General features: G+C 43.2%; 6 protein-coding genes and 1 pseudogene across 9 annotated transcripts; 1 reads left to right on the forward strand and 6 right to left on the reverse strand.

Annotated features, from left to right (window-relative positions):
* Nucleotides 1-7,324: 7,324 nt before the first annotated feature.
* LOC121297183 (acetoacetyl-CoA synthetase) lies at nucleotides 7,325-37,746 on the reverse strand. Its single transcript, XM_041223293.1, has 18 exons — nucleotides 37,490-37,746; nucleotides 36,396-36,499; nucleotides 35,470-35,590; nucleotides 34,208-34,321; nucleotides 28,412-28,509; nucleotides 27,852-27,966; nucleotides 26,558-26,639; nucleotides 26,201-26,351; nucleotides 25,088-25,168; nucleotides 23,850-23,974; nucleotides 18,189-18,253; nucleotides 17,956-18,078; nucleotides 13,695-13,808; nucleotides 13,209-13,334; nucleotides 12,817-12,886; nucleotides 12,250-12,308; nucleotides 11,914-12,116; nucleotides 7,325-8,191 (listed from the first exon to the last, which is right to left on the reverse strand). Exons 1-18 carry the CDS (start codon nucleotides 37,623-37,625, stop codon nucleotides 8,054-8,056), a joined length of 2,025 nt encoding a protein of 674 aa, XP_041079227.1. The 5' UTR covers nucleotides 37,626-37,746; the 3' UTR covers nucleotides 7,325-8,053.
* A 2,223-nt stretch (nucleotides 37,747-39,969) lies between these two features.
* Nucleotides 39,970-45,220, reverse strand: LOC121297160 (BRI3-binding protein-like). The gene is made up of 3 exons (XM_041223244.1): nucleotides 44,932-45,220; nucleotides 43,648-43,750; nucleotides 39,970-43,359 (listed from the first exon to the last, which is right to left on the reverse strand). The coding sequence occupies exons 1-3, from the start codon at nucleotides 45,103-45,105 to the stop codon at nucleotides 42,944-42,946; spliced, it is 693 nt and encodes a 230-aa protein (XP_041079178.1). The 5' UTR covers nucleotides 45,106-45,220; the 3' UTR covers nucleotides 39,970-42,943.
* Nucleotides 45,221-45,697: 477 nt separating this feature from the next.
* LOC121297159 (RING-type E3 ubiquitin-protein ligase PPIL2-like) lies at nucleotides 45,698-71,780 on the forward strand. Of its 3 annotated transcripts, XM_041223241.1 has the most exons (20): nucleotides 45,698-45,884; nucleotides 46,009-46,058; nucleotides 46,465-46,510; nucleotides 46,974-47,036; nucleotides 47,318-47,369; nucleotides 50,508-50,559; nucleotides 51,894-51,985; nucleotides 52,205-52,294; nucleotides 52,549-52,624; nucleotides 52,777-52,937; nucleotides 53,432-53,507; nucleotides 54,028-54,134; nucleotides 57,687-57,776; nucleotides 58,843-58,876; nucleotides 64,051-64,168; nucleotides 64,528-64,584; nucleotides 68,514-68,586; nucleotides 69,545-69,607; nucleotides 70,160-70,302; nucleotides 70,891-71,780. In XM_041223241.1, the coding sequence occupies exons 1-20, from the start codon at nucleotides 45,853-45,855 to the stop codon at nucleotides 71,012-71,014; spliced, it is 1,599 nt and encodes a 532-aa protein (XP_041079175.1). In that variant the 5' UTR covers nucleotides 45,698-45,852; the 3' UTR covers nucleotides 71,015-71,780. The 3 variants fall into 3 exon arrangements, with proteins under 3 accessions (XP_041079175.1, XP_041079176.1, XP_041079177.1); XM_041223242.1 differs by lacking the exon at nucleotides 46,465-46,510 and having other exon boundaries at nucleotides 45,755-45,884; XM_041223243.1 differs by lacking the exons at nucleotides 45,698-45,884; nucleotides 46,009-46,058; nucleotides 46,465-46,510; nucleotides 46,974-47,036; nucleotides 47,318-47,369 and adding an exon at nucleotides 50,130-50,170.
* Nucleotides 71,781-86,010: 14,230 nt separating this feature from the next.
* LOC121297111 (protein yippee-like 1) lies at nucleotides 86,011-99,247 on the reverse strand. Of its 2 annotated transcripts, none has more exons than XM_041223151.1 (5): nucleotides 98,264-99,247; nucleotides 94,091-94,376; nucleotides 91,016-91,059; nucleotides 89,618-89,726; nucleotides 86,011-89,003 (listed from the first exon to the last, which is right to left on the reverse strand). In XM_041223151.1, exons 2-5 carry the CDS (start codon nucleotides 94,205-94,207, stop codon nucleotides 88,914-88,916), a joined length of 360 nt encoding a protein of 119 aa, XP_041079085.1. In that variant the 5' UTR covers nucleotides 94,208-94,376; nucleotides 98,264-99,247; the 3' UTR covers nucleotides 86,011-88,913. The 2 variants fall into 2 exon arrangements, with proteins under 2 accessions (XP_041079085.1, XP_041079086.1); XM_041223152.1 differs by lacking the exon at nucleotides 98,264-99,247 and adding an exon at nucleotides 96,719-98,252.
* Nucleotides 99,248-104,559: 5,312 nt separating this feature from the next.
* On the reverse strand, nucleotides 104,560-124,681 carry LOC121297147 (mitogen-activated protein kinase 1-like). Its single transcript, XM_041223225.1, has 9 exons — nucleotides 124,347-124,681; nucleotides 111,370-111,552; nucleotides 109,714-109,903; nucleotides 109,260-109,376; nucleotides 108,752-108,866; nucleotides 108,111-108,242; nucleotides 107,290-107,399; nucleotides 106,921-107,048; nucleotides 104,560-106,533 (listed from the first exon to the last, which is right to left on the reverse strand). The coding sequence occupies exons 1-8, from the start codon at nucleotides 124,478-124,480 to the stop codon at nucleotides 106,932-106,934; spliced, it is 1,098 nt and encodes a 365-aa protein (XP_041079159.1). The 5' UTR covers nucleotides 124,481-124,681; the 3' UTR covers nucleotides 104,560-106,533; nucleotides 106,921-106,931.
* A 1,816-nt stretch (nucleotides 124,682-126,497) lies between these two features.
* LOC121297149 (protein phosphatase 1F-like) lies at nucleotides 126,498-137,472 on the reverse strand. The gene is made up of 8 exons (XM_041223228.1): nucleotides 137,132-137,472; nucleotides 136,271-136,514; nucleotides 133,154-133,272; nucleotides 131,384-131,586; nucleotides 130,588-130,776; nucleotides 130,269-130,412; nucleotides 129,627-129,720; nucleotides 126,498-129,521 (listed from the first exon to the last, which is right to left on the reverse strand). Exons 2-8 carry the CDS (start codon nucleotides 136,441-136,443, stop codon nucleotides 129,214-129,216), a joined length of 1,230 nt encoding a protein of 409 aa, XP_041079162.1. The 5' UTR covers nucleotides 136,444-136,514; nucleotides 137,132-137,472; the 3' UTR covers nucleotides 126,498-129,213.
* Nucleotides 137,473-138,332: 860 nt separating this feature from the next.
* The window catches only part of LOC121297074, a 7,877-nt pseudogene continuing 3,287 nt past the window's right edge, over nucleotides 138,333-142,922 (reverse strand).

Genomic DNA, 142,922 nt, shown 5'->3' on the forward strand with positions numbered 1-142,922 from the left:
GAGCATGCGAAGAGAGTCCAGTTGTGTTAGGACATGATGGCTGATTCTCAGTGTAAGCACCCCTTCAGTGTGTACAGTGTAGGAATCACACGCTGTATTGTAAGACGGTCTCACCTCGGTGCAGGTCACTTCTCTTAACACATGCATTCCTGTTCTTGTCTCGCTTGTGTTTCTCATCCTGGTGAGCGTGGGAAGCACCCCAGTGTTTTGAGTTCTCAACCTATGCCTAACCTCTGAGTACAGCTGGTACACCACAGTGTAATCATTCACCTGCCCCCCCTGCAACACTGGATGCAAGACATGCAGCGGTAAGAAATACCACATCAAACATAAAAGCGTTTCCATAACTTCATGTTTCATGCTTTGTAAATTTGATGTGGAGCGTTACAACCTAATGCTTCATTCTCAATGGGGATTTGCACGGTATTGCAGATTATTGGTGGTTGCGCTTGTCCTACAGATGAGCCACAGGTTCCACTAATAATACAGTGCCTTGTGAAGATTTTCTGCATTACTATCTTCATAAAAGCAGCCTTGTTTTTAATGACCTGTGCTTACATAGTGCCGGAGCACATTAACATTATCTACAATAATCAGCTTCTTTGTGATATCTGGGTCAATCACTGGTTATTGAGTCCTGTTTCCGTTTAGCACCAATTGTAAAACACTGCAATGAGGAGTTGTTCTGCTGACAATGTGCTGTAATCCATCTTTAAAAGCTCACACACATGCAAAGACTGACAGAAGGAGACAGACGTGTTGTGAGCAGGTATGAGCTATTCTATTCATGCAGTACCAATATTTGGTTCAGAGCACACCAAAAGGACCTCTGCAGCTACTGAATGTCAAATGCAAGAATACAATAAAGGAGGTACGTCTCAAATATGATATCTAGAGCTTGCCCTGCTGACACTGTGACATTTGGATCCGGTAATCACACAGAATTAGATTACTGCATGTATAACTCAGTGACAATAAACAGCGTATATTGGAAATCAGTAACATTTCCATGGAGAAAAAGTAATGAAAATGCATAAGACTACTCTACCTGCAGATGATAATAAATGAGTCTCTCTCTCTCTCTCTCTCTCTCTCTCTCTGCATTACATTGATATAGATGTTAAAAACAAGTTGCATGCTTTGCAGTTCAGGGTGTTCTAAACGTGACAGATTTGCAGTCAGGTGCTGTTCTGATTACTAGTCCGTGATTAGCAATGCCTCCTACAAAAAACAGCTCATGAAATACTGATAGACTGTAATGCCCTATAACATATAGATGGACCTACTAATATAGAGCAACACGGTACATTTCACTCAATAGGGGGCGCTGTGGCACTGCATGCTAAGATCCTTATTAAAACTCAGTTTATACCGCAGTACAGGTGTCAAATTGCTGTGACTACAGAGATATCACAGAAACAGGGGGCTTAACAGAAGGGGTAGACACAGGTTTTGTCCAACACACAGACACACAAAATCTTAGTTTTGAAATCTGCATAAATCCATGTACTGTATTTCATGTAATTCAAGCGTGAAACTGCAGAATTAGGAAACATCCCCCAGGTGCATGGGCATACCTGATAGTAAAATGCTGTCGAGATTAGGAAGAGAGCAGATCATACACAGAAACACAGCAATGTGGCAAATCTCTCTGAATTTTAATAAGGAGGGAATCTCTTTAAATGATGTATTAGCTGAAGAAAGGAGTTCAAATATAACTGAAAAAAACAATATATAAAAATAAACAACCTGAAAAAAAAGAAGAAAATGAAGCAAATATTCACCCGAAAATAACACAGGCATTAAAAAGCATGTTTCAAGTGATCATTTAAAAAGCGCTTCAGAAGGTTGGATTATTACAGCAATGGTTTAGTCGGTACCTCAATTCACTCTTCAGTCCCCTGCTGTGAGACACATTTCAGAGTATCTGAAAAGAGCAAAGACCATGCCATCCGCTTTTAACAGAAAAATAATTTAGCAGATCTGGTTTGAATAATCAGATTATGCAAACACAATATGACAGTGGTTAAAAAGTACAACAGTATAAAAATAAAATAAATAAATACTAAGAGTAATGAAAGCTCCCCCAAAGCTGTATAAAGCTGCTTCCTCTTGTACCTTTCAGTAGCCCAGGCCTTGAGTGATCAATAGCATTGTATCAAGGACACTGAGAGCATCCAATCAGAGTCTTATAGCCAGGCCATGACAAGCCTCTGCACATCAGATCTGCTAAAAGGAGCTAAAAATACACCTCTTTAAAGGACATTAAGATTCAATTAGGCAAATCAATACTTTGACTAGCAATATATCTTATCCAAGTACTGAAGGCAGTCCCTTTCTTCCAGTTATCAAGGATAAGCAATTAAGTATTTTGTACTAAATAATCCTAGGGACAATATCAAGTATTCTCTCTCTCTCTCTCTCTCTCTCTCTCTTTTTTTTTGCAATGTATAATATTTTATGACTTTTCCTAAGTTGTGGTCATGAACTTACACACAGAAAACAGAACCTTTGAGATGTTTATTTTTTTTAGAACAGGTCATGTATACAAATAAGATGTTTCGGGTCACTGTGACCCATGGCGTTTATCCATGTAGATTTGTGTGCAGGAATAAAAAATTTAAACTTGTTATTTTATTATTATTATATTTGTATTACTATTTATGAAAATGGCTTCACCTGTCTGGAGATGTTTATAAACAAAAAAAAAAAAACAATATTTATCTACAAGGCAGAGCCTCATTTTCACTGTCAGTATTGCAACAGCATCACACTGGTAAAGACACTCCAAAATGAGAAGCTCCCAGGCTGGCAGTCAAAGAAATTTTATCACAGCTCCTGGACTAAAAGAGCAGAAAAGAGTAAAACCTTTGCAAATAAAAACAGATAATCAATTTAAGGCTGTTTTAAATTAGTTTGAAATTGCATCAGGTCAATATGACCCAAAAGATAACAGACGCACTTAAATTCTGAACATAATGGGAGGGTTAAAAAAGCAAACTGTTTAAAAGAATCAGTGTTAAGAAAAAAAAATCTTGCATATGCAGCTGGGGCTGCAGAAAGCGCGTCTCTGCAGAAATGATCTCAGGTAACCCGGCTGAGTCATTCTTTGTGTCACTGTGGGGGTGGCTGTGTGGGTGTGAACCTGGTTTGTTTGAGTTAACAGTGAGATCTAATTGGTGTCGTTTGCATTTTGCTACAATTAAAAGGTTTACTTTTAAACCCATTTCCCTGCATCTTATCAACATGAGCAACATTATTAAAGCCCCCCCCCCTCTCCTTGCACTGCTATTTCCAGGATATTTGCAATGAGTCCTGCTACCACACCCTGCTCCCCCAGAACCCCAGGACCTTGGACACAGACCTTCAAGTCATGGGCTACCTGGAAGCAAGAGCCACATTCAATCTCCTGTGTTGAGTTTAATAATCAAAGAACAAACCTGCATTCATTCTCGTGAAATAAACAAGAGATTGCTGCTTGAAAACCTCGTCTGCGTGGTACGGCAGCTGATAGCAAGGAAGTCCAGCTCTCACAATCGGTTTGCCAGACTGACAATTCCTCTTCAGCAGATAAGGTTGGAGTGTATTCTGGGACGCAGCAGAGCAGCTTTAAAGATATCAAAGCAGCTGTATCCAGGATAAAGAAGAATGAGCAATGCCCTCAGTCTATAATCATGTAGAGTATGGTACCTCTGCATACCCTGTAGAATGTGTGTCTTAAACAAATGATTGAAGTGGTCGCTGGACTGATGTATACACTTTGCTGCCACTTGAAGAATAGCTGAAGAGAGTGATATGCCTTCATGATTTTTCAAGCTGCGGCAAAGACCCCAGTCATGAATGTTTTACACTTACTACTGAGTCCGCTGCGTGTCTCAAGAGCATACACACTGGCTGAGCCTTCTGCGCCATGGTTAGAAAAAATGTGACGGGACAGGCCCCATTAAAAAATTTTTTTAAAAAGATACATGAACAGATCAATAACTCATCAAAATGCTACTCTCTATATTCCTCTCTCTCCGAAGCTGTAGCTCCAACGCATTAATAAGATAGTAAATCAATTCAGGGTTGAACAGCAGAGATGCAATCTGTCTTTTTATACCTGTCAATCTGTTTCTGAGCATCGTTACAGGGCAGGGAGGGGGGTAAAGCAGTGAGCTTCTCACAGTGCTGCTTATGATACTGACAGTGATATGCAACTCCAGTCAGGCAAAACACTATCTTCTTTTACGTGCTTCCCCCCCATCAATTGCAAATTTGTTTACCTGTGTTGTGAACATAGTGATCTGTCTGAGAGACAGGAGCCTGGAGGAACCCGGGCATATTTATGTGCAGAAATACAGCGCTGTCTGTTGCAGATGTGTTAATTCTGACACCTGCTTGTAAAAAGCTGTTGTACCTAATGAAGGACTGGGGAAGATTAGATGGAGAATATAGAACAGGGCAGAGGCTAGGTGCAAAAAAGGAGTGAACGTGTTTATTCCTACACAGTTCCATTCATTAGCGACTCTGTCTGGATGATCTTTTTAGAAGGCGATGCAACAGGTATGAATTAAAGATCAATAGTAATGGCCAATGACAGCTGCAGTGATGCACCATCTCTGCTGCCGCTCGACTGTAATATTTGCTCCATAGCCAGCATGTTGCCATTTCTACTCGCTGTGGTCTGCTTATGGTCTGGGTGTCCTGAAAGGCATAGCAAAGTGTCTAATCGCCACTTTATAACCCAGAGCCTCCTTCAGATCCTCAAGGGCTAGGTTTAACCAAGTGTGATTGATTATGTTGTCGGAGATGAGTTTGTGACTGTCTGGGAATTGCAGAACAGTTTTTATGGTTTCTTCTTTGGTTTCATATTTTTATCAATAATACACTAAAACGCCCCTGAAAAAAAAGCCATTGTTAACCCACAACAAAATATTAAATAGTACTTGATTTTGAAGCAAGCTGGCTGTCAAAGTTCCCCCATTAACACAACTGCTCACAAAATGTCCACGATTTTGATAATGGTGCTATAATAAAAAAAACCTATAAAAAGCATCTTTTAATGTCCATGCATTGACCCAGCTTCCTGTAGACTTAATGCATTATAACAGATACATTAGAGAATGCATTTAACAGGAGTGGATCTGCGACCCCGTGTCTCCTAGCTCTCATCAGCGCCTCATTTTGAAGTGCTAACGCTATGGTTAGAATGGTTGTAATGAGGATACCCATAACAACAGGGCAGAGTCACTGCTTTAGAATCTCCCTACTCTCTCTTTACAATGTAGAGGTGAACGTTACTTTCCAGTCTCTCTACAGTATTCTACATTCTCTCTGTGGCTTACTCCTGAGAAACACTCAAAGCATTTCAGCGAGACAAGAGTAACTCTGCCGTCCCAAATCATCTACACAGTAACACAGTAACACATTCTTTTATGTAGCCATTATTATTTTTACACCCATCTATACATTAGATTATGATTTTCTTGCAATATTTTATCAGCTCAAATGATTACTGGTTTTAAAAGAGTAGAATAAGAGCCTGGTTATTAAGGAGCTTGTTTATCAAGGTCTATTTTATTGAAGGCAATTGTAGCTCGTAGCTCAAATGTCCATTCTTTATTACTTATAGAAAAAGAGCAAAGTGAAGCACTAAGGAACGTTTCAGCCGAGCCGCCTTCATCAGGGAACTCAAACTGCTCATGTCACAGAACTGGCGCCTCCATCTAAATGCCATTTAGGAACCAGAGACAGGAAACAGAGAGTGAGTCACTGGAGATCAAGCTTACTAAATTAGTGCATCGGTGTCATACCTACATCACTTTCCATCACCGCGGTGAACTGGGAACGCTGGGGCGGAGAGTAGAACACGGACTCGTTCTTTATCTGCCATATTTAAATGTGAGAAGTGCCTGGACTGTCTAAAGAAAGCAAAAGGGCAGAATCAAGAGGTTGTAATCACTTTATTGCCTCTGCAAACAGGTATACAGCATAGGTACATTTCTTTAGACTAATAAACCAAACATTACTTTGGATGCGTGCACCCTTTCTTAGTGCTCTGGTGTAAAAGGACGGGGTTGAGCTGAAGGGACGGATTCTGCTCACACGCCCTGGCACGTCCACATGCAGAAGCTGCTACGCTGTAGTGTACACTGCAGGTACACGATGTGGGTAAACCACGGCACAACACTATGACAGGACCCTGACAAACGCAGCACAATCACGAGGCGTGAGCGTCCGATAGCTATGCAGAGCTCACACACGCTTTTAAGGGTATAAACCCGCTTAATAATCCATCTGAACGGGTTTCCAATACAATTCCTTCATAAATCGACACTCATCTGAAAATGTACCTTTGCCTACACACTTGCATCAAAATGAGCAAGAGCTAGGTGCCCACTGTTCCTCGTTCAAGTGGAATCATGTGACATTGTGACCTTTCACCTCTGCTAGCTACACCATGCCGTAGAAGGTTTAGCAGGAGTCAGGAATCCCAGACACACGGTCAAACTAACCTCTGAATAAAGATCGGTGCAACACAAGCACACACATCAGAAGAGGCTAGTTTCATGGGCCTGGCTCTAGTACAGTGTGGAGAGGATAGAAGTGGATCAATACTGTGTCCAGTGGTCTTAAAGGTACATCAGCAAGACTTGTTTAACCCTTTGCATACCACTATAAGCCTCCAGGGAGGACAGTGAATTCACACCTTAACGAAGGAACTAAACACTTTTGTCTGATTATTTTCTGATTTCCATGTACTAATAAATACAGGATTTACAGGCAGGGCAGTACTGAGCTCAGGGGGTAGCCAACACAGCTATTACTGCTTTTTCAATTGCAGACAGCGTTAACACAGCTACTGCTGCTTTTTCAATTGAAGCGTAATGCAACTGCATACTGAAATCTGGAATCTATTGGCTTGCTAAAAGTACTGGCAGTTACTTCGTGCTCAAAACCCATCACCTTTGCATTAAAAAGAATCAATTTATTAAAGATTTAAAAAAAGAAAATTAAAGAAATGATGAAATACACTTATCAAAGCTTAAAAATCACACAACCAACATGAGCACACACGATTGCAATTGTAACACTTAACATTCACTAAACTGTACAACACAATGGCTTCTCTGACACTGTGGGAATGGACACAAAATTCTGCTGTGCAACCTGGGAAAAATAATCAGTGTACAAATACAGTTTCTTGGTATGTTAAAAGCACAACAAAATGAATGCCTTTACTATAGCTGTAGTATCTCCCTTTTCCAGACACATTACCTATATATATATATAGTATATATATTATATATATATAATATATATATATATATATACTATATATACACATTTATGACACACGTAGACATGGGGTAGTCTAAGACCAGGTTGAGTCTTTAATCGTTTTCAGGGTTTTTTGTTTTGTTTGTTTGTTAATACAAAAGGAACCAAGTTCTTTTCCTCCAGTTGGTTTCCAAATGAACTCACTGGGTTAGTTTAGAAACTAACCGTATATGAAAAGGCCCTAACAGCCCTGCTGAGATGTATCCTGGCTTTGTGTGCTTCATCTACCGTCCACACAGGAGTGTCTGAAGTGAGCTGCACCACTGCCTGCACTGTCACGGATGCTTTCCTCAGACAAAGCCTCAAACTGCCCCAGTCACACTCAAACACCAGCTCAGCTGCATGAACGGATTTGCTTGGAATCTCTGTACCTGCAGGAACGGACACGGCTCCCCAAGCTAGTAGAGCACAGCTACATGTGGTGCACAGGTCTGCTTTCAACTGGGGCTCGGGTGGAAAAGAACCAAACACATCCACAGCTGAGCTGCAAAACATCCTGGTAACATGGACCCCTGTAAAAAGCAGTCCAGTATGTGTTGTGACTTATTACCATGATAACAGACAAAACCACGTCTACCTTCAGGGAAAGGTATCTTTAGTGATTCCCCACTACAGGACACGAGCGATGCACAGTCACTGAAATGAGACTCTGCTTCACCACCCCCCCACCCCCCTTTCCCCCCTGAGCGATCCCCCTTCATCTCTTATATCCTGTCCCAGATGGCTATCTTTAGAAGTTCTGCAGCTCTGGCAGATTCTTATACAGGTCCAATGAGCCGGGGTTGGAGAATGCCCCACGCTGGGTAACTTCTTTTCCAGCGACAATTTGCTTGACAGCGACTTCCACCTTCTTCCCACTTATCGTGTACTGAAAGCAAGAACACAAACATGAATTACTGTTCAACTACAGCGAGGGGGTGTAGTGGTCAATTTCCTCTCACCTGAAGCGTGTAGATCTTTTAAAAGAGGCACAGTTGATTGGATAGGCAATGGTGACACAATGGTGACAATACCCCAATCGCCACAACCCAACAATTTAGGGGCTTGTAGTCGTCCTAAGTTTCGTTTCAGAAATGTAATGTGGTGTTTGTTCCCTTCATAATGACCAGTTGCAGATCAAACTTGGAGAATGTCACCCACACACATTCATTTGGATAAATATGATGGATTTTCCACGCAATGGACTATCATCATTGGGAGAGATCAGAAAGATGCTTGGATCTTGCCGCAGCTTTCTGTAGATCAACAATCCAGGGTCTTAACAGGGTACACCTGGGAGCTGCACATCGTCAGACACGCTCAGGCAGGAGAGGAACAGCCGTCCTTTGACCTCTCCTAATGGTAGCAATCCCTGCGCTCCCATTTCACACTTCACACTGCAGTCTGGCTCGCACAGATACAGGCGAGAAAGGGAATGAGAAATGAGATTGCTCGTCGCAAGCTCGATTTACATGCTGCAGCTCACATCATGCCCATGGAGAAATGGCTCAGCAGTGCTTTTTCAGTTGTTTTAATCAGCGCGCTGCAAGTAGTTTATTTGGCGAGGGTGCGATATGCACCTGCCCGCCCGGCTCCTCCTACCCTCATCAGAACGCTCTCAGATTTAGTGCAGTCTGGAATGGGAAGAGTCATCTGGCTCGGCTCCCAACTGTTCAACTGCTAATAATCTTTAGAGCTGATCAGAGTCGACTCTGGTTCCACTGGCAGATTCTGTAACATGCGCTAGTTACGAATATAGACGGAAGCGTGCCAAATGAATTGCCCGTGCTCTCAGACTGTTGATGTGTTTTTCTCCCTTCTCCCTGTAGTATTGGAAGTGGTGTCTGGATATTGAGTTATTTCTTTGGAAGCCTGCTATTGAACAGAAAGCAGAAAGATTTTTTTATTTGCGACTGTCGAGAGACAAATGAAACAAATGCATTTAACGTGCTGAATCTCACTGCGATTTAAAAAATAAAAAAAAGAGCTCTTCTTGTTTTCTTCAGACTCCTCTCACAAGGTCAGTATGGTCGATAGGAAGCTGGATCCCCTGAGGAGTGCATGATTTAGAAATATAGACAAATTGCTTTCAGCAGAAAGTGAAATATACCAGGTGCTGCTGCATATTAGGCTGGCTTCAGGGCGAAGCAGGTCAGGTCTTTACAGATACGAAGTTTAAAATGTTCAAGCCTCGTTCCTTGTGTTAGCACACCATTCTCTCCTACTGAATCTAGGAGCATTTCAAAGAAAGACTTGATCCTGTGCTTTTAAATTAGACCCCACCCGCAGGGGGAGAGTGGTGTTCTAACAAGGGACGAGCCTCGATGGGCCCAATGGGCTTTTCTCGTTCCCAAACTTTTCTTATCTTCTTAAGTACCTCTAAGAAGTCCAGATTTTGTGTCGATCAGCTTTTATCTAAAAACCAACCATGGTTCATAAAAATCTAAACCGTGGCAGACCTTAAAGGACTACTTTATATGATCTGCATTTTCCTAATGTTTCATCTCTTACCTGATCAATAGAGTTGCATGCGTGTGCTGTATCTCTCTTACCTGATCAATAGCGTTGCATGCGTGTGCTGTATCTCTCTTACCTGACCAATAGCGTTGCATGCGTGAGCTGTATCTCTCTTACCTGATCAATAGCGTTGCATGCGTGTGCTGTATCTCTCTTATCTGATCAATAGCGTTGCATGCGTGTGCTGTATCTCTCTTACCTGATCAATAGCGTTGCATGCGTGTGCTGTATCTCTCTTACATGATCAATAGCGTTGCATGCGTGTGCTGTATCTCTCTTACATGATCAATAGCGTTGCATGCGTGTGCTGTATCTCTCTTACATGATCAATAGCGTTGCATGCGTGTGCTGTATCTCTCTTACATGATCAATAGCGTTGCATGCGTGTGCTGTATCTCTCTTACATGATTAATAGCGTTGCATGCGTGTGCCGTATCTCTCTTACATGATTAATAGTGTTGCATGCGTGTGCCGTATCTCTCTTACATGATTAATAGTGTTGCATGCGTGTGCCGTATCTCTCTTACATGATTAATAGTGTTGCATGCGTGTGCTGTATCTCTCTTACATGATTAATAGTGTTGCATGCGTGTGCTGTATCTCTCTTACATGATTAATAGTGTTGCATGCGTGTGCTGTATCTCTCTTACATGATTAATAGTGTTGCATGCGTGTGCTGTATCTCTCTTACATGATTAATAGTGTTGCATGCGTGTGCTGTATCTCTCTTACATGATTAATAGTGTTGCATGTGTGTGCTGTACTTTACTCTGTTGTGGGTTCTGCCAAGCTCAGTATGTACTGTACTGTACCTCACTGGAGTCACGTCTGAAAGCTGGGTTTCTTTACAAGAGCCTCACTAATAAACTGAACAAAAAACACTTTGGACCAGTTATTTAAGACAGTCTTTGCTTCAGTAAACAAAGACTTGGTGACGCTGGACGTCAATTCAGCCCCATTAACTATCTACGAAAAGAACGCGGCAAACTGTGGTTTGAGTTCATTTGCAGACACATGCAATTTGGGTGCATCGTTCTGAAACTCGCTGCACTCTTCTGTGTTTTTCAGTACGGGAAGCTGCATCCTTTTAAAGCTGCAGCAACAGAGATCTTAGATGGGCAGCCTCTGTAACAAGCTGAAGTTCCAGCAGCATGAAGGGGTTAATGAAGCCCCTGTCCGGCAGTGAAACGCTGTTTTAATTAGAACTGCATGCTTACACCCCATGAGGAAAAACACATGTCACCATCTTCCTATTCATAATATAATCTGGATGCTTTAACCATGATAAATCACACAAGACCAGGGTATTAATCAAACAACATGGAGCTCTGCTTAAAAACTACCAGAGCTAATGAAAATAAAGTAACATAGAAAAGGAGCCCATTCTCCTCCCTTCATCCATTCACAAAGCACATTCATCTTCAAGCACTTACCAACTGCTTCCTCGAAACACGCCTCAGCATGCCTTGATCTGGGTTGACAGTACTCTTCAACTAAAAGCAGGGCTAGTAAAATTGTCATGCTTGCTCTTGCTTTATCATTAAAAACAGTAATAGATGTTGCTGTTTAGTATCAATGGGTTTGTTCATGGCTTGTTTCCATGGTGCAAATAATACAAGATATGGATCCTGCACTATGGATCTGCTTTCCAACTGCACAGATTTTAGTTGGGGTCAACCACTCACGCACCCACACTAGTTATGAATAATTAGGTTCATTAAAAAAAAAAAATTGCAGTCATCGCTAAATATCTTGGTAATGGATTGCTCGCGTCTCGAACTTAAAATCACCATTACCTTAAATATTTCAAGAAAACTAAACTAATTCGTAATGCATTACAGAGACATCATTTGGGTTTGGCCCTCTTTTCAGAATGTTACTGAACACTCATTTATTTTTAATACACGTTAGTGCTGTTCCTTTATTGCAGTACTGGAGCAGCAAAGCGGGGTCAAAGCAGGTAATAAAGGGAGTGCCATTTTACTAATTCTGAGAATAAAATTGAATCTCTGAAGTGAGGAGCGACAGATTCAAATCCGCAAGACGGATAATCGTCTCTCGCAGTTTTACATCCCGACGCCCTGATGATCTTACCGGAATGTCTTTGGTCTCCAGGACGAGAGCGGGGACGTGACGAGCCGATAGTGCCACCCGGATGGCATCTCGAATCTTCTTCACCAGCTCCGGCCCGAAGGCGTACTTGGGTGCCATCTTTAGAAACAGGATCACTCTCTCCTCCCCGTCTTTGCTGTACTGGGGGACGCAAAGACTGTCGGACACTTCCTCGAAAGCTTCCACTGGAGACAGACAAGGAAACAGATACTCTCTGTCAGAAACTGTTCCATTGCAGTGGAATCGAAATAAAAGCTGAAGTGGATTTGAAGCATCGTATGAAGAGGCAGACTGACTGGATTGGAATGGGAGTCTTACCAATGTTATAGATTTCGGAGCTTCCAAATCGTACACCATTGGGGTTCAGAGTACCATCACTGGAAAAATAAGCACAGGGGATCATTAAAGAACACACGGACATGCTACAGACAGAGGGGCCATAATTAACCGAACCTGACCCCTTGATTACCAATGAGAGAAATCCTGCAGTCAATCTCATGTCTGATATCAGCCCTTTTCTATAAACTAAACCCTAAACACACAGACCGTCACCCTTGCATGTCAGATGTTTAACCCTGCGAGACCCTTGACAATTAAAGGGCACAAGTTCACAGGTAATAGAGGAGGTTAAATCACTGTGAAACTGAGATACAGTAAGCTAGACGAATGAGTTCAGCAAAACGTTTTTATAGTGTTACTGAAGAGGTTACAGATGTGAAACTGTATGCAAACAGCAGGGAGATAGACAACTTACTCGTGGATCCAAGCCCTTCATTTAAGCTGCAGGTTTAAGAAATAAAATCAAGGAGCTCATTTGAAAAGGAATTGAGAGGAGTGGCACTGCTCGACGGTAGAGCTGTAACAAAGCAGGGACTCAAACCTCACCTTCTCCCCAGCATCACAAGGCCTCCTGTCTGAGGGTTGATTTTGCAGTAGTCCCCATGAGCCCAAACACCTAAAAGAACAGAGCACAGTGAGGAGCTCTGGCCTGAGAGGGTGCTGACGTCAGTGTGACGGAACGGTCAACGTCTACAAGCCAAGAACTGCTGGCACACTGCGTCAGTGCAAAAATAGACTTTATTAAAGCACTGATCTCAAGCTGGGATAGCAGTCTGGGTCATTCAGCTGCTCTGGTATTTACTGCCCTCTGTTCCCAGGGAAGTGGAGATAGAGGGTGGTGCTCTGGCCTTGTCTCCTGCCTCTCGGCTCTGAGCTTGCATTTCAAGAGTTAAAGACTGTAAGTAGAGTGAACAGAAAAGCAGGCAGAGTTACTGTACCAGGGAAGGTGGAGAAGTAGGCTTTGTGGTACTTGCTTCCATTCTCGTCATTCCAGAAGTGGGTTGGCTGGCAAGGAATGGGCTTCTGACATACCAGCTCTCCACTTTCTCCCCACACAGGCTTCCCTGTTTGCAAAGGACATGCAGGAGAACCAGACAGACACATTAGGAAAAAGCATGGAAAAGCACAGGCAGGCACGGGGAGTCACTGGGAAGTGGTGAACAGCAGAGCAAAATGACATGTGCAAATACACTTGGGTGAACCCATAAACTGTGTTGATTGACTGTGTGCATGTCAGCTGTCACCTCACTTACTCTATTATTATGTTTAAATGCTCGGAGGCACAGCCCAAGTCCTGCGGTAGGAAAGGCATTTCATTTTTGTATTAAAGCTGGATTACAAACAGATTCCAAAAGCAAGCTTCTCAAAGGTGACCATCACACTGAACGGTAACCGCTACTCCCAATACAGCGTCTTTACTGTACCTTCATCGTTCCAGGCTTCCACCGCCATTCCCAGATTCCTGGCTTGGATTTCTCCTTTGTGCACGGGAATTGTGAAGTTCTGCCCCATAAAACAGGAAACAATATCTGTTCCACCTTAAAAACAGGAAGAAAAGCAGTTCATTTGCAAGCTGGACCTTTAACCTGCGTACCACAGGCACAGAAAGTAACAGTGAAAGGACACACCTTTTGGACACTATGAGAAGTCCCATGCAATGCCTATAATCAGGGAGTGCAGGCTGTACAACAATATAACAGTCCTGACCAAGACAGGGCTCAGAAACCACTTCAAGCCAAACTACACTATAAGTTGCAGTTTTGATGACCAGAGATTTCATTAAGAGCCAAAAACAACACACTGCTTCAGTATTCTCGTATAGGCAGGTTGCATGTTTCAGAACATTCGTTTTTACACTTTGATTTGCTTCCAAAGGAAAACGTCCAGCCTTCATCTTAAAATCAAGAAAGCCGTAGTGTGGGGCTCAGTGAGCAAAACATGGTTTAAGAACCATCCGATTGGCAGGCCTGCTGTAAATGATCAGTCATAAAAGTGAACGCTTGAACAGCAGCATTTATAAAATAGAAACGATTGCTATACACAACCTACAGCCATTTGAAACAACTATACATTACAACTATACACTAGATCTATAATATAATATCATATAATATATCGTAATATATCATATATGACCAATGCTGATGTGAATTCTACATACTTTAACACTTCTCTGCGTCAGCTAAAAGTTTGCAAAGAGCTGCACTGTCTACTGAGTACCTGCTTTAAATTCAAGTGCTTCTGTGATCCATCTCAAAGGGATCTGAGGTCAGCCTGCACTTCCCCACATTTCAAATGCCACACATGCAATGCAATCCGCTAGGTCTAGACTGCACAGGGCCTTTGACGTTCGCCAGCACATCACTGCACAGATAAAACCCATTCATTGACTATTCCACAGAGCGCACGACAGGGGAATTAGCCAGGCTGCTACGCAGAGTCACTGATTAATGCAAGAGCCGCACGGGACTGCGTGCTTTTTACTGAAAGGACATCAACTACTGCTGCACCACAGAGGATGCAAAAACAAGTCAGAGGAGAGTATGTTTATTTAACGAAGCCTACAGGTTGTCCTTAGGACCATTATTAGCATGCTCTAAAAAAAGGACAGCCTAATTTATGCTTTGTCTGCAGCTGTATATAAATAGGTATACATGGTATATAACCTCCAGAGACCTGATATAGAATTAGTCTCTGCTCCCAAGTGGATAAATGACATCGTCCTCCAGCTATACTCCTGTCTCGCTCCGACAATGAAGGAGATGCTTTGTAATGATTCAACGCGAGGCTTGTTTAACCCTACATCTTTCTAGTTTAAATATATTGCTGTACAGTGTTTTCACTGTAGGTTCTCACGAATGCATTACAAAAGGGCAACTAAATGGATTCTGGTGAATTTTGCCTTTGATTTTGCAATGCTGATGGCCTGTCTACCTAATGGAGGAAAAAACACAGAAAAAACACCTTCAAAGCACAAAAGTATGAGTGGATCGGCGTCAAAGTTAGAACCTCATTCAAGACTTTCCAGCACTGACCCAAACACCACTTCAACATATACACACAATGGCACACTGATGCAAGCAGGGAGCTGGTGAATATCAAGTGTACTGGTGCACAAAGTGACACCTGCTTATGCCCCGCTATTAGCTATTAAAAAGGGGACACCATTATGTATCATCGTTTCTGTGCCTTTTCCATGCCTCTCTCACCTGCCATTCAATAAACCTTAAAGATGACTCTGGTGCTCAGGGGGAGACAGCGAAGGCAGGAAGAAAGCATTTGCCACTCAGCAGGTGCTTTCTCAACTCTCAGGAGGTTTTGGGATCAAGTTGTGTTTGGACATAACCGGGATCTGCCTGGGCACGCGATCAAGCACCACTGTGGTCCTGTCTGAGCTCCAGGCAGTGACTGGAATGGCTTTCAGAAACAATCCAACAGGAGGGGTTTGGGTCTGGCATGCCTGGAAGAGCTGGACTCCGGGAAGCAGTGCTTGGGCAGGCTGTCTGTCACTGTCAGTACGAGGGAGGCCACGCACAGCATGTCAGTTCTGCTCCATGTGTTCTGTGCTGTGCAGATTTGTTTAGCTACACAGTGTTTGGGTTTATTGATTCTATTCAACGTCATGCACTTATCTCTAGAACTGAATTTGACTTTCCTGTTTATGCAATCACACAGCATTAACACGGGCATGAACAGTTATTTCCGGCATTTAAAATATTAAAAAAAAAAAAAAAAAATCATATTTATACAGCACAAAATTCATAATCAGAAATAAAACTGAAAAAACAGGTTTGGCATACGCTAGGTAGAAGGGTATTTCTCCTGAACAAACATGCTAGACCCAGCTTCTTTACAATCCATTTCCATTGAGGTGCAATGCCCGTGAACCTTGCAGAAACACACATATGTTCTTGTGTCATTTACGTGCCTTGAGCGCCATCTAATGGACACTTCCAACCTCTGCATGTAAACTGACTGTGGAAACCCTAAGTACCCTGCACTTACAGTGAAAAGCTGTAGCCTGTTTTCAATGTAATATTTTGATGATGGCTGCCTGCCAATATTAAATGTAATAACTCCTGCCATTGCAAGCAGCTGGTGTGCATAAGTGCTTCACTTAAATCAGGCTTATTTTGCCAGTGAAATCAGCGTTTTGAATCCTGCACGCATTCGAGCGGTTCTTTTTACGCATTAATCCTGATTTGTTTATGTTGACCTGCTTTGACGGTTCAGAAATCTACAGGAACTGCAAACGGAATCTGAGCATGGCTGCAAATGAGCATTTGAACAAATATTTGCAAAGTTCCAGTACTTGATGAAATGATTCGAGGAAGCAAGCTAACGCAGTGTCAGTGAGCCAGGAACAGTGAAAGAAAAATCTCCCTTTAAGATCAATCTCTTGATCTTAACTGACCTGGAATTAAGCTTTTAAATACACTTAACAGCCTCCCACCTGCTGTTAGAGAGACACGCATGTTCAGTTCTGATCGTACGGATCTGAAAGGATTTCTTCAGAGGATAACTGGCTGAGCCAAAAGCAATTCAGAAAACACAGTCTCACACCCCTGATTACTCGAGGCAGTGCTGTTTTGAGAAAGAGCATGGTGGTCGTCATTATTTTATTAATGTTTTTAGCTGAAAAGTATTTTCTATTTCTTTGTCTTGTTTTTTAACAAGGTTGTGGGTTTTCAAGTCTAACACATGGAGACTGCAGGCAGATCTTTATACTGTGCAAGCAGATGGTAAGAGTATTACTGTCTGCAGGTCAACTCACTGACTGAGTTCAGCTGCTCCACATAGTTTACACGTCATGTTGTCTTCGTTGGGTTTTTAAGAGGATTCAGCTTGTGCTGTGGCTTCTAACACAGAGCAGGAATGTATTCTCGATTGAACCTCGCTTGCCTTGCACCACAATGCTCTCCCCATCGCCTGATCATCTGTTTAATATCCTTCCCTTTTAAATGCAGATCCTTTAATCCCCAGAGCTGCCTTGTGGAATAAATAACACCCCGTGCCACTCTTTGTTATTACTGTTCATATTCAATTTGAGACATGCTTAATCAGGGCTGGGTTAACGAGGAGAGTAGAAAACTCTTTAATGTTTACTCAGTCGGTGTGTTAAATACGCTGCTTGGATAATTAGCAGATAATTTTACCAGAATGTGCAAAGATTTCAGTGTGCTTTTTAACCAAATCTAAATATTGCATTATCTAGGTAACTTTTTAATGGCATCTTTTAGATAGTCGCCCTTCATTTACAAGGATAACTGTTGCTCCTGCCTCACAAATCCAGCCCGTACTCAGAGATCTGCCAATAACAGCAATTAAAAGACTAGGGCATTGCAAGGACATTTAGCTCTTACGCTCGTTCACTTTGGAACTCACTTCCAGCATCTATTCGGAATGTCAATCGATATTTCAAAAACTAACCTGAATTTTTTTATTTGCCCTTTCATTAGCGCACTGTTTAGAGTTAGCTGGTTCTGTCTCTAAAGCTGGGCTTGTATGTGAATGAAACAGGTATGGTATGAGTGTGTGTGCATGCTTGCGTGTGTGTGTGTGTGTGTGTGCATGCGTGCGTGCGTGCGTGTGTTTGTGTGTGCGTGTGCGTGTGTGCATGCGTGTGTGCGCGCGTGTGTTTGCGCGTGTGTTTGTTTGTGCGTGTGTGTGCGTGCATCTGCTTACCTGAGATGGATCCCAGCAGAATGTTACTCTTGATGTCTTTGTAGACGTATTCGTAGCTCTGAGGTTTGAGGGGAGAGCCAGTGGACAGGATGGTGTGGAGTGTGTGCAGGTTATGGGTTTCAGCTACAAAAAGAACAAATACAGACTGTCAATGTGTATCACAGATGCACTGAGAACCCTGCTAAACTGCAACACGAAGCAAAGCACAACACAACAACTCCGCTGTCCCTTACCTGGTTTCAGGTTCCTTTCCTCAAGTACAGACAACCACTTGGCCCCGGTGCCAAAAATAGTTATTCTGCAATTAGAAAGAAAACATGCATTAGTGTTAGTTTAGCATACAGTACAATCCGACCTTCCTTTCTCTTATTCTGCACTCTGTGTGCTGCACTAGATGGATATTATTACCTCATTCTACACATCTCTCAGACAGACAGGCAAACAGGCAGGCAGACAGGCAGGCAGGCAGAGACAGCAGGCAGGTAGGCAGACAGACAGAGATGCAAACATGCAGTGCTTTAATCTCTGATAAAGAAAAGAGGCTACAATACAAACCCATTATAGGACTCTTATCACGTAGCACCACACATATGCGAGATGTACCTCACTCCTACCAACCTCGCAATTACAAAGAACATCTCAGTATTTTCAGCAGATCTGTCATTAAGAGTGTGAAGTGAATAAAAGCCTGAATAAAAGCCTTTCTAAGACTCCTTGCTCTCAGATGAGCCACCACAATACACCTCCATTAAAGGTCTCAGTTCCTGCCTCCCATTTCTGTTCAAAGGCTTCTTTATCCTCAATACCAGAAACAACACACACACACACGCACACGCTCATGCTCACGCACACGCACACGCACACGCACACGCACACTATCACTTTCTTAAGATTCTGAATTTTGCTGCTTGACCTTTGTTGATTTGGGCAATTCAAAGGAATAATAAGTGCCAGGTTTACCTGGTGTAATACGCACTTCGGAATACGGTTTAGGGTATGGCATACAAGGGATGGTAAGCTCTTAATAAGGGTGAAGCTATATTTGTTGCAAGTCCCTTTTCTAAGGAATTCAAGTTTAGTGGAAAAAGTATACCCGATCTAGTATGAATGGAGTCTGCTGCTGGGATAGTGATGTTAGATCTGAAAGCAAGAGAAATCCGAAGCAGCCCTCAGCACAGCGATGCAGATCTTTTTTTAAATCTTTTGTTTGTTTTGTTATTTGTAGTAACTTTATCCAGGGTCATTTCCTCTCAACTGGAGCAGTGTGATTTGAACCCGGATTGTTTGGAGCTATTTCTGTGTGGAACGTGATGTGAAGGCATTCTTCTGCAAGGTAAGCCATCCCCGCACACTGATCCTCTTCTCTCTACCTCAGCGCTAGCCCAGGTGTAGACCTTTTCTTTTCCCTGCCCTTTTTACAAAGCATCAATAAATAGCATTTAAACAAATTGAACTGAACGGTTCAGCCAGGGTTATTTATTTTAGTTGACTTGAAAACAGAAACGCTGTCATTAGCGCCAGTAACATTTAAGGAAAAACAACAACAAAAGATCAATAAAGTGGAACGATTTATCACGCAGCTGTTACCTGTCTGCCTTTAACACCGAAAACCTGTCAGCTTCCATTACTTACTATGAGAAACCAGGTTCCAGGTGAAGCCATTTCATTTGCAAATGAACAACAGCCAGGGCTGCTTTTCAGAACAAGACAATAAGTGGGGGAGGTCGACAGGCAGGTCGAAAGGCTAAGGCAACGCTTTGTACAGCAGGAGCCGTGTATGAACCTCTTGACAGAGGTTCAAAGGAGAACGATGCTCCCGTGACAGCAGCTGCTTCTTATTCCACTCAGGTTGTAAAAGGCTTGGACTGGAAACAGAAGAAGAAAGATATATTTACAAGACAGCCCTCCACTTCCAATTGTGACTCTGGAAGATCGTTGCCAGGGAGAAGCGCTGCAGTAAACCGGTGATGGATAAGTGCATTTATTTGCATTTTAACTACACTTGCAGATAAAAATAACTTTTTGCATGAATGGCTTTTCAGAGTTTTTCTTTCCAGCGTTTCAGAGAGCGGATCTTTATTTTGCAATGTCAGTGACATGGCCTTGAGTAAAGAGACACAAAGACACAAAGAATTCAAACCAGCTGCAAAGCTGCAGGGCGCGCTACACAGACAAACTGATTGAGTGGCGCATTCTCTAGAGCAGCACGACTGGAATTGCTGTTTAAATCAAAGGTAAACTAGAAGGAAACTCTAGAGGGGATAAGTGATGTTCGCGGTTTCATTTCTTCCTTGCACATCTATACTGCCATTTTTCTTGGATAAGTATTATTTAATGAATTCTTTTGAAACCAGTCAGCCTATTCAGTTTTGATACCATGTAAACGACCCAGCAGGTTCAGTGACAGACCCGAGGGTTACTGATATAAACTCTGCTGGGTATACAGACTCCCCTGCTAACCAGCTTATTCGACTGAACCGTTTAATTACTGATCGTTATTATTGATCCCTCAATTAGCAGTAAAAACCCTTCACTGCTCTTTTTACTCCCCAATAAACTCTTAACAAGTTTTCACAATGCTGATGCTTCTACGTCAAGTAACTATTCCGTTTTAACCAAATTACTGCCCACCAGCACCAACAGCAATGCAGATTCACCTCCATGCACAACCTTATAGCAATGCTAAAGAGGCGACTGGAGACACTTCCGCATTAGGTATATTGGTCAGGTCCCATCCTTCAATCACAGAAGAGCATGTAATAACCAGTACATGGGAACTACAATGCCACTACATGCACTTCACATTCCCGGACTCTGACATGTATCCTAGATGGGACACCACACCAGATATGTAATGTACATGCATTTATTCGAACTGTGAGAATAATTAGATTTCATGAATAGCTTGTTAAAACAACACCCTGAATCTCTCAGCTAGTGTTATGAATTGTATCCTGAAAGTTCAAAGCAAGCTTTGACAGAGTGACTGGGCCCTTTCCATATCACTGAACTCAACCGAGCCAAGTCCATCAAGAAGCAAATGATGTGGTGAAGCTTGAATACGACAATTCCACTTTGCTGAACAGCACCTGATCGCTCCTGTCTAAATCTCGTCACTGCATTCATTCAGACACACAAAAAAGCTGTCGGGTAGGCATTTGTTTATTCTGAACATCTATTCCATTTCAGGGGTCTGAAGATTTTAGAAAAGCAGAACGACAAAGCCCTGGTACAAAACGTTTCTTACTCTGAAAGTTGAAGTGTAGACAGTGCTGCCCAGTGGGGTTTTAGAAAGAAACCCTAAACGAGGAACTGCAACTGGAACAAAATACAGTGCAGTTTTCAACCAGGAAAGGACTACGAATATACTACAGACTGTTAAAAATAAACACCACAAAATAACATAAAATGCAATGCTTTAATCTCCCCCAACTATCATCTATTGTACTGTAAATGTTTGCAAATTAACCGGTAAAATACAAGTTTACTGAAATAACCCCACAGCTGGTGCATTGCTGAGGTTCTACAGAATTACACTGTTTGTCAATACAGTGAATCCAGCAATACAGGAGCATCATTCGCTCTTAACCATGGCAGCAAGCACTAACCTGTGATAAACTGCACTGATCTAAACGATGGCTCCCTTGCATTATTATCAGCGGTACGTGTTACAGGAGCATTACATTGTGTCCCGGCAGAACAGTTCAGTACAAGTTACACTTCTGTGTAAACTTCAATAAAACATGAGAGAAATCAATAACAAGGCTGTGGAGTACCTGGGGCCCATATGAGAACTCTGCTCTGAAGACGGCAGTATTCAATATCAGCCCTGAGTCTGCTGATCAGATCCCTGAAGATAAGCCCCCCCCCCCCCCCCCCCCCCACCCCCTCACACTGGGGGTGTGTTGTGAGTTTAAGGATGCTGCAGAGACCAGCTTATCCCATTGCAATTCATACCCTGGGTATTTATTACTGAGGACGTTTCTCTTTATTGCTGCAGTGTTCCGGATGCTTGGATCACAAAGCCTGCTCCATCCCCCTGCAAGTTCCTGCAGTGAACCGGGATCACATGGAAAGGGCAATCGAGATGTTTTCACGATGCCTCCTGATGAAGCTGGCTCCTACAGCACGAGGTACCTTAGCTTTTTAATTAAAGAAGCAGTGCTGTTCTTTGACAGCCGAGTCAAAAAGCATGCTGCAATATCTATTCCTCAGCTCCTCAGCAGCGCTAGAGGTCTTCTTTTTACTCTGAATTGTAATCTCTGCGCAGATCTGCTGCTCAGCGGACTGGTGGAAGAACAGTTTTGAAAACGCTACTGTGAGTTAAATGAACTTGGAAAGCAGTTAAAGAAAAGCATGAGCCCATGTGGCATTAACAACTCTTACTGCATGGCAGCGTACGCTGTGCCAGCTTAATAAAATACCATTTCTAATCTCAATTAACTCAACATCTAAAACATCTAGAACAAACTCCCTGCTGATCAAATGTGCCGTACCTGCCAGCTAACATTCCCAATGTGTGCTGCAGCTACACTGAACTGCACTGATCTCACAGCTTCACACTGAAGGAACCGAACAGGACAGCAGTATCAACCGACGATCACTTGGGTGCGGTTTTACAATGTTTAGTAAGGAATTTGTGAAAGGAGGGGGGAAGGGTGGAATGTTTCAGTACACCATTAGGTTGGGTCAGATATCCAGGGGCAGTGGGGGGATGGTAGAAGAAGGGCAGTGCCTGCTTGCTTGCTAGGTCATAAATTCCAGGTTGAAGTGAACATAACAACCGCAACGGAGCGGGCAATCATGCCCCACAGCTATCCTCTATTGGTTGAGTATATGAGTTTAGGGGGTAGGGATGGATAAATTATCTGCTGAGTGCCAAATCCTGATAGGAGCAGGGAATTTTATGTAGAAACTATATAACCCATGCATGTGCTTTACCCCGGCAGAATACACTAGTTACTGATGAAGTGACTGTTATTCTCCGGAGCGCTCTGTATTTTGATGACCACTGCAATAAACCTTTGATGCAACGATCGGTGTGATCGATTGTCTCTGATCATCAGCAAACAAAGTGCAATTAATCAGATTGCTCTGGCAGGATTTCAAGTAAGGAATTACTCAGATGCAAAAGCAAGGCTCGCCACTGACACTGGTACGTAGTTTTACTTTGAACTACGCTCAAGAAAGAAAGAAAGAAAGGAAAGCGCTTCTCATTTACTGGTACACGGTACACATCCTTGCCTTAAAATCTTAAAAAGCTTTTTAAGAGCTCAATCCCCACAACAGCCCTGTTTCTTGTCTTTGAGCTTTCTTGAGACTTAGTTGACCTTTCCCTGAAAACAATAGGGATGAAATGTAACCTTTAACTTCAGATGGCTCCTTCATTGCGATGCCAGACAGTTAAATGTCAATCTCAATATCACAGATGAAGCCTGTCATTCTCCCAACCAATTATTCACAATGACCCTTTGACAGAATCCTACTGGGAGCTGCCTTGCCTCCTCTCCCTTGGCTAATGAAGCTCACTTATGAACAGCACAGAACAGAAAAGCTAAGAGACCGGGGGTATCTGAGACTTGCAGCACGAGACAATGGAAGAGGGTCCTGGTGGGAAGGAGTCGAGGGAGTTGGTGCATTAGATCTATTTTGAATTGAAGTTCCATCTGTTCATCGTTTTCTAACAAGCTAAACTTTGAGAAAACTTACAAGGATTACTTTAAAGGTACGGCATAAAAGAAGCACAGATAGGAGAGACGGCAGCAGTCTTTTTCAAGTCCATCATATTACTGGACACTCCTTTTCCAAAGCAATTCTTTAGGAAGCCTACTGAGGTTATCTGCTCTCCAGATATCCCAGCACACCTTGTCCCTCCCCGTCTGTGTCTTCCTTACCCTAGTCTGTCAATCAAGTCCCACAGCACGTTGGGAGATGGCACTAGTGGAGAGCCATCGTACAGCACCACCGAGGAGCCAGTGGCAAGAGAAGACATCAACCAGTTCCACATCATCCAGCCCGTCTGAGAGAGAGGGCGGGAGAGGGAGAGGGAGGAGAGGGAGAAGGGAGGGGGAAAGGGGGAGAGGGAGAGAGGGAGTAAGATGGAGAGGGAGAAGGAAAGAAAAAGAGAGGAAGAAGGAGAGAGGGAGAGGGAAATGGAGAAACAATCAGTTTTATGGTTCTATAAATGGGACTCAGCATTACACCAAGTTAAATATGATTAAGGAACGACCTCAAGTACGTGGCGTATTTCATAGTCTCTGGACATGCAATGAAGCAACAGCAAAATATGATAAATAATAATTAAATAATAATTTGCATTAGCTTGAGGGTATCCAATCAACTTCAAGTTTCACTGATTTACTGCATGACTTGAGTGTTGATTAACTTTGAAACATGGGAACACAGTAAAGGGCAGGAATGGACGCTGAGAAGAAACACTGTGGCAAGCATGCACCACACAACAGAGAGACAGATCGGCTCTAAAAACATCCTCAGAAAAGACCTGCTCATACTTCTGTTTCCACAGCAGGAACACTGTGGCAAGCATGCACCACACAAAAGAGAGACAGGCCAGCTCTAAAAACATCCTCAGAAAAGACCTGCTCATACTTCTGTTTCCACAGCAGGAACACTGTGGCAAGCATGCACCACACAACAGAGAGACAGATCGGCTCTAAAAACATCCTCAGAAAAGACCTGCTCATACTTCTGTTTCCACAGCAGGAACACTGTGGCAAGCATGCACCACACAAAAGAGAGACAGGCCAGCTCTAAAAACATCCTCAGAAAAGACCTGCTCATACTTCTGTTTCCACAGCAGGAACACTGTGGCAAGCATGCACCACACAACACAGAGACAGATCGGCTCTAAAAACATCCTCAGAAAAGACCTGCTCATACTTCTGTTGCCCCAGGAGGGTAGTGCTAAGTGTTTAGTGTTGTTGTTCAGTTAGCATTAGCGTCACCCAGCCAGATAATGGGGGGGATACAGACACAGTGAGTCACTGTATTCTCGGCTCCCCCAGCCATGGCATCGCCACCATGGGAGAACCCTTAGCTGCCCACTCCCTGCCAGTCAGGGCGAGGGTGAAGCAGGAGCGGACTGGACTGTCGAGGACTGCTGGAAACTTACAGTGGTGTAGTAAATGATGACATCACTGCTGCTCATGTTGCCATGGAGAATGTGTTCCTTCAGATGCTGAATGAGGGTGCCCTGTGGAGAAGAAAAACAGAGAGAGAGAGAGAGAGAGAGAGAGAGGAAGAGGGAGACATTAACAGACTGTACCACTCGCTCCTCCACTAGAGCAGTTCTCAATGAACTGTTCAGGATTGGTTGTCTTTTTATTATCAGCGTGGCCACAAAACAGAATCCAAAACCATTTCCAAGCTGTTATGTGAAGTGGCTGAGAGGGGCTGCACTGCAAAGTCTTACACTGTGCACATAGCGCAATAAAGTGAAAAAGGACCGCGTGACGGAAAGGGTCTTGTTTGTTACACTGATAAGTCACCAGTATCAGAGTAATGGCAAGCCAGAAGATGTGCTTACAAATGTTAAAAAAGAGAACAGTTTCACAGTAGCTTGTAAGCATAACAGGAGAGGCAAAGAGTTTCATGAGTTCAAAGTCTGAGTGTACGTTAATTAGCCCCTCGGCGAATATGACATACTGCGAGATTTCACCGCAAAAGAAATACACTCCCTGTTCTCACTGAAGTCAAGCAACACCTCGCTGAGGAAATGATTGCGATGTGCCTGTAGAACTTGTTAATGCGAATGCCAGTGAAGCAGCTTCCTGTCAGACAGGGCGCTGCTGCCCCCCAGTGGATCTCCAAAGACATGACTCTGGCATTTCAGAGACAGCAGTTCCCTACAGACTTGAGATCTAAAACAAGCAGCTCTTTTCATTTGATCTATAGACGGATTAATACAATGTTACTTCACCCATACACTGATTCCCGTTTGTTATATGCAGTGTATATCCCAGAGGTTAGTCTTATGCGTCACTAACATTGCAGAATGGACCATGCATTTAGGTGCCCTGGCACATCCTCCGCTCTCAGTACCTACCCCTGCAGAATGGACCATGCATTTCGGTGCCCAGGCGCCTCCCCTGCCCTCAGTACCTACCCCTGCAGAATGGACCATGCATTTAGGTGCCCAGGCGCCTCCCCTGCCCTCAGTACCTACCCCTGCAGAATGGACCATGCATTTCGGTGCCCTGGCACATCCTCCGCTCTCAGTACCTACCCCTGCAGAATGGACCATGCATTTCGGTGCCCCGGTGGTTCCTGAAGAGTACATGATGAAGAGAGGGTGACTGAAGGGCAGCTGCTCGAACTCCAGCTGTGGATCCTGGTCTCCTTCTTTTCCCATGGCCAGGAAGTCTTCCAGGAACACACTGCAACCCCACAAAACAGACACATGAGATGCAGCACTGCCTCTGCGGCATTATATCCAGCGCACTGCAGCTCCACCGAGCCACTGCATCACCCTTGGAGCCAAACAGGCGATGTCCAGGGTATGACTGTCAGCATGATGAGGTCACCGATGACATCGTCAAGCCCCTCCCCTCCCTGGCACGAGGTCACCCTGGCGGAATCCTACCTGTTCGGGATTCTGGAGAGATCTGTAACGTCTCTTGAACGGACATACGGGATCACTACCACCTTTTTCAGGTCAGGTAACCCTAGAGATACAGGTGAAAAGGAAAGAAGATGTTGTCAGAGTGTACAGGACTGTTTTAAAGAACGTTCTAATGAGGAGTGCTTTGTTTTGTTTTTTTTTAAACACATTTTGATGAATTAAATCAAGGTTACAGTTCATAAAACCTTTTGCATCTGCTTCAGAGATATTTTATTAATTTAAATCTTTTTCTTTTTAAAGCACTTTTTAACTTAAGAGAGTGACTATAAACAATATTTTAAAAAGTTCTGTTAACAGAGCATACTTTCTTGAATGCACTTTACACATGTGGCTAGAGCGCCACCTGCTGTATCAACAGGCACACAGCACCTGAGCTCTAAGGCCTTAACAAAGAGGGTAGGAGCAAGGTAACCTTGTCAACACATCTCCTCCTAAAAGGGCATTTGATTCATATCAACCTCACACTCATGGTGGCAGCTTCATATCAATCAGACATGTTTCCTAGCAATAACAGAAGCATGGATATCATTAGCGTTTGCAGGAAGCACCTTCACTCTGAGAACGTCTTGCTTATGTAAAGTGGCTAACAGCACTTCACATAAAATGCCTCAATTCTCACAGCAGGGCAGGCAGTGCCTCCAGATCACATCCCATTTGTTTTCTGCAGAAGAGCAGAAGGGGTAGAGGTGGGGGGGTCTAAGGAGTGATAATCAAGGCTTTAAAATCCACATTAGCATTCTTAACATCATCACTGGCCCCTCTCATTTTGCTGATAGCCTTTTTGGTTATTAACTTTACAGGGTATGCAAAACATTGCAGCACTACAGATCAGAAATAAACACCCTTTCCTGGTACCTGTGCTCCAGATCACATGGTCTGATCAAAAGGTGTGACTCTGAACTGAGAAACCAAGTGGAAGAAGAAGAAACTTATCATCTATAGAGATGGCGTTTGAATTTTTACACATAAACCAAATTAAAGAACAAAAAACGACAAACAGAAGATCTTCAGCACAATAAAGGGCGGCGCAGTGTTGCTAATGCTAACAAGAGGAAAGAGAACATTGATTTAAAACCCTTACGTAGCATCCTGGGGTCCAGGCTGAATCACGAAACAGGTGAATACAACTCCTGGTTAGAATCTCCCAGCTCTGGTTATATCTCAGTTTCCAAATCCTCTGACAATGGATCATTTCTGTGGATCTGTCCCGCTTAAACAGCCTCAATATCCCAGGAGCTCTCAGCAGGAAGCCTACCTTTGACTACGCTCTGGAGTTTCTCCATGTGGTCATGTTCCTTGCCGTTGTACACAACCGAAGAGACGGAGAAGATGAGTTTGGGTTGGATTTGGGAGAACCGATCCAGGACTCCCTATTGAGGATGAGAAGCACAGCACAGACAGGGAGGCGTCAGAGACACAAGGGAGACACCTTCTCATTCACCAGGGGTGGGAGAGTCACAGACTCTGCAGTAAACTAAAAGAACGTCTTCATCTAGCAGACACACGTCAAGCCAAACTGCATTTTAAACATGTGTCTACCAAGACCAAGGGAGCCTATATTAATATATATTATATTAAATGTGTCCACTGGAGGTCACCGGAGTCTACAAAAGATCTGCAGCCAGTAGCTGTTGGTGTCTCTTTGCTGGCGCTGCAGTGGTATCATGACCCCTGAAGCGTTTGTGCGTCCCCTCCTAACCCCAGTTTGACAACTCCTGAGACAAAGAAATACACATGGCGCTCAGTACAGATTGCACCTTATATTCTGCAACAGCCCGGGCTCCCTGACTGAAATACAAGGCTGCAGCTACTCACGTTGACCCCAAAGTCAGGTGAAGTGGAGCTCCAGATGGCTCCGATACTCGCAGCTGCCAGCATGGCCTCCACGGCTTCAATGCTGTTGGGTAGATAACCTGCAAAGCAAAACCAAGCCGTGAGCAGCCATACACCTCACTGCCAAGAGCACAAGAACTGAAGGAAGAGGAGCAGAAGAGGCAGTGCGGCCCAGCAGGTCTCCATGCATTTACAACTCCCTGTGTCAACAAAGTGCTTCCTGCATTCAGATCCGACTTACATCACTGTGCTTCCATTCACACTGTCTCAGACGCCTGCATTTCAGAAACTATCAAAACACTTTACAACACGTCGACATTTTATAAAGAGATCCTTAAACTGAAGTTTCACCCTAAAAGCACCTACTGCCTTCTTTATTTCTGTTGGAAGTGCCAAATGGAAGTGCAGTTCAGGCCACGCTATCAGCTAGACCAGGGGTGATACCAGGAGATATCTAATAACACTTGACTGGTTCAGAAACCATAAGCCCTTGCTTTTATACTGACACTTAAACTGTCATGAAACACAATACCTCCTTGGGCTGTTTGCACACAGCCTATCCCACAAGTGCAGGCAATCTAGATCCTGCTGAGAGTTCCTTTAGTGGCTCGGAGCCAGCTAGTCCTGTAGCTCTATGCCTCTGTCAGGTGTGCTGCACGGTTAGCTTGGTCTCCACACACCTGCACAGGGAGTGTCTCCCTAGTGTCACTGTGAGTCATGATATGAAATTCGACACCTGTGATCTAGTAATTCATCTCTGCAGAGCAGTGGTGCAGTAGAAAAGTTTAGAGCCGTTCATTTGGCAGTTTAATATGATTTTGTGTTCATACCATGCCTTGCTTTACCATGGCTAACCCAGTTTGTTATCATGCTTTACCATACCCATTGTTAATAATGATTGCACTGTGCTTTACTACGCTTTTACTACAGTATACCACGGGAAACTTAAAAGAGCAGCTCTTCCGTGCCGTTCCGGCTCGCTTTGGTCTCACACCTCACTCTGCCTGCGTGGTTCCTGGTAGTCATCCACAGTGCTAAAGTAACACAATTAACAGGGTGCATTATGCATTGCAACAATCTAAAGCATGCCAACGAACACAGTAACCTGGGTTAGAAAAACTATAAAGATTGTAAACTCGTACCGATGGCTTATCAGAATGTGTTGCACGGTTTAACGGGTTGCACTTGTCTTTGAAATGTGTATTTCCTTACTGTAGCGTGCCTGTTATCAGCAGCCTCTATTACAATGCTTTAACGTGTGTGTCACTTCATATCTGTAAACACTTCAAACAACTCAGCTGCTACACTTGCTGGACCCTGTAATTCCTGTTTGCTGTTGTTTCAATAGGAATGTGTTTTACCCTCACATGGGTGCAGCACCTGCACTGCATTCTCCATGTCAAAGAAAGCCAGCTTTGTTGAGAGATGCCCTGCTATGCTCTACTCTATACTGCCCTAATAAAAGGAGCTTTTTAATTGTGATGAACCTGCTCTCAGACCCAGTAATCAGAGCGCCATGGGCCAGGCGGGCAGGAAGAGGAGATCTATAAGGAGTGCCCTCGCTCCTGCTGTAAATCACTATAGCAATGGAACAGGAATCACCAGGGAATGGAAACAGGCAATCAGCTCGAAAAGCAGATCTTGGCAAGAATAAAGAAAACCAGCTGTGATTTATACATGCATGTCAACTGCAGTCATAATAAGCCATCGTTTCCAACTGTGATTTATACATGCACGTCAACTGCAGTCACAATAAGCCATCGTTTCAGGAAAGCTTCGTTACTTGCATGCAGTTTCAAGAGTGCGGCTTGAGATCTCAGATTAATCCACTGGAATTACATGAACACACACAGACGCACACACTGACACACACACACACCTGTTCATTATTCTATCTTCATGAGCAATGACCCACAGTGTGCTATAACTTAGGCTTCCAAACTCCAGAACCTCACAGCACACAGACCAAGTCATTTTTGCCCTCACTTTGATGGACAATGCCAGTATTTTTCTCACCAGCCAGCCCGAGCTTCCAGTGAGAGCGCTTGTGCTTCTCTGTCTAGGTCACATGCCCCCAATCCCATGCTGATCCCCGCTTGGCATGCTGGGCTATTATGTGCACTTGGCTTGTCTGCAAGATCAAAGTGCCAACTGTCCACTAAGAATAGCCACTGACCTAAAAATGCGAATTCACCAGGCTTCAAGTAGACACCAGTGAATGTGAGTCGCACTGAGGCTTGCTATGACTCTGTTTGTTCAGCTGATTGCTTCCCTAGCTTAGCTGATTAACTGATGGGGCTGATGGATTTACTGCTGGACTGAGTAACAGCAATGCTAGCAGCGTGTTGGAGGGGTGGCAGCACCTAGCGAGTACGTTATGAAAAGCCTCAGTCCCTCAGATTGAAATACAAAACAACAGGCAGCTTCTTATTCCTCTGGGGTAAGCCCTGTACATTGTCCTCACTCTGCTCAAGTCCTCCTTGTAAATGATATCTGTTTTTATGTCCAGGTTAAATGGCCACATGGGTTCACATTAGCTATTTTAAACCCCTGCTGCTTTCTGAAGCATGCTGTTTAATAAACAAAGAATCAATTGGACACACTCATTTAGTGGGATGTTTTTGTGGAATGTGAATAAGTGGCTGTCTGATCGTGCGAGCTGCGTTAGGACTCTTTGCAGAATGAAAGCGTATCACCCACGCAAAGGGTGAGACACTGCCAGGTTATAGGCATGTAATATGGTGCTTTGTATGGATTTGAACACTGTCACAATAAAGAGGCTTTTTAAAGAAACATATTTAATTAAACAACCACTGGCACTATGGTATGATTTAATCCAAAATGTATATCAGGCCACAAATACAATCTTCTCTCATTTAAAAAACATCTGCCACTTTTGCTTAAAGATAGAGTTAGAAGTTTATCGTTAATGACACTGCACTGTTCATGTGTAAATTAATAAAAACTAAACAGACTAAAAATTATTCTATAGCCAGATTAAAAAAAGATTGTTCAATCTGGCTGTATAAGAAGCTTTAGTCCTAATATGTTCTGAAAATAAATTAAACAGGATCAAAACTAAATGCAATTTGCACCCTTTTAATAAAACTGTTCACGTTACACATCTCCGTAGGGTCTCTCCTTATGGTCTGTGCATGAATTGTCCTGCAAGTTTAATCGTTTTATTTTAGTATAAAAAACGAAATGAAGCAAATTCTAAATTGTAACTCTGGCTCGACACGCTCTCCCATCCTCGAACAGAACCCCATTCACTGAACTCGCACACACACCTTGTGTGCTTTGCTAAGAGTACAGCTCTGAGCCGAGTCCTGGCTGACAGGCCGTCTGCACTGCGCTGGCAATCTGACCACACTCCCCAGGGAACAGCCTGGCCAAGTCTACCGCTACCAGGCAGCCAATGAAAGCTCCCCCTCTCTGTGGATTATAACCCAGGCTCCGGTCCACTCAGAGCTCACGTGCAGAGGGCCTGCCCTGCTCTCTGGCAGGAATCTGTCAGTTCAGCTGAGTTCCATCTGCAAACTGCAAGGTCTCCAGGTTCACTGCATTGACTGCATTTGCACCTGAGCACAGGCAATTAACTGCAGGCCTCTGTATGAAAACAGGCACAAGCAGAGGGCTCCACACAAGAATGCAGAGCCAATGTGCATCTGAAGTGAGAAGTTAAAAAGTAATGCAGCGCCAACGTGGAACACCACAGCCAGCAAATAACCATGAGACCCTTTCCAACTTTCCTAAAGGGGTGCAATCAGGACTGAACAAACCTGCGGCACAAGACGGGCAATCAAAGTGCATCCCATTCATTCTAAGAGGATTATGCAACTTTCTCAACTGGGAGGGCTTATCACCTAACCCCAGTACCTGTATATGAAGTACTGTGAAAGGATCCCCAGGAAACAATGTTTAAAGGCATGATCCTGCTTCCCTCTGGACACCTGCCCGCGGATTCTGCTCAGTGTGTCGTGACCTAGCGTCCCTGTTATGTTTTAAATTCAGTGAGTCACTCGGCACCACCTCGCTCCCATCACAGCCTTCCTATTCCCAGTATACCTGGCCTGAGCTCCCTTTCAGAACTATAACAGACAGGCGCTGGGTGAAAGAGCAATCTACTAGAGTGCTGGCATGACAAGGCTGCTGTTAAGCAAGATGCAATCCATCAAATAAAGCTGAAGGGCATTCTCTGCAATTACTCTTCAAGACTCGGGCTGGGCGGACACTGCACCAAATTACACAGCTCTGCTGAGGAGCTGTTATACAAGCACCAGCAATCAATGCTCACAGGCGGACAAAACACACACTCTGAACTGGAACCTTTGCCTCGTTGCACCCCCATTGTGAAACAGGGCACAAGCAAGTGGACTACTATGGGGTGTCCAGTTCAGTTAGACTAGCATTGGAGTTTCTGCCTGTAGAATGGATTTCGAAGGGGATCTCTGATTTAAATAGTAATGCAGCTGGGGGCAAAGTAGCAGGAAGCTGCTTGTAACAGGCAGGAGTAAACCAGGGCTGCAGAGGAAGATATCTGAAAAGATCCTGAATCTAAATGCACAATAATGCAAATGCTGCGAGCAAGCAAGCTACAAACCCAAATCGCAAGGAACTTCAGCCTAGGGTATGTGCAACACTGAGGGTCTAGGTAAACCAACCACCCAGTTATTGTTGTGTGCCACCTCTCCTCTCTCCCTTCCTGTGCTGTGAGAAGGCAGTGCAACTCCCCTGCTGTGTCCTGCACACTAAGCTGACTTCTTACTCTTAAACACCCAGGCCGTGCACACGCTCTTCCCTTCTCAGAACTACAAACTAACCAAGGGAAACCTGCTCACCTGTCGTTAGGCATCCACATTGTGCACTGAAACCTGAAAGTCTGCCCAAGTCTATTTCCCTGCTTACATAAAACAGGCCTATAAATGGCATAAGAGCCAAGGCAAGGTTTCACTAGGTAAGCCAGAGGTAAGTGGATTACTCTCACCATGCATGTGTGGGAGAAGAGCACACAACTTGTAAACACTTACAAGCATATAGAAAAGAACACCTGCCTTATTGATTTAACAAGGCAGTGCCACAATTTATATATTTATATAACTAAATTATTTTCCTACAACTCATGCTCTGTAATGCTGTAGGAAAATAATTTAGTTGGGGCTGCCTAATATTCCATGAACTCTAACTGAAACACCTGCAGAAAATGTGAGTTCCTGTGTCAATCAGGGTACTTTAAAACATCTCCATTCCAAACCGGGACTGGACAGCCACAGCCCTCTAGCCAGTCACACAGCAGGGCTGGCTTGGTGCAGGCCCATTAGCTGATGAAAGGGATGTCTGTAAGAGCTGGAAGGCATGGGCGAAGGAGCATTAATAAAATGACAAGCAAGGTCAATGGTTCTGGCTGTCTACTGTTTCAATATATTGGACTCACTCAACAGTCATTTAACTCATGAGCTGTTTAAAGTAAGTCTGTTTCAAATCATTAAATACAGTTTGGGAAGAGCTTTATATTGGAGCCCATGAACCGCAGTGTAATTACATTGTAATAACTGGGTAACTATCAGTGTAATTGCATTGTAATAACCAGGTAATTCCAAATGCTCTTGTTAAAAGGATCTTGTTGTTGCAATGGTGTAACAGTATTTCCATGCTATTCCACACACGTAACCCCCCAGTAGATACCACATAAGAAGAACAGTGGCTAGTTTATACTCTGTTATGACATGGTTCCACGTGCCCTGAGATCTGTGTGGAGATAAAGAAGAGCTTCCTCACCGACCACCCTGTCCCCCGTCTTCACCCCCATCTTCCTCATGGCAGCAGCGTAGAGCGCGACATCTCGCCTCAGCTCCCTGAACGTCACCTTGGTGATCTCCTCCTTCGCTTCCGCTGCGGGCCACAAAGAGGGCATCAGTACCAACAACATGCCAGCCCTGACAGCACCCGGCACAGGGTGCCTGCTAAACACTAACCTGTGTGGCACAGCCAGCTTGGCAAACAGCTGTCTTGCATTCGGAAATTGCTCTTTGCATATTACTTACACAGCCATATTGTGCAACACAAACAATTATACAGTATGCAAAGACTAGAAGTTTGATCTATAGCATGAGCATGCACACGCACGCGCACACGCATGCACACACTAATGACAATCCGAATGTACACCCAACAAATCTAAATAATACAGGGACAGAAGAAATGGAGCTGTGCATTTTGCTTCATGACATGTCAGCAAACGTCAGCAAAAAGTTCCATATGCCACATTCACCTGGAGTATTATTTTATAATTAATTTAGCATTACAGGGTATGATTAAACCAGCTAACAGTGTGTAATATCCTGCTTCCCAGGAATAGTAAAATCATGCTTAATTCCTGGAAAGTAGAGTAATTAAATCTGAGGCCCAGCTGCAGCTCAGATGCACTGCCAGCAGGAATGAGTAAGTCTGCACTCAGCTGAATTCAAATTCAGTGGATTATCTTAAGTTAACTGGAGAAGCTGCAGTACTCTAAACCACACCACCCTGATCACCGGCACTCCGCACCCCTACACTATGCACATGGAACTATACTCATCTGCACCCATCTGAGCTACTAGCATTTAATCACTAATTAAAATGACTGCTATCTGCGCAATGTACTTTATGAGGCAACACTGCTGAGTAATTGTTAGTAATCATATTGATTTATACAGTCTGTGCCAAGGTGCTTTGGGCTAAGTTGAGAAGCTGCCCTTCAGTTTAGTGTGGCTGGCAACTAGAACGGAAGAGCAGCTTCTGAACTCAAGCCAAAGCACCTTAACAAAGAAATAGAGTAGGTCAACTCACTGTAATAAAGAACCACAGCGAAACACGTCATTTGAAGTTACTTACTCACAGGTGGAGTGGCTGTGAACTTTGATGCCCCAGAGCCTTTGGCACGTGTAACACATACCAATATGCTGCTGGGTTATTTTTGGAAGACAATTTAAACAAACAAATTGCAGAGAAGAGCCTTCTGCTCAGCTCTAATGTGGTGGACTGTGATCCCATTCACTCACTTGCTGCATACAGAGCTATTTTGTCCTGATCCTTATGCTTCAGAAGATTCTCGGCGTAGTTTAGCTGGCTGCCTCTAAACCATTCAGGAACATCAGAGATTCTCTTTGTCCGGTCAACCACCTGTGAATAACAGGAGAACAACCTGTGAGCTGCTGTCCTTGAGGGGGAGGGGTTACAGGAGCGGAGGGACTCCACAGAAGGCAATGCGGCAATGCCTCATCTCCAGATCTGAACTCTGTGGCTTGCCTCTCGTTTAACATGGCATTCTCAAGCCTTGCCAGATCACTGTGCTGTAAATACAACACTTGTCATTGGAACGTACAGGCTGAGGAGATGGCCAGCTGGATTCACGTTGATCAGATCAAGCCCTGAATGAAAGACGTTCACAGAGATGTGCCTAACTGGCTTGAAGCGTAGGCCCTGCTCGTAAACCAGACATCCCATAAAAAGATAAAAACACAGAAAACGGGCATCAAAGTTAAAGAAATGCTGATACTCTTTCATAAATAGCACGAAATACAGTACATGGAACTGCATGAAATACAGCACATGGAACTGCATGAAATACAGCACATGGAACTGCATGAAATACAGCACATGGAACTGCATGAAATACAGCACATGGAACTGCATGAAATACAGCACATGGAACTGCACGAAATACAGCACATGGAACTGCACGAAATACAGCACATGGAACTGCATGTTCATGTGTGGGGTGGAACTCAAAGTCATTTCTATGCAGAGCGTGTTCAGGGTGTTGACAGATGAAATAAGGTCCAGTGTTGTGATGAGTTGCGACAGTCAAGGCTCTGATGTGATGGCTGCTGCCTATGTTTGAACAACCTTTGCTATCTGACAGCCCATATAAAACGCTTCTCTAGGAAACCAAACCAGCAGTTTATCTCACTGAAAACAGACTCACCTCCTCATACATGCGGGAGCACACAATGCCACAGAACCGCCACACCTCTGCCCAGAACTCCGGGTAGTTCTCCACAGACCACTGGTACAGCTCATTGTAGTTCGCTGGAAACACAAAACAAAGATCTTAGGCTCAGAATCAAAGTGAGTCCACGATCCTCCTCTTCATTAAAGGGTTTGGAGAAAAAGATATTACAGTAAATGGGACAACAAAAATGTGAATACAGTTAAAAGTCAAAAATATCATCAAGGCTCCCTGGCCTGTCAAAGAGTTCACAAGCTTGACAGTAACCAAGCTTGGCTGTATCTTCAAGCTGCATACTAAAAGAATGTGTCACTTATTCATACACTCACTGCAAGGCATGGAATGTCACTGTGTGACGAGTTTGCTCAATTTGCCTACAGTAAGGAGTGTTTACACAGTCCCAGTGCTGTGCATGCCCTATCCTGTAGACCAGGCCTGGCTGATCAAGCAGGAATTGCTGGCTGCTGCTGCACTGGAGTTATTCAGAAGGGTGGGCTCCAGACCCCTGCTGCTATTGCAAAGTCCTGGAGAGAGACCACTGCAGTGCTGTGCTTTTACTGTGCTGTCTTATCATTTCCAATGGAAACACAGACTTGTTTTATTATTATTCAAGGCTTATTATAAAGTGTGTACACTTATTATTTAAGTATTTTATTTTGTGTAAACCTGTTTATATGACCCTAATAATAAAATAATTCTTAAATGTTACGATTATTATTCTTATTACTATCATTAAATATTACTTAATTTTGTTGCATGCTCATTTATTATTTACAAAATTTTAATTTTTTAGATTCGACCAAAATAACCAGCACATTCTACCGTCTCTGAGAAGCTGGCCAACTCAGCGTATAGAAACATACAAGAAGATTATTTTATTTTCAATTGTTTTGCATTAATGCAATAATACAGTCTGTAAAAACAAACAAAAAAAATCATTCTCTCATGCAGCTTGCTTGTTTTCAAGAATCCACGCATCAGACGACAATATAAGCATAAAGCGGCAGAGCTGACATCATTCATCGTGTGCTGTGCGTGTGTGCGCTACAGGAGTACCCTTCACCACTCACCCAGTTTCAATCCAAAATCTCTGTTCACCTCTGATCTGAATTTGTCCATCTGGGTATTCTTCTTGGAGTCTGGGTACCACATTACCTTGGACTCCATAATCTCCTCTCCCGTTGTTGTCTTTGTGTCTCTGGACATGACGGCAGCAGCCCTGGAAGCTGGATAAAGCGTTTCTCTCCGGCTAGTATCACCTCTGATCAGATGCGACTCTCACAGGTTTCTGAAGGCAGTGTCGCCTCACCCCCCTGACAAGCTGGCAAAGACCGACTCTGTGTGCCAGCGCGCAGGCTCCGCCCCCTCCCCCGCCCTGCCCCGCCCCTCTTTCAGAGCGCAGAACCACCGCGGGCAGGCGCTGCCTCTGCGTCCCTCCCCATTGAGAAATAGACCGCTTTCCTTTTTCTAAAATGTCTTGCAGGGAGTTTATATAGTGAGCGTTTAACTAAAAGGAAGGTATGTTTTACTTCAAATAAAACGGGATAAACGACGGGGAATATAGATAGATAGATAGATAGATAGATAGATAGATAGATCAAAAGATATTTCTATAATAAGCTGACTTGGTAGTTGAACGTCACCATAACAGAAAATAACATTATGAGGTGTGCAGTATTTATTGTAACAGCGTGCCAGTATTGCAGATATACATTGTACAGAATGATCTTAATTATAGCCTGCTCTCTAACATACAATCCCAGCCTTGTCACACGAGGAGCGGAGTGATAGCGATCAGCAGCGCACCACACTCATGCACTGATATGATTGGCTGACACAAACCTGGTTCCACATCAGCTGAGAGTCCTGGGGGGGGGGGGGGGGGGGGGGGGGGGGGCGGAGGAGGAAAAACAAAATCTAGCTCGACCAATAAAAAAAAAGAATAGATACTGTTCGCTGTGTTGTATTAACCAATTGTTCTATTATCAAAGGGGAGGCGTGACCAATCAGAGTGAAAGAATTGGATAGACTTCATGGGTGTGCCCAATCACGAGATACTACTGCAATCGAATGGGCGTTCCTTGTTCCTTCATTGCTGCTCAAATCAGAAGCAGATTAGAGTGTGAGTCAAGCAATCTGAACCTTAGTCGAAAAGTCTGCACACCTGAATAGCCATTCAAAAGTCGTAAAGTGGCACTGCAAAAATAAACAGGGAGTACATCAAATGAAATATGAATACAGTAGCACACATTAAAACAACAAAAAATCTCACTGAGTCTTTTAAAAGCTCACCTTGAGCCAGTACCTGATGTCATATCAAACGTGGATCACGTATACGCGAGTCCGCTGTGAAATCCCCGTGCAAGCATTGTGAAAGCGAGTCTCGCCCAGCCAAAGCTCACCGGGCGTTGCAACAGCAGTGGCAGCCTGTATTTCTAGTGGCTGGCACGGATGACTAGCTCAGGTAACATTCGGTGAGCCTAGATTAGTGCCAAAGCAGCGATTGAGTAATGCGTCATGCAAACAGAACTATTGGCACATTGTGAGGTCCACTCAGATGATAACCGGTGACGGATCTACATGCATCTATATAAGTAAAGGGCATTCTTTTCAATAAGCGCGTCACGTCAATGCAAAGCCACTTTGAAGGGGTCTCAACTGGAACAATCAGAATCACGGTTTGGAGTGAAACAGCTGTCATTGCAACCTCAAAAGTCTGCCACCACATACTGTTCAAGGTGAAGTTCCTCAGTATAAAGTCCCGAAGCCATGGTAAATGTGGTTCATTTTGGCTTGCATGCCCTATTTTATTCAGATTGTGCAAAGCTTAACATCTTTAACAACCAACATGGAAGCAAAGAGCTGTGAAAAACCTGGCCTTCGCATTTCTAATCTAGCGATTATATTACATCGCTATCCGTCAGTCCCCACTACTGTAGATATTTCAATTCCTTTTCGCTCGTTCTTCGAGCAAGTTCACTGAAATATTTACTTTACAGGCAACAGCATCGTGTCTGGAAATCCAGACGTTCCCCTTTGGAGCCAGTTTGTCTCTTACAAATCCCAATGCTATCAGCGTTGTGAAAGCGCGATGACGTGCCCCGTTTGCTGACTGGCTGATCACTGTTCTGCCATCCTTTGGGACTCGGGTGTGCAATCTATTGGAGTAATGGGAAAGGTTCTGAGGGCACCCGTTCCTTAACCTCGCTTAACCTTTTGAATCAATCACATTAATGCATTAATATAACTCGGGCTAGATCAACCAAAGTCCTGCTGTTATCACTACAAAACTTGAACCAAATATATATTGTTTTACTTACTAAGTTGTTTCTTACTAACTTACTTTCAAAATACAGCCTAAGAATAAATATCCATTTTAAGAATACCTCCTTATAGGTGTCGACTTATTACCTTGCAGCAGAAACCAACAATTCCCACAAAATGTGTATTTTGTTTTTATTCTTTGTTAAACTATCATTGTGAATGAATATCAAGTAAAAAGAAACATGCTCAAATTGAAATTAAATTCTGATGACCAGTAATGACATTAAAATCTTTTTATTTTGTACTCTGGACCTTTCAGCTTTATTGTTGAATAACATCTCAAAGTAACAGCCCATCCAAACTAAAACAAACTCCACTACAAATAACAGGAACACCCCACCTGCACAGATACAAACAAAATCACTCAAGTTACACAAAACTATAAACACACACGCACACACATTATTTATATATATATATATATATCAAATTACCATAGAAAAATAAGTCATAGAAGTTAAAATCGACTGATGCTTTTCAAAACTGCTGAGACACATTTCAGCGCTCCTGTGAGGAAAGAGAAAGCAAAGACTTCAAGCAGTATTGAAATGAAATGTCCTTCACCAGCAAGTGCATGATTCAGAGCTACGAAAACAAGCACACTGGCATTGTGATTATTATAGAAACATGATATTAAATAGATACGCTCTCATCCTGAACTGTGCTGGAAACTGTCTGATAAAACTCTGCGCTAACTTGTGTTCGTAGCTCTGCAACTTCGGGATCACCCGTTTAAAACGAAAATGTATCTGTTAGTAAACTTGCACTAAAAAAAAACTAACTAATAATCCAGACATTATACACGCTACTCCAAAATACATATAATAAAACAATTCACCAGTAACAGTATACATAGGGTTACTCAGTGTTAAGCAATCCTTATTGGCAGCCCCACACAAATCTCTCTCTAATTTACCTGACAGTTTATTGCTATGACTGCTTTGTTAAATGATAGTAATTGAACAAGAGGATGCCCCTGAGAATGCACAGGCACGTACACATACAGGCATGCAAATAAACACCCAAGCACAGCGAGTGCTTAAAGGGGTTGTAAATGCATGACGCAAACAAATCTTTGACCCTGCTCAAAACTTCACCATCATTACTGTAACAGCGACGGCGCTTCAGAATTCGGAACATACATTTCACATGTTTTATGACGTGCCAGGGGGACTGATTGCTGTTTCAGTTCTAAAAGCAACGGATCTTACCTAGGGTTCCCTTGCAAGTGCGCTTTTCCAACGTAGCGCGGAATTCCGTCTACGCTGAGGAATCTGAATTTTGAATCTCTGCACGTGATCCAATTCCTACACCCCTAAGGGGTGAGAGTCAGGCTGGTGACTGTGCTCCTTCCACTCCGGTGTGTCAAAGTTCATCACAGCAAGTCTGCAGTTCTCTCCCATGACTACGCCATGCATTTACCACAGCTTACCCTGACTTGACACATTTCTTAATATTTTTACCATACCTTGCTGGTCTTCACAATGCCTCCCTATGCTTTTCCATGGTTTCACTGTGCTTTATTACGCTTTGCTCTGCTTTTACTTGTCTTATCTGCACAAGGAACAAAACATAGCTGCCCAAATAACAGAATACAGTAGATGCAACAGGGTCATCAAATTACAGACCACTCGCCTCTCATTTTAAACTTAAACCATCGCAGAACAAACAGCCCAACTCTGAGATACACATCCGCTCTTGTAAGGGACTCGGGCATCATGTTGGAAGGCAATGTCCTATACTAACATGCATGGAACCCTAAAGATATATTGTCCGCCCCCCCGTCCCCGTCCCGTCCCCAATAGAGTGCAATCTATTTAGGGTTAAGTGATAATAACATATGCTGTGGTTTGTATTTTTTTTTCTCCCTGAGATCAACTGCTGTCTTCCAACATGACTGCAAGATCCCTTCCCAAAGAGATATCTCTTCCTGATTCGAGACAGTGCTCTGCTGGGACACTGACAGTCCAGTTTAGACTGGCGTTTCTCAGTAACTTCCACATTGGTCACAATAAATAATATTTAAGACTACAGCGTTAGGAATCCACTTTACGTGTCAAGCTTAAAATAATTGGAGGATTCCAGTTTAGTCACTGGGAGATGTATGGGTTTGATAATGCGATGTGTGAGCCCACCGCTCCTTCAACTGATGTCTGCTGGAGAGCAGGCCTACACTGTAAAACCAATGCTCTGTGAACAGAAGGCAAGGTTATTTTCAGCTACATTGCATCTGGCTTCACAAAGTTCCATTTTGACCTAATCCAGGGTGAAACAATTCTCCAATGACATCATAAAGACCCCCCCCCCCCCCCCCCACTAGAAATGTGTTGTGGGGACAGCGTCCCCCAAAATTCTTTTCTTTTACATTTAAAACAAGTACAAACTATTTAAAAAGACCACATGACACGATGTTCCTAAAATAAAAAGACACTATCTAGGACTCTCTTGTTTGACTTGCCAGAAATGCTTCAATACAACTAACAAACGGCAGGCAGATGCTGGTGTGAAGGCTCTAGACACTAGTGTGCCAGTTTCAGGCTCGGTAGCTAAGTAGACAAGGACCTACACAACTAAGCGAGAACAGCATTCAACTGCATTGTAATACTGGCACAGAAAATAAGACTCCCACTTGCATAGCCATCTGTGCCTTTCCATGTATTCCAAGAGCGAAGAGTTTCAATAAGCTCATCGTAAAACCTGGAACAGCTCACATTTCAATACAAGGGGAGCCTTTTTTACCATCCCTCTATTACAAAACATTGTGCCTTTTAATACCAAACTCAGACATGTGCAATTAATCTTCCAGTTCTAGTGTCAGAAACAAGGGAAGCGGATATTTCTATGGACAGGTTCTGTCTCTAAACCCAGCACAGGTGCTATTTTGCTGGAACGACTGGTGGGCTCAGTTTTTGTGCGCGCAAGTGTGCGTGGAGTCTATAGAAAATCCAACATCAGAAAAGTGTGCAAGCAATACAGAAATACTACCGCAAGAAAGAGGCTGTTTTTTCACATTACTGTACCTAACCATTTAAATTCTATATCCTTTATGAATCATGCACATGTGGTCTTTAACAATAAGTATTAATCATCATTATAATAATATTACTACTAATACTGCACGGCTTTGCTTCTGGCCGGGGGTCCAACTCCCTTGTCTTGCTGGTGCTGGAGGGAGCAGAGACCCCTGTCCCTCTCCCTCATTACTGCTCGCTGGAGCGGTCCAGGCTCTCGATGACCCTGCTCAGCCGGATGCTGAGCAGGCGGATCTGGCTGTCCAGGTGGTCGATCTTGTCCTCCAGGGTGCTGCCCCCCTTCCTCCAGTATGAGCCCATGGGTCCGGTCATGAAGTAGATGGCCATGATGAAGCAGAGCGGCAGCACGGCCCGCTCAGGGTCCCCCTCGAACTTCTGCAGGATGTAGAGGCAGGACAGGGCGAAGAGAGCCACGCGCACCAGCCAGAAGAAACGGCCGAAGGCCACGTGGAGGAGGTAGAAGAAGCCGCCCAGGAAGAGGGACAGGAACCAGTAGGCGAGCAGGACCGCGGCCACCAGGAGGAGAGCCCTGGCTGGAGAGCTGGCCACCGAGGCGGGGCTGAAGTAGTGGCTCAGGTTGGACGCTGGAATACAGAAACACACACAGATTTAAATTTATATCGCTGTTTAAGGCAGGTTTCAAGACTGTAGCTTTGAGAGCATCTGCGTGTGGGGATATTGACCTCTCCAGTGGGCACCTGATTTGGTGAGCCGGTCTGTGGGGTTCGTAACGAACACTGAGCAAGCTGCTCGCCCTTCATACAATGTACTAAAGTGGATTTCAACACAAGGTACCCCTGCTGCAGGGACTGAGGTGGAGCGAGGAAGCCTCTACCGCCTGGAACAGGGCAGGCACAATCCACAAAACTTACAGTCGATCCCCAAGACGTCCAGGAGGTCAGACCAGATTCTCCAGACGGTGTCCAGCAGCACGTCTACACTGTGCACAAACCGCTCCGTGGTCTTCGAGAAGAACTGAGGAGTACATGCAAGAGGGGGACTTGAAATTCAGAATTCATTTTCGCTGCTTTTTTTTTTGCTGTTTTCCAGTTATATGGGGCTTTCGCTTTTTATATACTGTATAAAATGCTTGTTTTCAGTTACTTTTGTTTTTTTCTGTCACAATATTCTAGTAACTAGACAGTACTCGCACACTTCAATTATACCTTCTTTCCTTTGCTGTCTTTCACAAGGAAATCCTTCTGATCACGGACATTCTTCTGGGGGTTTTCTGTGTTTTTTTTTTTTTTACATTTCGCCACAATTTGCAATTCTGTTTTAAATTCCACGAGTGTGTAAATACTGTGTACTGTAACAGTTTAAAATCTCAGGAGCAAGAGCATCTTGTTTTAAATCTCGCAAGCCTGTTATAATCCTCCAATAGGAATGCAGGGATTTGCTGCCACTCAGTAAGAGATACAAGTCAGGGACATTGCCAGTTAAAAGTGAAAATCAGAAGCTCTAATTATAACTCTGTATAATTCCATCCAGGGGAGCTGAAGGAGTATTTATGAATACTTCTCCATCAGATTTGCTGCCGGTGCTAAGTGGCACCAGCAAAAGCTGCAGTGCAAGTCAGTGGGGTGTTACTAATTCACCTGACAATAAAAAGCAGCAATGTGCTGGGATTAGCACATTCTCAGAGATTAACTTTCTCTACTCAGACCCTTTTGGCGTGTTTTTGTGCACTGTTCCATATAGCATCATCTAAATGATATACTGCATATTATGTCAGGCTCATATATTTCCCAGAATACAGTTGTTTGGTGACACAGCTGTTATTTCTGTGTGGCTAGGTACTTATATTACAGCGACATCTGTAGAACCATGGTGGATGGTGTTATATATTGGATATATATATAATATATATATATATATATTATAGATATATATATATATATATATATATATACGTTTAAAACTCATTCGTACTTTATTGGTCTAGCCCAGGCCAAATAATACAAATAATGAAAATAATAATGCAAAAAAACAAAAAAAACGTCATGCGTTTGCTCGCGAATTCTATGAGTATCCATTTCCTGACAGTGCATCGTGCGTAAAGTGCAAACTAAAACACACCGCATTGCAATACTTGCAGGTCATCGATGCAGTGTTTACTGCCTTTATTTCACTGCCCCGCACAGATGCACGTTTACCTTATGCACAGCGCGGATATTGTCCTCTCCGAAGATGTTGCTTAGGGCTTGGTACACCCAGTTCGCCGCCCTCCGAAAACTGTTCTGTGAGCTGCGATGGCTTCTCGCCGCCTCCGCGCACAGCAAGCACGCCGCCAGGGCGCTGACCAGCAGCAGCAGCTTCACGACCTTCATCGTCTGGCAAGATGGGCAATCAATTAGTTACAAGTTACGATAATTAGCTGGACAAGAGTCTGCACAATGCTAACCCCGGAAGAACCTGCTCCCACTAGAGATGCACCACCTTCCGCCTTGCTTAAGAAGCTGAAGCCCTCTGTGCTGCCACCTGTCGCCGACACAGCACCTGTCATCTGCACGGTGTAGCTGTGCAATAAATCAATCCACATCACTTACCACTCTGCGGCACTCTTAAAGACACTGAGTCACAACCGCTGCTCCAGAAGTGTCACCCAATCTGTTCAGTTTGTTATAGCATTTCTTAACTGACAGGTTTACAGACAGTGGAAGTTGGCGTTCATTGTTCCTTGCATCCGTGCCAGTAAATGCAGTTCATTATAAAACAGAGACAGCATTCAGTAGTATTCACAGTGCGCACACTTTATAAGAAATGAAGATGCCTGCGTTATGTTCGCGTTCATTAGTTGCTTGTGCTGCGTTTGCAGTTCAAAGTGTTCTCACGATGTCCCCAATCTGCTGGTTATTTAAAAACGTCGCGGAACTCCTGTTTTGTGTCCGAATATCAAGCCGGGTTGGTTAGTGGTAACACGTTTTTTTTTTTTTTATGCACCCTGGAAGTGCTGTGTTGTGTCGGGAGTTCTTGATTTTTATATTTCAAGTTTGTTTGGAGCAGATTAATCATCTTGCAGGAGCCGTTCTGTTACAGCATATTCTGCCGAGGATTGTATTTACGACGCCGGCAAAATGGGGAAAAGGCAGCACCAAAAAGACAAAATGTGGGTCTTTGTTTGACAAATGTGTTTTTAAACAACAACACCATGTCACGAAACGCGAATGCTGCCTCGGATATGTAGCGTTCAGTTTGAAGTGTGTTGATGGAAGGTCTCTTGTCTTTGCTAGGTACATCACGTGTGCAGAGTACACCCATTTGTACGGAGGAAAGAAAGCAGGTAACTGATAATATAGTCTGAACTAGCATTCACAAAAGATATTACTGAGACAGATGCTCCTGCCAGTAGCTGCACAAAACTATCTGAATATAACCACCCATTTCAGTCTGTCTAGACTTAGTACAATGTGTGTGTCTTCAGTCCTGATGTTCAACTGCTGGCAGCAGTCTTGGGGACTTACGGGCAGTATGACTGTACTGGTAATAGTGCTTCAGCTTTATTTAGTTTTACTGTATTTCTGTAAGTAAGTTTTATAATGTTATTTTCCGCATTTATTTAAAAATAAAGAAATTAGAAATGTGGTAGAATTGTGTGGTTTGGAGTGTGTGCGTGTTAAGCGTACCCTACCCGCTGCAATGAAGCGTTTTATTCAACTCAGGATCGTTAATATTTTTTCCATCTCTAGAAATTCCCAAGTCCAGTTTCAGACGTTTGCCTTTCGATCACTGCAGGTCAGTGAAGGTTTATTACAGCGCTCGTTGTGTCTTCCATAACTAAAATACTGCACCGTAAGATTAGTTAAGATACAAGAATAAACTTTAGCACACGTATTGTAATATTTCTGTACACATTAATATCTCGTAGATATTTGTATCTTTTTATTTATTGAAGTGACGTTTTCAGTGATATGAATTATTGGCAAAACTGTCTCACTTATGCAAATGAGTGCATTAACAAGGGTGCTGCACATAAGTGCCGCTCAGTACTAATTACACCTGCCTAGGTCATTAATTGTCAGGGAGTGAAAAAGCACTTTGAATCAGTGGCAGGCAAATTGTAACATGCAGACTTGATTACTATGAACAGCTGTCAGTCTCCCATCCTTTCTGTTTTGTTTTACATTTACAGAGTTGAAGATGGGGTGTATTGTAGTTTTGATTTTAGTCTATCTCTCTTTCTCTCTCTACTCCTCAGTTTGTCTCTGCAGCCGTTTGAGTACCCCATGTGCACACCTGAAGGGCATGTCTTCGACCTCCTGTAAGTGTTTATTACCTTTTAAGGTCGCGTGTGATCAGAGCAATAACTTTAGCAAGAAACTGTAGCACAGACGTGCAAAACAGTGATCCACTAAAAGAGCTCTCAAAAAATAGTCATGCATGGGAATCTGTGCAGAAATGTATAGAGCAAGCCAAAGTGTCGTATTGATTGACACTGATTGCCATGATCCCTTACACCAGCTTGTTTCAGGTCAGTGTGATCGCTGTAGAAAATGTGCTGGACAAAAATGAATCTGATGGTCCCTTTCCTTTATTGTGCAGGAGTATAGTTCCATGGGTTAAGAAGTTTGGAACCAACCCAGCCACTGGCGAGGTATGTTTTGCGAGCAGGACTTTAAAACGCAGTGAAATAAAGCACTTAATTGACATGTAAGAACCTATTACACAAGAAGTCCTCCGTAATCTGAAATATGGATAAACACCCTCTTGTCCACTAGATGGCGAGGGATACCCTCAAATACATGTAGTAAAAAACATGATAGGAGTGTTTGCACTACCCTACAATGTCGTTTGCAGACTCCTCTGCAGCACCCCCTACAGCTGTACTAGCCGAGGGCAGTGAAGGTTGTTTTCTCCTTGAGTGTCTGCAGCTGCATGTTTGCAGATGTGATTTTAGCTGTCAGGGTAAATCTTCCTCTGCAGCTGCATGACAGGGAAGGCCTCAAGGAGGTAAGAGACAGACAGTAAACAACTGAAGCTTTTCCAGCACGTGACTGCTGTGCCAGGAGACACTTCTTTACCATGTAGGTTTCCTTGAATACGACACCAACGCTGATCTTTCCTGCCTCTATTTTTGAACCTACTAACAGAGTAGAAAAAAAAAAAAGCTTTTTATTAGGATTGCTGCACTAGCTAAACAAACATTTGAAGCCATAAGGGACTACTCTCTTAACATTGTACTGTGAAGGTAAAATAGCACCGGACAACGATGCCAAGAGCCTTGACATTCTACAGAGGGTCACAGTGTCTTGTAACAACTCAGAGGAGTGAACGGCTTATTATTTCTTTAGCTGATTGCACTGTGACTAACCTAGTAATAATAGCCATGCTTCAATGGCAGAATGATTGGTGTGTCAACCCCCCCCCCCCCCCCCCCCCCCCCCCCCCCCCCCCCCCCCCCCCCCCCCCCCCCCCCCCCCCGATCAGTTTCTTATTTCTTTTTATTCACTGCATGCCAGGCTGGCAGCGCTGAATTAACTGCTTAAAAAAAGGCAAACAAAAAAAGAGTTTGAAGTGTGCTGAACCGCACTTTCATTGCATGTTTTATTTTTCTTGTAAACTTTTCATGAGATTATAAGATGGTTTAAATGCACGTATGCATGATCTGTCGATACCTTTTCACAGGTTGTAGTTCAGGGATGGAAATAAGACTCCCATTGCATTATAGCAGTTTGATCCATTCCTGGTTTTACTCTTGAGTCTAAGAAAACGCATCTGAGCTTGTTACCTATAGAATGTGGCTAATCAAGCTTATATTAAAACCTGGAGTGGGTGAAAGATATCAAGTTGAAGATATCTAGAGGATTATTCTTATCTGTATTGGCTTTGTTTTTTGGGTGCTGCTGAGTTGAAAACACAAGATAATACACAGTAGCATAAAAAAAACCCACAGGACCAATAGTCTGTGTCACGGAGAGCCAGCTGCTCTGTTCCACTAACCCCTGGGACTCAGAACAGTCCTGCTGTGTTTACCCGTGAAACACAACCGCAGTCTCTGCAGGGTGATATCTGCTGCAGGGCAGGCAAGCCGCTCTGGATGTCTCAGCCTGATTAGGTTCTCTACAAACCCAATTCTTGTTTCTGTTGTCAGTTCTTGTTCAAGAGTGAGTTCGGGACAGCGGCTGCCTATCATAATGTGCTGAAGAGGGCTCATGGGTACTGTGTGATTGAAGCCAGGCAGACACCTGCTGGCAGAGAGGAGTAGCCAATGGCAGAGACGAGAGGGTTCAGGCACTTATCTCAGACTTGAACAGCTTCCATATCCCTCTGCCATCCTAAACGCTATATTATTCTCCCCCATAAAGATATTGTTTTCGTTTATCTGTATGGTAGTTGAAAAATGCTTGCTTTAAGCTGTGAAATATATATAATTTTGTTTTTTTAAATCATTGATCTTTCTGTGTTCTGGTCAATTTGTGCACCAAGTAAAGTTTCTGCTCGATGTTGTGCGTCCCTCTGTGCTGGGCTTGTGTATGTTCTGGTTCCCCTTCTACCTTCTCGTGGTATTTAAACACATTGCGGGGGTGCTGCAGGTTACCAGCGTTATTCTGCTGTATTTTGCTGCTAATCTGAGACCAGGAATGACGTTAAACTTTCCCTCGCTCCCCTTTGTGTGCGATGTTGCTGCGTCACGGTTTCCATGGCAATTGAGCAGAGTCATAATAACTGCTCTCCAGGTTGTTAAATGTTCTGTTTTACAGTGAATCATTTATTTCTCCTTCATGGAAAACAAAAGCAACAGCTTTGAGAGCTGTGGAAGAGAAGTCCTGGTGTCAGTTGGAAGTGCCCCTTCCTGCGTGCTGAAGTCTATTTCTATATCAAGTGCATACAAAAAGAAAGTTGGGTCCATTGTTAAGAGGGTAATGTTGTTTTACCAGGGGAGGCTTTTTATCTCCATGAACCCAGAACTGAACAGCACACTGCCACGGCTCTCCGACATTAGTTAGCTGATGGTCTATATACCCCTGCTCAGGTGAAGTCCCTTGAATCCTTTTGAACTGAATGTTGTCATCTTGTCAGAAGAGCATGACTCGAAGGGTGCAATGGCTTCACACTTTGGCTTTTGTGTGGTATACAATGCTGAACGCATCTGGTTAACTGGTGAGACAGTGGGCATGATTTTTCCACAGGGGGGCACATTGCCCAAGTCATACCTTTTCAGTTCGTCCACAGTGGAATAAATAGACCCTGGCTTTACTGAATGGATTTTTACAGCTGCTGACTGCAACAGCAGTTTTGAATTGGCTTAATTTCGTCTTTGCTCAGAATTCTGTGTTTGCTGTTGCTCAGGTCATGTCCAGGTTTGTTTACAGCAGCGCTTGCAGCTTAATGTGAAGAAAAGTGGCTTCACACATCCAGCTCGGGCCTCGAGTCTCAGGAACAGGGTTCATCCAGGTACAGTCCTGGGGCAGTGTGAACAGGGATCATCCAAGTAGAGTCCTGGGGCAGTTTGAACAGGGTTCATCCAAGTAGAGTCCTGGGGCAGTTTGTTCTGGGGGAGCAGTGCATTTCATTGCTTTCATCCCAGAGATATAGTGTGATGGGAAAGCTCTGAAGTGCTTTGTGGTGTGTGGGGGGGTGTGGGGTGGGGGGATTATTAGGGTTTCAATGTAATATGAATGTATTTCAAAGATTGAAGTAAATAATGCATCAGTAACGTTCAGTCATCTGTCTGAAGAGAACTTGCAGTATCATTATTAATATGCATGTACTGTATTTCATTTTTTTTCAGAAACTGGAAGCGAAATCACTTGTCAAACTGAACTTCTTCAAAAACAATGAAGGTATCTTGTATATGTATTTGTCCCTCTTGGAATGGCGTTTCTTTTAGTTTAGCCTGGTGGTTAAAACCATGCCCCTTCGCCTCCACCCACTGAACACTGAGCCCTACAGATCCCTGTGTGTGCACTGTGGAACGTTTCTTCTGTGATTTAACCATCCTTACAACAATAACTGCATTGTATCTGCATGCATGTGCTAGTGGAATACTTGGGAATCTGTACTGCACAGCGCAAATGCATTCTAACAGTGTTCTAACACTGAGCAGGTCATTTTTTGTATTACTATTTCTTATATTATTATGACAGTACATAGTCTGTTGTGTACAAGTGAACAAAAAAGACAGCAGGTTTCTGTGTGCTTGCACACGTGTTTCTCAGAATGATGCAGTTTTTACATCACAGGTAGTCAATGGCTCCAAATCCTGATCTATTTCATCCTGGTCTAGTTTCTGTATTCATCATAATCGTGAACACACACACATGCGCACTCCCGTTCTTCAAAAAAAACAAATATCTCAGCTCAGCATGAAAGTAAACCCTTACAGCGAGGGATGACCTGCATGCCGTCATTGCAGCGGCTCTTCTGTAAACATGGGAAGCTTTTCACCTTCCGTTCTCTCTTGCTGAAATCCCTGTAGATTAGCAGCTTTGCTTCTCCTGTCTCAATGGGATTCGTGCTTGTACAGCCTGAAGGGCTTCGGAGGCTTCCACTTGCCCTGCACCAGTTACAACTTCAATTCAATTCTAGAAAAATAAATACAACCAAGCTAGTGTAAGGTAGAAATAAATAACTGGTGTGCAGACAAGCTGGCTGTGAATTATTATAACCTGCAGTAGTTATTATACAGCACAGGATTTTGTGACAGGGTATTTTCTGGGTATGCATTTTGAGCCATTCCAGGTTTTGGTGAATTAATTCGAGACGGCTGAACTTGTGGTCTGCTTCATCCAGCAATGCGTTTTGATTCTAGCATCGCTTTTCTAATATCCAGTAACACAACAGTTGGATATCTGAATTCTCCCTTTTATTGTTCCCATCATTCTCCAGTAGAGTACCCGTGGGCGTACTCTTTGAACCACACACCACTAATACAGAATGGTAAACAGATGGCAATAAGACTCCCATTTCGTAGCAATGCGATCCGTTCCTGGTTGTACTGTGTTCAATAAGACACAGCCGAGCATGTTACATATACGCTGTGGCTAATTATTATTATTATAACTGATCAATTACAATCTTGAATGGATGACTCTGCTGTGCAATAGGGGTCTTATTTCCATCCCTGTGGTTCCTTTGCTGGCTATTCACCAGATGTTTTACTTGCATACATTTTTAGGAAAATACCACTGCCCCGTCCTCTACACAGTGTTCACAGACAACTCTCACATCGTCGCCAACATGAAAACTGGAAACGTGTTTTCTCACGAGGTAATTAGTCACTTTTTTTGCTTTCTGTTGTGTGGAATAAGATGTTGTGACACTAATCTAAAGTTTCAAGTGACGTTTTTTATTCTACATAATAACTTTGGTGACGTCGTGTTCCATTCCTTTTTATAGATAGCATCTTCCAAGTTCTGTTAATGTTTTCGAATCCCCCTCTTCTTGGAAAGTGGGATTTGAAAGCAGTGCTTTTGTTCTCGTTCTCAGGCGGTGGAACAGCTCAACATCAAAACCAAAACTTACAGGGACCTGCTGTCGGACGAACCCTTTGCAAGGAAAGATCTCATTACTTTGCAGGTGGGTGCTTTCAGATCTTCAGAACACCTTCACCTGCACAGTTGCAGCCCTGCTGTCGCTTCTGGAGGCAGCAGGCTCTAGTTTAATGATTAGTGAACACCCCCGCTCTTTAACTGATTAATCCTGATGGTGCTTTCTCCCCTGGATGCTCTCCTGAGCCTTTGTTTGTTTGAGGGGGGAAAAAAAAACTTCACTGATATTTTTTAGAGAGACAATGTATTGCTGAATGTGTTGTTTTTTGTTTGTTTTTACAGGATCCTACAAACCTGGACAAGTTCAACGTGTCAAACTTTTTCCACGTTCAGAACAATATGAAAGTTACAGATCCAGGTGCGCATGGTTTTTAATTCAGTGTGGTTCTGAGCCTCCTCAAGGTTTGCAGGAGTGCTGTTGAGTTGGTCTTAGTGACCGAGCTGCATTGTGGACTCTGCTGACTCTACTAGGCTTCAAAGCCACTGTTGATTTGTTTCGCTGTGTTGTAGATGAGGAGAAGGCCAAGCTGCACCCGGAGTACCACCTCAAAACCACCAATCTGGAGACTCGGGAGACTCTAGCGGAGCTCTATAAAGACTACAAAGGGGACGAGATGCTGGCCTCCACCATGAAGCCTGCCGAGAAGAAGAACACCGACAAACTGAACGCGGTAAAAAGTCCTTTCGGACGTAATAAATAGATTTTTCTCTCTTGCTTTATATGGGGTGGCGGTAGCATCCTCCTCATATGAGGTCATCATGCGTTTGAGTATTGCATAAGATTTTGAGGCTGTTTGTGCACAAATTCAAAAAATAATAATGTGTTCCCTTGTAGAGGAATTGGAGCAGAAGGGCTGAATGTGAACAAGAAATATTGAAAACCGTCAACAAAAAAAAAAGAGTTGATTTAGTGACAAAGCCTATAATTTAGTGTAGCATACAAAACTGCTCTTTAGTGGGAATGTTCATAGATCACCAGTTTAGTTTAAAAAGCCTATGCTTATTGATTTGGAAAGGATAGACCCACGGTCTGCGTTTCAATTCCTTTTTGGAATTGATTAAAAGGCAAGTGGAATTGAAGACCAGGAATTGACCTCAGCCCTGGTGGGCACTTGCAGTAAATGGGACCGGCGCTGAGTCTCTCTCCCTCTCCCTCCCTCCACAGGCTCACTACTCCACAGGAAAAGTTTCAGCTTCCTTTACCTCCACCGCAATGACACCTGAAACAATCCAGGAAGCAGGTAACTAGCTTCGTTGGTATGATGAACTGCAGCAGCCTCTCGCTGACAGCTAGTGACATCAGCCTTCATTGTAACCAGAGTTGTGCTGGCCTCATTCAGGACTCTTGACTACACTGTATGGCATTTCACACAGCACTGAAGTGCAGCACAACAACCAAGACTATTGATTTTTTTGTTTTGCCCTTTCATTATGAATTTGAATATTGACTGTTTTCCTAATAACTTTGAAACTGTGAATTTACATGTCTAGTCCTCCAAACTTGTCTATTATATTTGACACTTTTATTTACTCCTGTTGCGTATTCGTTTGATCTGTTCCCTGTTTTGTCAAGAATTTTTTGCAAAACTGTATATGTAAAAAGTTCAGGTGTGTGTTATTTTAAGCTCACTGTAAAACCCAGAAAGGCTGAAAATGCTAAGCAAAAGGAGTTAAGCAAGCATGGGTAAGAAGTAGGAAAAATGTGACTTCCAGTCTGCAGAATGAACTCTTGATTTATATGGTACATGTGTTTTCTTCAAGATGCTGTTGCGGATGACACTGTGCGTTATCAGTATGTAAAGAAGAAAGGATACGTGCGGCTACACACCAATAAGGGGGACCTGAATTTGGAGCTACACTGCGACATGGTACATTTATTCATGTTTAACTAAATAAATGTAAATTCTGGGCAAATCTGTATGGAGAAAGTGAGTTTGAACAACTGAAGTGGTGTAAAGGTCGTTTCCAATAGCAGAAGGACCCCTCCATATCCTCTCTAGGAATCTCATACAGCCGTGTGTTGACGATCTAAGATCTGAAACTGACTCTAAATTCAAAACCAAAGCCCTATAGTGGTATCTCGTTAAAGATGATCACTGATAGCTGCACTGCAGTGCTCAGAAGCGTGCCTTCAATTTCAGTATTGAGAACGTTGGGTTTCTATCATGTTTCAGTTAGTAAAGTGGCTTTGGAGATTGAGGGCAGCAGATGGGAGGTATTTCAGCACTCTGTCCACAGTGGGGAGTGGATGGCCTGTTCATCTCAAGAAAATACTGACTTTCCCAGGAGGGCTGCATCACTTTATCTATAAGAAGTCTGTAGGCAAGAACTTTGCTGGATTTGTTACTTGTGTAGAATGAAGTTCCAGTTAAGAAAATAAGTGGAGCCAATGTTAGCAATCAATAAAGTCTCTCTCTCGTCTGTTTGTTTTGTTTTTTAATTGAGTTTGCTGTATAATTTATCTAGCAGCTATAAGTAGCAGAGTGCAGCAGCAGCGAGTGACTGTCTGTCTCGGTGACCCAGTTAGTTGGACCCCTCTTCAGCAGAAAGCTGGGGCGGCACCCCCGCTTTCATGATGTCATCTTTTCTAATCCATCAAAGTAATCACAGTGATATTCTCAGTCGGGCGCATGCTGTTCCAATTTTTAATAGGCAGTAAAACAGCTCAAGTCTGTCTCTTCCAGAATTGCCAATAAGTTTAAATAAATGGATTGCAAAGCTAAGCATGCTGCATCCCTGAAGTCGTGCACATTATAACAACTTTATTTTTTTTAGCAAAGCTGATGGGTTTTACTCTCAAGCTCATTTGATTGTCCATAAGCGGCTTGGTATTTGTTTGATGGCAGCATATGCAGTTTGTTTGGTTTTGTGCAGTGCTGTTTTAACCTCATTAGTCATGTGTGCTTTCCTAATTAGTTATTAATAACTCTGTAGCTCTGCACTGGAAACATGTCGGCCAGTGAACCCAATTATGATCTCTCTGAGCGTGTTGAAAAGCATTCCTAGGATCGGTGGCTTCATGTGATCTCCTTATCTGCATGGATAAATACAGTGCGACAGCTGTCCATGCCTGTTGTCTGTATCGAAGCAGGCCAGTGTATTGAGGTTCAGAGAAGGCAATGGTCCTTTGTGGCTTCCTTGCTTGTGCTCAATTTTCCTCATCTGTTCCTGTTCGTTCTTGATCTGCTTGTTGCCCCCACATGCATCTTACTGCCCAGAACAAAGCTTTGAAGCCCAAGCGAGTCACTGGTATGTAGAAACAGAAGCACTTGTCAGTTTCTCTGCAAACGTGTGGGATGAGAACCCTTCTCTGGATTAAAGCCGCGAATAATTAAGATCTGGGTTCAGTGCTCTGTTGTTTTCAACAATAAAGGACACAGTATTTGTGAAATACAGTGATGCACCAGTCAGCCCCCCACCACCACCTCTTTGTTTAACAATAAGGAGATGTTGACTAGTATACATCATTGTTTATAAAGAGGCTGTATTGTAAAAGAAATCAAACAAAGCATAAAGCCTTTCTTGTGTGCTGGATTCGGCTTGCCAGGACATGGTAGTGTTTAAGGCAGTTGTATGTATTTTCAATATGCAGTCTTTTACTGTAACATGTAAGGATCTGCTTTTGTTTTTAGACAGTAAAACCTTCCTTGCAACCATGGAAACGGCTTGAGCCTGTCTTCCCGTGGTAACAGTGTGCAGGGTATTCACAACCTTTGTTTTTATTGGCTGCCTGACTATCCAGTCAGGAGGAAGACAGTGTCTTGGAGACTGTAAAATATACCCCCCAGCTGGGCTCATAATTGCCCTAAGTGTTCAAGGGGGGTCTGTAAATGAATAATATTGTTATGATGTTAAACAGACCTGTGGCATTAGACCTTTCACTTTCTGCTTGGCATCAACTGAATGATTGCGTTGATTATAACTGTAACCGTAAGTTATTTCTGGCATAAAAAAAGTATATGAGGACTGTTGATTTTATCCAAAAATCTGTTTTTAAATCTGCTGAGGGGGTCTGGGCTTTAGTCCTAGGAAACCTGTTCAAGATTTTATACCCATTTATTTGACTTGGTCGCTTATCAAGTTGGTTTGTGATCTTGAGCGACTCTTGCAGCTAAAGAGTAGGCGTTTTGGTTATTTTATTCTGATTATCAGCATTGTGCTGGAGGGCAGACTGGGAGCTCGGAGTCGTCTGGAATTAAATTAGCAGCAAAGCGTGGAACTGGGTCTTTTTGAGGGCTGTGCCGCTGCCTGTACTAAACCATGCTATGGAACTCTGCCGGCCCCAGACCGAAGGAGAACAAAGATACTGGCTTTCTTTAAAGGAAGATCAAACCAGCAGTGAAAACGTAATTACTGCCACACCACAAATAGTTTCTAACAGAGGGTGGGTAATACGATCTTATTACTAGCAGTACAAAGCAATATCTCGAGTTACATGAAACTGGAAGATTCATGCTCCTAACTGCAGCCACATCAACTGCCCAGGTGTAGCTGAATTACCTGACCTTTGACAGTAATTCAAAATCTGCATAGACTAATTTGTGCCTTTTAGTACAGTAACTATCAGATTAGCTGGGCTAATCCTTAGAGTATTTCTTTTTCAGACCTCACTGATGGGAATTGCCTTTTCAAGCACCAGTTTCAGATCAGCCTCTGAACCATTCAGCCACGGCCCATGCATTAGGCTGGTCACCCAGAGAGCTTTCTCTGTGGCAGATCCCTTGAAGTGTATTAAATGTGATGGAATCTGCTGAAAATCTCTGTCGTTTGTGACTGCAGAGGGTTTAGTGAACTGCCGTTCGGTTTCACTTGAGGTTGTACACTGATGTTTTTTGACAAGTCTACCATTCGAGGCTGGGCTGGGGACGGGACTCATTTTAAGCAGTAGCGCTAACGGACTAAAGCAAACCAAAAGTGAAACTGGAAAGCAAGCTGGAGAATGTGTTCAAGGAATGGAAAGGTGTCTACTGAAATTGTATTCAAAACCTTTTGCTAGAAACCTGCAGTGCTACGTAACGCAGAGGAACCAAGGAACTTGAATGTATCTGTTGATTGCGGCTTGTAAACGGGTTTAAGACTGAAGCAGAAATGCTACTGAGCCAAAGCTGAAGATAAGCTTACCTTGGTGTTCCTCAGTGAAGTTGAGTTGAGCGGCCGGAGGCTGGATAGAAATGTATTTCTGTAGTTGGGTCTTGAGTCCATACAGTATCTAATAAAACATACTGGCAGTCAGTGTGGAATGAAAATCGAGTGTCTGTGTAAATATAAAGAGCTTCGTATCTGATGTACTCCAAATGTTTGTTTGGTTTTTGCCGTCCCATGTGAGGTTAATATTAATAGTAACAATCAACAAAATGTCCTTGTGTGTGTTGCATTGATTAGGGAATGGTCGAGAATTGTAACTGCTTTTTATATTTCAGGTACCGAAAGCCTGTGAAAACTTCATTAAACTGTGCAAGAAAGAATACTACGACGGCACCGTCTTTCACAGATCCATCCGGAACTTTATGGTAAGACAAATAATAAAATAATCTCAGGAACCTCACAGTGCTGTACGCCAAGCAGTGGTGCCTTCCAACTGAGTAGAATTTGTCAATGGAGAAAAACAAACGTGAATAACATTGAAATGACTGTTCCGCTTATGAAACAGAGTACCTGGATCTAGACTAGAAACTTTTGAAAGTGCAGTCAGGTGGCTGGCTGTGGACGGGCCCTGCACTTACTGAATACCCCGGAGCGGGTGATCCCGGGTGCATTCCCTATGTGCAGTTGAGAGAGCTTTATGGGAATTATAGTAACATAAGTGTGTTTTGTTTCATTTAGAATCATACGCCCTGTCTCAAAGCAGAAGGGATTAGTCCCCTTTTATTCTTTCAGATTACCCTTCCCAAAGCTAATTTTTCCAAGAGGAGCATAGCAATGTGCTTTGCATTAGTTATGCAAATTCACCTATGTTTTTTTGCACACCTGCTAAACAAAGAGAGGGCTGCTTTTGTTTAGGTGTCTTGATCAGTGGAAACGGGGAAATTCAAAAGAAACTGCAATCCCAGCCTCCATGTGGTATCCTTTGTTGGGTGCACCTTTTAAAACACAAAACAATCTGCCCGGAGGCAGAACCTGAACAGTGATGTTAATCTCAGAGAAAGACATTAATTTAAGACTGACTTCACAAAGACCTGGTAACTGATATGACAAGCCATCTGCATCATAACCAGGCACAGCCATCAGCGACTGTACAGTGTGTGACTCTACACACTGCTGGAGCATAAAACATTGAAAGGCTTGTCTGAGGACATGGTCTATAGAAATCTCCCAACTTATTCACTGACAGGGATCAGCATGATCGGTGGGACCTGGTTCCTCCTGTGTTTTCTACGGAAATGAAAAGCTGTTGCCCTCCAGCAGTAGGCGCAGGTTTGACTGTGTTTGGACAGAGGTTAGCAGCACAGTGGCATCGCTTCCTGAAGGTTAATTGAGTTAATTGAGTGTTAAGTTAACACCGCTTCTGTGGTGATGGCTTTGTGTGTGAGAGGCAGCCTGCCCTTCACCTGTAGTTACTTTGTTCTGTATCCCCAGATTCAAGGAGGGGATCCCACGGGAACAGGGACAGGTAAGACGGTTCACATTTCATCACGGCAGTTCTTTATTCAGTGTCTCTTACCCATCCTTGTTGTTCATCGCACCTACAGACCAGACTGCATGTGTATCGCTAGGTGTTGAGAAGCAGTACTGTGTGCGACAGTCTGCTGGTTTTCTGTATTGGATTTGCTCTATTCAATAGTTAACTAAATCCAGGCATGCTGTAGATTTAAAAGGCATGCTATCCTTTTATTAGTTTTTTTTTTTTTTTTTTTTTTTTTTAATGCGTCTCAAATGTGTTTTTATGAGAACAAAATATCCTACCCCCTCAAGCTTTAAATTATTATTTTTTTTAGTAGCAATCTAACAACACCTTGTCTCATTAAAATGCTAGCATGCATTACACCAGCTCACTAATGCTAACTGTCTGCAACAGTTTCCAACATAAGATCACTGTACCTTCCGTCAAACTTCATTAAATCTGTTCGAAATCACCTTTTTATTATTTGTAGGATGCCAGGGGTAAACAGAACGAAGATGAAAATGAAGTAAATGCATAGAGGCTGTTCCGTCTTTCCTGAGGTTTTAATACATTGCTATCTGTTCATCTTAGCTAGAAATGAGCCTGCCAGTATATTTACAGTAATCTGTAGCATCAGCAGTTTATTGCCAGCAAGGCAGTTTTCCAGTTCTGTTCACTTGGTTTAGCATAGTCAGATATTTGTATTGGTCTGGGCAGGGGTTACTGATGTGTTTTTGTATTTTTAGATATTAATGAAAACCCATAGATGAGTAGAAAGGGAATCTGCAAACACCACTGCATTGCTATTTACAGTGCTTACTAACCTAGGATCAGCTTACCAAGCCTTCAGCTTCAAAACAGATTTACATAATTAAGACTGATGTAACACTGGGGTTGATTGTGCATGCCACTGGAAAGGGTAGCCTAGGTGCTGACACGCAGAGAGCCTTGACATGCAATACACAGAAATAATAACAATAACAAAAATCAGGATGCATGTAGATCTGCGAATCATTTCAGCAGTGTACCTGTGCTCTAGCACGGTATAGGAAAGGGAGGACAATCAAAATTCAGTTCAAGTCTACCCATTCCCACAATGGCCTGTAACGCTGCATCCTAATAATATCCTAGTGGCTATTTATCTCTTCCGCAACATTCATTCTAGAATTATTCAGCCACTGTTCAAATGAGTGATTTGAAATTTTGATTTCCTTTTGACATAATACAACATAATGTTCTATCAGCAACATCTAAAGCACTAACACTTGTATTTGTAGCGTACATGCGTATATTGGAAACGGTTGGGAACTTCCAAAGGATTTTAAAGGAAGTCCTTTGTAATGAACAAAAAGGCTACATTTAGGGACCAGGAAAATTGCAGCCTTCTCAGACGAGCAGTCTAAAAATAGAGATTAATGTACATTAAAAATGCATAATGGAAGCCAGGCTAAAGTAGTCTCTACAGGCAGAGTTTGCTTACTTAAAAAAAAAAAAAAAAAACTTTTAATTGCACTTCTGCAGCTTAAGTAAAATCCACAGTTAAAGCGTGTCCAATCGCTGTTCGTTTCCATGCAAGAAAGGTCACAATAACTGTTTGTTTCACAACAGGGAAGGTCAGAATGGTGGACAGTCTGCCTGATGCTCTGCAGTGCTGGTGTCTGTCACCAGGTTGCGCTGTATTGCATCTCCTCACCTGTTAGACTGAGGGAGCAAAGTTCTCCAGCCAGTCACACTCCAATTCTTGCACTAGGGAAGCAGGGTTGTATTGATGAGTCCAGTCTTCAGTTGCAAGGTCTAATCTAGCAGTTCCACCTGGAGCTGTGTGTAAAGGCTTGACAAACATCCGCACTGTATAGTCGAAGAACTCTCTGCTCTCTCCAGAAGTCATTTCATAGACTGCGTTACCTGCTACTAGAGCATAAAAAAAAAAATCTGTCTTTAATATTCAGTTAAAAAGCTAGTTAATATTCTATAAAAGGTAATTTACTTCCTTGGGCACTGTTACAAGCTTCACGTTTTGATTGCACGGCTTTGACCTCAAGTGGCTGTTCTTTCTCGGACTGAACAAAGACATAGTTTTGTTCCAAATTAATTTGTGCAGAATTTTTTTAACCTAAACTGCAGTGTTTGTTTTTGATTGATCGGTTACGCCTGTCTGCAGCCTCGCAATGTGAAGCTGCATAGCTGTTCTTTGTTTGGGCAACATTTAGAATAGAATTCAAGGCTAGGGAATTTCAATAATCGCATGCGTGTAGGTTAACCCAGCTGAGGCTTAGGCTGCAAAGGCTATGCCTCCCAGCTGCTCTGTCCTGGGGCTCCACTTGGTTATAGCCAAACCTTTTTTTTTTTTCTCTCCTCCACGGCTGATTATCTCAGTTGCATAGTAAGTGGAGCCCTACCCCCCAGGTCAGTCCAGGACTTGTGGAATCTCAGTATCTGTTAGAACTCCAGATACCCTGCTGCTTTTCAGTATCTCTTGGCTGCCAAAGTCTTGGTTCTAGGAGTTTATTGTGGCTATTTGTGGTGATGTCATGAAAGGGTTGTCTCCCAAGGCTGTGCAGCAGTAAAGCTTTTTACCAGCAGTTTAGCTGGTTTCTGATGGGTTGTACCTTCGGAGTGGTGCTGCCCATCCACAGCTGCTGATGAGGGCTGAAGGATTGTTGGATTGCGGTCCAGGTGGAGAGATGAGCTGGAGCTCATCGGAGCACTAACCCTGGCACTGTGTCATGGTAGTTTGGTTTGGTTAGTGTTAGCAGTCCATAAGTAACATGGATATCTGTATAGCTGTAAGCCTTCGAAGTTTAGGACCTGGATTCTGGACTTGGTTGGATTGGCCTGATTGTTTCAGTCTGATCAGTTCATGCAGGGTCGTTCCAGATGGTCACAGTCTTAATCCTTTGGCTCAGAGAGTTTTATAAAATGCTAACAATTAGAGTAATACCCATTGGCATTGATCAGTGAGTGAAACTGTTAACGTATAATTTCAAAATAAACGGTCTCTGCAGAATAAACCTGGTTATGGTTATAGTTGTGAAACAGATGTATCTTTATTCAGTGAGATGTCTGAGGCTTGGCAGATTTGTGACATTTCGGGTTATTTTTGGTTCAGTAGGGTCAGCGCCTGTCTTTTCAGGAATACTTTATTGGATCCTGGTCTTGCAAGTCACAATGTATCGTACATGCAGAGCAGTGATCCCTGAGCGCCATTTCTCTTTTTCCGCTTCCCAAGTAGGAAAGCATAAAGTCTCCGAGCTAAACATGGAAAATAATTTAACTTCGGAAAGTAGCAATCTATTCAGGTTTGGTGGCTTTTTAACTTGTGGTCCTTTTCGTGATGGTCCTTGATGAACTGAACCACTTCAGGCTTTTTAAGTTTGCTGTGTGCAGAATAACTTAAGGATTTAATGAACCGCGGATGTTTCTAATTGCATGCAATTTGCATGCCAGAACGACGATAAATATCACAGCACTTCAAAATGGAGATTATCGGTTAGCAAGATAAATGTAACCTGCTAATTTTTTTTTTTTTTCTGCATGAATCCACCATTCCTGCCTGTCTGTTCTCTAGTATATCCTCTGTGTCTGGAACAGCTTTGGTGTAAATGGGTTGGGTATTATTAAAGCAAGATGTTTGATGCTGCCGAACTGCCCAGACTTCTGCAAATATTTTTTTTCCTCCCCATATTTACTGGGATCTTGGTTTATCGTTAGAGCATTGTGGAAATGAGTTGACCTTTTCATTTTTCCTCTGATGTGAAGGGAAGATGTCAGGTTTGTCATAAATAATGCAGAAATGTCACCAAGGGAGGTTTTATAGCAGCATGCTGCATTTAAAACTAAATTGCAAAGCTGTTAAATCTCATGATGTGCGCTCTTGAGTTTGGAGGACTCTGCAGTAAAGCTGGTTTTATCACCTTGCTTGTTTACCAAGGCTGGCTTTACACACGTGGAATTTGGAGCTCATTAACCCTTTGTTGCATGCTGTCTGGCTTGTACATGCTGCACCAGGGCTAGATGTTAACTGTAGTTGTAATTATTGGCAACGGCTTGCAGCTTTGTGTACAACGTGCAACAAAGAGTTAAACGGTGCTGAACTAACACATCTATGGTTTCAAGGTCTCCCTTTGCTGGGTGAATATATTCAGTAGTAAAACTCTTGATTCTTTGAGCTCATGGAGCACTTGGTACAACCCAAACCTATTGAGCATATGCAGTGATTTGAAACAGAAGCTGGTAGTTTAGTAATTCTGTATCCATATATAACCTTGCCATTTAAACTTCAGTCATAGACTTCGGACTCGAGCCTTTATGCAAGCTGCCACGTCATTGATTGCTAACCAGTGATTAATGATTCAGGAATTAAACCACTGACCATATGCCCAGTTCTCCACTGTACTTTTGTGCATTGGACTGCACTGCCACTTTTCTGAATGTCTTCTGTCACTTTCCATGTCACATTACTGTCTCCCAGATGAAATCTATCATAGCTTCGAGTGCCTGCTGGCACATAGCAAGATGCATTATTCCTCTTGCTAGTGTGACACTCGGTCCTTCATTTGGAACCTGTTCTAGAATTCATGGCTTACAGGAATTGAAAGAAATGGAAACGGTGTTTGTGCCGTCCCAGGGCAGCCTAATGTGTTTTTGTGTTGAACCTCCCAGCGATGTGAGTTTGAACCCGTCCCTGCCCCTCTATTGTGCAGAGAGCTGGGGGGACTTTAATACTGTATAGGACTGCTCTATATTGTGGGACCCTCGGAGGGTTATGACGATAAAAAAGAACTAAGTGTTGATGAGAGTGCAGTGAGATGGATTCTGCAGCTAAGACTGAGAGAGAATGATAAAACCTTGGCATCTACAGGGTTCGATCTGTCAACACTGCTGCCTTCTAAAATAGGTCTGGGGCCGGGGGGATCAAAACTCCACTCAACACCGCAGACAAGTCCTACTCCTGGACGTGCGCCTCTGTCATTTATTTTCAATCTTTTCTAACACTGAAGTTAGTTAGGACGTTGTCTTTTTGTAAAGTTAGCTAGTGCTGAGAGAGTTCGAATGGAATCCATGCAAGGCATTGCAGTAACGTAGTGGGTTTGAAGGGTGTTTTTGAGTTGGAATGCTTGTAAACTGGTCTCCGGGGCTCCCTCTCCAGCTGAATGCTTGTGTCTGTTTTGTTTTTGATTCAGGTGGGGAGTCATTCTGGGGAAAACCTTTCAAAGATGAATTCAAACCCAACCTCTCGCACAAGGGCCGCGGGGTCCTCAGCATGGCAAACTCGGGACCAAATACCAATAAATCACAATTGTGAGTCTTTTTAAACCTAAAACCCATCTTTTTAAATCCATTGTCCTTGGCTTGGCCTCCCAGAGCGGTGTGTTTGTGAAAGTGTCACCCGGACTCCCTCAGTGCGCTATATCCAGTGTGGAAACCACTGCCAAACGCTCCTGCAGAGCTCAAGAAACATTCCCAAGGTGATGCTAGACAGTATTACTAATTCAAGTACTAGATTGTGTTACCAAGATACATAAACATAAAGCAATCTCTGATGTAAACCCCCGTGTGTTTTGCAAGTTCAGATTATTTATTGCATATGATTCAATGTGAATTTTTCCATGTGCTTGTTGTGCAGTTTTATATTAAGAATAACGCTGCTCTCTCCACAGCTTCATCACATTTCGTTCCTGCACCTATCTGGACAGGAAGCACACAGTGTTTGGGAGGTAAGAATTCATTCACATTTTATTTTTTTAGTTCTGACTGATGAAAAAACAGTAACTGCTTTGGACCTAAATGAATGAAACAAGGAGAAATACAGCAATCTGCTGAGAGAAAAAAAATCCATGTAGCATTATAAAGTAAAAAATGTTTGCAATTGAAAATGTTCTGGGTCGATTAGATAAACAGTTTATGATTTTGAGTGGAGAAATGTAAACTTTTCCAGCTATAGCAAGCAGGTGTTTGTGTGACAGACGTGGCTTGAATCAGAAATCCGTTAAACCTACAGAAATATTCAGCGCCACCGCGAAACGCAATAAAACCAAATGCCATTCAGTTCTAATCTAACCAAAACGATAAGTGCGGCTAGCTGTATCTGAGTTTATTTGAGGATAAATAACCCTTTGTATTGAAGTGAGTTTTGTGTTGTGTTTTTTTTGTATTTAGTATCTAGCGGTCTGTATGACCTCATTGTCTCTAGCTGTCTGTATGACCCCATTGTTCTACACTGACTCATGCTCCTAACATTTATAAGAAAGAGCTGGGGGAGTCTGTTGTGTTGGGATTTCGCACAATGCAGTGGATTCTAGTTCTCTTTATCTAGCGCATTCTCTCAGGCTGCTGTTTAATATATTCATGCAGGATATGCACCCCCCCCCCACCCCACCCCCAATTGGACATGCTTCTTATATAGGGTGTTTTATCATTTCAACGCCGTCATTGTCTGGATCCTAAATAATGTTTTTCACCTGCCAAACCTCAGCAACCAATTCTCCCCATGGGGAAACCTGCACTGCACCTGTGTGGTGACCAGTAGGGGTCGCTGAAGGATGATAATTTGGCCTGTCCATCAGGGCTTGAAACTTGAAACAAAGAACTTGTTGATTCTGGGCGGATTTGTGCTGTTGTTAACCCACGTGTTATTGAGAGAGGTGACGCTGAGATGTTTATTACACAGTGCATGTGAAGTGCAATCGAATCCTCCTGTTACACAGCATGGTATAGGGTAGATAAACCAACATCAACAAGTGTTCATTTACAGTGTAGCAGCCAGTCTTATTGCATGCACATTTCTTAATAGTAGTTGACAGTCCTCAGTAGTACCCTCATGGTCACTGGCCAAGCCACAGTCTCTCCTAGTTTAAATAGTGTAGCTGTGGATTATTATGACTGAAGGTATACATTTTTTAATGAGGTGCAGGATTGAAGGCCAGCACGTACTATACTGTACGGTCTGGCTGAATAAAGTACACACATGATCAGTTTCTTGAAAGCTGCGTCTCAAGTGAGCCAAGAGGTAGAATCTGGAGCATTTTATTTCTGAGCATGGCCCTGAGTTTTACACAGCCCTGGGGCTGTGTGCTGCCAAGTAGGGTGCTGAGAGGCTTGATAAACCTTCCAGCTCCTGTTTCTGTGCCCTAGTTTTTCATCTGACAAGAGTGGCTGAAAAGGCAGGTTCTTGAAAAAGATCACAAAGTGCTTGGGTAAGAACAGCACTCTAGTATTGAAGGTTTTTCATTCATCCTTCTGAAAAGGGTCAATATAATTGCATTTAAGTACTGTTTTTTAAAATACATTGCATGCATATTTTATTATTTGTGTGTGTGTGTGTGTGTGTGTGTGTGTGTGTGTGTGTATTATTATATATATATATATATATATATATACACACACACACACACCTCCAGGCCGTATATTGTGTTAGTCCAAACTCACTTCGTAAAAGCAAAGTCAAAAGGCTTTGGATGGCGATGCACAGATTTGAGTCTAATTTGTCTCTGATCCTGGAGTCGGCTTTATTAAAGTGATAGAAGTTGTGGGCTGATATTGCAAAGTACTTGCGGATTCAAGGTTTTTTTTTTTTTTTTATTAGATTATTCTGGTATAATAATTTATGAAGATAAAGTTACAAACTGCACCATTTTGAGTTGAAAAATGAACTGAAAAATGTTCTGCCTTTCTCTGGTCCTGGTGCCTGTGCTGCGCTTTATACGGAGTCTGGAGTTCGCTTTTAAAGGCTTCTGTCATCTCCTCTAACCCTTAGTTCCAGGCTAAATCACTTCAGTTCTCTCTACCTGTCTTACCAGCCTCTTTAAAAGAAAACCTACCAAGCTGTCAAAGGTCTGAACTGTTGAGAGATCCCATAGAGGGGGAATCGTCAATTACAGGATCCATACTTAGAACAGACCACCCTGTAAAGAGACCCCTGTTTCCAGGTTCCATTCATACATTTGTAATGTTAACGGACCGCCTGTGTAAAAAAAAAAATAATAATAAATACACTTTCACTGTGGCGTGAAAGGGCGTTTTTTATTATCGTAAAAAAAAAAAAACCTGCCTTGTCAAAAGGCGCTCTGTGTTAAGCAGTCCCATAGATAGTGTCTCAGTATTCACCCTCCTATAAAAGGACATGCCTCTGTATTGTCCCTTTAACAAAACAGTAGGATCGATGTTCCTGGGTATGTGTTTTTTTGTTTTTGTTTTTCCCCTCTCCTGTTAAAAGTAACTATTTGAAGTTATCATGCAGATGCTGGTTTTCAGGACATGCCCAATGCCCGTGATCCTTGTTTTTTTTAATTTATTTTGCAATGCAGTTATTCTACCCAGGAAGAGCCTGACCCTTCGTTGAGTATGTTTTCAGATTCCAGAGGTTCGGCGTGAAATGTTTTCCTACCCGGTGGTGGGCTGAGACGTGTTCTAACAGTGCAGTGAAACCCAGTGAAAGGATGTAACACCTAAGTGATGGCTGGAGGGGTGGAATGGAAACACAAGCTTCAGCAAGACTGTGGGTTAGCTTTAGGCTTTAGCTTTCAGTCCAGTACTGTGGCTCTTTCAACCGGGTCCTGAATTATTCACTTGGAACAAGGCCTTGGACTTGACAAGCCACAAGTCAGTGCCTCTTGCCTAGGTCCTGCACTGGCTTTATAATGTTGTTTTAGGAAGAGAGTCTGCAAACATATAATTCAAACTCCTAGGAATGGATACATGTTGTTGTAATTGAACAGAAATAAGGGAGTGGCCAAAAGATGTAATCGATGTCCTGCATTACTGTAAGAAGGCAGTTGTATTGTATACACTCAAATACATCATGTACAGCAGGGATTTTTGATCAGTATAATGAACTAATGGCATGTCTTTCTGTGTAAACGTTAGTTTTCAAAAAACAATTAAATATTGTATTTGCACCAAAAAAAAGGTGAGTCTGCAACAAGTTGCTGGCTTGATTTTTCTAAAGGCGTCAAGGTAAGTAGTGCTCAGTTATTGGTGTAATCACTCGGAGTAGTGTTAACGGGGCTGTTCCGTGCCAGTTTACTGTTTCAGTTGCACAGAGGACCAGGCTGAGGGGGGGGTCTTTATTCCTCTGCCACTTCTATGCTCCAGGCAGTGTGGGAGTGGTAGAAAAACAAGCCGGCTGTTCTGAGACAGACGTGCCTTTTGCTGACATCTGATAATTCTGCCTTGTCGCCAAATCAGGGGAGTGGCATCGTCTGACTCTCGTAAATAGAATATTACAGAGCACTTAAAATGGTCAGCGGTGTGGGATGGTCCACTGAACCAGAAAGTCACGGCAGAACCATTATACTGGCCAGCCATTTGAAAACAAGCCTGGTGGCACAGAGGGGAGGCTGGGCGGGACTCAAGTCAGAGACTTTGTTCAGGGAAGTTTAATTTCTGGCTTGCCAAGGATTGGGAGAGGTGTGAAGAGTTGGATTTATTCAAAGGCTATGTTAAATCTCTTGTCTTAATATTGTCTACTCATGCCAATACAATGTTGTGATGGATATCTAAACTAACATTGGCAATACAAAGATGATTTCAGTTGAAAACTAAAACCCCATTATCTTTCCTGCAGCAAGAGATGGGGTACAACAAAGAAAGCGTGACTTACAGACCCCTTGCTATAATGGATGTGTTGTTTTATGTTTTCTTCCAGAGTGGTTGGGGGTTTTGAAACCGTAACTGCATTGGAAAACGTGGAGAGTGACCCCAAAACAGACCGCCCAAAGGTATCGATCAAAACCATCGCAAAGACATAACTAGACCTTCAATTGAAAACCCTCCCCTCAGCACGTGGATGCAATACACTCCCGTGTGTCTCGTGGATACAGTGTGTGCTAAACTGGCCTACCTGGTAAAAGCCACGCTGTGGAGGCAGAAGTACCGCTTTTAAGAAACGTGTTTTCTACATGAAGATGCTTTTCTTGTGTGCTGTCAGGAATCCTGGCCTTATAGATGCTCCTTTCAGCTAGAATGGAAGCAGCCCTTGTAAGTTCTGGGGGAAGTTTTGTTTGATTTTGGTTGTTTCTAAAGAAACTAAAAGGAATCGGTTAAACTAGAAACAAATCTGCTTCAGTGTCTCCTGAAAAAACAAAGACTCCCAATTCTGATCCATACATGCCAAAGTGAATGTTTTATGCAAAATAACAAACGATTGCACCTAAAATATTTCGCACTGTGGCTCTTTAATAGCGACTCTCTGGATGCTTGTAAAGCGTGCTGTTCTGCCCTCCTGGTCCAGAGAAGCAGTGAGTTCCAGCACTGAAGGGTAGAAGTGGGACACTCTGCAGCCATCCTCAATCTTGTTGCAGAAAATGGGGAGGGGTTTCCTGGGAGAAATTCTGATTCTTTCCTTGCGAGTCTTTAAGAAGCAGGCTCTCTCATGCACTCAGGCCACTTCACCACTCCGCTGTTTGAGTGTCAATTACAGTTCAGCCTTGTCCTTGCTGTGCCGATGTGGGGGAAGCGGACGTGTCCTGGTGAGCTTCTGGATGTCCAGCTGTAGTACAGGGAGAGAACAGGCACAGTGTTTACAAACTGCAGAACCTTGCAGGGAAACTACATGATGATAAGAAAACATATTGTTGCATTGACCGATTAGAATTGTACCTTTTTTTTTTTAAAATCCCCACATTAATCCCTTAAGAGCATGTATAGATTCGGATTGATTGTTTTTTATCTTCCCAGTCGGAGATTAAACTTCTGAATGCAACAGTCTTTGTGGATCCCTATGAGGAGGCAGATGCCCAGGTTGGTGTTTGAGTTGCATCCTGTTTTTCAAACATGTAAATACACACAGAGAGAAAAAAAATAGTCAACTTCACTTCAGTGCAGCTGGCAATACAGTCCTGTTAACTTGACATGTCAGAAACTGTCAGAACAAATGTGTGCGTTGATCTGTCATGCTGTGACTGGTTTCAGTAACACTGATACCCAGGAAGCAGTGTTGGTGTTACATTTATAAACGGTGCATCTAGTCTCACAAGACCAGGTGCAGTGCCAGACACAGGCACATTGGCAGCAGCTTATCTGATCTGACAGATTGCCTGTCTTTTGGAAATTCATGGACTCTTATCTTGGAAAGCACTTGTCTGATTTTGATGAAACAATGCCATAAAAAGTGCTATTGATATCCATAATAACGCGTTATGTACTTGATGGTAGATGACAGTTTTGTTAGTCTGCAGGATTAAACATTCATGTAAGCTGCGCACACAGCAGATCAAGTTGTGCTTGTGCCACAGTTCTGATTGAGAAAGGCGCTATATCAGCGTCATTCATGGTTGCTGTTGGTGTTGTCAGATTGCAGCCGAGAGGGAGAAGACTCTTCAGGAGGAGGCAGAGGAGAAAGCCAGAGCGAATGCCGTCCTTCCAAAGAGCAAGGACAGCCAGGCCCCAAAGACCTACCGGCCCGGCGTGGGCAAATACATCAACACAGTTACAACGTAAGGAGCACAAACCGAGGGGGGAAGGGAGGAGAGCGGAACGAGGGGCTGATACATGTAACTGCACAGAGCAGCTCACCTCCAATCCTCCAGATTGCACTAGTCCAGCCCTTGCATGTGGCGTCAGCAGTGGGATGTCTTTCCCAATTCTGGAATTGGGAAAGCAGTTTCCTTGTTGGTGCTAAGAGATGTTTAGTCTCCAGTGTGTGCTCTGAAGGTATAACTCGTTAAGGAAACAAACTCCTCTCTAATATACCGATCATTGTGATAATGTGGGTCCGTTATGCTTCTGGTGCAAACGCAAGATTGTTTCGATGTTCTGTAGACCCTTCCTGTTTTATGTTTAGTGTCCTATCTATGTTTTTCCATCACTTGTGTAAAAACCATGCAATGAAACTTTCAAGACAGCGATGAGAAAACAGGATTCCAGGGGATCGGGAAAGGGACATTTCTTGCCCAGCAGTTTTGCAAAGTGGCTGATTTTCTGATTTTAGAAATGTTTTTCTAATTCAGTTTTTGGCTAGATTTGTTAGATGTTCCTGTAGATGTTAAGGGGTTTGATTTTTGTCGTTTTGATTTCTTTCCTAGTAAGAGGACGGCCAGTGCCGAGGACAGTGGCCCCTCGACCAGCGGAGCCTCTGCCTCGGCAGCTGCTTCAGCAAGCAAGAAGCTGAAGGGAAAGACGGGCTTCGGGGACTTCAGCTCCTGGTAGAGCAGGGAGAGACTGAAGCACAGTGGCACGCAGGGAGCAGACTGCAACTCGGGGATAGAGGTGACCAGTAAGAGACCTTTTCTGTAGAATAAGGTCTAAGAAAAATATAGTACTGTTTTTATTTTCTTTTTTATTCATTCTATGTGCAAATGAATAAAAACTTTTTTTGGTTTATTAAAATTCACTTTTTCTGCTTGCAAACTGTTTTTTTTGAGGAAAGATCTAAGAAAAGTGACGTTGAAAATGACAATTTCCAGCCACTGTGCTTGTTGAGTCAGACTGTGTTACATACAGGCCTCCTAACCCTTTTCAAGGCGGTGGTGGTTCAAGCTGCTGCCTGGAGTCCTGGGGGGGGGGGGTCACAGGGCAGCCCTGTTTACAGTGAGTGCTGGTGACAGGAGCGGGGAGCATCCAGCCCTGCCAGCCCCCCAGGGTAGGGGTCTTTAACAAGGCGTGAATACCAAGCAGCACAATGCAAGCCTTCTTTAATACACTTGTGTTTGTTTGTTTTTTTTTTAAGCATCCAAGTATCTCATTTTGCTCCCATGATTTTAAATCCTTTTTATTAAAAAAAAAAAAAAAAAGCCCATTTGAAATCTGAGTTCACAGTATGTCTGAGATTAAATTTGTAACTTTTACAAAACCTCAGTTTTAGAACCTGTGTAGATGTCAACAAGAATAGATCATTTAACTGTTCAGTCATTAAAAAATACATTTATGAATATATCTGTTTTTGTTGTGTACTAGCAGTAAAACATGTGACCCATCCTGTGTTTGTTTTGTTTTATGCTACAGACAGTACTTTAGCTCAGACTCGTTAGCCAGTGATTGCTTCCCTTCCTCCTGCAGAATGATTCAGCTCTTGCTTTGTTCCTCTTCAGGTTGTGTAATCAGGAGCTCTCAAACTCTGCTGCTGTCTGTGACTCAGTTAAACTCTCATTACAAGAAGCCGCTCAACAGTCTGCTGTGTTGCTTTATTTCCATTTGCCACCTTAAGCATTTCCCAAATGCAGTAGATTCTCCATTATTTATTTTACCCGACTGGTTGTCTTGCACGAAGGGATCCACAGCAGATGGAGATGCCCCGTGTTTCGATGACATTGTAGCCTGTCCCTTTGATAAAAAGGATTGCATGAATGGTTAATAGCGTGTGCCGCTGCCATGGTGCATAATTGATGGGAAAGCTAGTTAAGGCAGCTTCCTCTTTGTATTGTTTGCATAGGAACAGCAGTACTGGAGAGGTGAGATGGCTGGGAAGTATCAGGTTGTGAAGTTTGGAGAGGAGTCACAAGATACTGAACACAAACCTTGAACCCAGTGATAAGCAATCGGAATCGGGATTTTCTGGCTAAACCACAGCGTTCCCTCTAATTAACAAGCTGATATTGCATATATAAAAATAAAATTGTACAGGCTCCTTATACAGTGAAGTACAATTCATCTTCAGTGCTGTCAACGTGACCGCATTAATGATACTGATGCATTGTAGAATCTCTGAAATGCATGCAGCAAAGTGTAAATTGAGTTGTGATGTTGCACCACAGCACTGTTGAAGGTTGAACTGAATGGATTGGATTCCCCCAGCCTTCAAACACCTGGTTTTACTGTTACACCTACTGCATAGAGACGACACTTACTTAAACAAACATCACTGTTTCCTAGTCTCTGCACAGTGCAAATTTGATTGTTGAATGAAGAGAATAGACCAGCATCACAGTAGTACAGTGAAAGTTCAGTATAGGCAGTTTTTTGTCCTGCTGTTATTCGACAGCTGTGGTAACTCGCTGATTGCCCGCTTTACTTGTTTGTGACCCCGGTGTTAACAATAGCCCGATTTGTTGTTGACGCAGAAGGAAGTTTCTAGTGGCGTAGGTCTGTTAGCGTCACTGGCATGGCCTTCATGAATTGATGCAGGGTGTTTGAGAGAGGGAGAGGGAGAGGGAGAGGGGCTTCTGCAGCTGAAGGCTTTTCTTTGCCTCCATACAAAAGGTTGTCTGGAAAAGCTGGCATCAGCTGCTGTGTGTGCAGAACACTGCTCTTGACTAATAGTAAACCGCAATCTTTGTTACCAGTTTAGACGGATAAAACCAGAGACGTGCGGAATGTGATATAAAGTGATGCCGCTTTTTTTTTTTTTTAATATACCGTTGCTTCCTTGTGCAGTTCATTTGACCTTTTTGAAGTTTCATTTTAAGACGGTCTTGAACGGAAGTTTATGTGGCTTGGTTCAGTTTGAAAAGCCTGGGGAAAATGCGCATTCACTTTCTAAAGACTTGTTCTCAAAGAAAGACGTTTTGCACAGTCCCAAACCCAGCAGGGTTTTACGTGAGGCAGCAGAGGTTTTGTTTTTGATTAAGACGACAAGCCTTCGGTTCCAGTTGTATTCCTCTTAAAAGTGACAGCTTTGAGGGTTAGAGCTGAGTAATGCGACGATTAAACATTCAAACACTGGCCTGCTTTGAAAGAAAAAGTACACATCAGGACAGCGCTGCTTTGCAAATGAATATGCCTGCTCCAGTGTCTGCTTTCTCAAGCCTCTTTCAGTATAACCCGATGCAATGTAAGGCACCAGCCTCGTCGGAGGGGTTTGACAGTCAAACTGCATCCCAGCAGAACTCTGTGCCAGCTAGAGATTTCAATCAAGAGCCCTCAACGGCAAAGGCATCATGCTGTTAGATCCATGGTTTCCATTATGTGCTAAAAAATGTTTCGCAGGAGTTGTCCTCCTGACAAAGAAATACACCCCTTGAGAGGTTTCAGATGTGTGCTTTATCCAGAGTGGCTGCAGTGGATGATGAGGAAAATCCAGCTACACCTGAACCACACGGCCTAAACCAGCAGAGGATTCTAGCTTTACACTTTACTACACCGCAGAGACCCAACAACCAGTGCGTCTGCGTCTGTAACTTGCTTGTTCAAAATCCTTTCTTTTGTGCTCCTGAGTACATCCTGAGTTTGTTTATTTTAATACTTTAATTGAAGGTTCACCCAATTGCCTGTTAATGAGGCAAATCGTTACCAGCGCTTGCCATAGCCGAGCAAAAATTCCACATGGTTTGCGTCACAGTTTCCATTGGCTCGGATTTTTAGACTCGATGTGGGTTCCATCAGTGAGCTTTGAACCTGAATCAAGTCTAAAGATGTGGACAAGTCCGAGGTCAGTGGCGTGGGGAGTGAGTGCTTTTCTACAGACGTGGGAGCAGTGTCTCTGATTCAGAGGAAGCGCACACCCTGGTGTCTTGTGTGTGACGTTTGGTCTCGTACAAGTCTGGGTTTGTGTTCTTGACACTGAGATCATGAAGCAGTGTGCTTTCCTTCTGCATGGTCAGATACTCGGAGTGTATCTCAGAAGCGAACGAGACAGGGCTGAGTCACAGCCTCGGTTCCAGTCAGGTGTGAGGACTGTGGAGGCAGGCACACAGGCTGGCTCTGTGTTAAACTTGCCTTTCACGTTTTCCAGCTCGCTGGTTTGCAAGCCTTGAGTGACACCTGGGTAAATTAGGCACAGTTACAGCTCACTTAATTCACAAAACTTACAAAGGTTTTGTTCAGGACATTTTTCTTTTAAAGCCCATGTTTTTCTAACTGGTTTAGAGAAGGTTACAAGTTTTTTGGCATTTTTAACCCAAGAGAATGTGTAAAAACAATCTTCAACAAATCTAGTGGAAAGCATCTGGCTCCCTTCATGTGCTGGGGCACCGAGTTCAAACGACGTAAAGCAGACCTGTGTGTGATACAGCTGTGTGTGACTTTCCAAGCTTTATAAATAGCCCAGACTCCGCTGTACATCTGAAGTGGTCGGTCGTCTCCATATTGACAGGGCTGTAGCCACTGGCTTATCTCCGGCGCCCTAGCACTGTGGCAACAGCAATGTACACAAACACAGGGTATCTAATCTGAAGAAACAGGGATTGGATTTGGAGGTTCGTACACAAACTTGCAGTCAGGGGTCTAGCTTACGAAAAATATCTGTTCACACCAGGACATGTTTTATGTATTTATTGATTTATTTATTTTGCATGTTTAGCATGCATGTGTGAGTAAGAAAAACCTCAGTTTAAAAAGTAAAGTTCTCAGGTTACAACACTGGACAATTCTGTCCACAGGCTGCAAAACCTAAATACCCAAAGTCTGGTAGGGTTTCTGCTTCACTCTTGGTGCAAAATGTGCATTTTCAGCTCCATGGTCGGTGGAGGGGTGTGGTGGAACATGCAGGCTCTTGCTGGGCAGGGGCTGTTTTGAATGTGGGTTCAGTCGCAGTCAGAAGCTGCTGTCTGCACTGTGCATGCAAACAGCTTGCAGATGTTCCGCTGTCAACAGAGAAATCCCTGAAGCACCTGAGTGTCGGAGTGCTTTGAGGGATGTTACAGGCAGTAGCTGCTTTGCTATGGAAATCGGTTCAATAATTCCCCTCTCCTACGTCTCTGTGTTCACAACAGCCTTCGAGGCAGCCTTGCATTGACCACGGTGACTCGGACCATGCCTCTGGAACTCACGCGCTAGAGCTGCTTACAAAGGAAACAGTAACCTCTGGGGTATGGAAGCATCTACCAGCCGAGCATCTGGAAGTGGAAAGTAGGTCAGGGCTGCAGGATTGAAAGGCAATTACCATACAGTAACTGGTGTATGGCGCAGTTTACTGAGTACCCAGTGAATGTGAAGACTGACCGCACAGCCACTCAGAATCAACGATCATCTAAAGAGATGAGGGGTGAGAGATGATGAATGTCACACATTATGAGGAAGTTACTTCCTCGATCTGTACCTGTCTCTTCATCAGCCAGTGTTCTTTACTGGGCTCGTTGTTCAGGATCAGGCTGGTAACCGACGTCATGGTGTTATCATGGGACTGGTGATTTGTAATGTTGTTATTTAGTTTGTGTGCGAGACCACCTCAGTCTCCTGGGAAACACATGCTCTTAAGTACCTGCAAACATCTGTCTTGGAGCCGTCTGAGGACTGGAAATTAAACTGTTTGTACACAGCAAGCCGCCCACCATGCACAGCCCTCCACTAGGAGAGACTGCCTGGGCTGTTTGTTGCCTGTATTACCCCACTACTCAGACCCCTAGCTGTACATATCTGATCACACAAATGTAAGTTGCATCTGTTGGTCTGCCTTGCATTAGCTGTTCCCGTTTGTTCCATTTTCATTTGTGTTCCTGTTGGATATCAAGGTTTGCATCTTCTCCTTGCATTCATATGCAATTGTATCCAGCAGGCTCGGAGTCAGTTCCTGGGTAAGGTATTTGATTGCTTTTCTTGGGTGACATCATCCTCCAGAAATAGAAGGCTGGTAATGGAACACTGCTGTGAAATCACACAGACACTCTGTGATTCCCAACGATTTCTCTTCTAATGTGCCTGCAGTGCTGAGAACTTGGAGTAGTCTCCTATTGAGGGGGCAGCTGAGTGAAATTAATTTTAGCAATTCATAAATCAGGACCGCTCACAAGAAACAAAAACATACAGCTACGTTTGCCCCAGGGGGAGAAAGGAAGGGCAATTGCTATCTGCAACTTGCCCTGTGTCCTTCCAGGATCATTCACATTCCTGATTGCTGACGGATATTTTCTTGTGTATTTCGTGTCTACCAAAGATATATCAGATATATTATTCTTAACAAGATCTGGGCAATCCAATCTCATCAGATTTAATGTTAAAAGCTCAGTTAAACAACTCAATCTCCTGCTTAAATATCCCAGGTCATGCACAGTCTTGAACAGACAGAGCAGAGATCCCAGCCACGCTTCCCTCCTATGAACGCAAGGATCTGGGCAGATCCTAGAGAGTGCGCAGCCACTTCTTCGTGACAGGAGAAGAGCTGTGGAGAGATGGACCTGCACCCAGGGCTGTAGGTCCAGCTGAAACAAGCAGCGAGAAGAGAAAACCCATTCTGCCAGATATGGAGAATCAGTGGTGGGCTTTGGGACTTGGGTTGGAATAGAGATTATTATGGTCTTAATTGCAATTTCATTCTATTGGGAAATGCTGCATCTATTTATGGGAGCTAGCAAAAGCAATTCTTCTCTGAGGCAAGGACTGGAAAATAAAGTGTTAGATGACGTGGAGCTCTGATATAAACTGCAATGCCAGTTTAGCCCAGTCTGTTTGCACACAGCAATGCGATGGGCGAGGTTTACCGCTCAGGTTTGTTTTCAGTTCTCTGCCCATGCAGCTGGAGAACATGAGTGGAAACACGTGTACGGAGTGACAGCCTGCCTGTATTTGTAAACATGCATCTGCCTCGGCATTCCGGATTGACTCGTGTTCTGAGCCCTCACCCCAGCTATAAACATAACAAATACCTCAAGCACCCAAATACCATGTACACAGGCAAGATAAAACATACAATGAATGATACTTGGTGAAAAAGCCTAAAGTGCTTGAAAATCTCTTACAGGTGATTTGAAGAGCATGCAGCTATACCAGTGTAATAACCCTGTTATGAAACAGTGATCTTGTATTTACGTACAAAGCTTTTTTTTTTTTTTTTTTTTTTTTTTTTTTTTTTTTTTTATGTAGGGCTGTGAAACTGAACCCCACAATGTTTGCTCAGATGTGACCCCGACAAAAATGATGATCTTCATAAAGCATCTGTAGATGTTGTCACCATGTTAAATAGCAATTCAATAGATAACTGTTGTTTAAGGACAGTAATGATTGCTCTGTGTTTCTACACCACTTGCACAGACACTTGTGTGGCTTGGATGTGTGCTAGTCAGGTACAGTACTGTAACTTCTTGTACTCTGTACTCGGTTGGCCATATGGATCCTGGCTCTTGCAGTGCATTCTGGTACTTGTAGTCCTGCATCTGATAAAAGCACAGGGAGCCCACAGCCACATGGTGTCCTTGTTTCTCGGACAGAGAGATTCAATCTTGAAACGCAAGCAGTGAAGGAATGCTGTTTCTTACTAAATCAACGATCAAAGTTTTCATGAAATCGCCAGGGCTGCTGTCTCACCCCAGTGCTAGAATAACCCGTTGTTTAATGTTTACAACGGATGCAAACAGCCCACAAGGCCACTGCTGATTAGATCAGTCTGTTGACAAATTCCGCTCACTTAACTGCCTGACAAAGGAAGTGTTTCCAACTGCTTCCTCGCACCGATCACACACAGCACTGCTTGATATGGAAAACACACATTCAGAAACGGGATAGTGCTCCGTCTCGCGCTTGAAATGGTAGCACCGGTCCTCCATAATGAGCTGTTGCCTCTTTTGTATGGTGAACATGTATTCAGTCTGTGCAGTGTTTGCGTTTTAAGCATGCTTTGCCACATTGCATGCATTTGGTGTAGTCAGACAGATCTGTAGCTTGACCTTTTGTTCTTTTTTAATACACAGCCTTTGGGATTCATCTGCAAGTTTTGGATAATTGCCTTGGCTAAACCCTTGTTTTTCTGTAGGTGCTTTTTAGCAAGGCTGTCAGGGCTCCTTGTTTGTTAATAGTGGTCATTAGAATTCTATTCCACTTGGAAACACACAGGAACAGCTGAGTTTTATTAGATTGCAGTTCTGCTTTGTGTTTTAACCCTGTTAGTGCTGGTGCAGTACATGGCATATCAAAGCTGAAATAAGACTGCCATTGCAAGGCGCTTCCCAGGAGGCAGTCCTCGTCTTAGGGTTAGGAGCGGGGTGACGTTTTATTTCAGGGTGTCGGGACGCTGACTGGAGAGGTCAGAGGTAAACCTGGCAAGTACAAAGCACAGGTGCAGTATACTGTTCTGACACCATGTTCTCATAAATCTAAAAACACTTAACATTGTGGAGCTCCTTTACTGGGCTTCACTGTCCTCTGTTATTCAGGTCATGTGGTTTTACAGGCAGTAGGAATTGGGGAGGAAAGAGCAGCAGACACAACAGTCCTGCTTTCAAACAAGCCGTCTTCTGAAAGAGACAGACAGAAGGGTTCTGGATAGGGTTCACCGTGTCTGTTACATCTGACTGCCCTATTGAGGGAACAGGAACAGCTCCCTTTGGTGAAAGGCTGCAGGGGAGGTGTGTCATGTTTAAAAAAGATGCGTCTGTGTTGCAACTATACAGCGCTTTCCATTCGCGGGTAAAAGAATTTAGGTCAGAAAAACACGTCTCTGAATGTAGAACGAGCTATTACTACAGCCAGTCCTGTTATTTATAGCGCCGTCAGGATATCATTCATCCTTCTGTATTTGTAGGTCACTGGAGGGGTTCAGTTCATAGGGGAGGCACTGAAACAGGGAGACTCCCTTCCTCTATAACGGTACCCCCCCATATTCCAGTTCAATCCCCTAATCCACACCTATTGCATATTGCATTTCTAACTTATCTGACAGCGTCCGCCTCTGTTATTAATGCGTAGAGTTAGTAATTTGCAGGGTGGAACACACAAACATTCTGCACGGGAGTCTCGCATCACAGAGCAGCCTGTTTCTAGAAGTCATTAGGCTCCCTGTGTAAGAGAGAGCCTGGATTTATTAAACACACACGCTGTGAAACTGCTCCTTCCAGACGCCAAGTACACTTCAGCCTCATTATACCTTTTAGTGCTCCCTGCGTCTACAGTCCTGCTGTTAATCATTTTCACCCCAGTCATGCACACTGTATAGTGATTGAGGGCGCTGCTACTGCTGGAGGGCGGGTGAGATTCACTGGCCTGGAGGGGCCATTCAAAAGCTCACCGTTTTGTTTTTTTTAAAGAAATGACCATTAACAGCATTCATCAGCTCAAACCCAATTGGTGGGCACCAAGCCATGTTAAACAGACCAGAAAACAGAAAGCACTCCAAAATCATTAGCAACTGAGAGGCATGGTGACTGTGAGGCGTCCTTCATCATGACGTAATCTCTGGAGAACCTGTCTGGACGCCACGGGGCAGCGCAGGTACTGAGCGCTGGACTTCCAATCCTAGCCACTCTATTGTTTCAAATTTTTTGATCATCATTCTTGCTGTTTTTGGTTTTGTGCAATATAAGTCATTACAGTTTTCGTCTGAGAAGGTGGGATATCCTGTTTCTTTGTGAGCATCTAACAGCATTTAAAAGTATTTTTTAATTTACAGCCCAATTCAATTAAACATTGAGATGATTGTGCCACAAGCTCATGAACTAAACAAAGCGAGTGTGACATTTCAATCCAGTAAATATTATCCATTTAAAGGGGCTTGTTTTACTGCTGGTCCTGTTGCCCCTTGTTTATTCCATTCAGAGAAGCACACGCATCGTTGTCATTTGCAAGGTTCTGCAATGTGGGAAGCAAGGCAAGATCAGGTTGTGTTGACTGACACGCCAGGGAAACTAAAACATGACCAGAAGTGTGGAGCAAAGGAACTCACAGTTGTTCAGTGGATGTGGTCAGTATTTTGTACGCATCGTTAGTTATAGCCATCAGCAGAGAGGCTTTATATTCGCAATACTGAAGACTTTGCTGCTGTTCTGGTCTTTGCAGACACTAAATGCAATGTAATGCTTCTTTCAGCATAAACTAACTCACTTTTCTCCTTCTCCATCGGAAAAAACGCCTCTCTTAAAATGACGAAAGCTGCCGTTATTTGCAAGGCGATGTCTAATTAGTTTCTATTTGAATGACTGTTTCATTATTTTATCAGGGTGAACTGCCAGGGCACGCTATCTCCTTCAGCTTAGTCTCTAAACAGAAGGATACTTGCTTGCAGGTTAGTGTTTAGTTACCATGGCAACCTCTCCAGCGCACTCAGAGGTTAAATATATCAGTAAGGCTTTCATGTTTAACCTCTTGTGTAATGCAAGGATGTGTGTGGCTGCTGAAGCTGCTGTGAATCCTTCATCCACTGGAACAGAGCTGTGCTTAACAGAAGCAAAGGTGTTGCCAAGAGGCCCTTCAAACTAGTGCTCGCTGTCTGATTGTGTTCTTGTATCTGTTTAGCAAGCACAGTGTGACTGGAAAGGGAGCTTTACAGCAGCAGAAGATATCAGTGTTTTGTATTCTCAGTAAGGTCTAGTTGCACTGGATCAGACAAGCATGTTCTTTCTACTGTGAACAAACGTGAACCAGTGCCTACGTTTTTCTTGTGCACAGAGGGGACCAGTTCCCTGTCCCTCTTGTTCTCAAAGGCACATGCAGTAAAACAGACATAAGCTCCAGTTGGAGTGCCTTAGCCCATTTCTTCACACGGCTCAATGCAAACATGAAGGTGTGCTGGTGTAAAAGCAGGTTCCCCCTGGGCCCTGGGGTGGTCGTTAGAGACCTTCTCCGTGCCTCTCTTGTGTGGAGCCTCACATGCAGCAAGTCTGAACATGCGTAGCAGCAGCCTGCTTCAGTGCTCAGCTGGCTTTCCCAAACAGCAGTTAATAATGGGAAGCAGACGCTCCTGAAGCAATGAAACCCACACAGTGCCCATTGCAACACCACCGCTGAGCGGCCAGCAGGCTCAGGTTGCTAGGATACTTCATATTTTGAAACTAGGTATCCATAAAACTAAAAACAAACACACGCTAATCTTCAAGCCATGTTGCTGTGTCCGTGCAGCCTTCTGTTTGCCTGTCTGTTAGAGGATTAGGCATCGCCCGATCCTCGGCTGGTAGACTTTTTTTTTTTTTCTTTGACAATAATGAGTTCGAAAGTCAAATCTGATTATCTGCATTAAGAAGAGGAGGTGCACGCTCTCCGTTTTCTTTTATTGATTAGCAAGCACCTGAAGTTACCCAAAATAGACTGCTTGAAGACTGACTCTGTCCCTTACGTTCTGCAAGACAAGAGGCCAAGTGCTAGTAACCCTTTAAGGGTCAGTTCAAACACGTCGTTAACGACTGTATAGGCAAAGCGTACCCCGAAACTCCTGAAAACCTACCTATTAATGAATCTAGAAACATAATCTTGGCTGTGGTTTTTAGGCAAAACACCCTCTGAATTGTATTTCATAAGCTGCATATGGTTTCACGTAACCTGAAGTAAACCAGGCGTTGGCATGACAACCACCTCAGGATATCTGCACTAAACAGTGCACCTGCTTCTAATCGGAGAAAGCTTTCAAAATGAAAGTCAGTCATGAATATTGTACACAACAGCAGAGTACTGACACCCTGAATGAAAGCCTGCTTATTTTAGAATGTAGTTTTTTCAGCTAATTATTTTTTACCTTTGTTTTTTCTTTTTGTTCTCTGAAAAAACGGACAAGGGTTGGAACAGGCAGAATGGAATAATATGATTCTTCTGCTGCTGGGGGCTGCAATAGATGACATTTCCTATGGGTTATATATACATGTTCCTTTTCAAAACGTCAGTCTGGCCTTTTGCGTCTGCATTGTTTTTTTTCAGATCTGCTTTGAGCTATTTTGTAGTGATTTCCCAGCTCAGATGGTTATTTTATTATGTATTTGTTTAACCTGTCTGCCATGTTAAAAGATTTCCAATCGGCAATGCTGATCTCATTGTCTGTGACGTTGTTATACTTTTATTGCACAATAAAGTCCCACCCGCTGTGGATAATTTTGTAGGCAGTTCAGATTCGACCTTTATATATAAAATAGTGCACAATATTATTGCACTGAAGAAGGCAACTGCTTGGATGCAATTAACTTTTCTTACACTGCTGGGTGCAATTACAACTTCAGTTCCAGATAAAAGTACATGCAAGTGTTCCTGTAATTTGCTCAACAAACCAGTAACTGCGACAGATGTTCTTGTGTGCTAAAGACAAGGTCCAGTAATATTCTTGATTGATTTTATTGACCTTTTACAACGCAATGAAAAAATAAATCGAACTGGACACAAAACGAGGAATTAACAATAAACCCGAGACCTAAGGATCTTAAACGAGTACAAAATAAATCGAGTTCACCAAAATAACAAAAAAAAAGTGATTTAGTGAGCGATAACACATTTTAAAAATGCTGCAGCTTACTTCTGATTTCTACCCCACGCTGTTCGTGTCAGCCTGCATCGTTCATGTTTTATGCAGATAGGCTGAAGGAAGTGAACAAAGAAGGGTAAGTGAAGACTTGAAAAGGATGAGGGGGGACTTGATTAGAGGATTGAAAGTGGGACACGGGACAGGGAGAGTGATGAGGTTATGCTGAGCCCAATAGATGAAAGCTCTGGGATGAATTGGCTGCTAGGATCTGGAACAGCATTGATGGATAAATGGCTTCATCTCATTCCTGACTTGTGTTCTCTGGAAGACAGACAGGTGCAACAATGATATAATATATGAATTCACTTGATTGTTTATATAGACGTGATCACAAAGCAGATAACTGGTCATGACCCTGACCCTGACCCTATCCTAACCTAATACACAGGAGGGGATCCTGACCCTAATCCTGACCCTGATCCTAACAAGAACATGGGCCCAACTCTTAGTCCCAGCTCTTTTGAGCCAGAGCTCAATGCCCCAAAACTTGGGATCTCGATATACCCATTTGTTCCCGGTGTGCTCAAATAAGCTGTAAGATTTCCCCTCCCTCAGCATATTGCGAATTGGGCCTGCCCCTGTGAAACCCTGTCTACCGATCTACCTGCGCTGAATGACCCGTCCTATATAGAGCACTTCTGTATGGTCCTTTAAACAGTGGCTATAATGAGCTGGGGCTGTACTTTATACTGACCATATGGAATTATAAATGCTGATAGACTTGACGGATCTGTTTCTTCTTTGGAGAATCCTACTGTATTCCATGGAGTGGGAATATCCCTTTTACACTGTAAACAATGGTGAATGAAATCAAGTTTGTTTGTTTTACAAAACCCACCCTGGTTGTAGAAGTGCAAAGGGCACATGTTTTGAGTCTGGTTTAGGGATTGCTGTGTTCCTGTCTGCTCCCAGTAGAGTTGTTTGGAGTTGCTCTGTGCTGTGATGCTTCTTGTAATTTAGCGAAATTAGCCAATCCGTAAGAGAGCTGCAGGGTTTCCAGACGGGATGTCACAGAGCGATCGGGGCTGTAAGCCTGGGTCGTAGACAGGATGAAAAACACAGGGTCTTAGGGTATGATAGGCAAAAACTGTCGAGGCTTCATTCTACCTCTAATACTGAAGACGAATCCAATTTGCCAACACTCTGACCACTGCTCCCCATATTTTAATTTCTCCCCAACAAGAACCCACCCATCAGCATCGCAGGTCTGATTATTCCTTTACCAGGTACTAATGAGGAAGAGGAAATCTAGGACTGGAAAGCAGCCAAAGTCATCAATGCTGTACTGGGAGTTAACTGGACTCTCACCAACTGGGACCTGGTTGAAACACAGTCCCTACGGGAATGCACTGGAATTGTCTTTGTTGATATACTTCATATTAGAAGCACTCACTCATAGCTCATAGTCATTGCTATTGAAGCCAATACCCTTAACTAGACGTGGAAAAGCCCTGGAAACACCTCATGAATTTGCATTTCACTAAATCTCTTGAGCGAATCCCCTCCCTGCAAGCTGTTCTGTCTTGTTAATCCTGCTCTCTGCTGCTTCTCGAAGCGCTCCAGTCCAGTCATTCTCTCCAGAATGACAATGGGAGTGTGAGCTGTGCCATGCTGGTTATTTTAGGATTTTCATTCCCCCCACAGCTATAGCCGTTGGAGACCTGCCGTTGCTACCCTCCTCGTAAAAAAAAAAAAAAAAAAAAAATGCAAGAAAATTGACGGTCAGTATTTTTTCACTTAGACAGCACAGTTAAATAAAACAGTTCGTTGACTGGATGTCTAAAAGGCTTGAGAAGGAACAAAATTTAATTGTAAAAAAGAGCTTGGTCGTCATGGGGTGAGGGAAATAGCAAAGTGAAATCAGTGACAACACCTACCTTCCCATTCCATCCCATCCCATCCATCATACCAATTAGCACCACAGTGACGAACCAGAGGCACAGAATGAAATTAGGGGACAGAGATGCAGAAATGTAAAGTCTGTGCTGTGACCCTGCTGATCTTTCACTTCCAGCATCACAGTAATGCTGAGCAAGTTAGATCATCATAACCCTGTAAGGTGCCCTAGAACAGTGGAGAGACATGTATAGTCGTGTTCGAATAGCGAAATGCAGTCTTCATAAAACGCTTGGCAGAAAAGCAGCTGTTTATTTAAAAAGAGGATTAAAGAAAAAATGAAAACCATGACGACCTGCTATTTGAATGTAGCTGGAGAATGAATTCCATTCCAGTGTAGTGTGTGCACAGGAGCTGGGTGGCATGAAGGATGTATTACCCTGCCTTTCCTTCTGCAGTGCTGGAATCACAACTCGCTCATAGGTTCACTAGCTCTACTTTTCATAGACAGTCCCTGAAGTACACAAGTGTGAAACATCCACACAGTAGCTGTAAGGAATCTTTGATCAGTCTTGCATGATTAGGGTTGTGATTGTGAGCTACAGCACGTAAAAGAACCATCCACAGAAAATACCTCATTCTTTTCAAGCTGGACCCATGAGTAAGTACTGCAGCACTGGAAGCAACGTGTCCGCTGCTGTCAAACCATCCATCATCTGTTTTCATGTAGAGAGTTTGAAGAATCTGGCATGGATTCAATAATGGCTCGTTTCAAAGTTTAGTAGAGCTATTTATTTTGCCATTTTCTTTCCAGTTCCATTCTCTATCTGAAGATGAAGCCAGGCAATGTCAACCCGTCTGGTTATGCAACCAAAGCATTCAAAGTGCATCAGACACAGCATCTCATGCCACCACCACAACACTGCGATAAAAGCATTCAGACAGTGTGTCGGCTATGCATATCGAGTGGCAAGCATTTATTAAGGAACTGGTCTCTCTGCAACTGCTTTAAAACATTTGATAGATGTTTCATCAATTACTGGTTTTGCTTTCGATATAATGTTGATGTTTGGACAGATCTGGCACAAATAAATATACAGTATTTACAGAATAAATAGAGAATTGTTTGTGGACTCGGAAATGTTATCACAGATCTGTGTTTGTGTGTTGTCTAGTGCCAGTCCCATAGTCTCCCACATTCAAGTGTTGTTTAAACCCCTGTATGCACACTGACGATTATTCCAACATTATTAGCACAGCAACAATGCCACTGAATTAAAATGCAGGATACCATTGAAAGATTTTATTGTGATATCTGAAATGGATACAATCCAGTGGAAATATTGGACAAATGTGACATACATTTTTACTAAGACAGCATAGCAATGTAGCCAAAAAAAAAAAAAAAAAGAGAGAAATGAAAAAAAAGCACATTTACTTTTTGCATTTAAAGAAAAATAAAGAAAAAAAAAAAATCAGGCATGACTCTATTATAAATACAACATGCTTTAGACCTTATTATATTTTTAACAGTCCTATGAAAATAACACTTTTCAAACTTACAATCCTTTTCCTTTGCATAAAACTGCATCTCTAAGGTTACAGTGTTCTAATTCTTTAGTGACATTTGCTATACTGCCATAAGCTTCAGTCAGTGTCACTATACGACAATTCAAAGTGAATCCAGCTCACCTTCAAGTTATTCCATGTGAGAAACAGTACTGCTTGCTAACACATTCTTTACAGCCATGCTATGGAGCGGGAGATTTTATTCTAATTGCAATTAGAAAGGGATTTTTGTAAAGCAATCAAGATTGTCAAGAATTCTATATAATACACATTTCACTGATGTATGCTCTTGTATTCACATGTTTTAAATGCATGACCACAATACACATCATTTGGAAATCATTCAAATTGTTTTACAATGACAACAGCTTGTAGATTTTTCCAGGACACTGTTTCCATATATGATTTGCTAGCACCCTCCAATTTACTGCCAACGAAAAAACCAGGAGAAACCAGCTCATGGAATGTTCATCTGGTCCAAGAAAGAGCCAGCTACTGCAATCTGAATTTCTAAGGAAAAAGCCACAAATCCCTGCGCTCACTATCAGCTCTGAAGAAAACAAAACTATAGTGTGAAAGCAAACAGAAAAGGAAAAAAAAAGCCAACAGGTACAGTAACAAAAGTGCTTGAAGTTAGGGAAGTGAAGGAACTTGCCCAGTAGAAATAGGTATAAAACTTTAAATATGTTCTTATTATGTATAAAACTCTTACAGGGAAAATGCTTTATTCTTATTTTTCCTTCTGTATATTTTTCAAGTAGTTTATTTTTTTTGTTTGTTTTTATATGTATTTATTTTACCTGTCCTGCTGATAAATACCAAGTAACCAGACTGGCCATCCTATCCTTCAGCAGTCTGCAACACCCTAGTTTCAAATTCACCAAAAACAGAACCAGTATTTCATCTGTGAAATAAAACTTTCAGACTTACTGGAACTACAAACGTGTGTCTCACCATTAAATTAAAAAATGCAATACATTTTACCCACCCCACCCCCTAACAAACACCACCCAATTAGAGAGGGGGGCAAGAAGTTCACTGGCATTCAGTACTATAGCAACTTCCATCATGGTTATTAATAATGCTGAGGTTGCTGTGAACAAGACACTGTTCAACATACTGTACAGTTTAGGCTTTGGTGAATGAAGCCCAAGAAACTCACCCTAAATGTGAAATTTCTCAGGGCATACCAATCATGCAGTGCACAACAGGAGACACGATCTTTTGAAGAGGCACAAGGTTCATGCTGGAGAGAGGCAAACACAGAATGAACATTTACACAGCAGTGGCCATTCAAATACATCTGTTGAAAGAGTAAAAGTGCAGAAGAATAAAGTTAAGGTCGAGAATAAGTTTTTTCTTTATACAAAAAATATATAAATAGCAGCAGAAGTGTTGTGAATCTTCTAGATAATTAGTCACATCAGGTTTTGTATTTGTATTTAGTGGCACTTAAACTTTTCCAGAAATTCCTGCGTTTCCAAAAGAGGGAAAGGAGGCAACTTAGTGTTTAGTTTTTAAGAATGAAAAAACAGGCAATGCTTTAAAAGGGCAGTAATGTGAAAATGTTCTATTCTACCAATTCTCTGCTCCTTCAGCAAATTTAGCACAATTTTAAAACTACAGGGAGATGATTTTTCCAGCAACCAGTCAACCCATACTTTAGTTTTCTTACAATCATTCAATCATTAATGAAAAAGCAAATAGAGACACTGAAAAAGACTGAAAGAGTCAGACAAAAGGGACAGACATTTGCCTCTAAACTCTCCTGAAGTCTTGGCCTCAGCAAAGTACAAAAGAAATAACTGCATTCAAGTATGCCGTTTGTGCAGCGACGCAGGGCAATGCTTTACTGGGGAAAGCAGTTCAATCACGTTCCCCTGCTGTCCAGTGCTAGTACTGAGTACTGGTACTGACGCTGCAACATGGACCCAGCCACAAATGCCACTGAAACAAGGTTAGTTGCCCAAGTACCCACTCCTGTTCATGTCACAATTATGTAGGTGTTGTAATGTGTAGTACCAGACGTGGCTGCAGATTGCACTGTCAAGAAAATAAAGCAATACATGGTACACGGGATATGATGAATACAAATACCACATCACTGCAAGCCCCTCCCCATCTACAAAATACCATGAAGTGCTACATATTACTGATCCCTCCCTACCCAGCAATATCCCATCATTACACTGCAAAGAAAGCATGCACAGCAATAGCTAGAGATACGACAGGAGGTAAAGGAGAAAAATGCTAACCAGTAACATCAGTCTGCCATCAGTAAGAGTCTCTCACAAGAAATGTAGACTGCCACTCGCTAAAACCACAAGGTATTGTTTGAGTCTTTTTTAGGAAAAAAAAATGGTCATGTGAAAACGGTTTTCTTTGAACAGTGGTTCAGCTGTAACAGAACGGAATACACCAAAAAGCTGTAACTGGGAAGAAAAAAGAAGAGAAAAACCTCAAGGGCTCAAGTGAGCCAACAGAAGAATCAGTTGTGAGGTTTTTTAAAGTTCTGTGCGGAGCAACCTGCACATGTGTCTCTGTCCACTGGGTCTCTCTGTGAAGTCGTGGACAGAAAATCAGACACAAGCAGCCAAGTTCTCAAATAAAAGCTCTCAGGATTCACTCCCAGCCGTTGTCCTTGATCATGTGAGCTAATTCAATTATAAACTTTCCTTCCTTGTACTTCTGACTGCTCTCAAAGGCATGCTCCTGAGGATTCAAGACAAAATAAAGCATTAATTACAGGGTGTTTACAAAAGGAGTCCACTTCTTAACACATTTCTTTTTTTTGTGCTTTCAAAACCAAGCCTTTTAGCGAGTCTTTACTTGTGCTCTACCGAAGCTCATGTTGCTACAACAAAGACTGACCCAGCAAGTCATGTTTGCTGGTAACCATTGCTTTGTTTTCTTTGAATAGTGGGCAGTTAAAGGGTGGCCATCCAGTCAGCAACTGTTGAACTACAGATCCAAATATAACATTATAGAGGCTGAATCAACCCAGATGGCGATTGAGCTTGCAGGCTAAAATCAGCACTGAACAACTGAATACATGGCTACTGACTTGCAGTCCAAGCCTGGGAAAAAAAGGAAAGCACCCCAGAGATTTGCCCATATGGAAAATCTGTTTAGGAAATGCCCTAACACAATATCCCAGTCACTGTGGGCTTTAAATAATATCTGGGTTGTTCTTTTTTTTTTTTTTTTTTTTTTTTTTTTTTATTTATTTTTTATAAATAAATTGCAGTTTAACATTTATGACTAAACTGTCTGATATTAGAAATCAAAATGATTAATAACCATACAGTAGTACAAGGTGTACCTACATATTTCCAACCTAAAGTGGTTTTACAGTTTTCACAGTAGATGTCGGCTACAGCGTGTAACCCTGTTAGAAGGACTCTCTCTTCTGCTGGCCCACAGCCCACGTTCACCCTGCAAATGAAGGAGGAACACTGTTAGGCTTGAAGAGATCCCACAGGGTAACTGGGCTACTGCAGCAATGAGCAGCACACAGCTAGCCAGACAACCTCTTCTGCCACTATGCATTGAATACTGCATTAGAGAAGGGTTCAAAAGCAAACCTTCAATTCACTGTTTGGATAATTCAACCACCAAGTTCAGGCCAGTGCAACATTCACTCTTAACACATCTGCTTTCTTTTATTTGCTTTGCTGGACCAACCCTTTGTTATCATACAGTCATGTGAGCGTTATTATAATCCTGTGATAACTTTCAATTATAAACTAAACCACACTTGCAGTCAGACACCTTTTCTTAATTTCCAAACTATACAAATGTAATCTAGTAACCATGTGCTCATATAACAGCTACCTAGTATGTAAAATATAGTGCAGGGCGACGGGCGACGGGCGACGCGCCCTGCACCCCCCCAGTTTAAAAAAGGGACTTCAAGCACATGCACCCTGAGCGGCCACGTTCAATCAATATTTAAAAAGGCACAAGAGTCAATAACTGGGTATTGGGTGGGAGCTAGCTCAGTGAAGAATTGTTTCATCGGTGTTTGTGTGTATATAAGCTAAACTAGAAGGTAATGAAAGTTTTGTGCGTTAGTTCTTGAAATATAAAATATTCTCTTACCAGGTTATTCACCCATCCTCCAGGTCTCTGTTGGTCCATCCCTTCATAATTATGTGTATATACTGTAAAACGCTAACCATGCAGAAAAGGAGATACAGTATTCAACACGACTAAAATGCACTACCGAGGAGGTACTTTTAATTGAATTTCCTCTCATAATGGTTTGCGATCCAAAAACTGAAATAGATTGTAAATGAATTTAGTTGCAGATAAACAAAATCCCATCTTAAGTTCCCTGATTACAACTGCAAACCAGTGATCGGTCCAACCTCTTATTAAAAACTAGACACAGCTATTGGCAATGGCTGCTAGACTGTATTCATTTTGCAAAAGATGAATTAATGCTTGACTTGTATTTTGGATACAGCACATCTGTCTAAAATGCAGCTATCCCCACTGTCAAAACCGATAACAAAAAGCATAAAACCTATTGAGTCTTAAATTTCATTCAAAGAGAACAGATGTGGGAGTGTTCCTGAATCACTGGCCAGAACAAAATGCTTTTCAATCTTTTGAAGCAAAGTTGCTAAACTGAAAATAAATAATAATAATAATAATAATAATAATAATAATAATAATAATAATAATAATATCAAATGAATGTCGTCATGAGGGATACGTACACAGAGTTGAAGAGGTAGGCTCGACCTTGGCTGCCCTGGAACGACTAGAAAAGGAAGGAAAAGAAAAAAGATCAATAAATCAATAAAGCACACAAACAACACGTTTCCATCAGGATAAACATAGCAACATACAGCAGGCATTCTTGAAATGGACATGAAGAAAATGCCAAGATAAAAATGTACTAAAAGTATCAAATCCTTCCCTCAGTAAATCCAGTTAACAGTCCTGAAGGTTGAATGTTACCTCTCCAAACAAAAGTAAGTAGTTTTTTTTATAGTAACTTTGTAGCACTGTAGTCTCGAGATGGTAAACAGCACTGGCCTTGGTAAAAGCAGCTGGCACTCTCGTTCAGTAACGGTGTGCCGCTAGGACCCGGAGGAGCTGCATGTCACAGCAGAGGTTTGTTTTGGCTCCACTGCCTGGCTTCCTGCCAGTGTGAGCAGCACACGTTTCTGTAATGTTCAGCATGTATGTAGGCTACATATTTACCTAAATAGCTTACAGCAAACAGTCTTTCTAAAAACAGCCCAAGTCCTTTCAGCATTTTTCTTGTTCAGTTTGAGAGCTCTGAAGAAGGTCAGGCACCAGCTTTATTGCCCAGTCAAGCAGCAGCTTTATTATAAAGTAATCACGGTTTATTTAAACCTTACGCTTCAAATGCATTTTTACTATAGACAACAAATACAATATACTGAGGACTGTAGTTTGTAATTAAATCAGAGAGGACATATCAATGTAATAATAATAATAATAATAATATGTAGGCCTATCTTTTCATTCTTATGGTTATGACCTATACAAACAAACTTGTTTGGCCTAAACCATCTTGAGGGATTAGCTGTACAACTGCATCAGGAGTCTGAATCGTCAGTCCGATTTATAATGAGCACAGAGAAAGGAAGCGCCTTAATAATCTGCTGTCAGGTGCAGTTTCATCACTTAGACAAAAGAAAGTCTTTTGTTAGTTTTGCTTTTTGCCAAATGGTTTTTGAAAGATTTCCAAATCAAGCAGCTGTCTGAAAAGGTGAAAGGAGACCGAGAACAAAAAGAATACTTCTTTGCATATTTCATTTGATATTTCTAAATGTTAAATTAGTCCCAGGATCTACTGTCCACATTACTTCTCTACTCTTCTCAAAAGGCAAGTTACAGACTAGAAGTACAGTACAAGGCACACTGATCTCTAAAGGTGTCTTAATTTGTTATCAGAAGTGTTATGGAGGGGTTGTAGTAGCAAACGCCACAGAATACAAAGAAGCTAATATGTTAAAAAATAAGTCACTTAAATGAAATTGCTTTACTAAGACAGATTCACTGACTAGTGCTCTGTGAATCAGCTGAGTGGAGTACATAACACTTTGTACACAGGGATTGGATTCTAAACTGGTTTTTATCCTTTGGTCACCATGACCCAAGCAAGCTAGCTTAGATCGGCTTTTCTTTTCCACGACGAAATTAGCTTTAAGTAACGCTAATAAAGCAGACAGCGGCTCTGGGTATCCCGTGCCTTCTTAACCCAGTCAAAGGAGTGGCAAGAAGAGAAAAAAATCTCAGAGTGCTTTCGAACGACCTTCAGTTTGAACCCTCGCCACTGAACAAAACAGGCCACTCGCTCTGGGACACTGATTCAGTAGTACCGGCAGGCATACAGTCAAACTTAGTGAAGAACTTCGTTTCTTATTTGAAGATCTGTCTACCCACTTTATATGCATTTTTTCCCAGTCCAGTTTTGGGAGCTGAACCCCTTAAAGGGTGCTGAATTCCTTTCTTACCCTGGTTACCTTCCACTCCTCCTTGTGTGGATTGAAGCCCCTGGCTCTCTGAGAGAGCAGCGGTGAGTTCTAACCCAGAGGTAAGGGTGGAAGCAATGCTCCCTAATGCACCCTGTGCTCCTTGAGGCTCCAAAACAAGGTCTAATAATAACAACAACAAGATATTGTATTGCTGCTATGTTTTTTATTTTTATTTTTTTTTAAAAGAAGGGAAGCAGGAAAATGTTAATTAAATCATGTCGCTTTTATTTCCTGCTACACCCTTATCCTGTATCCCTGCTTAGGACTGTTTGAAAGGAACACAATTGTAATAATATGTCACCATTTCCTAGGCTTTTGTTAATTCATCAAAAAAAAAAAATCACGCATGAATCACCCGGGATTCTCACAGTAACTAGCACATAGGGCTCTATACACAAAACTGTTTTAAGAACTGGGTTTTGTGAGTCAAACATTTGCTTTAACCATGCATGAAAAATAAACTTCTGACTGCAAACTTCATACAACAAAAAAAGTCCTTCAAGTCCTGTGCACATGACCCATATTGATTCTATTACATCATTCAATGAGCCCCACAGATCTATTAATAAAACATGAAATTCAAGACTGCAAACAGTGAAGGATCAACAAAGCTAGACATAAAGCCCTCTATCCTTGGCTGGCAGCTTTCCTTCAAGCTGTCCCAGGCTCTCACACTCAGTACTGGGTTAAAGGCTAATTCAGCCTGTATTTACTGAGCTTGTGCTCTACTAAGACTCACCAAGCATGCTGAAAACATCACTAACCACTGTCCCTCCCGACCTTCAAACGGCTCTTTCAAAATGTGTCTGTCAAACCCAGCCAGTGCACATCACCCCCAGTCTGGCAGGGTGATGCATCAACTGGACATGCTCTAAAAACAATGTGTGCCACCTGCACGTATTTAAGAGAAAATTAAAAATAATCCTTAAATGAGTTTCCAACATTTAAAGCCCATTTGCTGAAACCAGTTGGAATTGTTATAAATGCATAATCTTCCCTGGGAAATAATCAGCCTACAGTTTCATTTATAGGAGTATGTATAATGACTATTTAGCATGAAGAGTAAATAGAGTAAAGTGCAGTAAAAGTCAAAATGGACAACACCCAAGACATAACCTTGCAACTGTGTCACGTTCATGCTTCAGACACCTGTTGCATTTGACTTGAAGAATGTCCAAGTACCTTTAACACAAAATGGATGCAAGGGTTGACTAAGGGGCAGTTTCACAGAATTAGCATGCAATGCAATTTGAAAAGATCAAAAAGAAAACCAATCCCTACCTTTGAGATGAGCTCGTCGTGGTTTGCAAGATGTGCTCTGCAATGGATACAGCTGTAGGTCCTGTGACAGTTTGGCAGGTATGCCTGAAAAGTCTTGGACTTTGTCATCTTCACCATTTCAGTGTGCGGCTGCTCCTCCTCGCTGAGCTCCGGGCTGGCACTCGAAGAGTTACAACTCTGCTGAACTTGCTGACAGAAAAAACACTGGAAAATGCAAGCAAAAGCCGTCGTTGTTCTGGAGTGGGTGTGTGGCACGGTCCACACAGACACCACAGGAGAAATAGACCTGGCAAAGAAACCAAACAAAAAAAGAATGCAATTCATTCTTCTGCCATACAACAAACAAGAAATGCAAAAAAAAAAATTTTTTGTAAATATATATTTTTTTTTTACCTATCCCAGGTTCATACTGTGGATCAAAAGGAATAAAAAACAAACAAACAGTGAATTGTACTTTTGTATCTTGTTCTCCAGATAAAGAATAAGCCTACCAAGTGATAATTTGACATAATAAGATGAGTCAAATGTTATAAAGTACAACTTGAATACTGTGTGCATTTGTCTTTGAGCTGATCATGCTGTGAAAAACATCTGCCAAGCCAAGGCACATTTTCTGAAGGACAAATCTCAGTTAACCATGACAGTGTGCTACTAAAAAAAGACGCTCTGAAATGCATGTAGAGGTTTATGATGCACCACCCTAACTTTAATCAATAACAGCAAAAAGGATTGATCCAGGTACATTTCCTAATGAAAAACAACCACATCAAGCGAACTCAATAATCACTCTGTCTAATCTTACAAGTTTGGGGAAGCACAGACGTAAACAGGAATCTTACACAAACAGCAAGTACATGTACAAACTGACGTTCCACAGCACATAACCTGGCATCTGCAGCAACATGCTGTACAAACGAGGCACATTTTACTGTTTCCTGCAGAAATGTGCTACTTTGGTTTCTTGCACTGCTTCACACTGAAACAGCCAAAAGTCTTGAGATCAGACACAGACCGCCAGGCAGGTTGCATTGGCTTGCACTGCGCTCATCTTGCTTTGGCTTGATAAACCACAGTAACTCCAGCTATAAATGAACAAATGTGCCTCTACCATGCAATCTACAGGTGTTTTTTTTTTTTTTTTTTTTTTTTTTTAATTGCTCATGGTTTGTCAGAGGAGTGTGGTCCCTGTGTATACCTCAACAGGAAACAAGTACAAAATGCTTCTTATCAAGTGAAGATGACTGTACCACTCAATGTGGGTTACTTTTTAAAATGCAAAACAGGAAGCATGTCTGCAGACAACAGTCAGTCTACGCTGAAAACAATAACAAGTGAACTTCCGCAAACAGATCACCATGACACTGAAGGCAGGCACTGCAGTGCAGACACAAGGTCCTGCCTCAATCTTCCCTGCTTAAGAGCTCGTAAGGGATTTTAGTTCCCATTTTATTTTTTAATCAGCAACTCTGAATGATTTAAGCAGTTTGGCACAGACTGTTTTCTTACAAAGCACAAGTACTTGTTTAAGTAGTGATTTCTTTATCACATCCTCATAAAAAGATCTAAGGACCTCCCATTGCTCTGTACTCTAATGCACAGAAAGCTGTGAAACAGCCATACTATCTATTCTGACACCAGAATAACTTCCTCTGTGTGGTTCTGGTTCTTTTAGCAGTGACACTGTCTTCTTTATGTATATTATTTTAAAAAGTGCTGCTGTTTATATCAGGACTCGTATCAGTCTACTTCCTCTTTAAAAGCACACCATATAAGGAAGTAGCGACACACAAAAACAAAGGCATGCATGGTGAATAACTGACAACAAATACATGGCAATGCATTACCAAAGACTCAGCCTGGTACACATCAGCAACCAAAGCACACATGACCACAGACAACAGTGTGGCTTGGCAGAAATGACCTGACAATTCAACATCAAGTTAAGGATTTTAATAGTAAGGGAAACCTAAATAAGCTATAGATCAGAATAACTTTCTCAGCTGACCTATCTATTTTGAAACTACTAACTCCCAGCTTGGGTTACACCAGGAAATATGTACTCCTGCATCACTTCCAAATCCAGTTCAAGGCTTTCAACTAAACCAAGACGGTCACGTCGTTAAATTATTTGTGCTATACACAAACACAGAATGAAGATCTCCCTGCTGGTGCTTTGATGGTGTCTCTGCTGTGCAGGCACTGTAATCATTTCAGACTGCAATATCCCCCTTGAGGCCTACTGAGGATCTGAATAATGCTGTGCTCAAAAAGAAGATAAGAGACACAGAAACATGTTCTCCAGTGCTGGGAAATACAGGAATCCTGAAAGGAAACTGTTACATGCTGAATCTGGCATGCTACACGAACCTGTCAACAGTGAGTTCATTGCACACTCTGAAATTCACCACAGTACCACCTGAAGTTTAATCATCGTCTCTGTCCTGTGAATATAACACTTTTGCTTTGTTTTTAAATCCTGCATATTTCCTAAAGCTAAAATATGATGTTAAATACATTACCCACGTATATAGCATTTACCATCCATACCCGACATCTTTTGGTCAACTAATATGAACTTTTTAGTGTTCACGATGTGTACACGCTGGCCAGTTCAAGACACTCACTTACCACTACCAGCGAGCCTGGTTCCGAGATGTAATTAGTTCTTTAAAATAGAATACTTTCATACATATAACATGATTGATCTTTGTGACACTGCAGCTGAAACACAGCCCGCTGTACGGAGTATCTGTGGGTCCAAGCCCCGAGTCCTGATCCTGCTGTCTTGCGACCCGAGAGCATGTCCTTTTCTGTTCCCTTTGTGTCTGATTGCGCCTGGCCTGGATGCTGACAAGCTGACGTCACTGTGGGGGCGGGTTACTGCGTGATTGCGACGAGGCTATCCAATCAAGTAACAGACGGGGCTGGACAGTGTCTGCGATGGTCGCATACCCGGATATGTAAACAAATACAGACTGAAAGCATGAGGGTCATGTGCGATAGAGCCTGCACATTTAACCCTTACAGCAGCCGGGGCTGGAATCGTGTTCATTAAAAGACATTGTGTTTATACATACACACGCACGCAATGCGCCAGTGTTTACAAGATGAAAAACAAAGAGAAGCCGCTGATCTGTCGAAAGCGTGTACCGCACGCATTGCTGCGCGGTTTGTGGGCTCTTTATCCTCCTGTATGTGTGGAATCCTTTCACAGTTCGTGGCAGTGTTGTTCGTCCTGGAAATACAAAGCTGCAAATCCTCCTTCACCGGATTATCTAGCTTGTCTGACATCTTGCGTTGTTAATAGGCCTAAGCAGCGTTGCTGCAGTGGCACATGGAAACCGCACATTTCTGTTTGCTGGGAACAGTTACCAAGGCACTTGCTTGCATTCACAATGGGATCAAAACCAGTTTGTTTCAACACAAACAAAGGTACTATCCAGATCACTCTGTTTATTAAAATATTCTGACCCGTTGGCCATTTTGTGATTGTCCTACTGTGTACAGTAATTACTAAACTATAAACAGACGCAATCCTTCCGCATTTCAATAGGTCTCGTGTTTTTGATGCCACTGTGTAACTCATTCAAACATATTGTACGTTCACCATTTTATTCTGCATCTGATGACTGGCAAAGCTGCTTGATTAAATCTGCATGAGCGAAAGACAGTGGATCAGATCGCGCCGATGTCATGTGTTTGTATTCTGTACTCTGCCGCTGCTTTATGACCTGGTTCATACAGCTACATAAAAACACTTACATAAAAACACTGGAGCCCGTTTCCCCAAACGGCGAATTTAAACCCCACCGCGCACACAAATCCAACTCCCACCACAAAACATGTTTTTAACCAACATATCATCTCACTTCCCAGATGCAATTAATACATTAGTGCAAAATGAATTTAGACAGCAAAGCAATTTGACCTTCTCCGGGCAATCATAACAGCACTATAAAGACACCAGCTATGTATATCAAAGATATATTATGCTACCGAGTTCACATTGATAGACACGTCATCGTTTAACGCGTTATAGCTTGTATGACGACACCCTCTGTGCGATACCCCTTTAAACTACTTACCTACGTCGTTTTTTTGTGTTGTTTTGTTTTTTTAACCTCCCTGAAATATGACTTACTGTCCAAACTTGTGTAACAATGCTATACTTACGCTCAACAATCCTCTTCCTAACCGGCTCCAGGGAGGGCTGTCTCGCCTTTGCTTTGTTTTCATTCGCGGCGAGCAGCGCTGCGGTGCCCAGCGGCAGATATCCCGAGGCTGATTCACTGTCTCTGATTATATTTCATCTTTCTCCAGATCCCGACTCTTTCATTCATCCACGAAGGTCTCGTTTATTCCCTCTCTGTCAGCTGCTGTCGGGACCTTGGGTTACTGTCATCTATCTAACGTTTATATTTTTCCATTGGTCAAACCTCCTGCTTCCTAGTACTTGCAGGCTATTTCTCCGATTTATTAATTTTTAAAACAATTATCTTAATAAAACGAGGAAAAAAAAACAAACGCTCCAGAACTGTATTCAGGGAATAGTCTGGCAGACACGTTTGTTGTGTTCCCCTCGTATATTCCCTCCGTTTTCCAAAGATATTTCATGAAATTTTTTTTTTTTTTCCTGCCTTTCCTCTAAATCAGCCTCGTTGCGAGCAGCCCCGTGTGTTTAATGACTGCTTCTTCGGGTAACAGTCGTGTTGTTCGGGCTCAGTTCGGGCTCTGTTCGATCTCTGTTCGGGCTCAGTTCGGGCTCTGTTCGGGCTCAGTTCGATCTCTGTTCGGGCTCTGTTCTCAGTTCGGGCTCAGTTCGGGCTCAGTTCGGGCTCTGTTCGGGCTCTGTTCGGGCTCTGTTCGGGCTGTGTTCGGGCTCTGTTCGGGCTCAGTTCGGGCTCAGTTCGGGCTCTGTTCGGGCTCTGTTCGGGCTCTGTTCGGGCTGTGTTCGGGCTCTGTTCGATCTCTGTTCGGGCTCAGTTCGGGCTGTGTTCGGGCTCTGTTCGGGCTCTGTTCGGGCTCTGTTCGGGCTCTGTTCGGGCTCTGTTCGGGCTCTGTTCGGGCTCTGTTCGGGCTGTGTTCGGGCTCTGTTCGGGCTCAGTGCAGAGCTCCTCTCGCCTCGCCGCCGCTCCGACTCTCTTTGTTTTGTTTCTGTCTGTCGGTTACATTCGAACTTATTACAACGAGACAGACAGCGCGTGCTGGTCCGACCCGCCCCCGCCCCCCAACACGCAGCCAATGAGAACCCGAGTCATCTCAGAGGACCAATCGCACAGCCTGGAACTCTACTTCGCTTGTAATCGACGACCAATGGCTTGCGCTCTGCGGTCCGAGACAAACAATGCTTTGGCGTGTTTTTTTTAGTGGCGCGCTACCGATGCGAAGACGCGGGCTAATTCCCCTGGGGGCGGGGGCGCGCATTACGTGTGAACGCGGGTAAACAACAGGCGCGCCACCGACACGCTCCGAATGACAACATCGTCTTTGAGAATTGCATAGATGCGCATTGCGTGTTCATTTTAACGGTGAAACGGTTCATTTTAAGGGTTAATTAATTAAAAGCTAATCACTGCTAACAACCACAAATGTAAAAAAAATCAAATGGTGTAATTTCTAGTCTGCTGAACAATATTACGTTATTATTATAATATAAACTAGAGAGAGAGAGAGAGAGAGAGAGAGAGAGAGAGAGAGAGAGAGAAAGGCAGGGCTCAGCATGAAGCATTGATACCAGGATCGCTGGCTGGCTCTGGCACCCTGCTCCTCAGCTCATTATTTTGAGGGTTCAGATCTGCACACGGAGCCCAGTCACAGGCATTGTCATTCACTTCACTGGGAGCCTGGCTTGACTGCTTCCAGCTCTTAATGTTCTGCACCAGACGCGAAGCCGCTGCATGAAGGCTCTCAGCTGAAAACAGTAACACTGACAAGCAGCCGGGCCGACGATAAGGGTATTGAATGTTTTAATAAGCCCCGTTGTTCAATGCATGCTTTCTTGTTTTTCGATGCGAATGCTATTAGCTGCAGGTGTGTATTCATGCTGATCAGTGTGCTTCTCACGGTTCTGAGGGTAAGGCTTCAAGGAGCTTTCTTGGCATCACAGGCTGCAGCAGCACTGCTATTTCGGCAGCATTAGTCCAGGTGGCCGACACACAGGGGATTTGAGGCAGTCAAAACAAAGAGAGACGTGCTCTCACAAGGTTTTACAGCCAGAACAGAGAAGAGGCTGTTAGTGTACAGCACAGCAGCGCCACCTAGTGTCCAGTGCGCAAAACGCACAACTGGGTTATTTTAGTGACAGTAAACTGAGTAGCACTTAAAACATTTCCTTGGGTCAACGCATGTGCCAGATGTTAACAGTCTCAGACAGACAAACAGTAGCAGAAGCGTCGTATATAAAACGCTGTTCTTTAGGATCTGTTTTTTCTCTTGCACAGATCTGCTGTTCCCACAGGACAGCTATTCGGTCACCTTGTATATGACACAATATATTCCCTCTGTCTTGAAACGTCACGAATTAATGCCTATTGCATTGCCGAAGCTCTCACAAGCACTTGGATAAGAAAAGCACAGTTGCTGTAGTCCTGGAAGCGGCGATTGCCCCGTTGCCCCAGCCTGGAGTGACTTACATCCTAGTTACTGAGACTGGGATAGATGCACGACATCCAGTGCCGCACACAAGCTAATCCGATCTTCTGCAGGAGTCTTTCAGAACATCTTAACTGGCACGAGGACACCTTTGTAATCATCCCAGAACTGGATGGGCACAGACTGAAGGCAAGTTCTGTGGCTTCTTTGACCCCATGGAGAGTTACACAGAGCGGGGTTCACAGTCCAGCGCTGCCAATACACAATAATTCATGTGCTGCTCATAGATACTAAAAATAACTCATTCAATAGCAAAACAAAACTTTACAACATTCATCGATTTTCTTTGAATATAGAAAATGCATTTCCAATTGAAATCTACACTCCAGGAGTGCTCAGTGGCCAGGGGTTCTGCAGACTGTTCACTAAGTCCAGATTCCTGAACGTGGAGGATCTTCTCCGAGCTGTTCCTTGGAGTCGCTTCTTCCTCACGGAACAGCAAGGCTGTGGAGAGGCGTCTGGGTTCTCTCTGGAAAATCCCACGGTTTAGATTTGGAAGTGAATGAATGGCAGTCTGTTTCGGTCTGTAGAGTGTGTGAGCAGAATGGATAGGCTGAGCAGCTTGGGTGGGAGTCGCCATGTACTGCTACAATTAACCCTGTAATGCCTCAGGTAAGCTGTCCACCAAGTGTTCCCTGAGTTTAAGGGTGTTGCAGAAAGCAGATCAACACACACACCTGGAATGGACGGGCAGCTCCTGCACCTTACAAATCCAACATCTCACACACATTGCACGCTCTGCAGTCCTGCTTCAATGCTAAAACTGTTAGTTTTTCCATTTATTATTATATTAATGACTTTTAGTAACCCATTTCTCAGTCTGTTTCGCATGTCACTTCATTCATGACAGCACTGCAGCCTGGCGCCCGCTCTTCATTTTCACAGCTGTTTTTTTTTTTAATATTTCAAGTGCTTTATTTTTCTGCTCCCTCCCCTCGCGGAAGGTCAGCCCTCACCTTTTCTCTCACTCTCTCGGTCACGGTAGAGAGCACGCGGCAGAGCTGAAGCGACAAGAGCTCGCGAGCAGCGAGGCAGGCAGCTGCCTGGGGGTCGTCAAGGACAGCGTGCTCCCATGTCAACCGCCTATCCGACAGTCTTCTTCACAGGCAAATTAGTTTAACCTCAATTTTATTTCCCTTCTCGTTCCATTCATGACACCGAAGGCTCAACTGGCAGGGCTCCAGCGTTGCCTTGCCAACCGAGGGCTTTAACGAAACGAAGTGGCAGTGCTCGGCCATGTGTTTACACACGCACTGAACTCAATCTGCGGGACGATAGCTTTTAAAACCGCGGGAAGCTGTTCAGTTTGTATTACTTTAATTTAGGGACAAGTCCCTTCACACCTACCATCTCTATTTGCATCAAACCCAGCCCCATGGCCTAGTGGCATAGTGTGAATATGCTTCATGCAATACCTAGACCCCTGTGCTTGGGGCAGTGATGAAAGGTAAGGATGGGGGGCACTGTGGTTGGTGCCAACCAGCGTTTAAAAATAAACTTTCTTTTTGATATCATTTTTATTAACATAATATCAGTGGGTCTTTGCTTGAATTTCTCACTTCGATTTGGAATGCGCAGATATTTCAAAAGAAAACTTTCTAGATAGAGATAGAATATGCAGAAAACAAGCCTCCAAACAATTAATTGTGGGCATCATTAAAGACTCTGCATAAATCGGGATAAATTGATGATGGAAGATCACCGGCAGAACAGTGTAATTATGCAGACAGCCTAAGTGTACAGAGCAATGATAAATGGGAGAGGAAACAAGCCCCTGTAATTAGGATGCTGCAGCTCCTCTGCCAGAGCCTGGATCACGGAGGGGAGCCAGATGCAGCAACAGCCAGCAATGCAGTATATCAAGCTGGGAATCTGAAAGGGTTGTTACATAATCTGGAAGAAATGGAATGAGGGTGCCAAACAACAGTGGTGTTGAAAACATTGATACAGCTATCAATACCTCAGCTAAAACTATTTAATAGGATTGTCCTGTAATTTAAAACCATGCAATTTCCAGATAAAAGCACACCAATTTATTCACCTCAAAACGCAGCAAGCTATCCCATGATAACCTGTGATTGTTCTGCAGTAATAGAGATGTGACAGGGACAAGTGTTTGGTCACCTAGTAACCAGAGCAGCTGTGGGTTAACAATTTGTTTGGCAATTCTTTCTGCAGAGGCACACTCTGTTTGCTCCAGTACAGAATCAAATTAACCTCTTCACAAAGAGCCGGCCCTTGAAAATCCTTTTCATTTTCTCACCATGTGCCTGAGTTACTGGAGTGCAATGTTCGGGGCTCGTTACTACAGACGGAAAAGAAAAAAAAAAAAAAAAACCAACACAGGAAGCAAACAAATTGAGCAAAGAAACCTGTAGCGCAGTGCTGGTAATTCTATAGATCAGCAATCTTCAAAATTAAACTATTAGATTTGCATTACAGTATAGAATATTAAAGCTGCATTTCCCACACGGAAATGCTTGGGATGGGCAACTGGAGCTCTAACCGTCTTTTGATACAGGGAGGATACGCTTGGCAGCTGCTCCCATATGCAAGACCACTAACTGTTGTCTGACCCCAATTCCCGGAGCGATTCCGAGACTCCTAAGAAATGGTCGCAATCATTCGAGAATCACAATCTTAAAATTATTTCAAATAAAATCGTGCCGATTTGAACCCAGCTGGTTCCACGGCAGTCTCTTCTTTCTTAAACTGAAAAACGACAAAGCTCAATCGGGGTGCTGTGTCTTTATTCTGGGGTTCCCCGGGTCTACGGCATCATAAAGTGGTGAAACAAACAACAATTTGAAACCAGCGAGAACGGCAGTGGATGAAGGACTGCAGTGGGGCCAGCACCTGGACAGAATTTAACAAGATTAAATATGCTCTAGAAACAGAACACTCATTGAATAATTAAAAAAAAAAAAAAAAAGTTTTACAGAAACATCCAAGAGAAATATTAAGGCAAACAAAAAAAAGCTCCATCTTTTCACCAGCAAGTTCTCAATACACTGTAGAAGTCACACAGCTGCGGCAGTACACTTTACTGTTATTGTAAAAACAAAGACAGATTGAACTACTGCAATCCGCAACTAAATAATTAGCAGCGCTACAAATCATAGAATACCAAGACTGATACAAAGCACAGAACAGAATGGGCAGCAGTTGCAGCACAACCCTTTTCAGAACTGTAAACTCATACATTATATAGTAGCACTGTAAAAGTAATCTCCACTCAATGCTTGCAAGTTTGTTTTATAAAGAAGCTGGGGTGCACTTTATCAAATTGTTAAAAAAAGGTTTAGTGGCAACTACAATAGAAAACACAGACCTTCCTTTAACCCCCGAGGTCCTGCCTTATTGGAAATCACGCTGGAGCCTCAGGGGACTCCCAGAATAATCACTGTCTGTCCTGTTCTCACATGCACTCAATAAAAAGAGGTTTATCCTTCAGCTCAACATATATGCATGTTGAGACTAAAAGGGTTAAAGGAAAAAAAAAAAAAAACTGTAGGGAAGTGGAAATGTCTTCTAAATTTACCCAAGATTAAGTGGCGATAGCAAATTCATTTTTTTCTATTTTTCTAATGTCCATATTAGAGAGTTTGGTCTGCTTCAGTCTTACTTTCAGGTAGTCAAGGAGCCCCCCCCCCCCCATAAAATATATTTTGCTAGCCTGGATGTCCATGTTTAAAATGGTCGTCTTAAAATGCACGCAGTTTTGTAGTCTCTCACACACACACACTGACACAAAAACACGACAGCTTAAAGCAAAAATCAGGCAACCGATATGATTTAAATCCAACGAGTCCTTGGGATTGTATACCATGTCGTTTAATCTATAACAGGTATTTCAATTACAACTTAACTTTGACCGTAAAACTGCTGGAAAGAGCAAGAGAGAGAGAGAGAGAGCGAGCATTTTGTTTTTTTTTTTTTTTTTTTTTTTTTTTTTTTTTAAAGAAAAAAATTGTAATATAAAATATTAATAAACGTCACTATTTCCAGTAGAAGAGCACAGCGTAGTCAAACACAAGTCAGTGTGGCTACAACAGGGTTACCCAGGATGAGAGAGCAGTGTGGCACTTACACAGTCTTTGTATATTAAGCTTTTAACAGTCATGCGAGGGCACAGTCCCTATATTATTATTTACAAGGCAAGAAAATTGACCACAAAGGGAGAAAAAGAAGGCTCTACACTTGAAAGATTGAGAACAACAAGTCAAGTCTGCACTGTACAACTGCGTCCACAAATACTTGGCAGAATCCACAGCAAGAGAACAGGTTATTTCATTCGTGATTTAGGGCTAGCGACGTGGCCGTTTTCCTTCAGCCTGAAAATAATCAAACAAAACTCTTGACTGCATATGACAGATGGAAGGAGACACTCACTCAAGCCTTACTTATCATTGCGAAGAAAAGAAAATCTAGATATACAAAGCAGTTCCACCTTGTACCAGTCTCTTGAGCAGTTATGGGTGCTCTCTTTATATATTGAACTAATTTGGTTTTATTCATTGCAATATACTGCTGTAAATAAAACACAAACAAACAAACAAAAAAAACCATTATGGATTTTGCATTTAACTGGAGAGCTACACAAAGCGAAAAACTGCTGCTGGGTTGTGCCTAACGATTCCATAGATGAAGAAAGTGAACTCTGCAAGACTATGAAGGAATCAGGGGCTAGCTGGCTATTTGGACATCCTAATTGGTGTAAAAACTACACAGTGCTCCATCAACACTCGAGTAGAATCTATTGAATCAACAGATCTAGAACAGCATTACTGTTTCTTAAGGGAAGTTTACAATTGTTTGTGCATCTGTACATCCACTGATAGGCTAAGGTGCTTGAGTGAGCATGTCTCCTTTACAAAATAATAATAATCATGATGACGATGATGACGATGACAGTCTATCTTTGCAATGACCACGGTACTAAAGAAGTACACGCACTGGCACTATCACTGACCACAAAGCAGCATTTGATTACTTAAAAAAAAGAAAAAAATAATTTCCACCCCTAGACTAGGGAGTTTTACTGTGTTAAATGTTTTGGGTTCAAATGTAATTTAATTTTCATCTCAAAACACACATCTGTATTATCAGTGTGTTTTTAGGTGACTAATGAAATATTTTTGCCTAGAATAAGGGATACAAACCATTCAGAAATGAATTTAACGTGTGAAGCACTGCCTGTGTGGCGACGTGTTCAGTGTGGCACAGTACAGACACTGCTTACCTTGTTTTAGGTAGTGATGCGCAATGTAAAAAATACTGTACATTATTTTAACAGTGCAGTGCCTACAAAGTCAAGTGCTTACAAAGTCAAATATTTCTATACCAACAATATTATTACCAACAGCTTTTATAAAAAAGTACAAATATAAATAATACAATTAAATGGGGCATCTTTGATCTGCTTGTTAAAAATATCTGAATTCTTCACTATGTATATTTTAGGGAACCTCTGAATACAGCTTTTTATTTGAAATACCTATCGTGTTTTTTTTTTACTGAACCACACCCTAGAAACAGCCAGTGCAGACTGACAGCCACACAGCCTGCTCTCCAGAGAATTAACTTCTTTAATGCGATGGTCATGCAGGGAACTCAGCTGTTTAGTGAATATCTATACAGATCGGAGCAAGGGTTAGAGACACAGCCACCAGAGACTGTCCTCCACAAACAGGTGATGGCACTGCCGGGGAGCAAAGACGAACCACAAGACACCACCGAGGAGAAGCTGGCAAGAGAAACAACAGCATCCAAGTACGGCCAGGCCTGCAGCTCTGAGGGCAAAACAGAACATCACAGATTCATACATACATACAGATAGAGACAGAGATATAGATATATACATCTAGAGCTATCTCTCTTCACAATGCCTCAGCGGAATACCCCTGCTCTAGAGGGCAGGCACACAAACAATAGGTTTATTGTAATGTAGGGGACACTGACTCTGTAGAAATCAAAGGGATGCACTTTCTCAATAAAGCATGATGCCCTCTGGGCTAAAAGCAGAGTATAGCATTTCCATAGGCGTGCGGGCAAGCCAGATAAAGCATGAAGCCATGACCTTGCATGGCCTCTAGAACTACTTTCCGTCATGCATCTTCAAGTAAAAGCACAGTGGATGTGTCGTTGTACTTCTCAAACACAGTTCTGCTTTTACTTACCTGTAGAACAATTATGACCGATAGACAGGTTGGAATCGCGCGGTTTCTTCAAATATCATTTCCTTCAGTTTTTCCTTGGGAAGATCGTCCAGCTCCATATCGAACTTAAACGGAGCCTCGGCCACGGGCTGGAGAGGAGGAAGAAGAGGAAGAAGAAAAAGAAAGGACGCTGAAAACAAGCCAAGAAACTGCTTCAGGGGTAATCCCCTAGCCGAGTAAAAAATAACAATGCAAATAATAATATCAACAATCAATCGTAACTACAGGTACAGAGAGGTTTCTAGGACAATCCGAGGGGTGCTCTGTGTGTCTCTGTGACTCTAGCAGTTCAGACGCAGCAGCAGCACATGAAACGTGATAGTGAAGTACCTCATCTGTAGGGTCATAATACTGCTCCAGATAGGGGTGGGCCAAAGCCTCTTCCACTTCAATCCTCTTGTGAGGGTTAAATGTCAGCATTTTGTCCAGTAAATCCAAGGCTAGGAGAGAGAACACATTGGTGATGTGAATGGAGACAATTACACCTTAACATGAAGGCAAACGAGCGCAAAAAACATCTTCGTCCAGAACTTGCCACGCTCCAACATGCGTGAAACTAAATACATTTACGAAGTTTACTGAGAAACTTGTTTGGTTTTACTCTTAATAAAACACACGTGTAGAAACGGAGGCCAGGTTTCATTATAGGCAGGCTGTGCCGGATGTTGCTTTTGTTTTGTTTTGTTTAATTGAGCAGTCCTTTAAATTAATTTAGCCTTGTGTTTGTAATACAGATATACCTCACCGCTACAGTCCCACAATTTGCCACTGCAATGCATGGATTCATTTTTTAAATTTGTCTTTTAAAGTTTTAATTTTAATTTTAGTCTTTTAGTCATATAAAGTTATTTCTGCACAGTCTATAAAAAAAATGAACACTGATAAAGTGAAAACTTCAGGATGGACAGTCGGATTTATAGAAATAAATTCAATATTATTATGCACTTAAACGATAAAAACATGGGGTCAAAAAGCAGCTCAGAGGTAATGGTTTTACACAGGAAATGAGCTCTAGGTAATCTCTCTGATCTGGAACTTCCTGACACCGATCCATGCTATGATACATGCTAGGAGCGGATGCAAGTGCACAGGCCCAATACAAATGTCTTGACGAGGACAGTGACAACAGTAAAGACACTGATGAGACCCACCTTTAGGATCAGCATTTGGAAAGAGTCTGTTCCAGGGAACTTTGCTTCGCAGTGGCAGAGACAGCAAGTAATTTCTTGCTTTAATGTTGATGATACAATTCAAGTCCTCCTGCGATGGGGAACCCAGAATACCTAAAGAAACACAATCACCATAAAAACACAATTGAACTCCCGTGCAACAAAACCGCAGCAGCCAAGCTGCTAGATTTTAATAGCCCAGTCTGTTTATTTTAGTCCGATAACTTGTACGCACAGAGCTTTCCAGTTCTGAATCTGTGAGTTTACTAATCAGTACAATCCAGCTCAGTGCATCAGCGTGGGCTGCTCGGCACCTACTCTGGAACTCCTCTCCGTCACACGTGGCTTATGTTTTATCAACCACAAACAGAGGAAGCATCTCCCAAGAAATCTCCTCTATGCAAGCTGGAATGACCCCTGTAAGTCAGCTCTCTTGTCCTACCCTTCAATGCACAGGGAAAGCACTCTATTCAGAAGCCAAAGGAAGGAATGTGCGACACATTTGAAAAATCAAGCATGACCATGCGTGCTCAACAGCTCTTCATGAAGCAGCATCACACCTGCAGTGCTCAAAACACACTGAAACCTCAAGGTAGTATTGTATTAAATGTATCTTTCTTTACCGAGAATGTGGTTTAGCTGATCCAGATAGTGTTTTCCAGGGAAGATAGGTCTGTTTGACAGCATCTCTGCCAAAATACAGCCCACTGACCAGATATCAATTGATTTGGTATAACCCTGCAAGCAGAAACACAGACTCATCACCCGAGATGTACAGAATATGACAAGACAACACCCCTCCCCCCCCACCCCCTCTGGACGATAAACATGAACACAGCAGCCAACTACTGTATACATGTATTTCCAAACTTCCTTCAGACCTCACATTAAGAACTTGAAAACGGCATTGCAATAAACAGCAAGGACTCCAGCGTCAGTCTGAGCACTGTGGGGTTTGACAGTGAGTTTAATCTACAGCAAGGACTCCAGCGTCAGTCTGAGCACTGTGGGGTTTGAAAGCTCAGCTAGGTCTGATTTAAGCTCCAAGTGAAAGGACTCAAACTGTGACGTGACTTCAGTCCCTCCTGGCGGCAGCATGGAAAGCCTCACTAAGAATGCAGCGGTCCCTACCTTGGAGTTGAGCATGATCTCTGGTGCTCTGTACCAGCGTGTCGCCACGTACTCCGTCAGGAAACCAGTGTGATCGTGATCCGGATCAGCAACGCGGGCCAGTCCGAAGTCACAGATCTGAAAGGAAAACCCTTTTAAAAACCGGTCGCATCGAAACACCACTATTAAAACTTGCTGGAAACTTCATCCAGCTACTCAGCAAATCAGTTTACAATTTCACAATCCTGAAACCCGCCTCAAAAAACTGCAGGTTTCAAATGAGCCGGGATCCTCAAAACACAGAAGAGCGTCCTCACACAGCAGCAGTTACCTGCAGGTCAGTGATCTCATGTTATTGTTACGCCCGTAGTCAGTTATCTAGTAGGTAATGACTGCTGCCTCGGACAATGCTTAAATCTGATAAAACACACAACAAAATGAGAAGACAGTGCGAGTGAAGAATTGACGGACGGACCTTCAGATCGCAGGTGGTATTGAGCAGCAGGTTGGAAGGTTTCAGGTCCCTGTGCAATACGTTGGCAGAGTGGATGTACTTCAGCCCTCGCAGGATCTGGTACAGGAAGTAGCAGATATGGTCATTGCTGAGATGCTGTGTCTTTAAGAGCTTGTAAAGATCTGTTTCCATCAAGTCCTGCACAATATATCTGAAGAATAATCTGAGTCAAGCAAAAACGAGTTACTGAAAATGCCGGCCCGTTTTCAAATTCCCACGCCAATTATCTTTAACCATTCCCCCAGCACTGAAACGTATCTTTAACCACTCCCCCAGCACTCAAATGTATATTTAACCACTCCCCCAGCACTGAAACGTATCTTTAACCACTCCCCCGATACACTTGTGATGTTTTACTGTGCTTTACAATTAAAAACCTATTCATTTTAACAGAAGTTGTACAGGATAATCACTATATCCTAAACATTTTTTTTTTTTTAAATAAATAATAAAATTAGGCTAAAGCTAATTGCTTTAGGTTATAATTGCATCTCTGGGTTCTGGAGATTGCATCATGAACTATGATAACCTAGCAAAAAACTAGCAATCAAATAACGGTTACAATCAAGACCACAAGCCTGAGTTAATGAAGCAATTTCCAGAATGCATTTCCATTTCCTACCAATTCAGACATCCTTAAGGACAGTGGAGAAACCCCACATATGGGCGTGGCGCACTTTGACCTACCAATGGTAGATCATTATTTAAAAACTTTCCTTATAGCAGCCGTACAGATGTACCAAAAAAACAAAAACTGTGACAAAGACAACTCATGTTTTCATTGTTTTAAATGTATTTTAGCACAGCATTCAAGGATTGCTATTATATTTATTATTTATGCAGGTTATTATTTTTGTATTTATTATATGACATTTCCACTGCATTAAGCTGCTGTACAGACAGCTGTGCCACAAATAAAAAAATAAAATGAACCATTGCAGTAGTTTAATTCAAAAGGTAGCACGCTTTCAATGTACTGTTTTGTGGAGAACACAGAAGAGACAGAAACACTGGTACAAGAGGACTGTCCTCTGTCCTTACTTAACCTTGTCTGAGCTGGCGAGCAAAGACTTCATTATCATGCACGTCACAGGAACTTTGGAAAAACAAAAGCAGTAGCTGGAGATAAGGCGATGCAACTAAAATCTCCATAAAAAAAAAAAAAAAAAAAGACTTCAAATCGAGGGGGCAACTGTACACAAAACCAAAGCTAAGCACAACGCAGCCTTTCCTTTCCTTTGACTGTTTAATGTGTTTTAAAATAGCAAGCTGTGTCTCGTCATAAAGCAAAACGTGCGCAGAGATCTATCTGTCTGTCTGACTTACTTACTATTAAAGTTGGTTGGGTAACTCCTGTAAAGAGAATGATAAATGAGATTTTGCAGGAGCTGGAGTGCCACAATGTGGAGAATTTTAGCAACAAGTGACGAGAAGGGGAGAATGCATGCTGACATTCAGGAATGTGCAAATTACACAAAAATAAATAACGCCACAGAGAGAAACCCTGAGAGGGGATCCTTGAGGCTCTGCATTGTAACTGTCTATTCCCACACCGCTGGGGACTGCTCATGGTCTCTGGCTACATTTACAGAATTTCAGACGTTCGTTTCAGGATACACATCTTTCATCTGGTGGATGGAAGGCGTGCGGATGATGTCGTTGATCCCGATGATGTTCTCGTGCTTGAAGCGCAGCAGGATTTTGATCTCTCGCAGGGTGCGCTGGCAGTACGTCTGGTGCTCATAAGGGCTGATTTTCTTGATGGCTACGCGGACCTTGTTGTCCCTGTCATACGCAGAGCTACAAACAAAACAAAAACAGAAAAATAAAACAAAATGAATTCATGCATTTTGAAACAAAAACCTCCCCCACATACCTGTCCATTAAAAAAATTAATTAAAAATGGAACGCAATGCAGGGACTGATTTTAGTTCTGAACCAGTTCTACCATAATAATAATAATAATAATAATAATTATTATTATTATTATGATGAAGAATGCTACATTATGTTGTAACATTAATGAATTGGTCATATTTTTTTTGGTGGATAGTCTTAAACCGAAACAGTCCAATAAAAAGCAATAGAAGAAGTGACCAGGTTTGAGACAGCGGATCAAGGCAATCACAGGCAGTGGATTTGTGTTGTGACATGGCAAGTAACTGATCTTGCAGTTCAAAAACTCGTAAATGTCACGCACTAGATTCTGCTTGAAGTTTGTCATTTTATGTATTATTCAGTTTAATTAACTCTTCAAAACATCCAAGTGATCTTTCTACATCTTCATGCAAGTATGTTATTAAACTGGAAAAAAAACACGGAAGACAATTTAAAAGTACACTTACTGACAATTTCTGGAAGAATTTTTTTTAAATCAAATGCCATCTGTTGCCATGCAGAAAGTGTCAGTCCTATTCACATGCAGGATTGTGTTTGATTTGAAAGTGTGCCCCCACACCCTGAAATCCAGACAGCAATAACCCCTCCTGACTGCTGGCTCTCTTTCAAGTGTCAAAAGTCACTTTCCAGCACTGACTGGCTTCTTACAGGAACATGCAACAAGAACTGAAATAAATGGACTCTATGTCAGCCCAAAGTCTTTGGCTACAGACGCCTCATAAGGAACTGGAAAAGCAGCCAACGTGTCTCTAGTGCAGCAGTACGAATGAGCCCCAGACAATGCAATCAGAGCCAGGCCCCACCCTTACTGACAATCCTTAACCACAGCTGCAGGGCAAGGAGATCCAAGCAGAACAAACTGTGGTTCATATTGAACACAGCGTACACACTGTAATTTAATCAGGCATGCTGCTCAGAAAATATCTACAGCAAACATTACAAGCAGCCTTTTCTGACTGGAGCTGTACATGTGAACCTGTGAACATCTACTGTATAGTTTATAATACATAAATCTAATTGACGGCAGTTCAAGTCAGATAGTATATTAGATATGATAGTGTAGTGCTTGTGTCTGTGTGTGGGTGTTATATATACACACACACACACATATATATATATATATATATATATATATATATATATATATATATATATATATATATATATATATATATATATATTATATATAAAATAAAATACATACGCATATATACATACACGCACACACAGTGTGATTGGGAAACTATATTTGTGTTAGCTTTGGAAAACACTGACCTTAACAATTCACCCCCCGACCACAACCTCCTTAACTCCCTGTGCTGAACTCGCAGTATGACTCCAACGGAAAATGTAATCACAATTGTAATGCTAATACTAAACGCTCTGCAAAGCTTAAATCCTTTTCAGTCAAGTGCCGGTGAGAATGGGCCTGAATCTGAACAGCAAGCAAAACTGGCAGCTGCCAACAGCACTGTTCACCTGTCATTGCTGACTTGCAGTACTTCTGAAACCCGCTGCATCAGTGAAACTAAATCGAAGAGCTGCACAAAGCACTTAGAACAAGGACACAAGTACTGTAGCAATGAAACCTGTAGATGTAGCGGTTAGTTCAAAACCTTACAGAATGACAGAGCATAAGAGCCCTGTACATGAACTGCAGACAACATCAAGCTCTGTAAGGCATGTCAGAGGGTTATGCTTCAGTTGAGGTCTACTTATAACCAGCGGAAGAATTCCTTTTGTGGGTGCGGTTTTACCTTTATGGGCCCTTCAATACTTTGTATCACAGACTCCTACAGATGTTTTGGATTGCATCTGGGTATAATCCGATGAGCGGCTGGGTTTTTTACAGATCTGATCAGTGACGACACTGTGTGTGAGGTGTGTGCTCTGGTTCTAGTTACAATGCTACTAGAATATGCACCAAATGACATCTTGTTTGCTAAAACAAGGGCAACAAGTAAACAGTCTGTTGCTGAATCCGTATCAGTCTTGCATCATTAAACCACAATGATGACAAACAGATTCCTATCCGATCACAAAAACATACGCAACCTCATTTATCTTTAGTGCACTGCAACTTATAACCTACTTAATTTCTGTAGTATTTAATCTAAGAAATAACACATACCATTACAAATCGCTCCTACAATCTATGACTGCAGTACTGCAATGTTTACAATGTCGAAAGACAGGACTTGGCTCAAATGCTGTTTGTTGGTAACTAGTTCTTTTGAAAACATTTTAGAACCATTCTTGCGAACAATATGTTACCCACACTATTCCATGTCTCAAGGCCTTGCATTGTACACATTTATTTGAAAACACCTTTGTGTATTCTGAATCCAATCAGTAAGAGTATCAAATTAGACTTTAAAATGAACTGCATGTTGCAGAAACTCAAAAAAACACAAGCTGCAAAAATGCTTCAGAACCCCATTCAGAACTGAACCAGTGCCAGTAGTTATGCATGTTACTCATAGGAAGAATGTATTCAATTTAGTATTTTGCAAACTGTAGGTTCCTTTTCCAAGTTATATGATTATAGCAAGAATCCCAGCAATGTATGACAAGAGAATTGACTGAAGCAATATTGGAATACAGTCGGTGGAGCGTAATCGGGATCCTGATAATCAGGATTGCTGCTTAAATGGGACAGAACTCTGGGAGATGGTTCTTCCCAATGCTATTTACTTCTCCCGAAGAGTCCCGATACAGCGGCACTGACTCAACTATATTTAGAGCAACAATACCCATCATGTTTCCTTAAAATTGACAAAGGGCGTAACGACCCTGCATGACTTGGAGCGATAAAGCACGAAATGGGCTGGAATGATAAGTGCTATCTGGGTGGAGGATTTGTAATCTAGCCCATCTGCAATTCCGCATTGCCCCACCCCGACCCCACAGAGCAGCGCTATCCGCTCCAGGGTTTAATATTACGATTAGCCTGTGCGTGACTGCAGACCCGGCTTCTTTATTACAGGTAGAATGGCACCTCAGGGCAGAGGCCTGCCCACTTGTGAAGCAGCTACAGTAAAAAGCAGCACTCTGGAGCACTCTGTGATGCTATAACTAGTCTCTGTTCCTGGGAGATCTTCACTCAGGGTGCTCTCGCCAAGACTGGCGTTTAATTTCACGTATATTGTTACCACCCCTGCTGCAGCCTGCCTTTTACCATAGAAGAACCTGATGAGATTCAATGCAGTAGAGATTCAATGCAGCAGAGATTCAATGCTACTATATACTACATTATATACTACATTAGCTATTACTTGCACTACAACATGGCTTCTCATAAACTCCCGAAGCAAAGCAGAAATGTAAAGGGGGGACTGCCTTCCCTCTCCACTAACATTTGCAGAACTCTGTACAGTGGATTGCTGTGAAGCTTGTTACGCGTTACTGCACACGTCGACATGCGAAAGAAAATCACGACCACACGAACACCTGAAGCACCCAAAGCAGACAGTGAACTTGAAAATAAAAGATGTTAACATTGCTTCTGTAGCTTATTTTAAATACATCAAAAAGACTGGAGCCCTTACAGGGAGGTCTCTCCGCCTCCTCTGTGCTTGACAAAGACCAGATCATGTATATTCGAGGAAAATTAAATCAGATTACTTACTTTTTTAGTCAAGGTTTTGGAAGCACAGTACTGTGTACTTTTCAGTAGGAAGCCTGTTTAAATCAGTACGGCAAAAGCATTTTTTTACGTTTCTTTTTTTAAACCAAACTGCATAGGAGAAGCACAAACGCAAAAGCATCACACAGAGGTCTAAGCGTGGCACCAAAAAGCAATGTTAGTGCAGTGCCGGGAAAGGAACACTGCATTGTGGAGGGTTTGCCGCACACTAAGGGAAGCACAAGTTAAAGTACAGAAGGCAGCGCGCTCCAAAGAGTTTTGTTTGGATAGAAATGTACTTTTATTATTATTTGTTTATTCAGCAGACGCCTTTATCAAAGGCGACTTACAGAGACCAGGGTGTGTGAACTGTGCATCAGCTGCTGAGTCACTTACAACAACGTCTCACCTGAAAGACGGAGCACAAGGAGGTTCTTTGACTGGCTCAGGGTCACACACAGAGACCTCCTGGTTATAAGCCCTTTTCTTTAACCACTGGATCACACCTGACTCCATCAGTGTGATCGGGTTTTGAAAAGCCGGCCCCAGGAGGACTGTTTTTATCTAATGATGTCATGCACTCACACAGGCACCCTGCAATTCACAGTAACAGCATTCAGTGAACTCTTCCACTGCTAACACACTGACATCTTCAAGCACTGTTATTAAATGCCATTTTTAGCACACAGGGAGTCCAAGAGATCACCTCGTACGACAGTTTCTCTGTATTCCCTTCCCCCAGTACCAGATCACTGTATATGTGCTTGTTTATGCACTATTCATTCACAAAGCTTCCACAAGAACGTCTAAAGGAACCATGGGGATGCAGAAAAAGAAAGGCATCAAACTCTCAATACGTTTTTGTACAGCAGCATCCATACTGCACAGTACACCAGCACAGGGTTTTCACTGGCAGGCACACACAAAAACTGCAGAAACAACAGCTGCTCCTCAGAGTCGCAATCACTTCATCTCCGCTCAGTTCAAACATGTATTACACATGGTCCACACACCAATACAAAAATAAAACAAGCCAGTCAAACAGAGAGCCACCAGTCATGTTTTCCAAACCTCACTGTAACGGTTACTGTATTTTTTTTTTTGTTTGGCTTCCTGTAGCCCTTAGAAGTGTGCAGGTCTGTCTACAGTATGCAGGCAGTTTTGAAACACAGCCCAGTACTTCAGAATTGAGCCCTTTGAGCTGAAATATTTTGGAGCTGCAAAAGTGTTTGGCAATCCTTGCAGTTTGCCTGCCTGTGATCCTGCAGCAGTCTCCACAGCTCCACAATGGGTTACACAAACTGCACTGCGTAGGCGTTAATAGTAACATGTTTACAATATTCATATTTGCACCAGTGATTTAGAAACGTTTAGATGATTGCAGGCTCCAGGTCTACCACAGCTCTTCTGGAAGTGAAACATTCACAATCAACAAAGAAACACCTGGGAATGCTGTATGTTTCAACACACACGACAGGAACACACCTGAGCTGCATTTACCCTTAATTCACCACAGCTACGGCACAGAATAAGACGCAGGGCTACTGCAGATGTACTCAGATGCAACCTGCCTTCAGGACATTACTGTAACTAGGTGAATTGTGGCAACCTCTAAAAGTGTGAAGAATCAAAACAAATGAATAAAATCAACAGGCAGAAACAGCAAGCATCCTGCTGATCTTCAGCTCACAATGCAATGCCGGAGTGCTGTGTACAGAGAGGATAAAAATCAATAACACTGCGGCGTGCAAAGAGCTCCATTCAATTCGACAGACTGCAAGGACGCGCACTCTCCTGTAGCACGGGGTCCAGTCTTCACAGGCACTCTGCGCTGAAGAGGGTGATGGCTCTGTGATGCAGTGTCACCGTGGGCTCCCGTTGACCCAGGGTGAAACCTCCAAACCCACTTCAACTGTGAAACTGCATTGAACCCAGGCCTCCTGAGGTTACACACACAAGAGGCCGGGGAGTTAGCCCGCTGTGCCATCTACCTACCGAATACAGCCCTTAGATCCTGGTTGTCAAGGCAACATCAGCAAGAGATCCGAGCTCGGAGGCATGGGATTAAAAGCAAAATGTGCCTATGAATAGCTCCAGCACCAGCTGCAGGATCTAAAACTGTTGGCACAGTGTACTGTGAAACACTTGGACATGCTTTTAATAGTCTGCACAGCATACAAATATTACCTGATGCATTCCAAAGGGCCATGTGGCAGTACATCACTGTAACCAGATCTTTGTATTGCTCATCGATCAACCTACAGTACAGTAACATCAAGAAAGTTATACATGTGGGCGCGTGTATATATTTTATTATATATACAGGTGTTAAAGGAGGTGAGTGAGGTGTGATCAGTCAGTGCTGTGGAGCGGGAGTACATCTTCAAACTAGGAACTTTTGGAACCTCTTGGAATGAACATTCTATTCAGACAATCATGACATCATCAAAATAACTAGTTTACTGCACTGGACCTTTTGGCAAGAAAGGTTAATCCCAATTGTTCTCATTACACAGAACAAAAAAACAAGCCTTTTCTTTTTTGGTACAGTAGGGTAGACTCTAATATCTGGCGTGGTGTCTTCTGCACAATGAAGTGCTGTTGTAATGAGCTCAGAATCCCAGGCTGGGGCGTGTTACCACAGTACAGCTGCACAGGGATCTGTTGATTCCTGGGTGCAGCACGTTCATACCGGGCTGTTCAGTGGAACACACACACACACACACACTGCTGCTGCCTGCAGGCCCCTCAGTCTCCGAGGACATGTTCAGCCTCTGATCGGCGAACGCACTGGAACATTACTCAGATTACCATTGTGTTATATAACTTTAAACACTAGATGAACCAATAAGAGGAGAAGCAGACAAGGCAACGACAAGCAGCAGTTTAAGACATGCTTCTATTCTGGTGGAAGACATGCTTCAATAAGTCTGGTGTTTTGCATCAGATCTCTGTTGGGTCAGTGCAGATTAAGTGGACCAATTTCTAGGGAGGCGTTCCCTGCACAGTTGTCTTGTGTTCCTGCGACAGAGCTGTGTAACTCATGCTGCCCACATGGTGAGAATACGATGTCCACTCTGATGACCTTTGATATCATCTCTTTCCCCCTCCATGTGACCTCCATAGGACCTGTATTTGAAAATATATGTAGTATTATCTTAAAACTAGGGCTTTCCAACCAAAAACAATGTGTATTTATTTGTTCATTTATTAATAAGAGCCAACCCATTGGACAGCCCTGCACTGGGTTTCCATTCCAACAACCCTGCATAATCATTCAGGTTTGTCCAAAGCATTCCTCCAATCGCAGATCCGCAGTGCTGACACTGCTGAGGCAGGTGGTATTGTAGGAGTTGGTTCACTTTGACTGCTACAAACTGCAATCAGTGTTAAGATCCCTGACAACATGACAAGATGATAACTCACACACTCACCCATCTGTTCTTTTGTGTGTATGTGTAAATGACACACAATTTAGCTAAAAGCTTTATTGCATAAAACAAAGAGACTGCTCCTTTTTTAATTCCTAGCATCAGGTTGATGGTACTCATGAAACCAGCGAGTGTGTTGAACAGTAACGGCTGACGACTTTGCTTTGTTTTTCGATGCTTCCTTCTTTTTCCACTAATGCACCGCTCTTGAACCAAGAAACAGATTCCTGTGCTGCAGTCACTGCAGTGGTGGCAGTTTGCTAAGCCAGGAACAGCTTTGTTTCCGCAGAAACTGGCTTTAGGTCTTGGCTTATTGCAGCAAGACAGAGATATTACACAACATGCTGCAACGATGCCAAGCCAATCACCCGCCCCACCCACCCACACCACGGCTGCAAAGCAGGAGCAATCAGCATCGCGAAAAAAAGATAAACCAAAACTTTAGGAGCTACACCTGCACAAAGGTTAGCTCTTTATTCAAGATAGTGATAGTGCCCTCACTCCCCAGTTCATCTCGCCCTCATCAAAAAGCACATCAAGTATTGCTGCATTGGTCAAGCAAGGATGAAAGCAGAATATAAACTGAAAATCCACCTACAATTTACTATGGGGACGGGGCAGTTATGCCGTGCATAGGGGCTGTACTCCTTTAAGAAGAAAGGCATGCTGGGATATCATGGCAGAAGACAAATTGAACAGGGAAATCTGGGGGGCTTATATTTACTATTGAAAAGTCACCTTGGATACAGGCAGCAGCTAAATAAATAAATAATAAGAATAATAATGTCATCAAGTTACCCATTACAGTATGCAACGAGAGTAATAACATGCAACTCAGTTGAGGGACACTAACTCATTTATGAATAGCTTCAGTATCAAAAGATAATAAATGAAATAGAAAGGACAATCTCTGAAAGGCAACATTTAAACTATTGTTAATTACATCTGGATGTTTGCTGCATTCTTCCACAGGTCTGCTCTCTGTGCGCTCAGCTTCTTCAGGATGCAGACTTGGCTTACATCCCAGTTGGTTTACAGCTTCCAAAGGTCATTTCTCGTGGGATGGTCCCAAGGTTTTGCACACTACTCTGTATATCGTGTGTGATTTAAACTAGTAGAGGTATATTTAAGTTGAGTGAGAGTTCCCTCCATTCTTTAAATAACTCCTATTTATTTATTTATTTATTAGAAGTAGAAAAAAAGTATTTTAATGAAAATAAAAACAAAAACACCTTGAGAGTCCTTAAGAGAACTTGAAAATGTAAGTCAGCTGTTTGGTTCTAGTTTTGTAAAGTTGCAGTAATGTGTATTAGCTCTATCTCGAGACAGTCTTCCTACAGCAGTGCTCTGACGTCAGACATGCAACGGCTGCCATAGGAACGAGATCTGCGCTGAAAGGCTTGGGAGAAAGCCTGGGCATAGTAACACAGCCAAACACGAAGCAGTCAGCATCAGCAGCAAAACACGAAGCAGTCAGCGTCAGAGGCCAAACGTAAAAACCAAAAAACACAAAAGGAGGTTCGAAGGTCACACGCTGTAGAGATGCTCTTTGATGCTGTGTATATAAATATAAATGAAAGAGCTATTTTATGATGGCCAGGCCTGGGTACTCAAAGCAAGACATTTCAAATGGCAAATATTATTTATGATAACCCATCCCCCTGGCCAGTGCTATAGTGGGTCAAACAGAATGACGTCTGGGAGAGCGAGTGAGGTCAAGCTACAGTCCTTGGAGAAACGCTACTGTCCAATTTGGCCCAGTTAATGTCACAAACATCCTAGGTATCTGCTGTAGGACAGGAAGCATGTTTGAAGGGATAGGTGATCACTTTGCACTACGAGCAGAAAAATCTACTCCCCATCACCTGCCCATGGCCAACACAGCTCTCAACTGATCTGTCAGTGCATTGCTTATTGAACCTGTCTGCCTGCAATGGGCTGGACATAGAGCTGCTCTGATAACATCTCGTGGGAGGAGGGTGGGGGAGGATAAATACTACAGGCATCTTACTGAAACTCTAGCAATTAACAAGGATGGGGAGGGCGGGGGAGGGGGACAAGATATTCTATCAGTAAACACTCGCTCAGGGGCGTGCAGAGGGCTTTTTACACACAGAGAAGTGATTTATACTGTAGAACTGACATGCAGGGAAGCGAGCTGGCAAATCCTGGTGGAAATGTTGCAGAGTGAAGAGGCTGGTTTTCAGCAAGACCCCTCGTCTCTGGTTTGCTCTATTAATATAACAACCTGTTTATTTTAATAATGGTTTATTGTATTGCACTCCTTTAGTGCAGTACAAGATCAGTCCAGAGAAAAGTCTAGGCTGTTACAGGAACTCAAATAGCAACACTGCGGCAGGGAGCGTCTGATTACTAATACAACAATGTACAGGCTAATGGTAGCTAACAATGCAAGTATGGCATATGCATATAACACTGTATATTCCCATCTTCAGAAGAATGAGGTACTGAATAACTAAATGTAAAGGCGACAAATACAACCTTGTGTTTGCTTTTTTGTTGACTGTTCAGAAATCTACTGGGAAACTACTAATTGAGTTACCCGGTTTCACAAAAACAATGCGTCTAACTTGAGTTACCGCGTGCCAAAGAAACATGCGAAGAACAGGCTGACCAAATAAAAACGAAATACAAAACAGAGCAGCAGCTCCACTTTCAAAGAGCGATGGTGAAGGAATCTGCACGGTCAACAACCCAATAATAACACACAGTGCAACATGCAAAATTTATTAAGAGCAATGGTGAAGTCATCTGCACAATCATTAATCCAATAATAACACACAGTGCAAACACGCAACACTTATTAAGAGCGATGGTGAAGTCATCTGCACAATCATTAATCCAATAATAACACACAGTGCAAACACGCAACACTTATTAAGAGTGATGGTGAAGTCATCTGCACAATCATTAATCCAATAATAACACAGTTCAAACACGCAACACTTATTAAGAGCGATGGTGAAGTCATCTGCACAATCATTAACATTAAATATGTTTTGCCTTTTAACGCTCAATAGTGCTGAGTTTAGAGACTAATATAAACTGAATTGAGGCTTTTCAATGACAAACATTTCGACAAGAAGTCCAGCACATTGAAAAAGACTTTGTCTTGTATGTTGAATTTATTCACCCTGTATCTTTCCGTATTTCTACACATTTCGATTGAAAGCAAAATACCTGTTCCACCAGCGAGATTCACTCCACAGAACGGATACAAGCTTAAACAAGCTCACACGAGCGGAAGGCTGTTGCTATGAGCTCTGTTATGGGATGTTTGGCATTGTCCTCCTGGCTGGTAGAAGCTTGCGCAGGCATTCCAGAAGGGTTACGTTCACACCTTCATTCCACTCACCCATGGAACAGACAGTAGCCCGGTGAACTCACAGTAACACACAGAAATATCAGCAAGGGCTCAACATGCTTTGAGATGGACCAGCAAGAAATGAAAACAGCATTTTGAATCAATACATTAACACTGTGTAAACAGTTGCCTGCCAGTGCAAAGCACACAGTCCGCTGTGAATATTCACAGCATACACATTGTCTTGAATAATAAGGTACTGAACCAGGAGGAATGACCATTATGCATCAATGCATCCTTTTGCATACTGTACACAGCACCTAGGACTGCTACATGTGGTTTGCTTGCAAAGCCTATTACTGAGTGTGTGTTTTCATATTAGATTTTAGAAAATGCTATTTAAAATGAATAGAAAACACAGTTACTAAAACAGAGCTCAGAGTATGTAGGTAAAGTTCTGTAGGGTGGCGAGTGAAGCGTGTTGGAGGCATCATACAGTACAAGGGAAAGCTAACGCTATACTGTAGATACAAGTACAGTGATCCTTCTTTGAACCGACACAAATGGCTGCGAGGACGAGATGGCGTGACTTCATGAATGAAGTGTCTGGGCAAAGGAACACGGCAACAATCACACTTTCTGCAATTAGTTTCAGGTTGTCATTTTACTCTTAAATTGCATGTATTTGTGAGCACAAGACTGGACTTATATACCTACTGAAACTTGTGCTTGTGATAATAACCAGGAGTTCTAGCAATTAATGTGGTCAGGAGGATTTTTTTCAGGTCAGACTAAAACTTCTTTCCCCAGTCTCTTATTTAATCCCTGGCTGGGTCTTTCAGGGACTAGACTTGCTTAAAATCACATTTAACTTCAGCATGGAGGGGTTGAGAGTCACCTGGAATGAGATCTGCAGTTCTAGCTGGCTTCAAGCCTGTCGCTCTCCTAATGAACACACACCACAGCAGCCTGCAGATACAGCAAGGCCTGGACACTGCAGCGACGGGGAGATCCCTCTCCTCTCTTCCCTGTGACACCCAACTGAAACAAACGCTCCTAAACCCAGACATCCGTGCACTGAAACAAACACATCACAACGCAGCACACGGGTCTCCAGCATGGAGATAAAGCAGCGTGTCTGAACTGGGTGATGCCAATATCAGTACATTAAGGACTCTAGTTATTATTTTAAGATAATTTTCATTTATCTGCCGTGGTAAATGTATGAGTCATGGGCGGGGGCTTTACTGTACAACACCAGGCACGAATGGATCGTTCGCTGCCAAAATGCTCTGGACACGAGTGGCTCTGTTCTTCCCTCACTGGATTGGTACAGGAGTACATGTCTGGAGGCCTTCCTGTGATCTGGGCTATTGAAGCAGTCAGTGTAACTGGCAATGCATGTTCCCCTTTACAGTCCTTACTAACAGCTTTATTAAACCCTTCTTGGGAGACAGGTGGTTTAAAATGAAAGGAAGTATGCACGGTACTCCGATGACAGCACATCCAGCACCAGATCAGCCCCCAGGTGCAAGCAGCACCTAGTATACTTTTTGGACAACAGACTTCTAAATCTGCACCACTCAGCTTGGTAAAAAAAAAACCTACTCCTGGGCTTATTAACTCAAGCATGGGCCAAGAAAATTTTTCCATAAAGGAAAAAAAAAAAAATTATAATCTCAGCAATCATTCTGAAAGTGACATTGGACTATGGAAACAAACAATACAGACACTATTCAAACAGAACACACCTCCTCGCCGGACAAACTGCCTTTCCTTAAAAATAATGCTCTCTTTCCAGTGCGTTGTAAAGACACAGAACTGTATGTGTAACGCCACCCAGAACTGTACCACCTACAGTTACCAGCACACCACTACCTAATCGAACAAAAGGAGTGACCAGAGCAAAAGACTGACTGCACCATTTAAATACAATGCAGAAAGAAATCAAGTTTTCACGATGTACAACCAGCAGTAAAATGTGAGCACAGTGGCTGAGAACGTCAGCTGTGTACACAGCGACAACTAAGAAGCAGCCGTGCAAACAGTCCAAACGTGCGGCGGTCTACTCTAACAGCACACGACCAGGCAAGGTAAACCGGCCGCAGGTGCAAACACGCCGCTACGTGTTGTGTGTGTTAAGCCAGCACTTCCTTGCGATCAACAAGTTCTTAGAGAAAAAACAAAACGATGAGGCGACTTTTTTTTTTTTTTTTTTTTTTTTTTTTTCCTCATCTGCTTTGGATCCTGCGGCGTCTGCATCTCAGTGCAAATTATATAAGTTCAGCTTCAGAAGAACCGTGAAATCACCTACCACACCATTCCGTAGGCCCCTTCCCCGATGTATGACAGGTTGCTGTACCGGGGACCGACGTCAAAGGGCTGCCCGCGTACCAGCTCCGCTCCGGAGCCGGAGTTCGCAGCGCCGCCCGCCGCAGCAGCCGCCATGTTCACTCGCTGCCTTCGCAAGTACAAGAACTAGCACTAAGAACGAGGAAAAGAGGGCTTCAGGGAGAGGCTTGCACTATGACTTCTACCGGAGCCTACTTCGATAAAAAAAAAAAAAAAAAAAAAAAGAATTGGGAATCCTAACGACAGTAGCTTGTTGTTTGCAGCTTCTTTGCAGCCGTGCCGCAGCTTTGCAAAGAGACACTGCAGGAAATAACGGGAGCGAGCGAAACGGAATCGAGAGTGGAAAAAAAAAAAAAAAAGTGACGCCAGCGGTGAACACGTGACGGGGCTGCTGGAGGAGTGCTACTGTTATTAAAATAACTTCAACTTTTAATGGAAAATGACTTGAAATGTTTATTTTAGTAAAACAACCTAACACGCAACATGGCACACGATCGGCTGGAATCAACGTGACCACTGAAGTGCATCTAAACGCATTTGTGACCAATTTTCCTTAACACAAAGTTGTTTGAGCAAAATAAATAAATAAACAAACAAATAAATAAATAAATACAAATCTTAATATGCTTACCCATCTGCACTTACTGACAGCGCATATTCAGAACTGCAATGCGTTTCTCAATTACAGTTCTGTATTGGATTGGATTGTATTCATTTTTAGCTTTCCAGTGTCTATCGGGCGATGAAGAATAAAGAACAGAGCTGCGGTTTTAAAATGGCCCCTTTTATCATTGAGCTGAACTTCTCCTATCTAAGAAGTTTTCAAAACGTGTGTGAAGGACCAACACAGCACAGCCTGCAGCCTCTCCTGTACTGAGACAGAAAAAGGGGCACGGTCAGGATCAAACGCCTGGGCTGGAAAATGTCTTGAACTAACTGGGGCTGTTAATGCAACCCTGCTAGATTTATTTGCGTGTTTGCTACTAGACACCTCTCTCGGAAATGTAGATTGCGTGTATGGTTGTGTGGCGGGCAAAGGGCCGAGTACAACTACAAGTGCTCCCCTTTTCCTGATACAATCCGAAAGGCTTCCATTTCTTTTCATAGATTTGTTTTTCTTTTCTCGGTTGGTATTTTTTTTTTTTGCAGAACGGCATCTGCTTCTTCACTGTGTCACAGGACACACGACTCCGAATCTACCAACGTCTGTCTGCAACACACTTCCTTTGAGATCTGCAATCGAGCACACTGCGGTCATTCAGCCAAGAGGAAAGGTGCGGGAGGGGCGCCACTCTCTTCGTATGCTGGCACTCAAAACCACACATCGCAAAGCGCTGCAATGCATTTTCACACTGGCAGTACAGCCAGGGAACACGTGGCTGAAACCGGAAAGTCTGTCACAAGGGTCTCAGTTGGTGCGAAGCCCAGACCGCCACAGTGCCATACAGAAGCGCCTTTAATGAATGAGCTGCAAGCCAGTGTAGGCTAGCTAGCTCTCCTTAAATGGTTGTCAAAGTATAAAACAAACCGAACGGGTTGTTGTGGAAGCAATTCATTTATGTACACAGAAAAGCTGTCCTATAACATGTCCTACAAAATTTTCAGATGTCCGTGACTCCAACACTGCCACCTGCTGGTTCGTCTAGGCGTTGCACGTGTCCTGAGTTGCACTTGGTTTGGTGGCTGCCCTTGTTGAGAGATCAGATGCTTTGTTTGAAGTTAGCGTGCTGGCAGGCGGCAACAGCAGGGTGCATCTTTACTGATCCCATTCCCTCACTCTGCAGATACAACAGCTGCCATGAAAATACAGATACGCTACTTGTAGGCTTCTCTATTTCTATCTAAATCCATGTAATGTGTGTGTGTATATTATTGTAACATAAAGCTCTTGTTCTTCAGCGAATGGAAGCTGTATATAATTGAATGCGTGCATGTTAGGTTTCTAAAGGTATATTGTCATGCACATGATTTAATTAACGAGGAATAAAAACAATAAAAAATATTTTTATTTGGCATTAATCTTACTTTAAAATAATGTTCAGTCAGGGACCCGGGGGAAACAGTGGACTGTGCTTCAGAAGGTAAAGGAGACAAGCCAACACAAACACACTGCTGCAAAGAACAATTTAATAGAGCACTCACAAGCAACACTTTCAGTGGTATAGGCAAGGCAGGCTGGTGAAATTGGCAGTTTATACTTTAGTTTTTTTTTTGTTTTTTGTTATAAATGTAAAAATGTTAAAACGTTTCCTGTATCTTTTCAGATACTATAAACTGGAAGTACAAAATAAAAACATTTGAAAAGTCAATTTTAATCCAAGAATGTCAGAGTCAGACATGTGATCTGATCCCGTGTGTCACTAGGGAGAGGGCTGCACCCTACAAACTGAAATCCCAGTACTCTGCCAAAACAGGTCATCACACTGACCAGCAATACTACAGGACGTGTAATGTTACAATGTTACAAAACATACTTCAATACAATGAAACACACAAGCAGTACATACCGAATACACACAACACATGTAACATGAACATAATCAGTTTATGTTTAAGGCACTTTAAGGTGACCTGTATCTAAATGGATTGTAACCCAATCAGTTGATACTTAATGTTCTATATAGAGGTGTGTGTGTGTGTGTAGATAGATAGATAAAAATAAAATTAAACTATAGACTACCTTTTAAATATAGATATAAAAAATATAATGTTACAGATATAGGCTTGATAAAACATTTTGCTGCATTTTTGACAGGAGGCAATTTATGATTAAAAAATATTGCATGTAAAAAGGTTAACCAAGCATTATTATAAAGATATAAAGAATTACACACTCATACTGTGTGTGTGTGCGTATGTATATATATAATATATATATATATATATATATATATAAAATACACACATATTTGAAGAGCAATACAGGCCATCTGTTAAAATACATTGTTCAAGATATTTTAAAAGTTCTAATTTAAAACCTGTTATTTTGAGTGGCTCAAAGCCGCAGTTGGGCAGAATGATCCTGAACGCTATCTAGCATGGGTGGGTCTACAGTGTGAACCCAATCACCTAACTATTGAGTGGTAAAATACTCAGTCAAACGCTGATCCAAACCAGTCAGGCTATCCGAGTGATCCAAACAAGGGTGGAGCCGAACACCCACCGCTCTGAACCGTGGAGCCTCTTTCCACTGTATGCTTGGAAATGTGTTTGGTGATGCCAGCAAGGATCTCTAGAAATGACCCCTGAGGGAAACACAGCACTGGGATTAATAAAGAGTTAAGTTGAGCTGCGCCACCGTTTAGATCATTAAAATAGATCCCGATCTTAAAGTATATTGAAACAGCCAGCCTCGCAACACAAGCGTGGCTGCCACCTCTATCAGCATGAACATGCAACACTGGTACTCCCAGCCATGGGTTCATCAGAGCGTGAAGGAGCGGAAAAGCATGGGATACCAGATCAGCGTTTCTCATTCCCAGTGTGGAGACATCACCTCGTTAATACTGCCCGTGCACTGACATCAATTGGTTCAGTGGTTACAGCGTGCACATCAATTCATCCAACAGACAGGGAGGCGTGCCAGAAACTGCCTTAGATAATAACTTGGCGAGACACAACATTCAAACATGAAAGAGTTTCTTTACATCAGAAAGTATTAAAACCCTCTGAGTGGAGTGGCACCCCCCCAGCCCCGTTCCAGTGAACACTGACTATCAACCTGAACTGCTCTATGTAATCTTGCCTTGAAGGCAGCAGATTGCCAAAGTGTAAACAGCATGCTTTATTTATGAGTCCACAGCTAACTCTTTGCAATACAAAGCTGCTAACATCATCAGAATCAGATATTCCACCTCCTGAATGTCGATACTGCTGGAATTCAGGATCAAAACCTGAGGCAAACAATTTCAAGATAAAACCTGCAGTAAGTGGGCAGGGATCAAGTTACGATGAGTTATTAATTATTCAACCAGCAGCCAGGATTTTTCTAGAGCTTCCTTGCTTTGATTCTTAAAATCTAGTTCCCGACTTCCAGAAAGAATTAACCCTAACCCTACCTTTAATGTACGATTCTTGTTGCAAATCATAAAGAGCTTTCAATTCTGCGTTCACTCCTACACCTGAAAGCGCAAAGCCTGTGTCTCTGGGTCCAGGTGCAGAGCCACAAGTTAATGGAAGCGCAGCTATAGGTCTGAAGTCTAACCAAGTGCCAGCACTGCAATGGGTTCCCTTCAGGCAAGCTTATCTCGTCTATATAACACTGTTTATTGATGCCCTGCGCCCCTGAGATTGTGGAAGCTGGAAAAAAAGAGAAGCCTGTTTCTGAATACTGTTACGATAATGACAATCAAGTTTGTGGTTTGGAGTTGCATTTGCTGTCTGCATAGCCTAAAGCTAGTCTAACTCACAGCTTGTCCTACTGTACAGCTTCTCTCATATGAAACGTTTCTGTGCACCCCAAGCTTTTGAGACTGTAACAGTTAGTAGTTAATAAGTAACAGACAGAGAGGGAACTCTTTAAATCATAATATCTCAAAGATAGCTTAAAACATAATAATCCTGATAAAACACACACAACACGTCCAGACCCTGAGCGCTGCAAGATGCATTTAGAAATCTGTAACAAGAGAGCAGTCCTTGTAAATCGCTACGTCTTGTGCAACGCCACAGGCAAAATAAATAGCGGGCGAGTGCTAATTTCTGTTCCGATGTCAGTTTCGCAAAATCTGTGAACCCCCCCCTGAAAGAAACAGGTCCCTGTGAGTGGAGATCCCTGGCCAGCAGCCTAAGTTTCAGGGTCTCAATGAGTGGGGCGGGGGGGGTACAGCCTACAAAGGGGCTGGGCGCTCTCCTGCCTCGCTCAGCAACGTCCCGGGCTCCTTCAGAAACACCACCAGGACTGTGATGTTGTCGCTGGAGCCGTTGCTCTTGGCCTGGGAGACGAGCCTCTCTGCCACCCTGCTGCCCACCCCCCGGCTCTCCCGCAGGTGCTCCAGGACCATCCCTGCTGCCTCCAGGGGCCTCACAGTGTCAAAGAAGCCGTCGCAGGCCAGGAGCAGGTAATCCTCAGAGCCGTGGAGCTGGAAGGAGGCGCCGTCGGCATCGCCCGAGATGTAGGGCTTCTGGTCAATGTCTCCTGGGAAACAAAGGGCTCAGGTTAAGAGATCCGCTCCAATGAAAGCGCGTTGGCGTTAGCCATTACAGATGTTTGGCAGCAAGCCTCCTGTACTGCAGCACTCACCGATTGCTCTGGAGACCGCGATGGTGCCGTTCACTCTCCAGCATCCCATGAATGCGACGCAGCCCCCCAGAGCCTCAATCCGCTCCTTCTCGTCCTGAAGCAATTAGAAGAACAATCTGCTGCAGCTTCGTTTGCCCCATTAGAAGTTTAACTGCGCTTTCTGTTTGAGCATTTCGGGACACTCCTGTAATGTTAGGAGATGGCATCCCCCCAGCCCCGTTTCATTGTTTTATCTCATTGTTTTGATAACCACAAATCTATAAAACAAATAAACAAACAATCTGCTAGCAATCATATGACATTCGTTAAAAACACCCATTAACCAAGCTATTCAAATCTATTTCCTTGTCTCCTTTTTAGCACTGGCAATATTATCACTGGGCCCAACTTTGGAATATGCAGATATTTTTCAGTTGTTAAGTTTAAAAGTTGTTACTACTTCCTGGTACCATTGTGTTTCCTAATTAGTCAAAAAAACAACACTCTCAGCACAGTAATGGACTAATAAGCCTTTAACAGCGTGCATAGCGATTACTGCTGTGACACTACAGCGTTTCCATTGATCTATGCCCTCGACACACACACACGGATGGTCTGTGAGGTTCACCCCTGACATGGGAGGGCTGGGGAGGGGTTCCCTACCTCACGCTCTGGCTTGTGGGGCTCCATCAGGGAGACGACCTGCCCCTGTCTCACCAGCATGACCTGAGAGTCCCCGAGCCAGGCGATGTGCAGCCAGTCCCCGCTGAGCAGAGCGGCCACGCCCGTACTGCCACTGCGCAGCCGCTGAAACACAGAACACAGCACAGCCTTAGTGTTGTGAATAGAGGCCAATGTTACCCCCACCTCAAAGTTTTCTAAAATGCAGCACTTCTTGTAAGCCCGGAGGAACCAGTGTGAATGCTACAGTGATCGGCCTGTAAGAGATCAGGAAGAGCACGTGTTGCTATGATGCCAGCACCTCTCTCTTTGCTTTCTGCAGAAACATGTCATCAGTCTGTCTGAAGGATTTCTTCAGGGCCTCTCCGGGGCTGCTCAGGAGCTCCGCCTGCTGGGCGAGGTTGATGTGGAGGTGCGTCGCTGCGTACACCGCTGCGTCCACGCCTCCGTGACCGTCAAACACAGCGAAGTACCCTCGCTCCGTCTGGTCCTGAGGGGAGAGGGGACAGGTACGCTCTCACACTGCTCAAATACTGCATGCACGCGGTCGGGGCAAGAACTGGACTGGGGAAAAATGCGGAGGGGGTCTGTGACTAGAACAGTCATAAACACAGCTGAAATTCATTTAGCTCAAAACAGAGCCTGGATTTTAACTCCCAAAATACGTACAGAAACAAAGTGAATATGCCAATGAAATGAACTACAAAGAGAGCCAGCAAGAAGTGAGGTTTGAGGCACTAACACAACAGGTGAGGCTGTGGAAAATACATATGACTGCGTTTAGAAGAGCAAAAGGGCTTTTTGTGAAAAACAAAGAACTACCTTAGGCAGAATTGTGAGGTTTGATGAAATAGTTCACATACAGATCAATGCACACAGTGCCTGATGAATACACACCCCTCCAAGATATTACATAACTACTGTGCTTCTACTTTCTAATGCTGCAGTGAGGAGACACACTTGAGAGATGGTTTGTGGGGCAGGGGGAGCCCTAACTGGGATCACTGTATTCAGGAAGGGAAAAATCTCAAACAAATAAAGCATTTGCATAAACCACTGCGGAGCCAGGTCCTTCATGGTGCAGAGCACTGGGGCACCTCTAATCCACAGAGCATGTTGAACTCTGGAATGGCGACGTGCCGGTCCTCCATTTTCCGGCGCGTGTTTCTGATGGCGTGGGCAGAGGTCTGCAAGAAGCGCCGTGCTCCAGGCTGCAGGGGGGGCAGCTCCTCCAGCCAGGTACAGCACAGCTCCAGCAGCCTGTTGAAGAAGAACCGCTGCAGGGGATCGGGCTCCAGCACTGGAAAGCAATGCAGGTACATCCACTGAGTGCAATTCAGGGTCCTTAGCAGCCTGCAAGCTCCTGATATATCCCTTGCTGTGCATCACTTTAATGAAATCTACACGATAGGTTGGGTTCTCAATAGACAGCTGTTGTTAATGACTGTGTTGTTGTTTGGTGCTATAGGAAATTGCAACTCTAGAGGGTCTTCAATCATCTGTTTGCTTTTATAAATTCTGCAATAACAGGTTTAAACAGCAGGTGGCAGCAGATGAGCAGGAGCAGAATGTTCCATTGTGCAGACTGAGGAACGCTGCTTTGAATAACTAATGACACCTTTTAATAGTGTTTCACAGCTTCACACAGCGTCTCAATTCACAGGCTTTGAATACCAAATAGGTTTCTATTCTTCAAATGAAATAGAGAACTGAGAATGAAGAGAGGTCCTCACATTGGTTATTTATTTACGAATCAGTAAGTGTCACAACGTAAAGCAAAAGTAACAAAAAAACAACAGTACAGTATCACAGTCTGTTTCAAACAGCATGCTAGCAACCTACATCCCAGCCACTGCCAAAAACAAGACAGGAAGCGGACAAGTGCACCACACCCAGAGCTAAATACAGCTGGGGATGACACAAGAGTCTTCTACAGCACTTGCAGTGAAGACTACAACCCTGAAAAAGCTTTGCAAAGCTCAAGATAATTGCTGTACTTATTAGTCATAAGCGTGAGAAGATGATTGTCGTGCTGCATTTCCACCAGGCAGGTGTGCTGTGGCTCCAATGCAGGCACTTAAAGACGCAGAGATGACACATCCTGAAAGCAGACTGGTGTGTGCAAGAACATCACAACTGATGACTGATTTAGGTGTAGACGTCAAAATCTGAAATTCTCATTTCTCAGAACTAGGTTTTTGCCGGTTAAGACGTCCTTGCTCCAAGCCAAGCGAAATAAAAAAGAGATGAGAAGCGCGGACAGGGTCACAGTGTTGGGCACCACATGGTGCAGAGCTGTGCAGCTAATCTTACCAGACAACACATTCTGCAAGGAAATCTTGAGCTGGACAAGCCAAGCACTTCCCAAGCCTTCCTCAAAGCACATTACTGAAACGGGGAACAGCACTTTTTTGTTCTGTCGTGGAAAAAGGTCTGGGTGAGGAGTCTGAGCTGAAGGGCTAACTATGTTAATTCCCTGAAGCTGTGCCAGTTGTGCGCCCTGTATATATAAACACATGGGCTGCCTGTGCTGGTGCAGAATTTGTGTGGGAAGAGACTGTGCAGCGTTGGCATTACCAGCCAGTCTTGTAACAACCACTGCCTGCGCCATGTCTCTGCAGACTCCAATGCTGTGGGTTTCCAATGTACTTGTTAATCAGCACGTCAGATTGGTGGCATTGCAGCTCCAGCTCTCTGGGAAGCTGTTTCATTACCTGAGCAGAGCCCCAGGGGTTTGAAATTGGATTCTGGTCTGAATTGAGGAGGTAGCTCTGATGAGAACAAATGTTCTCATCAGAGAACATTTGTTCTGCCAGCGCCCTTCTGCCAGCGCCCCGCAATGCAGAAGTGTTAAAGCAGGGACTTACAGACAGCCTCCTCCTCCTCCTCCTCGTCCTGCTTCTTGTGAAAAGCGGAGAGGTCGGACTGCAGGATCTCGCTCACAGCAGCTCTGGTCAGGGCCACGCTGAGAAGCTGGGGAGCATTTCTGGAAAAGAAAGGGAGAAAACAACATTTCTCACACACCAGTGCCTATTGCTTCCACATCACCGATTACCGTCCACAAACTGAAATTCTCACACCCAGAGGCTTCCATACAGGTAGGTATATAAAGAAAATACATGACAAATCTTGAGGTGTTTAATACATTTGTACGCTACTGAAGATTGAAAACTTGCTTTAGAGATTGAGGAGTCGTCAATGCACAGGAAGGCACATGGAAACGAGAGCGCTTTCCTCCCCGAGGCATGGCTGTCGTTCCATCCTGGTTCAAGCAGCCCTTTCATGTTAAACAGGAAGACAGACGGCAGCCAGAGGAAACCAAGGCCAGATGTGAAGCAGCTCCCACTGGGACTGGACATGGCTGGGGGAAGGCATTACAAGAGCTGACCCTTTAGAGTATTCTTCGTCATCAGCACTATGTTCATTCAATCTAAACTGCCCAGTTTGCTCTATCATAGCTTAGTTTCTTGCAAGGATAACTGGATCTTCCAAAGGTTAACAACAATACACTGGCTACAAACTCAATTTACATTTCACTCTCTGTTCACCCAGAATGCAATAAATACAGAAACATTCTAGAATGTAGAAAGAGCACAGGAGGGTTTGATGTTTGACTGTGTCTTGCTTATATTTATTTTCACTTTAAAAAAAAAACATTGCATTAGTGGCAACAGCCAAGAGAAATCAAAGACGAGTGACGTTTTTATTTTTCTCTCCTGAAACGGTAGAACACCTGCAAGGTACAGCGGAGCTGCAGCTAGGCAGAGTCATGCTCCCACTAGTGGTTCTTATTTGTCTGCTCTAAAGACGTGCCTCTGCCTTCTAACCCAGGGTGCAGAATGAGATTGCACCATTCCGTTTAACGTTAGGTGCTCCCGCTGCATGCCTTCCGCTCAGACTGAAGCCGGCAGCGATTGCATTCCTCCGTACTCTCCCTCGCTGGGGGTTCACAGTGGCTCTCCTCTCCCACTGAAAGGGTGACAGCTGCTATCTGGAGCACCTGTCTGTCATAAACTAAGCAGTGAAAACAAGGAGCTCCACCCAACAACGCACTCAAAGAACCCAGTCTAATTACGGGGGTGGAACACAATAGGAAAGTGGACAGATGGCCAGAGGTCCCCTTAAAAAGGCTTAAATACTAAAGCAAGGTTTGTTTGTTTGTTTGTTTTAAGTTGAAGCAATGTGGCCTTCAAAAACAAAATGGGTTTACTGTAGCACATTTGCACACGTTTCCACAAGATCACACTTTCACTGCATTCTAAACACGCACCCAAAGCTCTTTTTAGTAGTGGTTTGACCCACAAATCAAGTTTTTCTGTCTGCTCACGCAGCCTGGTTTTTAAAAATGGTTCTAGGCAGATCTTGGCTTACTTAGTCACAGTCTAGAATAGTTTCAGGGATATCACGCTTTGAGAGAAACATTCTTTTAATATCTCCTAAGTTTTATGAACAGGGCCCCTTTCCTTGTCCTGCACATCTCCCAGCTCTGCTAAGTGGCTCTGTCTCATTTCACACGGACTGGGCTCCAATCTCACGAACGGTCACGCCCTGTCAGTCTGTGCACTGATTAACACTCTCACAACCCTGCAGGGACTGACCACTCCAGCCCTCTCGAAGCTCAGCCTGCGAAACTGCACCACGCACCACGGTTCAGCTCCAACACTGCAGCCTGGTTATTTACAAACACCTTCCTCATTTACTCTTCTGTTTGTTTAATGCCTGTCCTTGTTTTCAGTTGTTTGCAGGGAGTACCCAGCACTGCTGGTTTAGAGGCTGGGAGAGGAAATGGTTTGGAAAGCAGGAAGGCAGAGAACAATGGCCAAAAAGGAAGTGACTGCTTACAGGAAGTGACTGCAGCATTACGTTACTTGGGGGGGGGAGTGACAGCAGCATTACATTATTTGGGGGGGGGGGGGGGGGGGGGGGGTTAACTTGTGGTGAAGACAGAGCTAACTGGGATCTGTAGATGTTTCTCAACTGAACGGCATTCTACCAAACCACAGAAAAAAAGATGTCAAAGCTAAAAAGAACAAGCAGAACAGTGTGATGGAAGCACAAGCAGCAGCAGCTACCCAAGTTCACGGCTGTTTAACAGCAAGTCTTATACCAGTTCACCACAGTGAATGACCATGTTCCCCCATGCTTTCCCCATGGTTACACTGTGTATTATCACAGGTTAGCCTGGCTTCCCATGCTTTATTATATGCTTTCCCATACCTCTCTGTGCTTCACAATGCTTACCCATGCTTTTTATTATTATACTTTTACTATGCGACAAGTATTAAAAAATATTTCCTTAAAACATTTCAGAGGAGAGCTACCTAAAAAGCATTTTTTAAACTGTAGCACAGTTCCTGATTGCTGCTTGAGATAACAAGGGCTATCACTAATCAGTGTGAGCTCCCAGCTGCTCAGCTATTTGAGGAATGCAGAGCTCATGAAAGGCAGTGCTCTGCACCACAAGCCTGGAGCACCAGGTGGGCAGAGGGGCAGGGACTCGGTACTGTAAACACACAGTCCAACACTGCTGTTACTGTAGCACCAAGAAGACAGCTCTACCGAGACCCAGCACTGCCTACCTGGGTGCTGCAGTGGAATAGGAACATCAGAAAAAGGATTTTATCAGGTAAAGCAATGTGCTAGTGCCTCAGTGTGAAGAATATTAAACTGACTTTTCCACAGGGAGTGTGCGTGTTCTCAAGACTGACAGACACATGGAGAAAGCTGTTAATCCTCACGGTTTGATTTGGACAGACAGACTGGGGTTTGCCCAGCCCAGCCTCCTCCAGTCCTGTGAGTGTGTGCAGGGCTGCAACCAGCAGTATTATGTTCAAATGAGTTTCTCACCATGGCAATACAACTCGGCTTCAAATGAAAGCAGTTGAACAATCAGAACGATTATTGTGTCTTTAAAATATCAATTCCAACCGATTTTAAAAAGCAAGTGGAAATGGAGTTTACCCCAGCCCCGTGTTTGTACGTACCTGTCCTGCAGTAACCTCAGCCCCAGCTCCAGGCTCTCCCCCTGCACCTCCTCCAGGCTCACAGCGCTGCTAAGGGGCCTCAGGGGCAGGGGGTCCTCCGGGCCCAGCGGGGTCGGGAACTCCTTGATAAACGAGTCCAGGAAGCGCCGCGCTTCCTCTGCTTCGGATTCCATGGCGCTGCCTTCACTCGCACTTACTGCGGGCACCGCTGCGTCATGCTGGTCCTCAGCCTGGGGTCCGAAAACTGGGTCCAGGGAAGAAAACAATAACACACCCAATACTCTGCCTTGAGAGTGCTCGACAGTACTGCCCTTTAAAAAGTGAAACAGCCGCTGAACTGTACAGCCTGGCTGCTCGTCTGGTTACCTGCAGTACCCAACTGCTCAATCTTTATGCAGTTTATTTTTGAAGTTTAACTACGGAACGAGTGGATGATTTTAACAGCATTTTTTTTAACGTTTCATTTTGCAATAGCGTTATTTACAGCACGGTACTGATACAGCACTCCGTCACTGTGCACAGTAATATTATGATCGCTTCATGGTACTGACACTGTGACACATTTGATTGGACGCTCAGTTCTAACAAGCTCCAAGAAAGCACCTTGCAAGAGTTACTTTTTTATTTAAAAAATAAATAAATAGCAAAGTAAAAAAAACCCCCCCCCCCCCCCCCCCCCCCCCCCCAATGCAGCAGCAGTAGTAACATTGACAACACGCACTCCGAGCTCGTAACCGCTGGAGACAGCGCAGCCTGGAAAGAGACAGCGAAGTGAAGTGACCGCGACACGCAGCGATACGACATCACAGCCAGGCTACACTTTCTGTAACAACCCGGCGCGATGCCACAAAGCCTACTTACAGTTCCGACTGCAGGCCCGACTTCATACAGATGGCTTCTCCCGTCCGCACAAGTCAAAAGCACCCAGAGGCTGCTCTAGCAACTGACTGTGCACAGCTTACACGGAGCACGGCTTATTACTGAAAACATACCGTGCACAAAACAAACAAGTTCCTCCTTTCTAAATGCCTTCCTCTGCAAAACGCGCTGGCTTATCCCGAGGCGCCGGGGAACCTGAGCACCCTAAAGACACACGATCCCGTGTTTGGTTTAGCTCTCACGCCCTCGCAGCCCCTATCTCTGCACACACGACACCCCTGCAGCACTGTGTGTGCGGATTGCCGACCTGCGCTATTCAAGCAGACAACAGCAAAGCACGTAAACTCCACTACGCATGCTCGCTGCAGCAAGAGGAATTCCAAACCCAGATTAGCTTCTGCTGCCCTCTGCTGGAAGCAAACAATTGTGCACCAAGAGAGAGACCGGCGGGGCTTCTCAGAATCCGTCATGCAAGCCTGCCTTGTGTAAGTTAAAAGTTGTTGTGTTGTAAATGTTGACAAGCATCCGGAGTTACTAACAGTGGATACGAAATGCTTGAATTATTTTTTTTAACAAATGTGACACCCCCTGAGATTGTTAGTTTGTGACTCGCTAATAATTAGGGTTGCCAACTAGCCCCGTAATTCCGGGACACTAAGAGAGGTCAGGCAATTGATTTCATTGCACGTGTAAAGTGAGTGTGAATTGCGCAGGGTGTCGCTAAAGGAATTGAATTGTTTTGCTGACGAGTTACTAAAAGCGCACACCTGTCCGGGGCGGGAATTACTTCCTGTGAGCATCGTTTCCATCAATCACACCGGTACAGCTCGCTGATTTGCTGTATTTGTCTGATTGGCGCAGGACAGTGCAATGCAGGAAGAAGCATTAAATAAATAGAAACTTAACCGATAAGTTAAACGAGAGAGCGCGGGACTGTGCACAACTCTCTACAGCGACAGAATCGCATTATTTTAATAGACATTGTTTGCCATTCACAGTTTCAAGCAGTACGATGTTAATGCATATTATGATGCTCTCCGGGTAGAATCGACACCGCAGTTCAACACATTTACTGAAGAAGCGCACGCAATCCACTCACTTTACTTGCTGGTTTAAAATCAAATCATTTGTGGTTTAGAGACGAGTTTAAAAAAAAAAAAAAAAAAAAAAAAAAAAAAACCTGACCTGTTTTATAGTGTCCCGGAATTATAGGACCAGGTGGCAACTCTGGGTAATATGTAACAGCTACAGTAATATTCTGTTGAACCGATCACGTGAAAAAATACACCCACAGTGACCATTGCTCAGCTATCATCCAGGCGGAGATGTCTGTGTAACATTCAGAGAGAAGGACCGGCTTTCCCAAACATCATCAAGGCCAGCATTCCTAGGAAAGTAGCTCCGTTTTTGTAACTGCCATGCGCTATTCAGCCTACAGCAGTCAAAACACAGAAACTTCACTACGCATGCTCGCTGAGCAAGAGGACTTCTAAACCCAGATTAGTTTCTGCTGCCCTCTGCTGGAAGTAAACAATTCTGCACCAAGACAAAGTGACAGGTACTGTATATTGGTGGAGATACTGGCGCTTATCACAATCCGTGATGCAAGGCTGACCTGTAAAAGTTAAGAGTTGTTTTGTGGATCAGTACTTTGGAAAATATCCCAGTTTTTATAATCCATAGCCCCTTGTTTGGAAATATAATTTTCTGGCATATCGATTTTATAGAAGAGTTTAAAGTGCTGTTTTACCAAATCATTAGTCAATTCTTAAACTACAAATAAATATTCAGCATTACAGCTAATTAATTGCTAATCCCATGCAATATTCCTGGACACAGCGAATGGAAACTATAAAAGTCAGAAACAACAAAACACACACAAGCAAAAGTAATACAAAAAAAAACAAAAAAACAACAAACAGGAGAAGGTTTATTATTATTATTCTCGCGATTACAAAAATTTAAACCCCAGCCGAGCTGGAGCTCGGTCCTGAGCCGGGACGCCTCACGCGTGTCACACGAAGTACGCAGCCAGGGCTGCCATCTTGTTTTTGGGTTTCTTTGGGCCGGGTCTCCTGCCCCGGCCACGGCCGCGGCCCTGCCTACTGACCCCCCCCCCCCGCGATGCATGGGGTGCCTCATGGCAGCGTGCTTCAGCTCCACCAGGTCCTGGAAGACGGGCTCACAGAACGCGCAGCCTGAAAGGGGGGACCTGGCCTTGTTGAAGTCCACGATGACCAGTGACGCCTCGCAGCTCTCCGAGGAGACCCGCACCTTGTGGCCGTTTTCAAAGAAGTGCACCACCACGTTGCACTTGTTGCACGCCATCCTCCACTTGGGCCCCGAGGTGGGGTCGAAGACCAGCACCCCGTTCTCGCACTCCATGCACTGGCTGATCCCCAGGCTGTTCAGGGAGTGCTGGCAGGTGGGGTGGGTGCACTCGCTGCAGCTCATGCCTGAAAGCAGGAGACAGAAGATGCTCTTGTGAATGTACTCTCTTTGTTTTGCAGCACACCCCCCCCGTCTTTATATAACACGAGATCCCACTGCACTGTGTCAGGGCCGGTGCTCTCTACCTTTCTTCATGTCTCTGAAGGGGGGGTTGCTGTAGCAGTACGGGCACAGCGGGTAGCTCTTTCCCCTGGACCCCGTGGACCACAGCACCAGCTCAGACTCGTCCAGCGGGCAGCGCAGCTCTTTGCACAGTTTAATGGCGCCGTTCTGGGGCAGGCTGTACGTCTCGTCACAATGGGAGCAGTGCAGTCTGCTCGGTTTAGCCTACAACAGAGTTCAAACACAACACAACAAACTCGCGCTGTATCACTCACAGCATGACAGCTGTATTAAACCTCTGCTTCACTACAGAAGTCATGTGATGCAGGAAGCAATGAGCACTGTTTTAACACAGGTTTTGATTTCATTTATCTTAAAATATTTCCACCAGAGGGAGCAGTGTGTGCAAAAAACTAATCAGGACAGACCGTGTAGGGTTAATGGGTGGAATTTCCAGAATTAATTTTTTAGTGCAAGGGATCTTGACCATACAAAGCTACTCTACCCTGGTACAGCAGCTTACTCACACCCCCCTAAGCACCCCTAGTGTCCCGCACACTCAAGGCTTTGCAGCGCTGGATTAGTGACCTCCAGCAGGATTGGATCACTGCCCTGTATTCAGGTGTGATCTTGGAGGCAGAAAGCTGCAGGGGTGGTACGTGCAAGCAGGTAAAAGCAGCTTCATGAAACGGTGGCACTTGCCATAGCGGGAGAGAGGCTTCCCTGTGGCTGCGATCGGGGAGAAGGAAACTTCCATCAGCTCGTCCATGCCTGAGGGGAAAGGATTCACGGACACTATTAATGTCACGCCTGAGGGGAAACGATTCATGGATACTATTAATGTCACGCAGAGCGCTGTGCAAAAACAACACTACGGGGGTCCTGCTATGCAACCATCAACCACACAATGATAGAGTGAGCAAACCCTTCTAACAGGGTGGGCTTGTACTGGTTCCACTGCTCTACCTGCAGCCCAGGCAGATTCGTAGCCTGTTTACTTACTCCCATAAAATACAACAAACCCCAGTTATTTAAAATGAATCCAAAAGGGTGCGAGACCAAAGAAAAAAAAAAAAGTAGTGTCTGATTTCCGTGCGGGTGCAATATGAGTAGTCTGAAAACCTTGGCTGCAGACAGGAAGAGTTCTCTTTTGTGAAACACGTGGCAGCAGTTTGTGCCCTTGCTCAGCTCTGTGGACATTAGGAAAAACAGCAGCCACTTACTAGCAATGGAATCTACAAAGTAATGAAACTTCCTCTTGAAGATATCCAGAGTGTAGTGCAGGACCTGCTTGAAATGGGCTTTCCCCTGAGCGATCAGGTTCAGCTGCTTCTCCACAGCGCTGCGGATCGTGGGCAGCACCAGTTCCGCATCTTCAACACAATACACACTTTATTAATGTTTTAAGATTCTTCGTCAGAGCAGAAACTGTCCTTCTACGCAAATACTGAGAAAACCAATATGCATTGGCTGGGAAAGGCAAATGAGTCTGTGCGATCCGGCTGCAGTGAGCAGGGACTGGTATCTGTGTAGGTTTGCCCCGTGCTGCAATGACTAATGTCTAATCTGATTGTGGAATCACTACCCAGCTTCCAGTGAAGTACTGGGCAAGTCTGCAACAATCTGATGCTCATCTGCATGAAGCAGCAAGTTACACCTCTGGGAATTCTGTAATGAGAGGCACTCCCCTTTAAGATGAAATTGATACCCTATGGGGTTCTGTGGTTCTCCGTTACAACACATAGCACAAACAGGAACAGCAATCTGTGCGGTTCATGATTCACCATTGTGGGTTATTATTTACCATCCACACTACAAAATCATTGCTGTACCTGTCTTGTAATAGCCATGGACAAGAACAATCCCCAGGTTGGTCGGCTTGGGCCGGCATCCGCTCTCCACAGTAATGTAATTCCTCTGGCAAATGTTATTAATGTGCACTGGGATACTGGCATCAGTCCCTGGAAAAAAAACATGTACAGAGCGGGCAATGCAATAACGCCAAGTCATTTAGCATGGCCTCAGGACACATCAGGATCGAAGAAGAATTACTATAATAATAATAATAATCATCATCATCTTAACTCAGTATAATAAAAGGCCTTAAAAGCACAAAAGGATGACACATGCAATTTCACACTGTGGGTGTGATTTACTGTGATCTGTGCACAGTGAGTGGGCCATGGTTTTAAATGCAAACCTAAATTTTCAATATTCCACATGGGAGAAATACAATCTAATGAGAAGCAATATGCGAAGACAAGTGGGATTACCAATGCCGTGCTTCTCCATCAGTGTGATGAGCTCTGCCTCAGTCAGGTAGTCTGGGGGGCTGGTGTGTTTCTCCAGGAGCTTCACCTCATCTGCGGTGAACACGTCCCCTCTCTCACAGACAGGAAGGCTCTCCTCATCCAGGATGCTCAGCCACGGCATCACTTCAGTAAAGCCTGTGCAGCGCGTGGAGCAAAGCTAAAACCAATGTGGAGAATTCAGAACCCCCTGTGAAGTACTTAAAAAATAGATGGTGAGTAAGTAGATTCAAGAAAATGCACAGAGTCCTTTTCTTCAATCAGTTGCCAGGTTTATTGAAATATGCAGGGAGTCTGGTCCCAGGTACAGGACATACAGAACTCACAATTACAATGTTTGCGTGACATTAAATACCCTTCTGTATAGATGGTCCACCTCCCCTTTCTCTGACATTAACCAATGGTCAAGGTAATTTAATTTATTGTGTGAGTGTTAATGTGTGTGTGTCTGTGTGTGTGGTCTAGTGTGACAACCTCTGAACTTTCTTCACACTCCTGGAGACAAAAGGTCCATACATCTGCCTTTTGTTATCTCCTTGCGACCCCCATTGATGCCAGTGGGATTATCTCTTTTGATCTCTCTGAAGTCTAGAGCCTGTTCCCTTCTAGTCCACAGCATTGTTATCTCGTTAGCTTGCAGTCATTGTTGGGCAGTTTGTAGACGCATCGTCTCTATCAGTGGTTAGCAGTACATGCAATTTGAACCAAACAGTCTGCTATCTGCAATATTAGTCTCTTTTCAGAAAAGAACACCAGTATAGCTCTGCTAGTCCACATGCGTAGCAAACCCCTAATCAATTCTCAATCCATGTTTTCCAACACCCTGCCACAGTGAAGCACACTGAACAATCACTGCTTAATAGAATCAACCGTCCTCAAAACGGGCCTTTCCTCTGCTAGGCAGCGAATAT

This window comes from Polyodon spathula, chromosome 22 (genome assembly GCF_017654505.1).
Source record: "Polyodon spathula isolate WHYD16114869_AA chromosome 22, ASM1765450v1, whole genome shotgun sequence".
Taxonomy (NCBI): Eukaryota; Metazoa; Chordata; class Actinopteri; order Acipenseriformes; family Polyodontidae; genus Polyodon; species Polyodon spathula.

What these genes read in the sequence shown, in the direction of transcription:
- LOC121297183 (XM_041223293.1), bottom strand. Translation starts at nt 37,625, where the DNA reads ATGTCCAGAGACACAAAGACAACAACGGGAGAGGAGATTATGGAGTCC. An exon ending in CACCTGACTTTGGGGTCAAC is followed by an intron (nt 27,967 to 28,411) that starts GTGAGTAGCTGC and finishes CATCCTCAATAG; the next exon opens with GGAGTCCTGGATCGGTTCTC. An exon ending in GGAAAGGAACCTGAAACCAG is followed by an intron (nt 18,079 to 18,188) that starts GTAAGGGACAGC and finishes TTCTTTTTGTAG; the next exon opens with CTGAAACCCATAACCTGCAC.
- LOC121297160 (XM_041223244.1), bottom strand. Translation starts at nt 45,105, where the DNA reads ATGAAGGTCGTGAAGCTGCTGCTGCTGGTCAGCGCCCTGGCGGCGTGC. An exon ending in ATATCCGCGCTGTGCATAAG is followed by an intron (nt 43,751 to 44,931) that starts GTAAACGTGCAT and finishes TGTACTCCTCAG; the next exon opens with TTCTTCTCGAAGACCACGGA. An exon ending in GGACGTCTTGGGGATCGACT is followed by an intron (nt 43,360 to 43,647) that starts GTAAGTTTTGTG and finishes TCTGTATTCCAG; the next exon opens with CGTCCAACCTGAGCCACTAC.
- LOC121297159 (XM_041223241.1), top strand. Translation starts at nt 45,853, where the DNA reads ATGGGGAAAAGGCAGCACCAAAAAGACAAAAT. An exon ending in TATGAAAGTTACAGATCCAG is followed by an intron (nt 52,625 to 52,776) that starts GTGCGCATGGTT and finishes GCTGTGTTGTAG; the next exon opens with ATGAGGAGAAGGCCAAGCTG. An exon ending in ATGAGGAGGCAGATGCCCAG is followed by an intron (nt 69,608 to 70,159) that starts GTTGGTGTTTGA and finishes TGGTGTTGTCAG; the next exon opens with ATTGCAGCCGAGAGGGAGAA.
- LOC121297111 (XM_041223151.1), bottom strand. Translation starts at nt 94,207, where the DNA reads ATGGTGAAGATGACAAAGTCCAAGACTTTTCAGGCATACCTGCCAAAC. An exon ending in GCCTACCTCTTCAACTCTGT is followed by an intron (nt 89,727 to 91,015) that starts GTACGTATCCCT and finishes CTTCATTTGCAG; the next exon opens with GGTGAACGTGGGCTGTGGGC. An exon ending in CCACTTTAGGTTGGAAATAT is followed by an intron (nt 89,004 to 89,617) that starts GTAGGTACACCT and finishes TTGAATCCTCAG; the next exon opens with GAGCATGCCTTTGAGAGCAG.
- LOC121297147 (XM_041223225.1), bottom strand. Translation starts at nt 124,480, where the DNA reads ATGGCGGCTGCTGCGGCGGGCGGCGCTGCGAACTCCGGCTCCGGAGCG. An exon ending in GGGGCCTACGGAATGGTGTG is followed by an intron (nt 111,553 to 124,346) that starts GTAGGTGATTTC and finishes TTTTGTTTGTAG; the next exon opens with CTCTGCGTATGACAGGGACA. An exon ending in ATTATGACCCTACAGATGAG is followed by an intron (nt 107,049 to 107,289) that starts GTACTTCACTAT and finishes CCTCCTCTCCAG; the next exon opens with CCCGTGGCCGAGGCTCCGTT.
- LOC121297149 (XM_041223228.1), bottom strand. Translation starts at nt 136,443, where the DNA reads ATGGAATCCGAAGCAGAGGAAGCGCGGCGCTTCCTGGACTCGTTTATC. An exon ending in GGAGGAGGAGGAGGCTGTCT is followed by an intron (nt 131,587 to 133,153) that starts GTAAGTCCCTGC and finishes ATTGCTTTCCAG; the next exon opens with TGCTGGAGCCCGATCCCCTG. An exon ending in ACATGCTCTGTGGATTAGAG is followed by an intron (nt 130,777 to 131,383) that starts GTGCCCCAGTGC and finishes CTCTCCCCTCAG; the next exon opens with GACCAGACGGAGCGAGGGTA.